Consider the following 104,240-nt stretch of genomic DNA (forward strand, 5'->3'; position numbering starts at 1 on the left):
AGGACCGGAGTTAGCGTGCTAGAATCGAAAAAGAGCCGTGTTTAAGATTTCACATGCAGATAAAACCTGTTGGCACGCTTATCACTCTCTTCCATCTGAGGCAAACGATAAGTAACTCATCCGAGTGCCGAGCAAGATAAGTTCGCCTGTGTTATGATAATAAATACTTCATAATTAATTTGACACAAATGGTCGATCATTGCATATGGGTAAGTTATGTCTACGACTTCATCTCGAAAATTTACAAATAACTTCCTGGAGTCAGCTGCTCATTTATCATCCTACGAACTACTCTTTCGACAGACCACAAGTTCGAAGGGGTGTCATTTAATTACACATTAGTACTAACAGATTCGAAAAATATGACACATAGAAGAGATAAATAATTGATTATAGTAAAGCTATTGCAGTATGACTTTATATTAATGCATGAATCTTTTCACGACGTGCTCTAGGTTATCCAGATAATATCTTCTAAGCAACGTACCCCAAAGAAGTACTGTTCCTACTAAAGGACAATGGCATTTATCGCTTCGTAATGCGTACAAATTAACTGTGTAACCTTATTTACACCTCAAAAGTCCTCTTTAATGGACTACTTTTATTATGGGGTCAAATGTTGTTGAATTTTTTTTTACCATGGTATTACTGGATAAGATATTCATATTTTAAGGTAGATTAGCTTATTCTTAGGTGCAATTAGTTAAGGAAGACGTATTACTATTCAAACATAGGCACAGTTTTTTATTTTTCATTCTATCACTACGTCTAGCTTCGGGTGATAGATGATAGATCATTCCGACCAATTTAATTAAAAATATATTACTATTTAATACGCTAGAATGAAGATAGATGATGGCCATGTACGTCAAGTACAAAAAGTAAGATTTATATGATCAAGTTTATCTGAAACCTTCAATCATCTTCACATCTTTCTGACGTTAAGAAATATTGGAATTGAAAATACAATAATAAATAAAAAAGTAATTTCAAAACACTATATCAAACAAGTGAGACGTTATAACATACGGCTAACTCCAATTCGAGTCGGTAATAAGTTGCGATGATCTGACTTTTCAGTAATAGATTATTCCAGAGTATTTTCATTGTTTGATAAAATTTGAAGGTAGAATTTTCTTACAAAAAAAAAAAAAAAAAACAAAAAAAACACGTATAGCCAAATGAATAGGAAATATAAAATTCATATTTTTCATGATGACTTTGATATGTATATTTTGTGAAAAATCACATAGACGATAGATATTGTCAACGTTCAAATTCATCAATATGTAACCGATTCAAATATAGGATTTTCAGTATAGTTTTTATGGTTTGAGGGGATCTCAACTGGGATATACCACTGCCCATCATCACAATTCTTCGTTTGCAATAGACGTCATAGCCGCCATGTTGGAAGAATTTGACAAAAGATTTTTCAATGAATTCTTTTGTTATATCTTCCAATATGGCGTACATCCCTATTGTTATTGTGCTCTCTTGGGATTGATTGCAAACCAAGAATATCAAATAATATAATTGCAGAGGTTTGAGATTGGTTTTGTCATGAAGAGTCTATAGACAGCTCGTATGGTATTCATAGTTCATCAAGGTCTAAGTTTCCAATATACTTAATGGTGATTAATGGTTTTTATCTTACCCAAATGAAGATCTATTACCTCGCCATACCATGCATAACATCGCGATGCTTGTGATATCCTGCCTGCGGCCATATGACCACATATTGCAGTATTTATCAGCAAACCACACTGCATAGGACCAAGGTTAAACGACCGCAATCAATCTTACTTATGCAATACCTTCTGCAGTTAATACCGTAGATAATTCACAAACGCATACTGTAAAACATATGCCTTCCTTGAGAGAAAAAAATCAATAAAAAATTTGAATTGCTGAACATGTGAGAATGCTAGGCATTCAGAACAACACGTGCAAAAACGATTTGTAGGGTAATGTGTTCTTATCACAGAAAATTCTTATCGATATCGTTAGAGTTGAGCAAGCTGCAAGATGGGAACATGATTTTCTTTTATTTCTGCAATCTGCAAACCTTCGATGATTCATTTGTTGCTATAGAAAGAAGATGATACGCTTGGGAATAGTTCTCTCAACTTTTCAGATGCTTTCCTATTTCAGACCACGTGTCATTCTTTAGAGTATTATTTCTTTGCTTAACGGTTGCTCATGAGAAGACACATGAAATTGCAATGACGATTCCAATCTAATAATCTTATTTTTAAGGGAATGACACGTGGTTCGAAATTGGAAAACATTACGCCCAAGAAGAAGGGTCTATTTAAGTTCTCTATCATTCAGAGTATAGGAAAAGCAAAAATGCACTGATGCAAGTGCGATATTTACTTCATGCATACGATGCACCAGAACCCTCTTTTCGCCGATAGGATGACCCTAAATACAATTACCATACATAAGCTGAGCGTGGGCTTACAATTTATTTTGAAAATTTATTGCCATATTCAGGTCAACTGTCTTGACTATTAATGGTTCATTATTTAGCGGGGACGTTTATCATTCATCTGTAGTCGATAACGAAACGGAACCATATCGATTCCTGCATTCCACGTTCGAGGTTACCGGACGAGAATAGGAGAAATGTGTAGTAATGATGTCAGTGAACAACCGATTGGTTCAAGCTGTTGATACAATGAAACGTCTAGGTTTGATTGATGGTGTTCAGGACTGAAGCAAGATTTTATGTACGTTGGCACATGCCACGTTGTCACTGCCATCATTATATTTTTACTCAACACTACATTTTATAAATTGTACAACACCGCTCATTTCAGGGTCTAAATATTCATAAATTTATATACCAGAAACGGTATAGTAATTCCGCTGGGACCTTCACTGGAACATATGAATATTCTATACAACATCAAGGCTAACCTTGAGCAACCGAGAACTCGAAACTTGGGTACAATTGACCTACACTCAAGGTAGGTCAAAATTCTTCTTGTGCACAAAAAAAAAAAAAAAAAAAAAAAAGGGTTGGGTCGTCCTGATGGAAGTTGGCTATATTTAGATGGTATTTGTAATCTATCTTTATCGGGAGAGGCAGAACGTGAACTATCCATCCCACTCCAACGATAAGGAAGGGCTGGGTCACGGTATGGAGCAAGCACCTTCGGGTCATTTTAACATTTCGCATCTTGTCAGATAGCAGTGAGAATTAAGTTTCAACTGATGCAGCTATTTAAAGATGTTTAAACACCTTGTTGGGGTTTTGAAAGGCAAATTTCAAAGATAAGATAAGTTAATGGCGAGCCTGTTGCCTTTGGGAATTCCCGCAAAGTCAATACTTGACCTGGTACTTACTAGTAATAAATTTCGCTTGTCTTTGGAGCATTATTTGACCACTGTTTCGTTGCTGTCATTTCAATGAAGAGTTTTAAACCTAAATTTTGGTAAAATTGAAAGGCGAAAGGAAGCATTGACAAAAAAAAAAAAAAAAAAAAAAAAATGGTGGCTTACTGAGCTTTACAGATAAACCCATTTAGATCGAGACTCCATATGCTTGTGTCAAGCGTTTGATATCTTAAAAATCTGGAGGTCAATTCTAGGACGAATTCAAAGATACTGTAACTTTTATTAGATGTCGAGGATGGTAAATGATATCAATGATGTTGTTCCAAATTAGTAATCTTCAGACTTCTTAATCTTTTCGCTCAATGACAACTTATTCTCCTTTGATCTTAATAGAAGAGATAGCGACGTCTGATAAGACTCTCGAGTTAATTAAAAATGGTCATTACTCGGGCTTTCGAAGAAATGCCCGAGGTATAAATTGGGCTTCGTTATTTTTTTTTTCAGTCACAAATCGCCCTCGAAGCCCAAGGCGCATGCGTCAAATCAAAGTCTATGCGCATGCGTAGAATCAGCCATGAGCACATGCTTGAGTAATGGCGGACGGATATGGGGAAGGACTCGTCGCTGTTTCAAGTAATGAATAATATGAAGTCTAACACCCTCAACATTTTTAGCACGCTTGGTTTTGCACAGACTTTGCACCATCTAAAAAGGGTGACAATGTTCACGAAGAATTCTTTCGACTTTCTGCTATGAAGCCCGAGTTCACGCAGATATGCGTCTAGTTTTCATCAAGTTTAACGGCAGTGATCTCTCGTCTTCAGGTTAACATAGCTGAGATGTCGCACGTCTACTACTGTTTATTCAAAAACGCGTTTTCTATTTATAATCAAGGGCTAAGAGGACCAACGTACCAACTGTTGTAGAGTAGTCAAGAACGTTTTTTTCTGAACTAGTTCAGATGAATTAATGGAAGTCTTATGGAAAAGAATGGAAATATATTAATAAATATATGATTCATGAGACGCATGCGTGAGACAAAATGGAAATCGGAAACCCTTGTGAATACTAAATAGGCCGTTTGCACCATAGGGTCATTTTGTTACCACTACCAAAATGCTTCGCGAATTTTCTTGCTCATTTAAATTTGCATTTTCTCTTAAGTATAGTAAATGAACTAAATGGTGCTAATGAACCGAACAAAGTTTTTTGTAAAGTGTCATCGTCCGGGTGAGTGTAGTCTTGAGAAAGACTGTTGTTGTTGGTGACTGACGTTTCGACAACCTGAGCAAAAGAAAGTGTGCAAGGGATTCTGGTAGTGGTAGTAAATGAAGCTATAATGCAAGTGACGCATTTGTAGACTGATTCCATAAGTCCTTGTTTTCGCTCTTTTGTGGATTATGGAGCGAAAAATACGACTTATGGAATCAGTCTAATCAATTTGTATCACTATTAAAAATGGATTTCAATTTTTCATGACTATTGCCTAGAATTTGAGGTGTTGGTGTTCATTATCTGGAAAATCAAATGATGATAATATCCAATAAGCTACGAGTATATCAAAGTCGTCTCGTCGTCTCTTATATTTGGTTGGTTTTTCCCCCCCCCCAGTCTGTATCAACATCATCATCAAAAACCAGTGGCGTATCCAGGGTTTTTCAAAGGGGGTTCCGTTTCTTAAACTGTGTATAATTCTCTTTTGTTTAGTCGATGTTTGACAAAAAAATTGGCCCTAATCACCTAATTTACTATCTAGTAACGGACCAAGCTATAATAACACGACCCAACGCAAAACTACTAATATTTTTAAAATTAAAATTCATATAAGACATATTTCTATTACCTAAGAGATCAGACCTTCAAGGGGGGTTCCGTGGACCCCTTCGATCCCCTCTGGATCCGCCACTGAAAACTGAAGCCATTTCTTTGTTTTATATTATTCTCTTCGAAATATGCGTATAGATAAACTATAAAATACGGAAAATACATTGGAATAAAGAAAAGCTCCCTAACATGAATATTGGCCGGCAAGTAAAGTTCATGCAACAAGTCGTCGCGCGAATAGTGGTGTTTCCTTTCGCTTCCCATCGGTACAGTCGTGGGTTTCATTTCCGGTTACCAGACACGGTCAATAGTCACTTATCGCGGTTCTTAGTACTGGTTTCCTCATTCGCTTCGGGGGTTTTCCTCGGGCTCGGGCGTCCGTTTTCCTTCCTTGTAAAAAGAAATCTTCTTTTCCATCCCTAAGGCTATCCGGATATGCCTTTCAAGGTTCTTACACTGATCTGAACTCTAATGGCCCGAACAAGAGGTCTTGATAAAAAATCATCCCACATGGGAAAATGGTTAGCATTCGTATGAAAAGTTTATAAGCCCTGAAGGGTTTCCTTTTACTTATGTTACATTTGTACTGTGATGTTGATAAAAGGTATGGAGAAGAAGGAGAAGGAGAAGAAAGAGAGGAAGGAGGTTATTCATTAGTAACGAATTTGTAAAAGAAGAAAAATATTTATATATAAAAACTATTAATATAAGGTACAAGCTAACTAAAGCCCCGTTTACACTGGCGATTTTTGCTGCGATTTTTGTGGCAATTTTCAGAAATATGAAATTTTTTGTCTCATCCTTTAAAAGAGACATTCGTCTAGGAAAATCTTGGTATCCTGAAAAAAACTTTGCGAGTAAATTCTTTACCACTATTTATTATGGACAAAATCGCAAAAAATCGCAGCAAAAATCGCCGCAAAAGTCGCTAGTGTAAACGGGGCTTAAGTGACTATAAGAGATATACACTCAGTCAGAAGGACAAGAACAAGGACAGGAAGAGAAAAAGAAAGGAGAAATTGGAGTATCAACACATTCGAGATTCTCTTGATAACTACAGCTTCCGCTACCAAATAACGGTTCTTTTCCTGCACGCTTAGATTCATTTATGACGGAAATACGCCAGTCATTCTTTCGCGGTATTAACTTGTTATTTCCTCGAACCCCTCGAAAACTCAACCATAAAAACAGGAAACATGTAACCATCTCAAGTGCGCTAATGCGACTACAAAGAGTGAACTTTTAAGATCATCCGGTTTAGTATTTTTGGTTTTCGTGGCTTTCCGGAGAGGCCCGTGCGTCGGAGACCGCGGAATTTAACACGTGATCGGCGCGGCTGCGTTTTTCCCGCCTTTAGGTCAACACGTGTCTGTACTTTTTGACCGTGAAAACCGCTAATTAGCTTTCCATCCTTTTGAGCGCGATTCCACAATGGAAAGAGCGTTGAAGTAGTGAGTATACGAGATGAACAATGCTTACAACAGTTTCTACAAAAAGAGATGTATTGGTTACAATATGTAAAACATGTTGGTTTAGCCTGGTTTTGGCTTCTAATAGACTCTAGTTATAATTTACCACGATGACTCGAGCTGCAATTCACTATGCAAAGTAAAGAAAAGTATTCTGTATTTCTACAAAACGAGATGTATTGGTTACAATAGGTAAAACATATTGGTTTAGCCTGCTTTTGGTTTCTAAAAGACTCTCGTTATAATTTACCACGATGACTGGAGCTGAAATTCATTGTTCACTAGACAACCTTTCAGTTTGCGAGGATGTTTTTTTTTTTTAAATAACCTTCTAACGTCACTATTCGTCACTGTTTTGTTAAATATCACAAAATAACATAGGAAAGGCCCATATGACAGAATACTTTTCTTTACTTTTGCCTCTTATTTCAGTGATGATAATACGCAATTCATTATGCAGTATCAACAAGCAAACGCTACACGGTCAAACTTCTATTAGGCGGCCACTGGAGTCAAGTGGCTATCAATTATCAGGTACCTTACATATTCATAAAAGCATTCATTGAATGTCTTGGCACGCAGCATGTCTAGCGTTAACGTTGTGTTCCTTAATCACAGACTCATTTACTCGAGTTTATTTCAGTGTCAGGAATATTCACATCTACAAATACGAAAAGTAAAGTAAACGTTGCACAACTTCAACAATACAAACACTTTGAAATTCCAAATTTTCATTAGAAAACATGAATATTCTACACAAAATGGAGGCTAATCCTAAGGTAATAGTCCCCTTCACAGTTCCCTGCGCCATCTTGAAAGGTAGCCGTGCCTTTGCATCGAAGCAAGACGAACGGTGAGCTTGCAATGATAGAGACATGTGAATAATCGTCCAAGGTGTTAAAAAAGGTCTCTATCATTGCAAGCTCACCGTTCGTCTCACTTCGATGCAAAGGCACGGCTACCTTTCAAGATGGCGCAGGGAACTGTGAAGGGGTCTATTGGTAGCTCGGAGACTGAACTAGTGCCTATCTGGATTTTCTATCTTTTCTACAACTGAAATAGCCGCCCAACGGAGCTTCCTGCAGATGTCAGTGTATCAACGTTTTCTTGGCTAAATATAAGCTTCTATTTTAATTCGTTCTACTTTCTCAGTTCTACTCTATCATATTCAATAGAGGGGTTTCATGACAGGGAAGAACAAATATATCTTTTTTTTCTTTTTCTTTTTCTTGAAATATCGTGACATCAATTGCAATTTATATGAACAATAGATTTTTTTTTTCGTGTTGCTAGAGTGCCTGATTATTAACGTGTTTAGATAATTAGTTTATGTATTCTGCGCGTGCGTGTGACGTCAGAGCCGCCATATTGAATTATCGAACTCTGCAAAAAATATTGATTTTTTTCTCTTCTTCCTTCGAACGTTTATCAGCATTTTTTGCTTTTACAGTCTCTAGGAATGACTCATTCCCAAGATAAGTTTATCATAGTCCCTAAAAACTACATCATTTTTTGTCTCAACTCTTGGCGTCGGTTGACTCACTACTTTCTGACTCTCGTAACGATAAATGATTGTTGAACCGCCACCCGTCGCCATGACGATGAAAAATCTGGGGGCGAAAAATCAGGAAGGATCAGCAGCCATGTTGGATGGAAGATCATTCCCTCATTTTTGTGTGTTTAAAGCTAACATGAAAACACACAAAAAATCAGACATTTTTCTCGATGTGATTTGTGGGATTTCTTTTGTATTTCCATGTTGGCCTCGTACTAAAGTAGTTTTGAGAAGGGTCCATTATAGACCTTTCATACCATGTGTCATTCCCTTGAGTATTATGTTTCTTTGTTTGCCAGAAACACTGGAGGAGATATTACCATCATGAATACGACTAAAGGAAAGAAACTCTCAAGTGAATGTACTTGCGTGACCAAACTAGCACTTTTCTTACCTTTGTTTTCCACTCCTCCCCAGACTCTGCTCTTTCTCTTGCTTCTCTTCTTTGTCTTTCTTCTAACTACAAATCAAGTCATAAAATGTTGAGCTTTGGGCACACGCTGCAAAAGTTGAGCGCGCAACTACGAAACCTCACATATTTTTACTCTGTTTTTATTCCGACTTCTTTTTTACTTATTCACTTGCATTGATTTCCTAGAGGAATTGTTTTGGGGGAAGAAACAATAGGTCTTCTTTTCTTATGCAATAAATAAATAAATAAATAAATAAATAAATAAATGAATGAATGAATGAATGAATGAATGAATGAATGAATAAATAAATAAATAAATAAATAAATAATGAGTGAGTGAGCGAGCGAGGGAGGGAGGGAGGGAGGGAGGGAGGGAGGGAGGGAGGGAGGGAGGGAGGGAGGGAGGGAGTGAGTGAGTGAGTGAGTGAAAAAGTAAAATTTATTTTGCTGTCCAGAAAAATTCCTCTCGGGACGGGTGCAAGTGGTCTATCCAACGCAAGCACTAGTCATTATCACAAGCAGGGTTACCACTGATCTTTGCATGACTAAAAAACCATTTTTTAACGAGCACACTGTACACTTACTGTTAGACCACAGGAAACCCAACTACGAATTGCATCACCTGAACTCTGACATGTGACATTCAGAGGCGTATCCAGCCAAAAATATAGGAGGGGCAGAGTGTGTGGGGAGGGGGGGGGGGGGGGGGGTTGGCCGAAATTTACTTGATTTTTAAGTAACGGCTCATTTTACTGTAAATCCATTATAGACTATTACTTAGGTAGAATAAAACTATATATGGCTGAGGGGGGGGGGGGGGTAGGGGGGCTATAACACTCCCTTGCCCCTCCCTGGATCCATCCACATACATAAACATACGTATATATTCGTAACTTATTTGGATCTAAGTTGATGTGCAACTTTGTACAAAACGCCAAATAAAATATGTCTGTTTGTCTGTCTGGATCCGCCTCTGAGATTCCTTTGAAACTCTTTCAACAGCAAACGTTGCTCCGCTAGCATCAACTTACCAGGTGTTTAGCTTCAGTACATGCTTTAATGTTTCTCGATTTCAATGAATCCGTCACAGTTTTCCACAACTTTCTAGACTCGTAGCTCTCTTGTTTGGAAACAGGTCGCACTCTCTTGTGGAAGATTTTGAGGGTTTTTGTGTCAATCGCCGAAGGCGTCTCCTAGGAAACAAACCAGTATAGACCCTTTTAATAAATTGCCGTTGGTATTTGTGAATATTTAGACACTGATATGAGGCTATGCCTGAGTAAACGAGTCTGTGATCAAGGAACACACCGGTTTTTGACTAATTCGAAAATGGTCAATTGCCCAAAGATCCCTTAGAACCGCGGTGTAAGTTTAAAGGCACGCTAACCTGGTTACTGGTGTACGTAAATTCTATTTTGCCGTTCCACTCGCCGTTCACTTTACAGATGACTTTTCCTGTCGCTGTGTTCTTAACTTCTCCTGTTATACGATGCAATTTGCCGCCATAGAAGGGCTTCGTGTGGAAGGTAACTGACGAGTTATAGCCTGTTTTTGCACACGTTATGTGAACCTTGCCACCAAGTTCTACCCAAGGGAATGTCAGAATTGACCTGGTATAGACGGAATAGAGAGGTTTATGCTTAGGTGAAACGTTGAACTTCACAAGAGCCGAACCTAATTGAAGCAATGGGTAACAAGGCGGTCTTCTATGATGTCATTAGGTTCGGCCCATGTAAAGTTCGACGTTTGATCTTAGTCTAAGCATCTCGTTTACGGCAAAAGTGAAACACTGACAATAAAAACGCTTTTAAAAAAGTGAAAACGATTGAAAACAAGCTGGTTGGCTGTCATTCTGACTCCAAGGGCTGTTCTTCTTCCTCTCAAATCAACAAATCGACCCTAACTAATACAAGCTGGTTATAGATGTGCAATGGGGTCTTAAATCGACTGTCTAGCTGCTAGAGGCAACTTCACACAGGCTTTCAGTTCGACCCCGTTGAGCGGCGCCACTAGTGTAATTGTGGTGATGAATAGCGATAACTTTTGTCTCATTAGAGCCAATTAAATGACACAACACGAATACAGAAGGCATCTTACCTGCCGTAAGCATTAGGGAAGGTGAAATGATAGTCCTCGCCTTTGTCTATCAACGATATCACAGCTGGTAAAATAATATAAAATTATGATTAGATCTTGGAAAACGACGGTTAACGAAATAAATGAAATATAATACGCATCTTCTTTCACAGAGGGTAACCTTGTTTAAAATAACTCTCTCGCTCTAGTGTTTCTAGGTCATTAACGAAAAATACGACCGAGAAGGACTGTAGGGAGATAGGGGTACAGTAAATGTTTTATCAAAAAACGTATTGGGCTACCTGTGGTGGGCGCCATATTTTTTTGTATTCTTACCTTCCCCAATATTGTTTACTCCGATTGACATGCCATAAAATTTCGACTTCGTCCATAAATGAGCATTGAAACATATTTTCTTGTGCGGACACTCGGCGTAGAAACCAGACACTGTAGTGAAAGAGAATGAAAAAAATGAGAATAAAAGAGAGAAGGGAAGGGAAAGAAAGGGGAGAGAATAAAAAATGGCCATGTGCAATACAAGATGGCCGCCGTATCGTCGAAGTAGTCCATTGACCCTGTTCACGCGAGCCTCACATTTTGAGATCATTGCATTTATGACCTATCTCATGTCAGGCTCTAAAGCATACGAGATCGCAAATCTGTGATTGCAATAGCATTGGGGGACCTGTGGTAAGTTATGTCGAGCGAGTCCTGAGCACTACTGACCTGGTGGATGATGGGATACCTGTTCCGCAAAAAACCTGACCGTTCGATCATCTTCACTGGCTGAGACGTCGTTAGCTGTGTTCAATGGATTTCTTTCAACTCCTGTACTACACGCCTCTCGCACGTCCCAGGAGCAACTGAATGTTTCACCTAAGATTGGATTGTACGGTTTCTTGGCAAGAGCACCCTATAAAGAGAAACAGCATTGGTTAGGATGTTTACCAGAACAAAGGTAAATTCCAACCCTTTGCACTTACTCTCAATTCTGGGGGTCAACATTCCCTGAAGTCTCGGGTTTGATTACTGGTTTTTTTTGTTTTTTTGGGGGGGGGGGGGGGGGGGGGGATGGGAGGGTCTCTCCCTTGATTCATAGTTTTTTCTAGAGGTTCTCCAGGTTCCTTCATTCAAAAAGCCAAATTTCAATTTTATAATAATAATGGGTTCTTATATAGCGCATTTCATATATCTCAATGCGCTTCACATTCATTAAAATAATAATAATAATAATAATAATATTTATTTATAAAGCGCAAATACAAATCTGTTCTAAGCGCTAGTAAACAAACGACAAAGACAACGACAAAATAAAATAATTTACAAAGAATATGCTAATTTGAAGAGATAAGTTTTAAGTTCAGTTTTGAATGAGGCAAGACTTGATGCATTTCGGAGAGATATTGGAAGTGAGTTCCAGAGTTCAGGAGCAGCCACAGAGAAGGAGCGATGACCATAAGATTTAAGATTATAAGAATGTGCTGATAGAAGAACTTGTGATGCAGAACGAAGATTACGGTTCGGTTTATACACTGAAATGAGTTCCCGGATATAGATAGGAGATTGGCCATGAAGAGCTTTAAAAGTAAGTAATAGGATTTTATATTTGATTCTAGATTCAATTGGTAGCCAATGCAGATTAACGAGGATAGGTGTAATGTGGTCATGTTTATGGGAAAGAGTGATTATTCTGGCAGCAGCATTCTGTACAGATTGTAGTTTATCTAAGAGTTTGTTTGGTAAGCCAAAGAGCAGAGAGTTACAGTTGTCGAGTTTGGAGGATATGAACGCGTGGACGAGAGTTTCAGTTGTTTTCAAAGAGATGTATTTTCTTATTTTAGCAATGTTTCTGAGATGATAAAAAGAAGACTTGCAAATATTATTCACATGACGAACCAAAGTAAGATGCGTATCAAATATGACACCAATGTTCCGAGCATGCATTGAGGGCATTATCACATCAGAACCAAATTGAAGAGAAGGAAGAGTTAACTGTGGGCTGTGCTTTGAAGAAAATAACAGGAATTCAGTTTTGCCTTTATTTAGTTTCAATTTATTTGTAGTCATCCAAGCATCAATATCAGATAGACAGTTTTCAATCAGATTCATGGAATCATTAAGGGACAAATCATCATTACAGGAGAAAGGAATATATAATTGAGTGTCATCAGCATAAGGGTGGAAAGACATTCTGTGTATTCGGAGGATATCAGCTACTGGAGAAGTATAAAGGAGATACAACAAAGGACCAAGTACAGAACCTTGAGGTACGCCACAATCAAGTTGAAGGGCTTCAGAAGAAAAATCATCAATGGAAACAAATTGAAAGCGATCAGTGAGGTAGGACTTAAACCATTGAAGAGCTATGCCAGAAATGCCAAATTTTGTATGGAGACGATCTAGAAGAATTTGATGATCAACTGTGTCAAATGCAGCAGATAGGTCCAAGAGTAGCATGGCAACACAAGAACGATTGTCAATGGAGTGGAGGATATCATTTTGTACTCGAAGAAGAGCAGTTTCACAGCTATGAAATGTTTTGTATGCAGACTGCAATGGTTCATGGAGATTGTTCAGAGACAGATAATCATTTAGCTGAAGGGAAACGACTTTTCCAATAATCTTGGAGATATTCTTTAAATTAGAGATAGGGCGATAATTTCCAAAAATTTCATGATCAAGAGATGGTTTTTTCAGTAACGGTTTTAAAACAGCAACTTTAAGAGAAGATGGAACAACACCAGTTTGAAGTGACAGGTTAACGATTTCACATATAGTAGGCAGTAATGCACCAAAATGTCCAAGTAGGAGACTTGCAGGAAAAGGATCAAGACTACAGGATTTAGATGACATCTTTTTTTTATCAGTGGAGGACTTTACGGGCTGCGTATTTAGGCACTCATGGCAGCCGTGCAGCTTACAATCATGACTGTGAAATGTTAGTAGATTAGTATTATGCCTTCAAATTGGGATAGGCTGTTGAACCGGGAGACAATCCCCTACTCCTACACGAATAATTCAACAGGTTCTTTTATGTCACCCATTTACTGTAGGTTAGGAAGGGTTGGGAGAATGGACCGTGCCCTGAATTTGCTCAGAGCTTGTTCAGGGTGAGTACTGATAACTTTCAACGTTTGAAAACAAAAGACTTTCCTCCTCTAGGGTGGGAATCTTTTTATATTATTATATTTCATTGTTTTGACCAAAGGTAGGGATTTAGATCAAAGCGTTTGTAGAAAAAGAGGTTATATCAGGACGGAGGGAGATGGGGGTGGGGCAGTCATCAACAATTGAAACATTGAAATACACCATTCAACCAATTGACTGTTTTCTCAAGGTTTACGTGCGCATTCAAATTTAAGGAACTTGACGGGCCACGATACCAAACAGGAGCTTTATAATGAGAAATATCATACATTTCTAAGAATTTGTTTTCGATAAGAATTCATAAAATTGATTATTCTCCTCTTTAAATATAAAACTTTCTTCTCAATTTTACTGAATTTGCGTTTTTCAGTTTTGCGGCCCGTCGAGTTGGTGCGCACGCAACCTTAAGAAAACGGTCTGTTGAAACAGGTTATATACAACTACTTCAAATATGATTGGTGAAAGTTGTGTTGCACGTAGTATACCAAATTAGAAATACACTATGTGAGATGTGAATTCAATAAGCGAAAGGCCACAGCGATATGGAATTCACCTAACGTTTGTATGCACGTTTTTCCGGCATATGTTCTGTGCTGACATCATTTACATATGAATACAAAACATTTCAAGCTTAGTAGCAAAATGCAACATGGAAGACGCAACTAACCCTTCACCAACCTTTTTTCAAATAGCTGTATTTAATGGGGAGCTCAGTTGTAATTGAAAGTATCGTAAATATACCTTTCTTCCCACATGGAATGAAGTCAAAAAGAATTTTAAAACTGCCAACATCCTGTCTTCTGCTGTGACACCGTCAGGTATACTACAAGTCAACGCATCGAGATTATTAGACAAAAATACTTTGGTAAATAGAATCGCGCAGCTGAAATTTGATGGGGGAGGGGTGGGAGGAGTCTTTTGTCTTTGCGTATGTAACGCATAGATGCCATGTTGGTTGACATGAGAAAAGGATTTGGTCTAAATTTCCTTCGTTATGTCAAACAATATGATTTGCTTGTCTATAAAGTGTCGACTTTTCTGTCCTTGTGCTTGTAACGTCATAGCAGCCAAGTTGGATAACTTGAATTTAAAAATTGGTCTTGTTTTCTCTAGACATGTCATTCGACATAGTAGCCTTGTCTTTTGTCTTTTTGTGGAGGTTTTGCACCATCACGTGACGGCAGCCATGTTAGATGGAAGGCAAAAAGGGATTTTACAGTTCTGTCATCTAACCACAGGCAGCCCAAGCTGTGTTTTTGGCGCCGCAACGTGACGGTGCAAAGCCCCTATTCTACATGCCACTCAATGAACGAAGAAAAGGTATTCAAAGCTATTTGCTTACCTGATAAATAAATCAGGATGAGCGAAGAAATCTGCATACATCTCTAGTAAAGACCGCGGCTCTAATATGAATGTGGGGAGGACAACCTAAAAAGAGAGAAAAATACAAATAATCAGTCAAATTACAGACAGACAGACCGACACAGACAGACAGACAGGCAGACGGACGGACAGACAGACAGACCGACACAGACAGACAGACCGACACAGACAGACAGACGGACAGACAGACCGACACAGACGGACAGACAGACAGACAGGCAGACAGTCAGACCGACCGACACAGACAGAAATAAGATTAATTTACAGAAAAAACTTCTTGTCAATACCGATATATAATATGATGGATAGATTATCTACTGGAAGCAGAGGGTTTGCAACGAAATTAAAAAGGACGAACAAATACTTTCCATCCTTCCAAAAACAACGAAAATATGATGTTTCGTGAGAGGAAAAAAACGCGGGCAAACATTTGTCACGCAAAACATGAAGACATTAAAAAAACAATTCCCTCGATAATGGGTTTTTCAAGAAAAAGGAAATGTTTTGTATGTTTATGTAACTAAATATAAACAAGATTAGCATTTGAAGTTAAAAGCCTCGTGTTGACTCGAGGAAATGGGTCAAGGGTTTCGTGATTTGCTCCTTGACGAATTTACATACAGTCTTACACGTTATTTGAATAGCCCCTTTCAAAGTTCCCTACGCCATCTTGAAAGGCAGCGTGCATTTGTATCGAAGCGAGTGGAACGGCGAGCTGGCAATGATAGAGACATGTGAATAATTGTTCAAGATTTTAGAAAAAGCACTATCATTGCAAGCTCACCGTTCGTCTTGCTTCGATACAAGCTAGTGCACGGCTGCCTTTCAAGATGGCGCGGAGAACTTTGAAAGGGACTATTCTCTGTTCAAAGTCCATGGTATGTTTTTGAGAGTTTTCAACGGGTTCTCCTGATTTCCTCTCTTAGCAAAACCTAACGCTTTAAACAGACGTCATTTGCTTGGACGTATTTTTTTTTTCCATTTCAGATCAAGTGTCATTCTCTAGAGTATCATTTCATTTTTTAACGTTTGCGCACGGAAAGACATAAATATTGATACGATTCCAACGATTCTTATTTTCAATAGAACAGCAAGTGGCCTGAGCAAAATACATAACGCGCAAAGTCCACGATCCCCGAAAGGAATTATTGGTTAAACATTTTATTTAGCCTGTTTTTGAGCAGGGACTCAGCACAATGTAGATTTCTCATATAGGTTGCTATCAATAGACGTCACTTCCGGTAACAGCTCTTTTTTGATGGCTTGTAGAATCCTGGAGGTTGTTTTGATCTCTTGTTTTCTGGTTTGATGTCGTGAAAATAGTCAAATACAATAGTTTGGGGACTTATTTTGATATGTTTTGACTTTACCGCTAGTTGCCCCCCAGTCAACTGTTTGTTTGCCCCCCAGTCAACTCCAAAAAGTCACGTGATTGATAGTAAGCAATTGAATGAAGTAGAATTCCACCATTTTAAGGAATGAAGAATTATTATTTTAAGGGGTTCTCTTGGCAGAATCATGGAAAATGCTATTCATAATACAATGTCGAATTCCCAATTCTGATTGGTTGATCAGCTGGATCTTAGCAATCATACCTTTGTTAGATCCATGCCAAGTTTCAGTTGGGACATCAGATGTAGAATAACGCTTTTATGTTCTTCTACGCTTTGGTTATCAGGCTCCTCTCCTGTGCTGTAGACCACCTTATCTTCCTCTTCATCATCCAAAGGTACTTGAGATACTGAAAAAAAAAAAAAGTAAAATGACAAAGAAAATAATCATACAAAGGAAAGACCAACTAGACAAACAAAGAAATAATAGAATAGAAAACGCGCGCGCGTGCTGTGTGCAGTTATAAAGCATGCGAGGGTTGGCACAACACGAGAGAAGTGTTAGGAGACGCACGGCGCGTAGCGGATCCGAACCTCAAGTGTGCTTAATAACTGTGCACAGCACGGCAAGCAAGTTTTTCATGTATTTCTTTGTAATATATACAATATGAGTGCCCGTGTTGAATACGATGTTCTTGGAGTGCAACCAAGTGATCTCGAAATCCATTGAGATATAGAACAGCCGCCATGTTGGTTGAACCGCTTTAACAGGTTTTTCAAAACCGGTACCAAATCAATGCACACTACCATTTATGGAGTGTAATCGATAAAAAACCTGTTTAGAGCAAAATAAATGAGGCACGAAAATACACAAAAACCGGTTTAACAGGATTTCCAAAACCAGTACCAAAACAATGCGGAAAATGCGGAGTGTAAAACGTCTGCGCATGCTCTGAACAGTATGCAAATTAGTCAAAACATAAGTAAATTTGACTTTCAAACATGCCTGATAAATTGGACTTCACAAAATGCCAAAACTTAGTGTCCATTCTTGAAACGTAAGGCTAATTCTTTCATATTGTGTTTGTTAATACAGTATCTTGGTCTGACAAAAGTATACTCTCGAACTTTTTTGTATACTTTGAGAAAACAAACATTTATTTTCTCACTCAAACTCTTCAAAATTCTTAGAAAAGGTGTTGAGATGCACGCATGCGCAAACTCTTTTCTCTAGTGTCGATAATGCGTGTATACTATGTGCTATTTGTGTGCTCGCTAGATTTGTAACAGTGATTTTATAATAAAATATGCAAGGATGGGTAATGTTTTGGCAGTGGCTCCTCGACTAATAAATCCAAATGAAATTAAGAAGTTAATTAGTTTTGAAGAGGAAAAGGGGAAATTGGAGTTAACCCTAATACTAAGAAGAAAACGAAATATGTTTTAAATTTATTTCTGCAAAGTATCCGTCACTACAGACACCTATTATCGAGCAATGATTTCAAAGAGCTTCGGGGACGTAGAAAAGACCTTGGTCATTAGGGATGGTGGGAAGTGTACCATTTTCCCGCCAAAACACACGCGTATGCGTTGCATGTTTAGAGTTTCCCACAATGCACCGTTTCACAATCTCAGAAGAGATCTAAGGAGAGGTATGGTAAATACGCCATTCCTAGATCGAGTAAAAAACTGGGTTGAGCTGGCATTGCAGTGCATTGTGGGACCGTTTTAGGGGACAAAATGGACGCCATCTTGGAAAAATGTCCCATAAAACAGTCCCACAATGCACTGCAATGTCAACTCGAAGTGCCATTTTTTCCTCAACCTTGAAAAGGTCAATACTTGTTGATGCCCAGTAACTGAACAAATGAAATCATGTCCTGACACAGGTACAATAAAGATCGACTTACCCAACGCCGTATCCATGTTCTCTAAAGCCCTTTCACAGCAAGACATCTTTTCATCTCCACCGCTACTTGCTTTATCTGTTTTACTCTGAGAACGAGCCGAGCTTTGGCTTCGGTGAGACCTGAAGTGCCTCATGTCTGGACTACGCTTTGCTTCTTCACTGGGAGGGGTGGGTTTGCTAGAAGTAGAAGGAAAGAACATGTCAGTTGAGAGATTTTTAAACCCTCACATCTCTGAGGTCTCTTCTTTCTGGAATTTTTTCCACCGGATTTTCAAAAGTTGTGTCAGAGTTCGATCTGTGAGATAGCCATGCCCTGACTTAGATCAGCCCAGAGTTTGCTTCAGGGTTCAATCTGTGAGTCAGTCGTGACCTGACAAGATCAGCCCAGAGGGTGTTTCAGGGTTTGATCTGTGAGATAGCCATGCCCTGACTTAGATCAACCCAGAGTTTGTTTCACTGTTCAATCTGTGAGTCAGTCGTGACCTGACTAGATCAGCCCAGAGGTTGTTTCAGGGTTCAATCTGTGAGTTAGCCGTGACCTGACTAGATCAGCCCAGAGGTTGTTTCAGGGTTCAATTTGTGAGTTAGCCATGCCCTGACCTAGATCAGCTCAGAAGTTGTTTCCGGGTTCTATTAAAAATTATATATAATATTTTTCATTATATATATTTTTTCGTAGAGGCATAAACTATGTTATTATCATTACAAACTATGTACGAACACTTGCACTTAATATTTTAAAAATCCAAAGATTTGAAAGCGAATGTAGCCTACGAAACGAGCTCAGTTTTCCTTTGTATATTTATTGTTTATTGCAGCATTTACACATTTTACAATAACCAAATGTCAAACCTACAGACAACGCTTCAGCACTCTCACCTTAAAACCCAAATACACTGTAGCAAGATTTAAACTAAGAGAAACTATTTTCACAAACTCCAAAACCGATTTAACACTGAAATGTTTGAAATTTATTGGGTAATTTTTTCTCTCGCAACTTCACTGGAGCTTAGAAAATAGATTCAATTTTCTTGATTTTGAATAATTTACAATGTCTTTCAGAGACAACTGAGCCGTAGAGAACACCACATTATTCTAAATTAATCAAAATCTCTTAAAAACTCTATATGTCTTTACAGAACAAAAAAATATGTATATATCTACGCTAAAGAAGAACTTAGATTTCAAATTTTGTAAATTTGTGAAGCAGTAATATTATGGTGCTTGTGGAATAGAAATACTTGTAGACTTACTAAGTTATTCTTTAGATTCGTGTTATCGTTGTAAAATTATGTGTGGAATGACTTTGTTTTACCTTATTGGCGAGCGAGAAACTTCAGAATGATTGAAAGAAGGTATTCTCGCTTTGCAGAATTCCTCTACAAAATAATTCTACCAAATTCAAAGAAAAGTACCGTCTTCTCGAAAGAGATCTACGAATTCATTCATCGTTCGCTTCCTCTTGATCGCTCAGCATTAAATATTTATAGAACGAAGCATATTTTTATAGCGAGTGGTCGATTTGAATCGTGACGTCGATGGAAAAATAACACTTATGACGTCAGAGAGCGAGCTATCTTCATCAAAATCGAATCTTGTTTCTCAGCTCAGCTTATTATTCACATTTTATCTCATAACGACAGCGAAAAACAGCTTGTTTCTCATATACATTAGTTTGGATTATGATGAAGATTTCACAACGTTAAATCTTGATATAAAACTATGCAATGCGATATCTTTAGCGTTCAGTTGGTGATAACCATTAGTCTATTATTTATTTATTGGTTTATGATGTTATTTTTGCGTTATTATAAAAAGACTTTTTCAGTTTTCGTTCACCTTTGTGGAATTCTCTTCGTCTTTGACGTTCTTCACCAGAAAAGAAATCGAAATAGCGCAGAGCAGCCGTGACGTTATAAAAACGAAGACAAAGGCGAAATTCAGACAAACAAACTTACAAGTTTACTTTCAGCAGATAACTTTCACAGCAGATTACAGCTGATCTTAGTTTACATGGGTTATTATTGTAACTTTAAGTAAAAATAATAAAATCGGTTCGTATAATCCTCGTAGCGGTTAAACAGAATGCAATGTTTGTCCGATTCTTTAAGCTATTTTTAGAATCAGCGCGCTGCGCTAATAGCCTGTATTATAAATATTGCATATTGATGGCTGATTTAGTTTTCTTAAATCTATCATATCAATAACATAATAAATTAATATTTGAGCGCGCAAATACCCAAAATTAAATGTGTGCATTTCAAATCTCGTGCACTAAAGCGTGCGATGCGAACAGAGGATATATATTTAACGCTATTTTTGAAGGATTCTTAATAAATCTAGAAATTTTTTTTGAGACGCCTGACAAAAAGCATGTGAGACATCGAATGTTAACACATGGGGGTTCGCGCTGTTAAAAACGTAAAATACAAAAAAGACATTTTGAATTTCGAAAAATACCGCTGCGTTACTTGATTATACTCATTTACTTAGAGTTAGCCTAATAGCGCAGCGCACTGATTCTAAAAATAGCTTAAAGATTCGGACAAACATTGTATTCTGTTTAACCGCTACGAGGATTATACGAACCGATTTTATTATTTTTACTCAAACTAGACTGTCGTATGAGTTTTGATCCCAATTTTCGCTTTGGGTTTTTTATCAGCTAGAAACTGATGTACTATGATAAAATGACTGTTTGAAGCGGTATTTTCAATTGTACAAAGATGTTTTGTTGCATTTGTGTCAGAATGTTGCTTTGTCAGGCTTTTTTATAGAAAATATATGGGAAATAAGCAAATGAAGGCCTAAACCTCATTCTCGAATAAAATTTTTGCTTTGGGTTAACACTTTGATTCCACTTTCATCGGTCATCTCCACTTCCAAACAAGTTAAACTTTCTGAATAACAAGATTTTAGCCTTGTACAACAGCCTTTCTTCAAGAAAATAGTTTTTGGCGCGCACCGCTTGAATACGAAAAGTGTTCTCTCTTAAAAGTTCTTATTACGTAAAAAGATAAGAAAGCATTTGATTTTTTTTATGACTATAAAAATCAATCGAACGCAAGAAGCAAAACACAGGATATCCACTAACAGCTTTATAACGGAGAGACAATTAAATAAACACGAGGTATCAATAAAAACCAATTTTGTTGTTATAACAAACCGACCACAGTCTGTGCGATTCTTTTTGTTTACTAGAAAGTGCGTTACACACCACAGGCAACCCATAAGAAACAAAACACCAACGAGCTGTCAGTTTACAGCGCCGATCTGATTACAGCTTATGTAAAAGAACCTGATCACAACACAGGAAACCCACAAAGAGCAAAGTTAATTTTCTAAAAAAAGCAACAACAACAACAACAACAACAAAAATTAGCCGGGTTCCCTGTGTCTGAACTAGATTCTTGGTGTGCAAGAAATCACCTTTTCGGCGCTAGCCGTCACGTGGTATAAATGGTAATGGATTACGTTACTGTCACCAAAATGTCCAGACATTGTTCTCGGATTTCCATACTCAATTTTTTAAAAAGAAATAATAATACTAAACATAATAGTAAGAAAAGCTTCAAGCAAGTTAGAAAAATGATATTTTGCTTGTATTTAGAGAACTAACTAAACGAACTCAGTAAATAATTTATTTAAAAGTCAGTACATTCGTACGGAAATCCGAGAACAACGTCTGAACTTCTTGGTAACCGTAACACAATGCAACACAATTTATACCACGCGACGGCTAGTGCCGGAAAGGTGAATCGGTAATGACGTCATGTTGTATTGCTATTTGCCAATCCGTAGTGTAAGGGGAAAAACTTGGTCGAGTTGACATTGCAGTGAATTGTGGGACTGTTTTGGGGGCGAAATAAACGCTAACTTCAAAAAAAAATTTTTTTCAACTCACAAATCAAACCCTGAAACAACCTCTGGGCTGATCTAAGTCAGAGCATGTTTAACTCACAGATCAAACCCTGAAACAACCTCTTGGCTGATCTAAGTCAGGGCATGGCTAACTCACAGACCAAACCCTGAAACAACCTCTGGGCTGATCTAAGTCAGGGTATGGCTAACTCACAGATAGAATCCTGAAACAACCTCTGGGCTGATCTAAGTCAGGGCATGGCTAACTCACAGATTGAACTCTGAAACAACCTCTGGGCTGATCTAAGTCAGGATATGGCTAACTCACAGATAGAACCCTGAAACAACCTCTGGGCTGATCTAAGTCAGGGCATGGCTAACTCACAGATTGAACCCTGAAACAACCTCTGGGCTGATCTAAGTCAGGGCACGGCTAACTCACAGATCGAACCTTGAAACAACCTCTGGGCTGATCTAAGTCGGGGCATTGCTAACTCACAGATCGGAGAAAACCCCCTAACAAACTCTACTTAACCGATGTCGACCCAGTGTTGGAAGGCTAAGGCACTACTGCTATACCACCCTTGATTCCCAATAAAAATAAGGGGTTGACGCGTGATTTGGAACACATTACGCGCCGTCAAGAGGCATGTACTGTACTCAATACCTTGTTTTTGATTTGTCCAAAGGCTCTAGATTCACTGTAATGAAATAACAACAATATAATCAATATACACTCAATAGCCCACTTCCGAGATATGCTTGTCACGCACAAAGGTTTCAGTATGAGGCAACGTGCTAAATGCTCAGTCATTCGTGACAAGCGGTAAGAATAAATTTAATTTAGCACGTAGCCTCATACTGAAACCTTTGGGCGTAACAAGCGAAGCATATCTCGGAGGTGGATTATAGCAAAATCATTTTCAGGTTTAAAAAAAAAAAAAAAAAAAAAAAAAAAACGAAAAAAACACACACACACAAAGAACATAGAACAAGGGAAATACGTTAATAAGATTTAGAAAGACGTTAATAATCATTCACCTCAGGCTCAGTGAATATGGAGAATATTTACCTCACCGCTCGAAGACTCGCGTCTCGGTAAATATTCCCCGATATTCACTTCGCCTTCGGCGAATAATTGCTAAATATCTCATGATACAACCCGTGAAATGTTCATGAATGGTTGCACTGAGAGAAAGCATGGAGGCTTTTCACACACGCTTTATATCGACTGTGTATCTCATATAAACACGTGCTGAGGAGTAACTGTCATTTCCCAGAATACTTTACGGTCTCAGCCTCTATGTTCCGTGTTTTGACTCGACAATGATTTACGGTATATATAAACAACCTTAAAGCATTTTTCTCCCAAAAAATAATTTAAACAAAAATTAACCGACTGCCATCCAATCACATACTATTTATACGTATTCAATATTCAATATTCAGAAAATAAGTATTTGCTGTGCATTTTTTTCTAAAATTCTTAGAATAAATGTGGAATTAGTAAGAGGAATCGTCTTTCACATGATTGGAGTATTAAGTGATTAAAAAGGCCATTTAACTCTTGAAAAACGACTGCATTTACCATGTTTACCATATGCTAAAATTATATTGTTATATATTTGAAATATTGCTGCAAATATAAGCACCTACAAACAAATTATCTGAAAAACAAATTGTTAATATAAAAATACTGAAATAAAATTCCTTGAAAAAATATATTTTGATGTAAAAAATATTACAAAAAAAAAAAAAAAAAAAAATTGTTAACGTTATTTTTATAATGTAAGTCATTTTGCGTAGTTATCAAAAGTATTCGTAATATACAATGTAATACTTAACCCTAGGAAAAAAAACCATAATATGAAATATGGAATGAAAATGAGAAACTATTAAAGAAAAAAGAGAAATATAAAGAATGATCAATTATGATTCTCAAATATGTTTTTTTTTTTTTGAATATTATTGATTTTCGAGATAAGAATTGAAAAAAGAATAGAATAAAAATGCAGAAGATGAAGATACGAAAATACTAAATGAAAACCAATATATCTATTAAATATCAAAATGAGTAAATGATTTGTACTAATAATAAAATGATAAACGATTTTACCAGCGAGATCAAAATTGTCTTCAGCCGTCTTGAATGAATCGCAAAGTCGTTGTAAAAACGCTTTTTTATGTTGTTGTCGCTTTGTTTCCTCCAATAACAAGGATATAAAATCCAATTCTCACATCTTTGTCTCAAGATTCCTTTGTTTTACTAAATAAGAATATATCATTTACTTCGTAAAAACTGGCAGACGATTCATGGAACAAAGTCGCTTAGACGTGAATATTTAATGAATTTTCGATGTAGCTTTATATGCTAATAATCATTATTGTCAATATTTGCATCTAAGACAGTTAGATAATGTCATTTAGTACGAAAATTTTTCTCTGAAACGCCAAAAAACACGAGTAAAAAACATAAAAATATAGAAAAATACGATTGATTTTTCCCCAACTTTTGTTAAGAATATTCTTTTACTTTAAAGCGAGTTTTCTATTTGGTTTGTCTTAGAAATGTTTCAAACTGAAATAAGGGATTTTTATGAGGAATATCAATCATAATACAGTTTAATATTTAAACATAAAATAGCTAATCCTTTGAGATTAGACCATTAAAAATATCTTTCCACCTCCCCACCACGAATTTAGCATTAGCTAGAAAACATAAAACCGCTAATATTACATTTAGTCTCAGTCCGCCCATTTCGTGAGATCTCCGGCAGACAAGATTATTTGAAATAGGCGTATTATATATATATATATATATATATATATATATATATATATATATATATATATATATATATATATATATATATGGCCAAGATATGTTGAGAATGGTTTTTGAGTGGCATACCATGGAATGTCCCACGATGCACTTGTATTTTATCTTATAAAATATTTGAGACATAACGAGCGCACTGATTGGCTGGCTACCGTGGTTATATCAGAGGCCAGTGACACGCTTGCGCAAAATCAGGTTCAAAAATATTTTATAAAAGCAATGTAAAAACGGATGCTTGTGCCTCTGTACTGTGATATAAACACTCTGTGAGCTGTAGAGCACTCGAAAAGCAAGAGAAAGCACTTGGCTACGCCTCGTGTTCCTAAGCTTGCTTCTTTCGTGCTCTACAGCTCCAAGCGTGCTTATATCACAGTCAGTTCAAAGATATGCGCGCACGTTTTATATTCCTCAAGTATACTAAGCCTTCTCGAGAGTGAGTATACGAGAACTGAAATAGAAATAAAAAGTGGGATATTCCATGGTGTGTCATGAGAAAGCATTGTATAACTATTGTATACAAGTGACAAGTGGGATATTCCATGGTGTGTCACGAGAAAGCATTGTATAACTATTATATACAAGTGACAAGTGGGATATTCCATGGTGTGTCACAAGAAAGCATTGTATAACTATTATATACAAGTGACAAGTGGGATATTCCATGGTGTGTCATGAGAAAGCATTGTATCACTATTATATACAAGTGACAAGTGGGATATTCCATGGTGTTTCACGAGAAAGCATTGTATCACTATTATATACAAGTGAAAAGTGGGATATTCCATGGTGTGTCACGAGAAAGCATTGTATAACTATTATATACAAGTGACAAGTGGGATATTCCATGGTGTGTCACAAGAAAGCATTGTATCACTATTATATACAAGTGACAAGTGGGATATTCCATGGTGTTTCACAAGAAAGCATTGTATAACTATTATATACAAGTGAAAAGTGGGACATTCCATGGTGTGTCACGAGAAAGCATTGTATAACTATTATATACAAGTGACAAGTGGGATATTCCATGGTGTGTCACAAGAAAGCATTGTATAACTATTATATACAAGTGACAAGTGGGATATTCCATGGTGTGTCACAAGAAAGCATTGTATAACTATTATATACAAGTGAAAAGTGGGATATTCCATGGTGTTTCACGAGAAAGCATTGTATAACTATTATATACAAGTGACAAGTGGGATATTCCATGGTGTGTCACGTGAAAGCATTGTATCACTATTATATACAAGTGAAAAGTGGGATATTCCATGGTGTGTCACGAGAAAGCATTGTATAACTATTATATACAAGTGACAAGTGGGATATTCCATGGTGTTTCACGAGAAAGCATTGTATCACTATTATATACAAGTGGGATATTCCTTGGTGTGTCACGAGAAAGCATTGTATAACTATTATATACAAGTGACAAGTGGGATATTCCATGGTGTGTCACAAGAAAGCATTGTATCACTTTTATATACAATTGACAAGTGGGATATTCCATGGTGTTTCACAAGAAAGCATTGTATAACTATTATATACAAGTGACAAGTGGGATATTCCATGGTGTGTCACGAGAAAGCATTGTATCACTATTATATACAAGTGACAAGTGGGATATTTCATGGTGTGTCACAAGAAAGCATTGTATAACTATTATATACAAGTGACAAGTGGGATATTCCATGGTGTGTCATGAGAAAGCATTGTATAACTATTATATACAAGTGACAAGTGGGATATTCCATGGTGTGTCACAAGAAAGCATTGTATAACTATTATATACAAGTGACAAGTGGGATATTCCATGGTGTGTCACGTGAAAGCATTGTATAACTATTATATACAAGTGACAAGTGGGATATTCCATGGTGTGTCACGAGGGTAGGAGGAATTGCATTCTGATTGGCTGTATTTGCGATGACGTAAAATAAATAGAAAAATCGTATCCAATTTATTTAAATTTTGAGATTTTCTGAAGTGAATGTAGACCAATATGACTGACCTGTTTGGAGATTTTCGTTTTGTACTTCAGCGACCTTTAATAAACATTATGAAACAACTGTTATAAATCTCGCATTCTGATTGGTTGGGAGCGCATGCTTTATGAGACCACACAGCACACGTGCACACTTTCAGTTGCATCATTCATAGCTAAAATAGTGGTTATTGTAATTTGTATTTCCTAAAAGAAATAAAAAACTTGCGGGTGGGTGGGTTGATAGATGGATGAATAAACGGGTGGGTGGATGAATGGATGAATGGAAAAATGGGTGGGAGGATGGATAGATGGTTAAATAAAGAAACCAATAGTAAAGAATGAATGGATGGAGTGAGGGATGGAGGGAGGGAGGGATAGAGGGAGGTAGAGCTAGGCATAGCGGAGGGATGGAGGCGGATAGATGGAGGGAGGGATGGAGGGCGGATGTAATGATGGATTGCGTTAGGGATGGAGTGAGGGGTGGGGGATGGGGGGGGGTGGAGGGGGGACGCTGGCGGAGGCTAGGGAGGGGGCTGGAGGCTTGGGGATGGCCTGGCGGGCTGGCGGGCGGTCGGTCGGGCTGCGGGGGCTGGCGGGGGCTGGCGGGCGGGCTGGCGGTGCGTGGATGCTGGGGGGCGGATGGCGGGAGAATGGGGGAGGGGAGGAGATGGATGGATGGATGGATGCATGGATGCATAGATGCATGGATGGAGGGATGGAGGGATGGATGGATAGATAGATGGAGGAATGGATGGAAAGATAAACAAATAGAAGTTTTCATGTACAGAAAAAATACCAATTTGTCAGTCAACCAGGACCACATATTATTACTTACCCTTCTTTGTAATATTGAATAACAGTGATGAAGTGCATTAAGGGTAGACTGAAAAACAAAATAGCACGCGCTTAAATAAAAATACCTACATAATCAGCCTGCATCACCACTTGATGTGATACCAATGATAAAGATTAGTATCAAGTAACTTGCAAGTACTCTACCTTGGCAATGTGGTATAGAATCGGGTGAAGTCGCCAGAGAGTTTGGTCGCCCAAAACTAAACTTGCCCGGCGCTTCCCTTAAATAGTGAATAGACTTCAACACAGGGTGACTGAACCATATATTACTGGTGACTGAACCATGACTCCGTGGAAGTTTAGTCTGTGCAACTGCATTCTTGGGCAATTTCCCCACAATTCAGTATTTTCAAGAGATGGGGAGGGTCTGAGGAGGGTATATTGTGTAGTTCAAGAAAATATCCATTCCTCCCACATGGAAGGGGATTGGAATTTCCAGGTGGTGGGGAGGGTTTGAGGAGGGTATATTGTGTAGTTCCAGAAAATATCCATTTCTCCCACATGGAAGGGGATTGGAATTTCCAGGGGTGGGGAGGGTTTGAGGAAGGTACATGTATATTGTGTAATTCCAGAAAACATCGATACCTCCCCATCAAGGGGTATCATAATTTTGACATAATGATGTTTGAAGCTTCAAAATGTTATCTATTAAATATTTTGGGAATTGTTATTTAAAATTAGCAATAATTAATAACTGCGGAATTAATTAGAGTTAAAGTCAAAATTTAATTGTCTATAACAACTTCTTTATTACCTGGGAAGTCGCTTTTAAAACCAGAATGTGCTGATAAAAAGGAGAGAAAAATAATTCGTTAAATATGAATTTAGTAAGAAAACTAGTTGTAAAAGACAACGTTTTGCTGTCATCTCGCAAACATCATCAGGTCTAATGAACTTGAATGACTTTTCATTGGAACTGAATATGCTAGAGCAACTCCCTTGAAGGACTATGTCGTGAAACAACGACTAAAATGGTTTGCACATATAATACGCTCCTCAAACTGCAGATATATCAAGAAGCTAACTTTTATAGATACAAGCAACAAAAGAAAAGGTTGTCCAATAAAACATTAATAAGAACAATCTACCAAAGATTTCAGGAATATCAACCATCACAGATTCTGAAAGATTGCTTTAGGCGCAAACATAATAGCTTGGCTTCAAAGTAGTAGAACTTACTCGAGTAGAGTGAGAGCTGAATGTTTCTCTAGGAGAAATGAGCAGTACATTGATTGATTGATTGAGGATGCTGTCGAGATGACAGTAAAACGTTGTCTTTTACAACTAGTTTTTTTACTAAATTGTATACCTAAAAGTATCTTCATCAAGTTTAAATTTGGATTTAAGGTATAACATTTTCTGGGATGCATAAACATAGACAGCGCCATGATGAAGCCACCTTAACTCTACGCACAACTTACTTTACCTCATCAAGAGGGAATATAGTCTCTTCATTTTGGGGATCCATCTAGGAAAATAGTAATACAAAAATAAAGAATTTCAAATATTTATAAATGATTTCATTGTTCTGTGAGTCAGCCGTGCTCTGACTTAGATCAGCTCAGAGATTGCTTCAGGGTTCAATCTGTACGTGTGTTAGCTGAGTTAGATCAGCCCAGAGGTTCTTTCAGGGTTTGATCTGTGAGTTAGCCATACCCTTACTTAGATCAGCCCAGAGGTTGTTTCAGGCTTTGATCTGTGAGTTAGCCATACCCTGACATAGATCAGCCCAGAGGTTATTTCAGGCTTTGATCTGTGAGTTAGCCATACCCTGACTTAGATCAGCCCAGAGGTTGTTTCAGGGTCTATCTGTGAGTCAGCCATATCCTGACTTAGATCAGCCCAGAGTTTCTTTCAGGGTTCTATCTGTGAGTTAGCCATGCCCTGACTTTGATCAGCCCATAGGTTGTTTCAGGGTTCTATCTGTGAGTTAGCCATGCCCTGACTTTGATCAGCCCATAGGTTGTTTCAGGGTTCTATCTGTGAGTTAGCCATGCCCTGACTTAGATCACTGATCTAAGTCAGGGCATGGCTCCAGAGGTTGTTTCAGGGTTCTATCTGTGAGTTAGCCATGCCCTGACTTAAATCAGCCCTGGAGAGATTGTTCCAGGGTTTTATAAAACATAGTTTTTTTTAAGTTGCAGGTTAATTTTTCAGTTTCAATGATATTCTAAACCCAAGCATAGTACATTATTTACTTTACCTCTAGCTGTTCAATCATTGTCATCTGCTCATCTTCTATATTATGCAGCATATCTCTCATTTTGATCAGCTCATCTGTGACGTATGCTGGGGCGTGATTGAACGGCTTCTGAGAACCATTAAAATATGATCTACATGTTGAGTGGGTTTGTTGAGAAGATGATGGTGTTGATGACGTAGAGCTTTGGGCTGGAGGAGGACCCTGGGAACTAGTCTGTGTTGGCGTCACTGTCTGTAGTTGCAATGGAGGTGCCGCCTAAAAATGTACCTTAAAGAAATTAGTCAAAACAAAACAGGTGTATTTGGCACACATGTACATTTAAAAAAAAAAAGAAAAAAAAATCTACAAAGCTTTCGCTGTTGTATCACCAGCATGGGACAATCACAACAGAGCTACAATGTAGGTTCCAAACTAAGTGAAAGCCCAAAGATCAAATTAGAATTTCGTAGTCGATTTTTGTGGAGGGAGGAAAACCGGAGAACCCAGAGAAAAACCCTCAAAGCACAGGAGAGAACTAACAAACAACTCTACTCACATACTACACAGGAGAGAACCAACAAACAACTCTACTCACATACTACACAGGAGAGAACCAACAAACAACTCTACTCACATACAACACAGGAGAGAACCAACAAACAACTCTACTCACATACTACACAGGAGAGAACCAACAAACAACTCTACTCACATACTACACAGGAGAGAACCAACAAACAACTCTACTCACATACTACACAGGAGAGAACCAACAAACAACTCTACTCACATACTACACAGGAGAGAACCAACAAACAACTCTACTCACATACTACACAGGAGAGAACCAACAAACAACTCTACTCACATACTACACAGGAGAGAACCAACAAACAACTCTACTCACATACAACACAGGAGAGAACCAACAAACAACTCTACCCACATACTACACAGGAGAGAACCAACAAACAACTCTACTCACATATGACACCAAACCCTGCAGGACTTGAACTCGGGCCGCAATGGTGAGAGGCAGCCCATTAGCAGCGCATGCCACCGGCGCTTCCCTGTTTTAATGAAGCTAATTCTTTTCTTACGAGGTGAAAAAAGGTGAGTTATTATTATCAATGGCCCCTTTTGAATAGACCTCTTTACCTTGGGCGTAATGTATTCAGACTAGTTACATGTCATTGTTTTGAGAATAAGTTTCTTCGTTTGAGTTCTATCCATATTCATGTCATGCACAACTGTTAAATAAAGTAATAATACTCTAGGGAATGACACATGGTCTGAAATGGGAAAACCCTTATGCCCTAGATATTAAAACGAGAACTGTTTATTAGCTGATCCAGTTTGAAAAAGTAAGACAAGCCTTGTCGAACTTCACAAATAATCAAACTAATTCAAAGGTAAATTTTGGTTGGACTTATCCCAATTATTAGTCAAACAAGAGAATTAAAACAGGAATCCCCCCCCCCCCCCCCCCTTTTTTTTGTCAGGAATGCAGTACTAAGAATAGCACAGCACTTACAATATGTTTTTTAAGAGTTTTATCATACCTGCGCCATGTTACGAGCATGAAACTCTGCCACACTCCGGAGGGTATTAATCCAATGTTGTCTCTGTTTTGCATCGTTAGCTGATAAGAAAGAAAAGAAAGTAAAGCTATCATTTAAGGAACATAAAACATGGGAGCACATCTCTGTACTGTGAAATAAACATGCAGGGAGCTGTAGAGCATGAGAGAAGCAAGCTTAGAAACACAAGGCATAGCCAAGTCAGGGCCCGAAAGTAACTTTTGAGCTAAGTGATCCTTTGGACAACCATGTTCTAATTCTTAGGCGTCCAGAGCAAAACCTAGGAGTCCCACTTGGACTCCGTTTTGTAGAGCCTGAATGACAATGGTCAGAGGTTATCTATAATGCAGAAGATGCAATCAAATTTGTCAAATTTGAAAGTTTATCAGTTGAAAAATGAACTTTCTAGGTTTTAAGAAGAAATATAATTTAGAATTATATTTGGACTTTACGGACTCTTTTATATTTTTATGAAAGAAAACACCTTGGCAAAAACGTATCGTCAGAAGGACAAGCACATTCCAAAATCTAGTCGTCATTTTCAAATTTTAGTCGTCCCTGACGACTGGACGACCGCTAATTTCAGACACTGCCAAGTATTTCTCTTGCTTTTCAAGTGCTCTACAGCTCCCATAGTGTTCCCATATCACAGTACAGAGACATAAGCAGCCGTTTTATGTTGCTTTTATAAAATAGTTTTGAAAGACTTTGCAAGAGCATTTCTCTGTCCTCTGATACAAACACAGTAGCCAGCCAATCAGCTTGCACGGTATAAAGTGCATTAAAATTAAAAGTATAAGTCCTCCCAATATAAGATTATATATATTGCTTGCATGAGTAGTACCTCTAAGCTTAAAGATATCCCCATTCACAGCATTGACGCTAAATGTGAAAGAGTCTTCATCACTGGGGGACACCACAGCACCCTGCAGGATGAATGACATATATTAAATAAACAAACAAATAACCAAAATTAATAATGTTAATAAATATTGTTTAAATTTGGTAGGCAATAACCCGTGAAAGATTACTGTTATCGGAATGAATGCAGGAAGAACAGAGCTATTTTAGGTAAAATAGGTAAAATGCAAAAGCCTGGTTTTAATTCACTTGAGCTAAGCGCCCAGAGCATTTATATCACAATACATAGTCATTTCATGTTGCTTCCTGAAAACATTTTTGAAAATTTTTGCACAAGCATGTCTCTGTCTTCTGATATAAACATATCATCTAGCCAGACAATCAGCTCACATGTTAAATATTTTGAATATTTTATGAAATAGGATTTAATCACTTACAGCCAGGTTGACAGACCCTCTTGGTCCTTGTTTTTTCTTTTCTTTATCCTGATAGACAAATAAGAAAAATGTTAAGTAAATAGTATTAAATGATAAAAAATTGCAGCAAGCAAAGAGGTACATGGAAAAGAAGAAAGTAAAAAAAAGAGAGGAAAAACAGAAGAAAGAAAGAAAAATGGAAGGAAGGAAAGAAGGAAGAAAGTGATAAAGGAAAGAAGTAAGGAAATATTTTTAAGGCAAAGATTTAAAAAATAATTGAAATCCTCTAACAACTAAAAACTTTCATAGGATTTTCTAATATGACGTTCTATGCTGTAAACACCTAATTGAAAAAACACTGTTGGGTTCAAAAAAAGGTTATATCATCAAAGCTAAGACCGAAGGGGAGCATGGGAAGACAAAATACTGCAGCCAAACAGCTCCCCAGCGCATTAATCTTTGGCTTTGACATGTTAATCAAGGTCGACCGACTTTGCTCTACTGTGCATTTTTACATGTCTATATGCAAATATAATACACATTTTGGAGTACCCAAAATCCTTTTTGGTCTTAGCTTCGATGATATGACTTTCTTGAACCCAACTACGTTTTTTCAATAAGGTGTATATGTACCCACCACATAATAGTCTAATACTCCAGTATCAGGGTCTATGGTAAACCATCTGTATTGCCAACCTTTAACATAATTGGTCCATTTACTCAACTGACCTTCCATTGGTTGCCTAGGTGAATCAAAATAAATGAACACACAAATAAATAAATGGGAATCATGAGCAACATAGCTCTGTACTGCACTTGCCTCTCACCTCTTGGGTCTTTGGTTTTAATGTGCTATTGATGGATTGCAAGCATTCCCAAGAGAGTCAAAAGACAAAAGCATCTGGCGGCCATTGTGGTGCCGTTCACAATGGGTGCTAATGAGAAATCTTTTGTTAAATAGCACCAACATGGCAGCGATGACGTAACGTGCAATTGAAGAATTGGACTGGGAATCACATATTAAAGAAGGTCTATCTCTTGATTCTTAATACACTAAATATTTCAGATTTATCTGTGAGTTGGACTTGCTTGTTATACATTCAACATTAATCTAATTGAACACTGAAGCATCCTAAGCCATGCAGGAATAACTCACAGATCAAATCGTTTAAGTTAGTGTAATGCTTAGTCCAGGAATTAAACCCAAGACCACAGAAGTGAGAGGCAAGTGTATTTCCACTACAACACCCTTGAATCCCAATTGCATAATTTAGCATGCAGTTAATGCCATTAATTTGAACTTGATTTCAACCTAATTGAACCCTGAAGCATCCTATTAGCATTGCAGAAATAACTCACAGATTAAATAATTTCAGTTAGTGTAATGCTTAGTCCAGGAATTAAACCTGAGACCACAGAAGTGAGAGCCAAGTGTATTTTGCACTACAGCACCCTTGAATCCCAATTGCATAATTTAGCATGCAGTTAATGCCATTAATTTGAACTTGAACAACGTTGTTCTAATTTTGGTGAACTACGTATTTTTTTAAATTGTAAACGCCTGACATGACAAAAATCTTTAGACTTTTAAACTCCAGTAACCAATGAATTAGATTTTTCTTCAAATAAAGTTAAGCTTCGTTAATTATTAATCAATCAAAACTATAGCTATATTTTCACATTTTACAACAACAATCAACATTTTATAATACAATCTTTCATATGTATTTTCTTACAAAATAAAGACACAATACTTACCTAAACTTATTTTCCTCCTCCTTTTGAAAAGACTGATGATTAGATATAGGAAAAATAAAAATACGAAGATGAAAATTAATTTAGGATTTATAACGAAATTCTGAACATTTTAGGACAAAACATCTGGACTCGGGAAAACATGAGTGAAAAATATTCCTGGGAAAGGCTTTAGAGGCTTTAGAAGTTGGGAATTGGATGGGATACCTTCGCTTTTTCTAATACAGATAGAATTGCTATTCTTTCTTCCTCTGTGTAGATAGAAAGGTCGATATCTCCCGAAGGGTCGTGAATCACTGTAGTAGTGGACGCCATCTTGGAATATCCAAGAGGGAACACAGGAAGCCCAAGAATGAATATAGCTATACTAGATAAGGGAGGGGAGAGTAGGGTTACTTTGGTTCTCCAAAATCTAACTAGGAGGAACGTGGGTTCTGGGTACGAGATTGAAATGTTTTCCATTTCAGACCACGTGAGTGCACCCTTGAGTATCATTTCTTTGCTAAACAGTTGCACTTGAGAAGACAGATGAATATGGGTACAACTCAAATAGAAAAATTCATTCTCAAGAGAATGACGTATGGTGTAAACATCCCGAGGCAAAGAGATACATTAGGAAGGGGAGGCTAAGTTAATGCTTTGGTTCACCGAAACTGCAGATTAATACATAAGGGACATATTCAGTAAGGATTTCTTGACAAGAAAAATGTAAAAATCTACGAATTTAAACGTTTTAGAAAAGTTTACAAATAATCTAGCAATATTATAGTGAGAATACATTTTACCAAGCGAAACAAACGTTTAACAATTTAGGATGTCGAATATTAGGTCAAATCAGCATAGATATTACAAGAGGTTCATTTTGAATATTTATAAACCACCTACCTGTACTGAGTAAGTGATAGATGAAAAAAAAGTACACTGTAATGTTATGGTCGAGAATTGTTGCCATTAAAAAGATGAATATGCTGCGGACAGAGAGCTGATTTAGTGAGTGACCTGCTGTCTCGAAAGAACGATGTAACTTGATCCTTAATCAATAACAAACTATTAGATCCCGGAAATATATCTATTTCGTTTTTGGAAGAAAGCCACAGGAAGCCCAAAAAGTTTCCTTCTCATTCACTAAAGTGAGTTTTCTAATGGTTTAATGAATCCTTAATAAGTTATATATGGTATTGAAACCAGAGTTCACATTAAAAACTGAGGACAATACGAGAGTTTTTGAGTGGCTAGTTGACTAAAGCTTTCCACAAAAAAATACAATATTGCTAACGGAGTAGACTGCAAATGAGTACAAACGTATTTTATCGTGGGTGATAGTAGTCTTCTTTGCAGCCGTTCTTAGTGTCGGTCAGAAGGGATTTTCGAACTTATTAACTACTGAACAGTTGCAAAGAAGGCCATATCAAACAGTCCCTATAAGAAAAGAAAAGAAAAGGAAAGAAAAGGAAAGAAAAGGAAAGAAAAGGAAAGAAAAGAAAAGAAAAGAAAAGAAAAGAAAAGAAAAGAAAAGAAAAGAAAAGAAAAGAAAGAAAGAAAGAAAGAAAAAGAAAAGAAAAGGAAAGGAACGGCAGGAAAAGCAAAGAAAGAGAAAAGAAATAGAGAGAAAAAAAAAAAAAAAAAAAAAAAAGAATAAAAAAGAAAAGAAAAGAAAAATAAAAATTCCCCAGACAAGTAGAAAGCTTATTTTAATCCAGAAACATCCCTGTACATAGGCGACTAGAGTATAGAATTGAAAATGTAAAAAGTGTAAAGGGTAACATATTAATAGGGCACTTGCTTGCAGGCGTCATTTACTAGCAATATACGTACCAGACTCCCTTGCACACTTTATTTCGTTCAGTTAATTAATACCAATTGTCTTATTATTCTCATGAGGGAATACAAATTTGAATAAGAAACAATATTCGCGAAGCATTTTCGTAGTGGTAGTAAAATGACGCCATCAGGCAAACAGCCAATTAGATTTAACCTGCCTATGACCTTATTAGTAATATTTATGGCTATTCATTGCTCCGGGAGAATGCGGAACGGGTCACGTGACATTTGTTTGCGCACGTTAAGCAGCTTAGAAAAATTGTCTTTTTTTTTTTTTTTTGGAATATAAAAGAGTTTGCGAGAAAAGAATGTAGAAACAGGTAAAGTATAGTAACTATATATATATATATATAATTTTATAGTTTCTTCATTTGGAGTCTATCGGCTATCAATGGAAGCAGCTTGAAAGCAGAAATAGACGCGGCGTCCACTCTCGCCATTACTACGCATGGCTCCGGAGGAAAAAACCTTTTTCGAATTTTGACAGTTTTTAATGACGCAATGGACGCCATCTTGGAAATATGTCCACTAGGACAGTCCGACAATGCACTCCAATGAAAGACAGCTCAAACCAAGTTTTTTCTTCGACCTCGGAATGGCAAATATAGAAAAGCAGAGATAAAAGACACTCAAATAACTAACCTAATAAAATATAATTATTAAGGAGATTGAAATTCCCGTAATCCATTCATTAAGAATAAAAAAATATACAAGCGGCTGCTTATAAAGATCTGCTTATCCGTTCTTCGGCATTTATTGGAATTATTATGCCGTTAGGAATTGTCATCACTTTAGTCCTTGTATTTCTATAGATTTACCTGTGGGAAAAGAATAATATTTGAAATACTGTTTCCCCATTTCAGGCCACGTGTCATTCCCTAGAGTATCATTTCTTTGTTTAACAGTTGCGCATAAGAAGACACATGAATATGGATACAACTAAAACGAATAATCTTATTCTCAAGACCATGTGTCATTCCCTAGAGTATCATTTCTTTGTTTAACGGTTGCACATGAGAAGACACATGAATATGGATACAACTAAAACAAAGAATCTTATTCTCAAGACCACCTGTCATTCCCTAGAGTATCATTTCTTTGTTTAACAGTTGCACATGAGAAGACACATGAATATGGATACAACCCAAACAAAGAATCTTATTCTCAAGACCATGTGTCATTACCTAGAGTATCATTTCTTTGTTTAACAGTTGCGCGCGCAGTAGAAGGCACATGGGTATGGATCGATACAACTCAAGCAAAGGATCTTTTTCTCAAGAGAGTGACACGTTGTCTGAAATGGGCAAAACATGAAGTGGATTTGGTCCATTATTTCAAAGGAAATAGATAAATTGGTTTATTTCTAAAAATACAGAAATTTATTTCGTATTTTGAATGCTGCAAGCATTGGTATTTATCGAGAAACATTCCAAAGTTGTCCATTCATTAAGGCGCAATTTATACGGAGCAACTCTCTCTGCAACTGTTCTCGCAACAGCGTTGCGACACACGTTGCAAGAGTGTCTACACGATGCAACGGAGACGCAATCATTGCCAAAAGTAGGAACGAACTCTACTTTTCGCAAGGTCTGCTGCAACTTGTCTCAAAACATTTTTCAAATTGCGCTGTAGTTAACACGCTGCAATGCTCCATGCAACGCCGTTGCGACACAAGTTGCAGAAAAAATTGCTCCGCGTAAACGCGCCTTTTCTATGAATGATAATAAATATTTACCATTATTATTAGGACATATAGGATTGGTGCCATTGGTTGATCTATATCCTTCTAATTTTATACCATCACTGTTAACACACCAGCATTCTTTAGTAACGAGGTGACACTGTAATGGTTTATAACTGCCATCATGATCGTTACAGTCTGGATTGTGGGTACTGAGGTCGAACCTGAATTCCAGTTTTTCCTGTTGACATTTTGTTAAAGGGGTTCCTGCATAGAAGAAAAGATGGGTATTTATACTGCTTTTTCAAGATACAGATCTGTCGGCAAGTCAGTCGGCAAGTCAGTGGGTCAGTCGGCAAGTCAGTGGGTCAGTCGGCAAGTCAGTCGGTCAGTCGGCAAGTCAGTCGGTCAGTCGGTCAGTCGGTCAGTCGGTCAGTCGGTCAGTCGGTCAGTCGGTCAGTCGGTCAGTCGGTCTTCAAAGAAAATAATATCGTCACCTCTACATTGTTGTTGACATTCTTGATAACTGACAAACTTGTTCTCATTACCGGCACATCCTCCATACAAGAACACACTACATGCATTAGTTGCACTGTTGAAATACCATCGACGTAGCATCGCTTCACATGGTCCTCGAACGAAGGGCATCTTGCATATCTCATTATCCTCTGTGCCAAAAAATAGCAATTTTTATTGTGGTGGTGAAGGTGAAAGTCTTTAGAATTTAAAAGTGATTGTATTGTAGAATTTGAGCATTTTTGGTATATACCTCTTGCATTGATTTCTTAGAGGTCAGTTTAGAGGAATTGTTATGGGGGAACAAAACAATAGAGCGTTTTCACTCACGTGACAAGGCAGCCATAATAAGTTTTGCATAAAGATAGAGTTCACTTCCCGTAGGATAGAACATGTATTGTTTTGGTACACCAAGATGGCCGTTTTAACGGAAAACGCTCTAAAGGGCATCTTTTCTTAGTAAAAGAGAATCCATCCGGACAAGTGCAAGGGGTCTATAGTAATGCTAACATACAGGCATGCATTGGTGAATATTGTGACACTGAAATGGGGCTAACCCTGAGTAAATAAGCTTGTGTATGTCTATTAGAAAGACAAGCAGCATTATATTTTCCAAACCTTTGGAACGACAATCAGCCATGCCGGTGCGTCTAGTGCCGAGTACTTCTCGGTTATATCTGTCAACACACCAACATTGTCCAACATTACACTGCATAGGTGAATAGCTACCATCCACCTCACACCGGGAAATGAGTGAGCTTCCTTGGGCTATTGCTTTATTGTGAAGAACCTGGCACTGGGTTAGTCCGAGACCTTAAAAAAAGTACATTTGATTAAGATACAATAGTAAGCCGTATGGGAGGATCGAAAAATCTAGGCATAACAGCGATTCGGTGGTCAATCTGTCACACACATGGGACATCGTTCTAAGGGATACTCCTCACAGATTGACACGTGACCGTCACGTGATCAGATTTCAAGCTATCCTGAAGAAGACTAGTGGTTCTAGTCTGCGAGACGTCGCCAGCTTCTGTTTGTAGATTCCAGTATAGTAACTGACCCATTATCTTTAATTAGTAAGTAGTAATTCTTGTAAGTGAAATTAGTTTCCCTTGCCACGAGGTTTTTCTTTGGAATCTCTGGTTTTCGAATCCCCGTAAAAATCAACATGTGAATTGAGTTTGTTTGATGTGTTTTTCTTGCCACGAGGGTTTTTCTCCGGGTTCTCCATGAGTTAGGTGCTTGAATACTAAGGCCCCGTCAACACGTATCCGGAAATTTTTGTATCCGCAAATTTTTGTTGTGGATACGGGTTCCGTCCACACGTGTTCGGAAATTTTTGTATCCGTATCCGGAAATTTTCGAAAACGGTCTCCAGAGTGGAAATTTTCGAATACGCTCCGAATACGGATACGTGTGGACGGTCGTATCCGCAAATTTTCGAATACGCTGACGTAAACACGATTTTGCGCATGCTCAGTAAGAAAAACTATCCGTCGAATGGACTAGGCACTAGCGTGCATCAGGGCGGATCAAGAAATTTCCGGATACGTGTGGACAGTGAAAACGATTCGAATACGCTGCGTGTAGACGCGAACATTTTCGTATGCGCGAAAAAAATAAAAAAATTGCGGATACAAAACTTTCCGGATAGGTGTGGACGGGGCCTAAACTTAGTGCTTTTATTTGCGTGGCCTGGAACAAAACATCGAGGGTTGTGGCCTATTCAGCCTGATGTGGACTTGACGTACTTACCTGAACAGTTTCTGGGTTCCATAGTCACGGTATCATAGAATTCATTTCCATATTCATTGACGCACCAACACATTCCATGAGAACACTGCACCGGTGAAAAGCGACCATTTTTTTGACATTGGAAAAGAGGTTTGTCGGTTAAGTTCTTTGCATTTGATTCTTTACGGATTTCTTCACACAAAGATTTTTCTCCTACAAAAATGTAATGATAAAAAACTATGACACAGTTGTTTTGTAGTTAATTAGTTTTTTTTTGTTTTGTTTTTTTTTTTTAACTAAAGTAACCATTAACATACATGAAAAAATTATTCAATTCTGATTGGCTTAGAGCAGTGTTGTTAAAACGTAATGCAGTGCAGAAAAATGTAATACAGTGCAAATTATAAACGGAAATCTCGCTTTTGATTGGATAATAAACAATAGAAAATGATTTTAGCCAATAAGATGACAGATTTTTAGGACAAAAAATGTAAGGAAAATTTAGCAAATTGAGGGGGAACAATGGCAGCCATTTTATGTTAGATAAAAGTAAGCAACGATTTTACGGATTTTACTATCAAACAACTAAGAAACCGTTCTGGGTGATGTGAAAGCCTTTGATCTCATCCTGGCCAAAATTCAATCATCCGATTCTATGTAACAAAAAGCTACCACTAGTCTTGTTCTGAACAAACCTTGTGCCTGTTTAGGCGTAATGCTTTCCTATTTCAGACCACATGACATTCCCTAGAGTATTATTTCTTCGTTTAAGGTTTGCGCTCGGTTGCGCATGAGAAGACACATGAATATGGATACAATATTATTCTCAAGTGAATGACACGTGGTCTGAAAAGGGATGTCGTTACGCCCGCGGCGTCTATATTTGAAAGGGGAAAAATTTGCAGTTTTTTATTTACCGCAAAAAGGACGAATTCCTGGTCTTCTTCTGGAATCTTCTACCTCAATGCCATGGCTGTTAACACACCAGCAAGTCTTCTCTGTGCTGACAGGGTCAGTGTGACATTGAACGGGTTCGTAAGCACCGCTTGGCTTACACTCAGGAACAAATAGTCCCACCACAGGGGTACCATCATTTCCCATTGCTTGACGTCGCTGTATTTGGCATGGAGTTAGCCATGCTGAATGATAAACAAATAAAAGTAAATCCCTTAACTGCTGAAGTAGTAAGAAGTAAGAAGACATGGAAAATGAGTTTTCGAGTTTGATTCCAGATTGCACGTCTTGGATTCCAGATTGCACATCTTGGATTCCAGATTTCACATCTTGGATTCCAGATTGCACATGGTTCCAGATTACACATGATTCCAGATTGCACAGACTTCCAGATTGCACATCTTGGTTTCTAGATTGCACCTATTGGATTCCAGATTGCACATCTTGGTTTCTAGATTGCACCTATTGGATTCCAGATTGCACATCTTGGATTCCAGATTGCACATCTTGGATTCCAGATTTCACATCTTGGATTCCAGATAGCACATCTTGGATTTTAGATTGCACCTATTGGATTCCAGATCGCACATCTTGGATTCCAGATTGCACATCTTGGATTCCAGATTGCACATCTTGGATTCCAGATTGCACATCTTGGATTCCAGATTGCACATCTTGGATTCCAGATTGCACATCTTGGATTCCAGATTGCACATCTTGGATTCCAGATTGCACCTATTGGATTCCAGATCGCACATCTTGGATTCCAGATTGCACCTATTGGATTCCAGATTGCACATCTTGGATTCCAGATTGCACCTATTGGATTCCAGATTGCACATCTTGGATTCCAGATTGCACATGGTTCCAGATTGCACATGATTCCAGATTGCACAGACTTCCAGATTGCACATCTTGGTTTCTAGATTGCACCTATTGGATTCCAGATTGCACATCTTGGATTCCAGATTGCAAATCTTGGATTCCAGATTGCACCACATCCTGGATTCCAGATTACACATTTGCATTCCAGATTGTACATTTGCATTCCAGATTGCACATTCAGGATTGCACATTACGCATCATGGATTTCTCGTATATCTGTAACGAAAAGTATTACCACTTACTAACCTAATAAAGTACAGTTTGGTTTATTGCTGGAAGAGGTTCTTGTTCTTGGTAATTCATATCCATATTGATCAACGCACCAACATTCTCCTATGCTCTCCATACACTGAAGAGGTTCATACGATCCATCTTTTGTGCATTTTGGAATGAAGTGAATGGGTGGCGTGTCGTCCTGACATTCTTCGTGCCGAAACTGACAGACAGTTTGTTGTTTGACTGTGTTGAAAAATAAGGAGTTGCGTAAGAACAGAAGAATCCAGAACCACTACAGTTAAAGTAAAAACGAAGACAGCCGCAACAGCAACAACAACAGCAGCAGCAACAACAACAGCAACAACAACAGCATCAAACAAGCAGCAACAGCAACAACAGCAGCAACAGCAACAACACAAACAACACACAGCAACACAACAGCAACACCACACAACACACACACACAACACAACACAACACAACAACAGCAGCAACAGCAACACCAGCAACACACAACACACAACACACACAACAACAGCAACAACAACAGCACAACAGCACAACAACACCACAAGCAACAACAACAGCACAAACAACAACAACAACAGCAGACAACACACAACAACAACCAACAGCAACGCACACAACACACAACACACAACACACAACAACAGCAACACACACAACAACACAGCAACAACAACACACAACACACAACAACAGCAACAACAACACAGCAACACACACACACACAACACAACAAGCAACAACAACAACACAACAAACAGCAACAACAGCAGCAACAACAGCACAGCAACAACAACAACAACAGCAACAGCAACAACAACAACAGCAACAACAACACAACAACAACAGCAGCAACAGCACAACAAACAACAACAACAGCACAACACAGCAACAACAGCAACAGCACAACAACAGCAGCAACAGCACAACAACAGCAGCAACAACAACAGCAGCAACAACATCAGCAACAACAACAAACAACAACAACAGCAACAACAGCAACAGCACACACAGCAACAACAGCAACAGCACAACAACAACAGCAACAGCAACAACAACAGCAGCAACAACAGCAACAGCAACAACAACAGCAGCAACAACAGCAACAACAACAACAACAACAGCAGCAACAACAGCAACAACAACGGCAGCAGAAACAACAGCAGCAGTAACAACAGCAGCAACAACAACAGCAGCAACAACAACAGCAGCAACAACAACAGCAGCAACAACAACAGCAACAACAGCAGCAACAACAGCAGTAACAACAACAGCAGCAACAACAACAGCAGCAGCAACAGCAGCAATGACACCAGCAGCAACAACCGGCTACAGCAATATTAAAAACAGCAGAAACAACAAGAACAGCAGCAAAAACAGTAGCAAAAGAGACAAGAAATAAGAATAATATTTTTACCATTGATATTTGTGCAATTTGCCTTGCCCCATTTCCTGGTTCCAACCCACTCGTTCCCATTCTTATCAACGCACCAGCAGTAACCTGTGGCCGAGTGGCACTGGATTGGTTCGTATTTACCATTTGAATCACATTGGACCAGAAAGTAGCTGAGAGGAGTAACGCTACGGAAAATCAAAGTTCGGTTGTGTTCTCTTTGACATGGAGTAAGATTTGCTACAAATATAAATAGGAAAATAAAGCCAGAGGCTCGGATGACATTCATCTACATATTGTTAAAATATATTTCATTTCATTAGGTATAAGGTTTTAAAAATTTTTAAACGACCAAATTATATCCTGGCCAATCTATTTTTCCAATCAGTTCTGGGATAAGGTACATATCTCTCATACCTCTCTCATACCTCTCTCGTACCTCTCTCATACCACTTCAATACGTCTCTCATACCTCCCTCATACCTCTCCAATACCTCTACGATACCTCTCCAATACCTCTCTCATATCTCTCTCGTACCTCTCTCATATCTCTCTCATACCACTCCAATACCTCTCTCATACCTCTCTCATACCTCTCCAATACCTCTCCAATACCTCTCCAATACCTCTCTCATACCTCTCTCATACCTCTCTCATACCTCTCTCGTACCTCTCTCATACCTCTCTCATACCTCTCTCATACCTCTCTCGTACTTCTCTCATATCTCTGTCATACCTCTCTCGTACCTCTCTCATATCTCTGTCATACCTCTCTCGTACCTCTCTCATATCTCTCTCGTACCTCTCTCGTACCTCTCTCGTACCTATCTCATACCTATCTCATACCTCTCTCATACCTCTCTCATACCTCTCTCATACCTCTCTAATACCTCTCTAATACCTCTCCAATACCTCTCTCATACCTCTCTCATACCTCTCTCATACCTCTCTCGTACCTCTCTCATACCTCTCTCATACCTCTCTCATACCTCTCTCGTACTTCTCTCATATCTCTCTCATACCTCTCTCGTACCTCTCTCATATCTCTCTCGTACCTCTCTCGTACCTCTCTCGTACCTATCTCATACCTATCTCATACCTCTCTCATACCTCTCTCATACCTCTCTCATACCTCTCTCATACCTCTCTCATACTTCTCTTTAAAGTTAAAAAAACGAAATTTCCAAATTGCTCACCTACTTGTTTGCAGTTGGGAAGACCGCGTTGCCTGGTTCCTACAAGCTCGTTGCCATGGTTATCAACACACCAACAAACGTCTCCATAACACTGGGTCTCATTGTATTGTCCATCGCTCTTGCATTGAGGTTTAAACAGCTTTCTACCGTATTCTATCAGTGATGTATACTGTGCTTGTTCTATATGACACTCTGATAAATTGGCTGAAAGAGAAAAGCTTTACAGTTAAAATAAAGTTTTCTTATAAATCGTGTTAAACATGCTGATGACTCTTTAACGTAAATATGGTAATGAGCTTTATGCATGTTAATGAAATGAATAACCAATGTTACCTGTGTGCAATTTTTGTTGATTTTTTTAAGCTAACCAAATAATCCTTTATTGTTATCATTTTGATTGACCATTAGACATGAGTAACAAATAGATTTGAAAATATCAAAAAAAAGAAGAAAAAAAAAGAAAAGAAAAGAAAAGAAAAAAGAGGAAAAACGGAAAAAGAAGGGAAAAAAATCTGGATGCAATGGGTTTCGAAGCATCCGACAAAAAAAAAAAAAAAAAAAAAAAAAAAAAAACGATTCCACTTTGCCATACCCCCGAGACATCCGCAGAGCTGAGGCGGCGTATGGACTTCGGACCTGACGGCGATTAAATCCTTCTGCCCTTGGGTGTACGAATTACGCAAGAAAATGTTCTAGCCGAAGCATCAGGGGAGAGACCAGCCGGCCCCCAGACCATATCGGCTAATCCCTTGCATCTCTGCCACGCACGGAATCGGTTGAAAGTATAATGTTAAAAAGTCTAGTCTATTCGGTGCATTGTTTTCACGGCTATTGTTATGCTGATTCACCTGAAACCGTGGTCCAGTGGATAAATCGTTGTCGTTCGAGATACTGAGTCGAGGTCGTCTGAGGAGGGTTAATACTTGGATGGGTGACCTAAAAATTATACCTATTCAAGCTTTTGATCCTTTTTTCTTTTTTCTTTCTTTTTTTTTTTTCTTCTTCGTTAACCGATTTCAATTAGGAAAAATTCTTTTATTTCTATATTAATAAGAATATTAAATTCTGAATGTGACTTAGTTTAGTAAAAACAATATTCAAAACAAATTTTAAAGGTCACAGTGGTTATATTTGAAGTGATAAACAGTTAATGAATAAAGTAAATAGCATGAGTTAAGGGAAAAAGATCTAATAATGTAAAATTGGACATTGAGTATAGTGTATAGTGTAGGTACATAGAAATCACTATCGGCAGATTCAGGATTTCTCGAGGGCAATAATACCTATAACAAAGCGTTGCTTCTCAAAAGAACAGCAGATACTATATAAGATTTGATAACAATTTACGATGATAACGTGCCCTGAAACTGAGAGTGGTCACTGCAAAGGTTTCTTTACGACCTCAGTTCTTGTACGTCCCTAGTGATTATAAGGTGTGCAGAAACGGGACCGCCATTTCAAGTGTTCATCTGAGCCAAATGAAAATCAAACCCGCCATTTGTAGCTGTTAGTACAAAGGCAGCACCTTCTCCTAAGTTATTTTGAGTCAACGACTGTTGTTCCTGCCAGGAATTAAACCAACGACCTACCGCACAACAGTCCGAAGCTCAACCAACTTAGCCAACCAGGTGTCGGCTAGGAAGGGTTTGCCAAATTAAAACAAGGGAGCAAGTTTTTTTTGCACCTCATAGTGTGAATCAAAGTCGTACTTTTCCAAACCATAACATTTACAGGTGTCAAAAGACTGAACGTCTTTGTTATATAATTAACAATACTACTTACATCTTCTTTTGTTGGTAGGGCTAAGACATCTCGTAGCTTTACCACATTGGCAGCACGTCAAACCAGGTGAGCAATCGTTGTCATGGGAACACTTGGGAGATGAGTCACACGTTCGATGGTCCTCTATTGTAGGGCACTTTACTTAAATGAAATGAGAAGTATAGCACAAGAATTTAAGAGAAGCCATTACTAGTAACATTCAACTCCCATAAAAAGATGTAAGTAACCATACTTGTCTGTGAGCCAGCATATTCCCAGATCAGGAGCCCATTACTAGGAGTATCCATCTCCCATACTGGGTCTATGAGCCAGCATACTCCCAGATCAGGAGCCCATTACTAGGAGCATCCATCTCCCATACAGGGTCTGTGAGCCAGCATATTCTCAGATCAGGAGCCCATTACTAGAAGCATCCATCTCCCATGCTGGGTCTGTGAGCCAGCATATTCTCAGATCAAGAGCCCATTTTTAGCTTTATGCATCCAAATGCACACTTTACTTACCAATATTTTTACAGTCAGGTATTCCCCAACGTTGGGTTCCAGAAATGGCATATCCCGAGGAATCTACGCACCAGTGATAATCTGAATTACCATCGGACTGAAGACTATTATAGTTTCCATTCGCATCACAGTCGGGTACATGTCGGCCAATACTCGGAACTCCAAACTGACCGAGGGATTTACGACGAGCAGCTAGACATAGCGTTGACTTTTCTACAATAAATATTAATGAAAAGAATAATAAAGATAACTCAGTGTTGGAACTAGAAATAAGTGTGTGATGTCAATGAGGATCAAACTATGGACCTCTTGCTTAGCAGGCAGCACACAAACTAAAAAAGGCACACTTGCTCATTAAAACAAGTGTGTGAGGTCACTGAGGATCAAACTATGGACCTCTTGCTTAGCAGGCAGCACGCTAACCAACCAAGCCACACTTGTTCCTTAAAACAAGTGTGTGAGGTCACCGAGAATCAAACTATGGAGCAACACACTAACCAACCAATATAAGCCATACTTGCACCATACCTCCACGGAGACTGCATACTGGTACTCCACCACTAACTCTGGTTTGTGGAATCTCTTTGCCTTGCCTATCAACACACCAACAGTATGTACTAGATCCATAACATTGCACAGGTTTGTATTCTCCTGTACGCTCACACTCTGGCTGATAATGACTCGTTGATAGAAAAGCTTTTCTGTGCTGAACTTCGTAGCAAAGCGGAAGGATACCTAAGTAACAGAAAAAAATATAATACTTACGTCTTGCGTGTACATATACAGGCTCCAACAATTAGCTACTTTATAGTTAATTTGTAGTCATCTTTTAAAAGCTTCCTTCAACACTAGATGGGAAGCATGTATATTTTTAAACTATTGAGCAATGTACCTCCACAACTTTTTCTGCATTTCTCATGAGTCGCGAAGTTATTTGCATTTCCACCACAACCGCTGTACGTAAACTGCAGGCACTGTCCCAACCTACTGTTGTAGTACCAAGAACGTAGAGAGGCTAAGCATCCACGCCTTCCTGACTTCAAGGGGAGGTTGCATTGTTTAACAGCTGTAGACGTAGGATATGTGACAAAACATTATAATAGAACCACATTTTCTTTCCGGCTTTTATTTGCATACTTATTTATATTTTTCATTAGATTTTTTTTCGTATGACAGTGAAAAAATGGGTGCTGTATGCGTGCCTTGCAGCGAACGTGCTGTTTTCTACAATTTTGATGGGTGATTTTATTTCTCGCGCAATTTGATTGGTCTGGCAGTTCCGTAACCTTGGCGTGATCGTGGCCGTGTTACACTCATGATAGCAGTCTTCCTTAATTTGTTGTTTGTTTTATGAGGGTAACACTTAATAGTCAGTGGTTAACAAACCTGTGACCCTCGTTCCAAGATCAAATTGGAATTTATATTTATTGAGTTGATTTTTGCTAAATGGATGAAAACCGAAAAATCCAGAGAAAATCCCTCAAAGTAAAGGAGAGAAACAACTAGAAATTCTATTTACACATGAAAACACAATCTAGTTCGAATGTTTTTCTAATTATAACTGTAATGGCATTCGTTTAGCCAAAGTCAATAATAACATCAGGATCGTTCCTTTTCATTATAGTTCAAATTATAAATATTGTACTAACGATCAAAACGTTTTTTTACAAGTAATAAAGCCAACACACCGCCATATTTTGAACATCATAGTTTTTAAAAATGCACGTGAATTGTGTTTTGTCAAGTAATCGTTTTCGAAAAAAACAACTTCGAGTTGAAGACGAGCTCGGATTTTTTCTTCCGAGAAAAATTTGCTTGACGAAACACGCACCATTCACATCATTAATACTATCCAAAAAGCCTACCTCTTAGTTCATTTCTTGTGTAGTTTTTAACAATTTTCACCATTTCTTTTCCATTTTTAGCGAGGTCATTATAATCCTTAACAGTGTAGACATCAGAAGGACTTGAGCAAACATCCATGAGTTCACCCAGTTCAATTAAACTCTCAATTCCTATGCAGTAGATCTTGATACCTTTGGCTTTGAGATCTTCTGATGCGATTGATAATGGGACGTATCGGCCCTGGTCACGTGTTTGCTTCTTATCCATGATAACTATAAGTACCTAAGATAAAAAAAAAACGCAAATAAGAAAAAGTTAAACAAGCTAAGCTAACTTTCTTGTGTTCCTTGGTGTTCTAGATCCCCCTAATGAGACAGGACCGCCATTTTACGAGGCAATACGAGTGTCTAGCCATTTGGCACATATTTTAAGGTTGATCTGGAGGGTCCTGATTGGCCTATCAGAGACGACCGGCTCTTCAGGTTTTTTTTTTATAAAATATATATATAAAGTCGACATGTTTAAGTAATTTTATGTTGCTCCGTTTTGAGATAACAGATGGTTTTCTTCGTAGTCTATACGAGTTCCTGTGGATTTGGACGAAACTTTCCCGCCAAAAAGCGCGCGCTCGGGTTCTAGCAACCGTCTGAAAAATAAACCGCGCTTGCTCAAGCTTTCTATCTTTAGAGCCATTGGTCTCATGATGAACTATAATTCTTGTGGATTTGAGGGAGCTAATTCCTGTGGTTTTGGCGATACGTTTCGCGCCAAAACGCGCGCGCTCGCATGCCGGAGGTTTACCTTTAGAACCATTGGTGTCATTCCATTATATTCATTAAATATCTCTTGGTCTACCCATTGGAGTCCCTTGTCCAGTCTCGTAACACTTCCAGTCATCTTCATTCCATCTAGAACTTTCTCTACATTTTCCTTCGAAATACTCCTTCCTTCCAGAGAGCTAAAGCTGAGAGGCGAGTGAACATCGTCTGCAAACACGGCAAAGCTGAAGCGAGTGCCCGTTGGGGAAATATCGAATGAATTCACGATAGACTTAGTGAATGTCTTCATAGCAGTGATGGCTGGGTCAGACGACGATGGTGGGAACATTATAGCAATGTCTAGTGGAAATCTTTTTTCTGTAAAAAAATAATGATCATCATAATTTCTCAAACAATGCTTAAGGATATTCATGGCTCATGGCTTGCTTTTCTATAGTCGTAAAATCAAGGGTCGTGTAGCAGTATAACAATCGCTTCTCTGGGGTCACGGGTTTGATTCCTGGCAGTGGACCAAGCGTCACGTGTGAGTAGAGCTCGTTAGGTCTTTCCCTTGATTCGAGGGTTTTTCTTCTGACTCGCTCCGTTTTTACTCCCTCCTAAACACCCAACAAGGTAGATATTCTGTAACTTAGCCGTGCCATGCCTTTGTGATCAGCCCAGAGGTTGTTTTGGAGTATCGATAAAATGTGATGGCGTGAAGACATGATTAGGAAAACTAAGAACCGAGCTCTAATTGCAAAATGCTGCAAGTCAAAAACAGGGCCAAACCTGAGGGTGTCCTTTGGCACTGTGGATCTCCCCATGTCCTAGACCCAATAAGTCCTTGTCCCTTTTCGTTAACGCACCAACACAATCCTGTCCCAATGTGACACTGTACGTCTTTGTATTTGCCGTCAGGTTTACACTGAGGAACATAGCGCCCTGGATTCGGTCTCCCTGTCAATCCCAAGGCCATTAGACGATGACGTTGACAGCTTGTCATCTTTGCTGGAATAAAAAGAGGACACGATGAAATCATCATCATTATAACTGGAAATGCATTCTTGCTATTGTAAAAATGTGAAATTTGGCTTTCAAGCTCGTCCGACAAATGGCTACGAATGGCTAATTCTTTCATATTGGCTTTTTTTAAATATAGTAACTTGGTCGACTCAAATGTTGATTTTTTACCACTTACCAGCTTTAGCACAGTCTGGTCTCTTTCCTGTCGTAACACTTCCTGGAAATTCATTACCATTTTCATCCACACACCAACACTGACCGCTAAGACCATGGCATTGTACGTGCTCAAACCCACCGTCCAGTTTACAGCGAGGAACAAATAAAGGTAATGACGAACCAACAAAGATATTTCTTAGTGCTTTGTCCCTCTGAGCTTGGCATCGTGTAAAAGGTGCTATGGAGAAGAAGAAGGTTGCATGAAAATATAAGGCTTGTTTTCGCTTGATTGGGCAAGAGAGATTAAAGGCAAGTGTGGGTTAGCTATTCTTTTCTCGTTCTTTAGCTCATACACCTAATTCCTTGAATTCAACGAAACCATTTCCATGTCGGAATGACCTATATATCGCCTATCGCCTTTGGCGATGACAATTTTTTTGAATTAGGTGTATCATTAGTTTTCGCAAATACCAACGGTAAAATAACACTACACAACTTCAACAATACAAACACTTTGAAATTCCACGGAACATATGAATATTCAACACGGACTAACCTTAAGCAACAGAGAATTCAAAACTGCAGTATAAATCGTTATAGTAATAACCTACCATCACCAGGGCAAATGATTAATCCGGCAGTCCTCATTCCATCAAGTTCCTGCCCGTCTCGATCCACGCACCAGCACTGTCCTCGTGTCGTATCGCACTGTATTGAGTCATAGCTTCCGTCAGTTTTACACTTGGGAATGTAACTCCCCTCTGCTTTTGGTTCGTATGTATGCCTGATCTGCTCTCGTTGGCATGGAGATGGGATAAATCCTGGAGAGACTAGATAACCAGTCAGTTAGAATACATTTTAGATCAGAACGGTTTCGATGATGATAAAATAATAATAATAATAATACGGACCACTGGGAGCAGAATTAGGATAAAACGTAGAGGTGTAAAAAATAAAAACAGAAAAGTTGGCTATATTGGAATTTTTGGCATTTGAGGGAAAGATAGCGTTCTCCATAACATGTCAATTTACGTTTACCAGTTTTATGGCAAGTTTTGGATAGCAAGAAATCTGAATTGTAAGGATACTCTCTGGTTGATAGCACATGATGGGCAATGTTTGACTGTCTTTGTAGACTGGTAATGAGATTCATGAGATTCATTCAGCTGATTGAGACGACACGAGTGAAAAACGTCTGCGCATGCTCTGAATCCGTATGCAAATTAGTCAAATCATATGTAAATTTGACTTTCAAACATGCCTGATAAATTGGACTTCACAAAACGCCAAAACTTAGTGTCCATGCTTGAAACTTAAGGCTAATTCTTTCATATTGTGTTTGTTGGTACAGTATCTTGGTCTGACAAAAGTATACTCTCGAACTTTTTTGTATACTTGGAGAAAACAAACATTTATTTTCTCACTCAAACTCTTCAAAATTCTTAGAAAACGTGCTGAAGTGCACGCATGCGCAAGCGTTTTTCTCTAGTGTCGATTGAGACACCAAGCAATAGAGTACTCTCTGTTCGATTGTAGATGACGGACAGTGTTTGCCTGTCATCGTATAGGCTGTTAATGAGATTCATGAGATTCATTCAGATGATAGACACCTGGCAATAGAGTATTATCTGTTCGATTGCAGATGACGGACAGTGTTTGCCTGTCATCGTATAGGCTGTTAATGAGATTCATCTACGTGATTGATACCAAGCAATAGAGTCTTCTCTGTTCGATTGCAGATGACGGGCAGTGTTTGTCTGTCAATATAAGCTGGAAAAAGATTAATCTACGTGATTGATACCAAACAATTTCTTTATCATATATGTTCTTACCGGCTGCCTTACAGTTTGGTTGTTCCTGCATGACGCTAACACTTGTTCCCAGTACTTCAAATCCACGGTCATTTACGCAGAAGTAGCGCGAGCCCTGGATCTGAGTGGGTTTGTAAGTGCCACTCTTCTTGCACCAGGGAGTGAAGGTACCAGAATGAGAGGAATTAGAGGTAAGAACGTAATCGTTCCAGCAGGATGAAGAAATGGTCACTAAAAGATGACAACAAAGATTTGAGGTAACGTATGTATATACAATGGATATATATGCATATGTATATGCGCGGAGTTTTCGTGTGTCAGTGTATACACATATATATATATATACATATATTTTTTAATTTTGCCTTTCTTATATTTGATATAGATTTTATTTAGATTTTCATAGATCTTATATTGCTAATCATCGGTTTATACCAGCTGTTCTTATGTCCAGCCGATCGTTTTCTTATCACAATAAATAAAGATGTTATTATTATTATTATTATTATTATTATTATTAATATTATTTTTTTTTAACATATACTATTAGGATTAATTTTTACTTAATAGATTTTATGGTTATACATTAGTAGATATATTTTTATTATAGTATATTTTATTATAGTTTTTCTTTTTCTCTCTTTTTTTTTTTTTTTAATTATTTCATTTGTTGCAAATATATTTAGATATCGTATATATAGATTTTGATTATATTCTTTGGCTATTTCAAAATTATTATTTAAAATTTTCCATTATTATTATCATCATCATCATCATCATTATTATTATTATTATTATTATTATTATTATTATTATTATTATATTGAGAGCAGTTTTAAGAGTTCCTCCATTAGTTTGGAATAAAACAAAAGATTGTTCTCGAGATGTAAAAAGCATGACATGTTGGTTGACGTAACAAAAGACACCAAGACCCAATCTTCAATCAATGGCGGCTTTGACAATCTTATAATACCTTTTAGTCCACATTGGATTTTCCCCTTTGTTTTAGTGTTCGCAATCTCTTTTCCGTCGTCATCCACACACCAGCAGTACCCGGTCACGTGATTACACTGTAGTGGTTCGTATTCGCCATCTTGATTGCATCTGGGTGCGAAGTGGCTGGAATTCGACGGAAGTGACATCACTTCTTGGAGTTGCTGCTGACAAGGTGTGAGAGAAAAGGCTGCATCCAAAATAAGAAAAGTATTTAAGAATAGAGGCTTAGCACCACCACGTGATGGCAGCTATGGAAGGATGCACGACAATAGTATTTTACTACTGGTAAGCTGCATTATTTCTCGTATAAACCATACTAGACCAGATTTGATTGTTCGTGCTTCATGTCATGGCTGCCATCACGTGATGGTGCAAGGCCTCTATTGAGGCAAAAGATAAAGGAAAGAGACAGAGGGGAGAGAAGAAATCGGAGAAGTATTAGGAAAAAATAAAACTTAAAAATAAAAGTGAATTAGGCGTGAGTAAAATGACAACTTAGAGTGCCTTGAAATGTCTAGGAAATAAAATCAGTAGGAACTATCAGAGAAACAACATGTGAAATTAAAAGGAAGAAAAAGAAGAAGAAGAAGATGAAGATGAAGAAGAAGAAGAAGAAGAAAAAGAAGAAAAAGAAAGAAGAAGAAGAAGAAGACTGAATAAGAAGAAGAAGAAAGGAGAAGAAGAAGAAGAAGAAGAAGAAGAAGAAGAAGAAGAACAAGAAGAAGAAGAAGAACAAGAAGAACAAGAACAAGAACAAGAACAAGAACAAGAACAAGAAGAAGAAGAAGAAGAAGAAGAAGAAGAAGACTTAAGAAGAAGAAGAAGAAAGAAGGAGAAGAAGAAGAAGAAGAAGACTGAAGAAGAAGACGAAGAAGAAAGAAAAAGAAGAAGAAGAAGAAGGAGAAGAAGAAGAAGAAAATAAGAAGAAAAAGGAGAAAATAAAAGAAGAAAAATTAACAAAACGAAGAAGAGCAAAAGAAGACCAAGAAAACAGGAAGAGGAACTTTTCCTCTTGGGGTTAATATGAGAATTAATATGCTTGAATATTATTCGTGACCGATGTTGCTGTATCACCTGTTCTACGTGGCGAATTGTCAAATAAGTACTAAATAAAACATTGTCTGTGTTTATTAGTCTGATATTTTTTTCATCACTTTTATCACATTACCAAGCAAACATATGTCAACACTTACATTTTTTCTCGCAGATTGGTCTTCCATCAATAAAGTTCTTTCTCGTCCCTTGTATTTCCACACCTCTGCTATCAACACAGTAACATTCAGCGCCATAACACTGAATATCACGGAATGAGCCGTCTGGGTTACAGCTGGGTTCGAGTTGACGGTGGTCGTCTGCTCGCATGTAAATTTGAAGCTGTTTCTGGCAGAGAGTTGGACCTATGTCTAAAAGAAAAGAAAATTAAAAGAATCAAAATTGATTACTATTAATCGCGGGAGCAATTGCCCTATTTCACTATGACGTCACCGCTTGTTTATGTGGGGGGTAGAATCGCCAAATTCAATAGAAAATTCCACAAAATTTGCTCCTAGCGAAACAGTTTAATCTAAAATGCCCTGGTTTTCAGATATAATATGTGTTAATGAGTACTAAAAATATTCTGAGCATTTGCTGGCTATTCTACTTCTCTTCGTGGATTGATACGGGTTTTATAACAATTTTCGGTGAATTTGCGTTGATTTGACCCCCTCCGACGACCATGATCCTTTGCGTCTAAACAATAGATTGTTTTGATGTGACGTCATAGTGAAATAGAGCCATTGATTTGCAACTAGCAATTTTCTCTGCAACTTGTCTCGCAATGACATTGCGACACGAGTTGCATGGAGCCGCATTGCAGCGTGTAATCTACAGCGCAATTTTTTTTTAAATGCGAGACAAGATACAGCAATTGTTGAAAAAAGCGGAATTTGTTTCTACTTTTGACAGCGATTGTGTCTCCGTTGCACCCTGTAGACACTCTTGCGACTTGTGTCGCAACGCTCTTGCGAGACAAGTTGCCGAGAAAATTGCTCCGTGTGACCGCGGAAAACGTGCTGAAACGCACTCGCGGACGTTTCTTCTCCAAAGTCTAAGTTACTAACCTACTGGCTGGCAAACAGGTGTTTCCTCGTTCTTCGGTGCTCTCGAGTAAGCGATTTCGACTCCATAAGCATTGACACAGAAGCAGTAGTTTTCACTGCACTGAACGGGCTCGTAACGACCCTCTGATGTACACTGTGGTACCATGTGGGGTAACAGGGACCGTCGAAGGATATTTTGGTATTCTTTTTGACAGGGAGTTAAAGAATGACCTGAAATAATTGTGAAACAAAACAACCGTTCTATATTTCGGTTTTTTTTTTTCTTTTCAAAGGAATGGTACTTAGGAAAGGTACTTAGTAATATTTTCAACTAGGAGTTCAAAAGGAAAGAATCTTACACATCCACGCCCTTACCTGCAGAAGGGCATTTAACATATCCACTTGTTCTGGTACCCGTCAGCTCACGTCCAAGTCGATCAACACACCAGCATTGACCTGTCCTTGGATCACATTGCACTTCTTCGTAGCTACCGTTTGCATTGCAGCGTGGTTTGTGTTGGTTTTTCATACTGGGATGTGTTTCGATGTCTTTTGCTTCTCGTTGACATGAGCTCAGGAAATTGTTTTCTTTAAAAATAAAAAGAATGGCAGAATAAAGGCCTTATTATTTGGTGGCGTGGCGTGGCGTGGCGTGGTGTGTAGTGGTGTGGTGTGGTGTGGTGTGGTGTGGTGTGGTGTGGTGTGGTGTGGTGTGGTGTGGTGTGGTGTGGTGTGGTGTGGTGTGGTGTGGTGTGTGGTGTGGCGTTGCGTGGTGTGGTGGGGCGTGGTGTGGTGGGGTGTGGCGTGTCGTGTCGTGTCGTGGCGTGGCGTGGCGTTTGATCCCATCAAGAACAAGCTACTTATCCTACCTTTTATATTGCACATTGGCCTCCCAATAGTGTTATTCAAACGTGTTCCTGGTATTTCTTTACCATCTTTATCGACACAAAAGCAAAACAGCGCTTGACACTGAACAGACTCAAACTCTCCTTCGGGTGTGCATCTTGGTGTCATGCGATTCTTTGACGGTTTACGAGCATAATCCAGGTACATGCGCTGACATGTAGTCAATGGCCCACCTAAACCATAGCCGCAAGAGTTAGAAGAGATCAAAGCTATGTGACGCGCCTTTATGTCATGATCACTAGAAGTCATTTCCTATATCGTGCAGAATGTTCATCAGCTGAAACACAAGTTTTTAATTAAATTCTTTCTGGCTGACAGCACAGGATGGTCCGTTTTTCCAACTAACTATTTAAAGCAGAGAGATTCAAAGACTATTTTCAGCTGGTTGAAACCAAGTAATTTTAGCGGAGGCGAGATGTCCCGCGATCTCATATGTTTCGTTATCTCTCTCCGTTCTACGTAGTAGATTTATATATTTGCATTAAAAGGGAAGCACTGATAGAGGGACAAGGAGGGATTGGTATGTTTAAAGAAGCCAATTGATGGTATGCACCATTTCCAGGAAAGTCAAAAAAACCATGTAGGTGGTATTTACAAATGGAAGCTAAAGATGAATCTTTTCAAAAATAACATCAACATGGCCGCGATGACGTAACAGCTAATCTTGATTACATCAAATGAAACAAATATTATTGATTATGAATCCTGATTGCAAATCGAATATATTTACATTTAACATGTCAAGTACAATCGGGATTGGCTTAACATTCTCAGCCAATCAGAAGCTAGATAGTGAGTCGCACGTTAAATAACATTCCATACCTATGACAGGGCACTTTATAGCATTAGCTGTCCTTGTCCCAGGTAGCTCTTTGCCTTTCACGTCGACGCACCAACACACTGATGTACCTGATTGACACTGTACCTCTTCATACCGACCATCTCGCTTACATCTTGGCACGTGACCACCCGTGAACCCAGAGAGCATGGCTCCATGGTACTGCCGCTGACACAGAGTTACACTTTCACCTGGTGATGGAACAGAAATTGCTGTTGAAAAATCGTTGCTGTTTGTAATATTTTGGTAGTATTTTGTTGGTATGTCATTTTGCATTGATGGGAATCAAGGTTTGTCTTTAAACCCCAACACGCTAAATTCTAATTCGATCTGTAAGTTAGTCGTGCCATGACTTAGATCAGCCCAGAGGTTGTTTCAGGGCTTGATCTGTGAGTTAGCCATGCCCTGACTTAGATCAGCCCAGAGGTTGTTTCAGGGTTTAATCTGTGAGTTAGCCATGCCCTGACTTAGATCAGCCCAGAGGTTGTTTCAGGGTTCAATCTGTGAGTTAGTCATGCCCTGACTTAGATCAGCCCAGAGGTTGTTTCAGGGTTCAATCTGTGAGTTAGCCATGCCCTGACTTAGATCAGCCCAGTGGTTGTTTCAGGGCTTGATCTGTGAGTTAGTCACGCCCATACCTCCATCAGCCCAGAGGTTGCTTCGGGGTTCAATCTGTGTGTTAGCCATGCCCTGAATAACATGTGCAGGCTTGAAGTGTTTTTTATATATGTAGTATTTAAAGTGGTACCTTTAGAGGTACAGTTTGGCTTGCCCACCACCACACTCAGCTTACTACCGGAAATTTCAGAACCATCTTTAGTCACACAGTAGTAGAAAGAACCATGACATTGCATTGGGTTGTATGTGCCGTCTCTCCTACACCATGGTAATCGGCTTGATCTCCTTGATGATCTGAGCGTCTTGACGTACTCCTGCCAACAATTTCCTTTATTGCCTATTTTATTTAAAAAAGAAAAATGCTTCCATCACGATCACTAAAAGAAACCACCCATTCCTCAATCCACCCATAGGACGCGAATATTGTACATTATCAAATGTGTAGAAGTATATAATTCATCAGAAAACCATGGTGTAAGATAGATCAAAAACAAAAAAACGCTGTTACGTAAGAAGACCATGTGGTATAACTTTATTATTGCCATACAAATATTATGCTTGACTTCAGATTTCTAATTAAAATACACTGAATATTTAATGACACCCATATACAAAGAAACCTTAAATAAAATTCAGCCATTCCAAAAAAATTTGGTGACGGCTTTTTTTGCATGTTGCATGCTTCATTTGAACGTTGGAAATGTAAATGCAATCAGCGAAAGGCCAAACGAATATGGATTTTTTTCAAACTTTGTTTCTGCATTCTTTAATTAACGACATTATGACATTATTTGCATGTAAAAATATTGCATTTCAAGCTTGGCAAGTAAAATCACAGGTAGCCCAAGCTTGGTTTCTGTGGTGTCCTGTTATAAGGAAATGTATGGGGAATCATCAAAAGTTTCAATAAAATCATCAAAACGTGAAATAAAGCCTCGAAATTTTACCCTATCATTGAGAAATAGCACTTCTTTCGCTCTGCGTGGTTATTTTTTGAATTTAGCCCGTTTTAAGGATTTTTTTCCCCACCAGTAAGAAATAAGAGAAGGTTGGAAACTCGGGATCCAAAAGCGAGCTATATATCGTCTTTCTTCTAAATTATGGTGAGTGTATTTTTTAACGGCCAAAGATACAAAAGTATTTAACTTATAATTTCGAAAATTATGGTGAGTGTATTTTTTAACAGCCTAAGATACAAAAGTATTTAACTTATAATTTCGAAGGAAGACGATATCCAAATCGAATCCGCATTTACGATACGAGGACTTCCGGCGTGACCTCGGGTCGGTTGCCGAAAGAAATCCGTTGAACTGGTGTACAGTGAGCTCCAAGTACGGGTCAGAACAAGCGAGGTAGTATGTGAATACAGGCAAATTTCATGGCTTAAAGACGCGAAGACTAATCTCTAATGCGACTTTCTCGGTTCTATAGGGATGTGAGAGAAGGGTCATGACTAAAATTTGGCACTGGAAAGAAAATTCGAAGACGTACGAGGTTTCAAAGACTCGTGATGGCTCGCTTTTGGATCCCGAGTTTCCAGCCTTCTCTTATTTCTTACTGGTGGGGGAAAAAATCCTTAAAACGGGCTAAATTCAAAAAATAACCACGCAGAGCGAAAGAAGTGCTATTTCTCAATGATAGGGTAAAATCCCGAGGCTTTATTTCACGTTTTGGTGATTTTATTGAAATTTTTGATGATTCCCCATACATTTCCTTATAACAGGACACCACAGAAACCAAGCTTGGGCTACCTGTGGTAAAATGCCACGTGTTACATGCCACATGCTTTTAGCTTCCTACTCTTCTACGTATTCGACGTAACGTCCAAAGGGTCGCCAACCAACCAAACAATGCGTGACTACCATAAGAGCTAGCATCTGTCTACCTATATTATGAGCATCTTCCGCTCTATTTTTCAATTATCAAAAATTTATTAAATGACATGCACCCATATAGAAAGAAACCTTAAAATACAGCTTAGCTAGCATCTGTCTACATATATTTTTCTATGAGCATCTTGAGCTCTATTTTTCGATCACCAAAAGTTTATCAACTCTCTTTCCAACTCGTCTTCCGTTTTCGATGGTCGTCAACTCTTTGAATATTTCCATAGTTTCATGAAACTTTTTAGTGTCTGCAGTCACACGAAAATTCAATGTTTGTGTCATGAAGTCAAGTAGGTAGTTCCCCTCGACCGAATCTTCATCAAACACTTCAGTAGCATCGATTTTAAACTCAATGGCAGACTCTCTGTATTTCCAGCCATCTTTTTTAACGACTTCAAGTACTTGATCAGTCGATATGGGTTCGCCAGTGGGAGAAAGATGACCTTGTTTCAGACAGAGCTTATATGAGATATCACCTTTGGCAGTCACGATACAAAATATCTTACCATCTTCAGACAGTACGTCGTTAAAGCATTTCAGTAGAGTTTTCTCAATGTCTGCATATTATATGCTGTGAATAAAGTGAATGATGTGGTACTTGGTCGAAGGCTTATCTTCAGCAATGAAATCTTCGAAGGACTCTGTGAAGAACTTAAAAGTGGTGTTACCATCAAGCAATAAGGCTGGGAGATTCTTTAGTAAGACTTGAAAATGCTGCAAGAAACATTCATTTGGGTCGAGGGATATGCTGGAAATCTTTGTCTGACGATGCAGTTCGCTTCGCTGTACCTCTTCTCTAATGATCCTGGCGATTTCTATATCTGGACTACCATCTCCACTCCCAACCCCAAGTACTTTGATGTTACAGCAATCCTGATCACGTTGGAGTATGTTTTGTACGGCAGCTTGCACATGTTCGGTGATCAAAACAATATCATAGAAATTTTGTCTGCATTGGCGACGAAGCACATTGTATCTTTCGGTGTATGCCTCTCCTTTGGTAAGCACAAGCATTTCTGCCATTTTGATCTCGTTTAATTGCCTCGTTTGGAAGGTTTTTCGAATAAATTGTCGTCGCAATCTGACTTGTGTGAAGCGTTGCGTGACTGCTCTAGATGAACAATATTCTATTCTTGATAAATAGTTATTACAGAATACTGTATGCATGAAGGATTCACCACCGTATTTTGTCTGTGTTATCTAATAATAACTTTATTATTGCCATACAAATATTATGCTTGACTTCAGATTTCTAATTGAAACACAGCTGAATATCAAATGACATGCACCCATATAGAAAGAAACCTTAAAATACAGCTAAGCTAGCATCTGTCTACATATATTTTTCTATGAGCATCTTGAGCTCTATTTTTCGATCACCAAAAGTTTATCAACTCTCTTTCCAACTCGTCTTCCGTTTTCGATGGTCGTCAACTCTTTGAACATTTCCATAGTTTCATGAAACTTTTTAGGGTCTGCAGTCGCACGAAAATTCAATGTTTGTGTCATGAAGTCAAGCAGGTAGTTCCCTTCGACCGAATCTTCATCAAACACTTCAGTAGCATCAATTTTAAACTCAATGGTAGACTCTCTGTATTTCCAGCCATCTTTTTTAACGACTTCAAATACTTGGTCAGTCGATATGGGTTCGCCAGTGGGAGAAAGATGACCTTGTTTCAGACAGAGCTTATATGAGATATCACGTTTGGCATTCACGATACAAAATATCTTACCATCTTCAGACAGCAAGTCGTCAAAACATTTCAGTAGAGTTTTCTCGATTTCAAAATGATATATGCTGTGAATAAAGTGAATGATGTGGTACTTGGTCGAAGGCTTATCTTCGGCAATGAAATCTTCGAAGGACTCTGTGAAGAACTTAAAAGTGGTGTTACCATCAAGCAATAAGGCTGGGAGATTCTTTAGTAAGACTTGAAAATGCTGCAAGAAACATTCATTTGGGTCGAGGGATATGCTGGAAATCTTTGTCTGACGATGCAGTTCGCTTCGCTGTACCTCTTCTCTAATGATCCTGGCGATTTCTATATCTGGACTACCATCTCCACTCCCAACCCCAAGTACTTTGATGTTACAGCAATCCTGTTCACGTTGGAGTATGTTTTGTACGGCAGCTTGCACATGTTCGGTGATCAAAACAATATCATAGAAATTTTGTCTGCATTTGCGACGAAACACATTGTATCTTTCGGTGTATGCCTCTCCTCGGGTAAGCACAAGTTTTTCTGCCATTTTGATCTCGTTTAATGGCCTCGTTTGGAAGGTTTTTCGAATAAATTGTCGTCGCAATCTAACTTGTGTGAAGCGTTGCGTGACTGCTCTAGATGAATAATATTGTATTTTTGATAAACAGTTATTACAGAATAATGTATGCAGGAAAGTCTCACATTCTGTCTCGTATCGAACTTTGGTTGCCAATTTGAATAACGTACTAATGTTCTGGAGTCAATAGTCTCTCAACTAAACCCAGATGACGTGGCATGCGCGGGTGAAAACCTGTAGACAAGCTCATCTTAGAGGTCACAAATATTCATCCGAAAAATAGTCTGAGACGAAGAACTTAGAGGAGAAAATGTCACAAAAAGTGCTTGATAACGGAGTGGCCTTTGTTAAAAGATTGAATGCTTTTAAAAAAAGATGCAAGGAACATCTCCATGGTATTATTTTGATCATCGAACATCTGTAAGCTGCCGTACAAGACATACTCCAACGTGATCAGCATTGCTGTAACATCAAAGTACTTGGGGTTGGGAGTGGAGATGGTAGTCCAGATATAGAAATCGCCAGGATCATTAGAGAAGAGGTACAGCGAAGCGAACTGCATCGTCAGACAAAGATTTCCAGCATATCCCTCGACCCAAATGAATGTTTCTTGCAGCATTTTCAAGTCTTACTAAAGAATCTCCCAGCCTTATTGCTTGATGGTAACACCACTTTTAAGTTCTTCACAGAGTCCTTCGAAGATTTCATTGCCGAAGATAAGCCTTCGACCAAGTACCACATCATTCACTTTATTCACAGCATATAATATGCAGACATTGAGAAAACTCTACTGAAATGCTTTAACGACGTACTGTCTGAAGATGGTAAGATATTTTGTATCGTGACTGCCAAAGGTGATATCTCATATAAGCTCTGTCTGAAACAAGGTCATCTTTCTCCCACTGGCGAACCCATATCGACTGATCAAGTACTTGAAGTCGTTAAAAAAGATGGCATGGAAATACAGAGAGTCTCCATAGAATATACACTTGACGATGCTACCGAAGTATTTGATGAGGAATCGGTCGAAGGGAATTACCTGCTTGACTTCATGACACAAACATTGAATTTTCGTGTGACTGCAGACCCTAAAAAGTTTCATGAAACTATGGAAATATTCAAAGAATTGACGACCATGGAAAACGGAAGACGAGTTGGAAAGAGAGTTGGTAAACTTTTGGTGATTGAAAAACAAGAAAAAAGATTCCATCATGTAAATGCATCTGCATTGGTAATGTCAAGATATCAATAACATTTAATCAGAACATTATATCACTAACAAATCATTTATCTAAGGAATTTTGTAATAGAGCCAAAGGCAATTACTTGCGGTTGGTTCCATTTTAGTTTTTCCTGCGTGCTATAGGGAGAGTCAGTTCGGTGCCAATATCTTGTAGCAGCACAACCCCGTCCGAATGAAAACGCTTTCGGTCTTAAACCCACATTCTTTTATGCAGCTTAAGCCTTCCGTTCACACGAAAACGATGAAAACGCTCACCGTAAACGTATATTTTTGAAAACGCTCTCCAAAGTGGATATTTTTGAAAATGCCTGCCGTTCACGTGTCCTCGTGTGGACGGCCGTTTCCTTTATCGAGTACGTTTCGAAGATGGCGTACGCACGCGTTTTGAGCTGCGTGATGCTTGCGCTTAAACTGATAAGCGCATGCGCGATCGCTGTGTGGCATTTTTTTGTGTGGACGGGTAAAAATGATTCGTAAACTAGTCAAACGGAGTGGAGCTACAATGGAGTGGAGACAACTTTCAATTAGGAGTACAAATACTATAGTTTCTCAAAACCGCGGAAACAAGATTAGACGTAAGTGTAACCACTTCGCATCGCTTAAACATAGCTTTAGTAGTAATTAACATTAAGTATTATCCGCAAGTGAGTCATTTGGACGGTTAGTTAACTCTGAATAAAGAAAACTACCAACTTATTGTACAACGACTCTGAGTGGTTAACGTGGCGAACTCCGGTGCCCAACATCACATGTCTGCGACATCGGGAACGCGATAGGTATATATTAAAGAAAAAGTGATAAATGTTTAAGGCACAGTACGCTGAAATTGAAAATAATTTATCGGTTTTTCAACTCTACTATAGTTTTGATCACGACGACTGCAAGTCTTATAAACTTGGCCTGCGTGCAACTCGCCGGGACCTCGAGTCTGTTCACCTGCCCCTCATCACGCTTATTAGCTTTCATATTTAATGTATTTTATTGTTGTTTTTTCGTTGTTGTCGTTTTCGTTTTGTTCTCCTTTGTAAGTCAAGCGTGATGAAAGCCTCTAAAATAAAAAAATAAACAAGACGCTCTTGGAGCGTGCACTGGGTTGCCCAATGTGCGGGTATGCTGGAGCTTATTTAACACCTAATCTTTGTTATGCACCGCTGCTGGGGGAGGGGGGAGGTACCACATGCAACTCAGTAAAAAAATGAAATAACACAAACTGTTGGTTAGGTTCGTCTGCGAATCAGCGACAGATTTCTTGTTCTAGACCATCAGCAACGTAAATATATATATGTACTTATTTGTGATTGGTTAATCTCTAAGCATCTTACTCTCATTGGCTGCTTAACGCAACGCTTCTTGCATAAAGAAAGCCACTGCGTAGGACACAGTGAAAATAAAGAGTAGCAAGTACGTAAGGTAATGAAATTCATGAGATCCCATGCTAAATGAAAAAGGCCAACAAAGCCACATACCTGTACTTCTACACGAGATTGGGCCACTAGTTCTTGTCTCTTTAACTTCTGCATTGTTGTCGTCTAAGCACCAGCATTCCTTGGTAGTGTGTTCACACTGGATCAGCTGCCAGCTTCCGTCTGGCTGACATCGAGGAGCAAACCTGCCTGTTGTCATGGCAACTCGACGAGCCTTTTCACAAGGAGACAGGTTATGATCTATGATACAAAATGACATGATTGAGAAATGGGAAAACATTACAGTCAAACTAAAGCGGTCTGTTGTAACAGCTTTTGTTTATTTATGGGTTCCTATCTCCATTGTCATTTCCCTTCTCCCCTCCCCTCCCCTGAAAAAAATATCTTCAAGTCGATTTACCTGGGTGAGCACAGTTTGGTCTCCTAGCAACAGATTGCATCCTTGTGTTAAGCACCTCCATGCCTTTGCGATCCACACACTGGCAAGTTTGACCATGACATTGAATCTCATCATAGCTTCCATCAGGCTTACACGCAGGCGCGTGTTGGTCGAACTTGTTGGACAATCGTTTCATGGCATGTTGGTATCTCCGTTGACAGGCAGTGAGCTCTGAACCTTGAGAATTGAAAATAGGGAAAAGAATAGCACATATTAGAGTTGCAATCTATTGCTTACTATCAATCACGTGACTTTTTGGAGTTGACTGGGGGGCAAACAAGCGGTTGACTGAGGGGCAACTAGCGGATGTTAAGCCAAAACATATCAAAATAAGTCCTCAAACTATTGCATTTGACTATTTCTACGACATGAAACCAGAAAATAATAGATCAAAACAAAGGGGGGGGAGGGGAGGGGGGTGTAAAATTGAGGGGGGATCGGGAAAATTTTGGTAGGAAAAAGGGGGATGGGCAAATTTTTATCAGAAAAATGGGGGGATGCACAATTTTTGGAAGAAACTACGAGACTTGCTTAGGGGGGATCGTATTTTTTTGCATGACTTAAGTGGGGTTGTTGAGAATTATTCCCCCTTCCCCCTGCCATACATTATGAACGCAGCCTTAGACACAGATATGATGCTAACCCGGAGTAAATGAGTCTGTAATCAGGGAACACAAAGGTAAAGTGGAACTCGAAAATGGTTTATTCTTTGACATACCAAAGTCAGGGCACACTATGTTCCCTTGTACTTTAGTGCTAGCCATTTCCATGCCATATTTATCGACACACCAACATGCGAGAGTACCAGGATCACATTGGACGTTCTCAAAATCTCCATTCTCCTTGCATTGTGGGACATATTGGGACATTTCTGGGTGCTTTATGGCTTCTTTGTGCATTCGCTGGCAAATAGTCAGGCCACCTAAAAGACAATTTGCAAGATAGAAAACCTATTTTGAGTGCGAAGTTATCGGAATTATTACACATAAACATTTTCGTATTTATAAAGGCACAGGCTCATCATGTGGTTATTCAGCTTTTAAAATATATATATAAGACAATGAAAAAATATTCAACCCTAATACTCCGAAATCAGCTGAAGGCATACTCCAATATCGGGTTAGGGATACTCCTAAATGAGGTGAATGGATACTCTTAAATAAGGTGAATGGATACTCTTAAATCAGGTTAAGGCATACTCCAAAATCGGGTTAGGGATACTCCTAAATGAAGTGAATGGATACTCTTAAATCAGGTGAATGGACACTCTTAAATCAGGTGAATGGACACTCCTAAATCAGGTGAATAGATACTCTTAAATCAGGCGAAGGGATACTCTTAAATCAGGTGAATGGATACTCTTAAATCAGGTGAATGGATACTCTTAAATCAGGTGAATGGATACTCTTAAATCAGGTGAAGGGATACTCCTAAATCAGGTGAATGGATGCTCCTAAATCAGGTGAATGGATACTCTTAAATCAGGTGAATGGATACTCTTAAATCAGGTGAATGGATACTCTTAAATCAGGTGAATTGATACTCTTAAATCAGGTGAAGGGATACTCTTAAATCAGGTGAATGGATACTCCTAAATCAGGTGAATGGATACTCCAAAATCGGGTTAGGGATACTCCTAAATGAGGTGAATGGATACTCCTAAATCAGGTGAATGAATACTCTTAAATCAGGTGAATGGACACTCCTAAATGAGGTGAATGGATACTCTTAAATCGGGTGAATGGATACTCCAAAATCGGGTTAGGGATACTCCTAAATGAGGTGAATGGATACTCTTAAATCAGGTGAATGTATGCCCTTAAATAAGGTAAATGAATACTCCTAAATAAGGTGAATGGATACTCCTAAATCAAGTGAATGGATACTCTTAAATCAGGTGAATGGATACTCTTAAATCAGGTTAAGGTGGCTCGACCCCCTCACGCTTGACCGCTACCTTCCACTTTTGGAACGCTAGTGCATAAACGTCTTTTATCCGATTGCAAATCTTTTTTGCACATAAGTCACATAAAGATTGAATTAATATTTGATGCAATTTTTAGTGAGATCGGACGTCATAACACGTGATTATGATGAAATATTTGTTTTCGTTTAGAAAATAATTTTAGCCTTGCAGAGCGTTCAACACTAAAATGCTTCGTACCACAAAATTATATACTGGATGCCTCCATTTGTGGGGATTTTTGAAAAAATCTATCTAGCTAATAATGAGATATTTGAGATTATTTAAATATAGTGCATAATCTACTTCAAAACTAAACAATGGATTTCATACGGCCGAAATTAATATTTCAGAGCTATACTCAGCATGATTAAAGCATGGCTCTCAGATGAAAAACTGTTTGGCTATATCATAGCCAGTTTTCTACGAATCTTACCCAAACTTGGCAAGTTAATGTCTTTTGTGAAAAGAAGGAACCTTAGAGCCTTGGTTACCATGAAAATAAGTCACGTGACCACAAGGCCGCCATCTTGGATTTTTAAACAAATCGTTTGTAGTCGTATTGAAACTACTTCAAAAGTCCTGAAAATCCATATTCCTTTTTATATTTGCAATACCTATATGGATTTAATTGGATATCTTGGAAATTATATTAAGTTTAATTTCTAGAATATTTTTAATTTTTTGGAAAATACAGAAAATATTCTAAAAATTAAACTTAATATAATTTCCAAGATATCCAATTAGATCCATATAGGTATTGCTAATATAAAAAGGAATATGGATTTTCAGGACATTTGAAGTAGTTTCAATACGACTACAAACGATTTGTTTAAAAAATCCAAGATGGCGGCCTTGTGGTCATGTGACCTGGTTTCCATGGTAACAGATATGCGGTAATTGCTTGCCTTGAAGAATTACTACTACGAGCCAAATTTGGGAAAGATTCGTAGTAAACTGTCAAAGATATGAATAAATAACTGATTTTCCATCACTTCCTCAAAAGAGCCATGCCTTAATGGTGCTGAGTATATTCACAAAAGTTATTGCTCATTTAGTTTTACTCTGTATCTAGTTTTAAAAGGAACATTTTGAAGGTAATCGACTTATGCGATTTTGTGAAAACGTATAGTGCAGAAGACGGAGTAAACATTTGATGCGCACTTTTCATCGCAGTTTTCTAGTCAATCTTACTAGATCTTCCATTATTCTAAAATTCGCTGATCATTTCTCTCAAAATTACGTCAGGATACAAATTAGAACTTAAACTAATATTACACAAAATTGCAAGACTATTGAACTTATTTAAAGCGATCTAAAGCGAACGAGAAATACAGAAAACATTGATCGTTTCCCAACGATTTGATGCTCTGGGAATTCTATTGTTTGCTAATGATCATAACATCAAATTCTTTCGCACCATGCACGGTCTCATCTCACTTGGCTGCTTTCCGATTTACCCCCGAAGTTTGGTAACAAACAGTTGTTTTTTTTTATTCAAACGTGGGACGTTTGTCATGATGTACTTTGTCAGTGTGAGTGTATAGAATCGGCGAACATGCCTCAAACTAAAACTTCAAGAAAGAAGCGAGCAAGACTTTTGAGTTTAGATAAAGAACCATACTTCGGGAGTAAATCGGAAAGCAGCCAAGCGAGATGAGACCGTGCATGGTGCGAAAGAATTTGGTGTTATGATCATTAGCAAACAATAGAATTCCCAGAGCATCAAATCGTTGGGAAACGATCAATGTTTTCTGTATTTCTCGTTCGCTTTAGATCGCTTTAAATGAGTTCAATAGTCTTGCAATTTTGCGTAATATTAGTTTAAGTTCTAATTTGTATCCTGACGTAATTTTGAGAGAAATGATCAGCGAATTTTAGAATAATGGAAGATCTAGTAAGATTGACTAGAAAACTGCGATGAAAAGTGCGCATCAAATGTTTGCCCCGTCTTCTGCACTATACGTTTTCACAAAATCGCATAAGTCGATTACCTTCAAAATGTTCCTTTTAAAACTAGATACAGAGTAAAACTAAATGAGCAATGAATTTTGTGAATATATAGCTCTGAAATATTAATTTCGGCCGTATGAAATCCATTGTTTAGTTTTGAAGTAGATTATGCACTATATTTAAATAATCTCAAATATCTCATTATTAGCTAGATAGATTTTTTCAAAAATCCCCACAAATGGAGGCATCTAGTATATAATTATGTGGTACGAAGCATTTTAGTGTTGAACGCTCTGCAAGGCTAAAATTATTTTCTAAACGAAAACGAATATTTCATCATAAAAAACTGCATCAAACATTAATTCAATCTTTATGTGACTTCTGTGCAAAAAAGATTTGCAATCGGATAAAAGACGTTTATGCACTAGCGTTCCAAAAGTGGAAGGTAGCGGTCAAGCGTGAGGGGGTCGAGCCACCTTAAATGCCCGGTAGTTTTTATTTATTTATTTATTCATTCATTCATTCATTCATCCATTCATTCATTCATTCATTCATTCATTCATTCATTCATTCATTCATTCATTCATTCATTCATTCATTCATTCATTCATTCATTTATTTATTTATTCATTTATATTCATTCATTTATTTATTTATTCATTCATTCATTCATTCATTTATTTATTTATTCATTCATTCATTATTTATTTATTCATTTATTTATTTATTTATTCATTTATTTATTTATTCATTCATTCATTCATTCATTTATTTATTTATTCATTCATTTATTTATTTATTTATTCAATAATTAATAATAACAATAATCTCTAATCAATAATCAATAATTAATAATTTTTAAATATTTATACATTTTTTCAAGATTGTAAAAATCGAATAGAATTTGTCCATTATTTAAATATGAATATGTTAATATATAATACTTACAAAGAAGAAGGAATTATAAGAAGAAAAACTGACTAATAAGGAAAATTGAAATATATATTAAATATATAACTATGTATCTTTATCTAAAAATCTACGTTAATAAGCTAAAAATCTAAATTTATAAAATGGCGCTTTCAGCAACCTGAATGTCTAAGTCTATGTTGTTTATATCATTATAAGTTCTTTTTATAGTCCTTGAGCCTCGTAGACATACAAGTGCAGATCTTAACAGAGAGAAACAAGTCTTGGCCCTAATCCATGCCATTGTTTTGTGGTACTCTTCACCTTTCTTTCGGGCTATCAGTTCAGCAAGCCTGCTGTGATATGTTTTGCATTCTTTACTCATACCTCCTGTTGTACAAAAGACAAGGGGAGTAAATGTTCCATGTTCGATTTCGTTCACTCTTTCGGTGTATTTCCGCTTCTTGTCATTTTCATGTAGCTTGTAGATTTTGGGTAGATCTAGATCTTTGTACGTATCTGCATTTGGGTGACAAACCCTTACGTCAAAAAAGGCAGAACGTTGCTTCTCCCAGAAACCTCGTGCATGGATGTCAAGTCTTGCGTCTGCAGCTTTGTTTGCTCCTTTGCTTAGTTTCTCATCTGAGATTGATTGTAACAAGGGCTCAATCTCTACGTCGTTACATACTGAGCTAAGAAGCTCAGCCTCCAGATTGCGTAATTTGTTGTGACGTTGAATTACGAATCCACCACGTTTACATATCATTGCGTGATCGACCGAGAAATCTTCACCACATACGCACTTTGATGGAATGTCTCTGAAAGACCAATTATAACGGAGACGTAAAGCGTCTCTAAATTCTCTCTTGTTCAAGTCGAATCCCATTTCCTTAAGAGGAATTACAGTTAATTATTTATTTATTTATTTATTTATTTATTTATTTATTTATTTATTTATTTATTTATTTATTTATTTATTTATTTGTTTGTTTGTTTGTTTATTTATTTATTTATTTATTTATTTTATTTTTATTATTTGACGATCGATTTCTCGACCTCAACGGATTTTAATCTATTGAAATTTTTAGTTATTTTTAGTAGGCATAGTTTTTAGGTCACCCATCCAGGTTCTAACTTTGCCCAGCCGGACTTGACTTTTTGTAATAATATGGAAGCCCATGTTTTTTCCACTGGACCACGGTTTCAGTTGAATCAGCATAACAATAGCCGTGAAAAGAATTCACCGAATAGACTAGACTTTTTAACATTATACTTTCAACCGATTCCGTGCGCGGCAGAGATGCAAGGGATTAGCCGATATGGTCTGGGGGCCGGCTGGTCTCTCCCCTGATGCTTCGGCTAGAACATTTTCTTGCGTAATTCGTACACCCAAGGGCAGAAGGATTTAATCGCCGTCAGGTCCGAAGTCCATACGACGCCTCAGCTCTGCGGATGTCTCGGGGGTATGGCAAATTAGAATCGATTTTTTTTTTTTTTTGAATTTCTGTCACTGGGTACTGGGTTCGAACCCCATCGTATCCTGATAATTTTTTTTTTCGATTAAATTCATATTTAATATAATCAACTTTTTAATATCTTTTTAGAAAGAGCGAATACCCTTTTCCTTTTTACACATACTCAAAAATTACAGTTAAGTAAGCAAATATAAAGGATAATGATATTAAAAAAATTTCCGGTCATAAGAGTAGACACGTTGATATTTATCGTTGCAGATTGAAAAGGCTTTCGACCTTCAAGCCCAGATTGACGTAAGTAAATTCTCAAAAAACTTAAATACAAACCGAGAAGAAAACATTATTCTATGATTTTAATTTTAAGCTCGAAAAAAATAGAAAGGAAAGCGATCTGGAAATTACCTGGAAATGGTATCAAGTATTTTTCCTTTTCAGTGACAAAAAGGTGTCCACTTTCATTTGCATTTATGATAGTGATAATCAGAGTGATAATTAGCGTTTGCAAAAATGTCATCAAATTCACAAATAGACATCAGTTTTTGTGTCTGTCCTCTTATTGACGATAAAAGCGTCATCACATTGTCAAAGTAATGTGGATACCACTCCGCATACTACTTTGACAATGTGATGACGAAATGTATCGCCAATAAGAGGACAGACACATAAAAAACTGATGTCTATTTGTTTTTTACAATAACAAAAACGATAAAAACTTCTCATTTTTAGCGATCAAAACAACCAATGGAAAGAGCGCGCGCTCGTTGACGTCAGCTTTATCTGTCTGTCCTCTTATTGATGATAACAAAATAACCATACCTTTCGTCTTACACTGTGGTTTTCCCACGTTAAAAGTGATTTCAGAGCCGCTCAGTAACTCTCCAGTTTCTCGATCTACACATGAACAAGTAGAGTTAGGTCCTTGGCATTGAACAATTCTGAATCTACCATCTTCTTCACACTGAGGAATCAATCGACCGAGTTCTGAGTTCTTAGATGCATCGATGTATTGACGCTGGCATCTTGTAATCTGCGCATCTGAAGAAATTAGAAATATAAATAGGGTTCGTATTCACGCTATTGAGAGTTTGTTGCCATACTGTAGGTATTAAAGTTAACAAATGGTGTTACTGAAAGATTTACCAGCGGACAAAGAATGCCTTCAAATAATGATTTCAAAAAAGTTGGTCATCAAAAACCTACAAAGCTGAGACCGCTGAGGATCTTGGGAAACATTTCGTTTCCAACAAGTGAAGCTTTGATACAAACTACAGCTTGAGGATGCTCGCATGAGGTGAAACTGGACGAGAAAGTGGGCTTTCAAAGTGTTTGTGTTGTTGAAGTTGTACATTTGTTACCGTATCGGTAGTATTTGTTAATGTTTTGACGCTAAGATGAGGCTATCCCTAAGAAAAAGAGTCTGTAAACAAGGAAGACAGCAGTGATGTTCGCATGTAGAAATAGTCTATAAGAAAACGCCACGAATAATACTTACTCATTGTTGGACACAAAAGGGGCGCACGTGTTTTTGTTCCAGGCATTTCTTTACCATGGGGATCCACGCACCAACAGTGACCGGTCAGCGGTGAGCATTGTACACTCTCGTAAGTGTCGTCTTGTTTACATTGAGGTAAGTGTTCACCATCAAATCGTTTGTCTTTGTTTTTCTTCCTTTCAACGTCGCATAGACGAGGGCCTAAAAGAATTTAGAAAAGTTGAATTCAAATGCTAATGTATCGGATTTTGCACTGCAGATAGAATCATTCGAGCGGTTTTCGTGGGAATGGGAAATGTAAACGATGCGGTAAGTTTGTAGCCTTAGTTGAGCCGTACAGTTAGGGACTTTAAGATTTGCAAAATCTACGACGGCGACGTCAACCGGAAGTGTAAAGAATTTATATTTGGGGTTCTGTTTATTGGAGAATTCATTCAAAACATTGTCAGTAAAGTCAACTCATCCACAGGGAAGACAGACTTCGAAGTCGCGAAACCCCAAAGTGTAGTTATTTACACTTGCGGTAGACGTCGCCGTCGTAGATTTTGCAAATATGAAAGTCCCTACTAAAGACCTTTAGCATCAGTAGTTTTACCTATAACCCTAACCACTAACCACTAGGCATCAGGCCCAGAAGCAAGCCCGCAATCACGAAGATTTAACACTCTGCATCAATGCAGTTCAATTTGGCGGCTCTTCCAGCAGCAACTTCGTTATGACGTCTTGCTATAACGTCGTGCTTAAGGTCTCTAGCATCCTAAAGGCCGATTAAGACGGTACGATTTTCGCCTACGATTATCGTATACAACACGCTCGCGTCTGTCGTAGGCGAGTTGTAGGCTTGATTTATGCGCTACGACTCGAGTTGTAGGATGGCGCGAGCGTGTTGCATGGCGATAGTTTTAGGCGAAAATCGTACCGTCTAAACCAGCCTTAAGGTATAGCCGTACATAACTACGCATTGAATTTTGATTGAGAAACAACGAAAAGCCATTACCGCTGTAAGTCAGTGCCGTTTATCATTTTGATCATACACACTCATACCTTGAGCTGAACAATCAATCTTCTGACCAATAGGTGTTCTAGTTCCAGGCATTTCCGATCCCTTCTCGTCCATACAAAAGCAATACGACCCGTGACATTGCTTCTTCTGGAAGTGTCCATCTCCTGTACACCTTGGAGTGAAGATGCTTTGTCTATGGCTGTTAACTGCATCCATGTAGAGTTTCATACAAGGGGACATGTCTGCCCTCTGTGCTGAGAATTAAAAAAATCATATATGAGGACACCTCGAATATTAATTTCAACATATCTTTGAGTTTGTTCTGTAAAGTATTCGATCTTGATATCTGTGGTGAAGGGCGACGGTGAACTTTAAAGTGCATATCAAGGGAAAAAATATTTTCAAAATCCCTTATATGTGAACAGTGTAGTAGTATGGTTGCAGTATTTTTGTATGTGGACTTCTCTTTTCACAGATATAAATATTTGAAATATCAATATGCAAATGAGATGACGTAAATTCAAGAATGGGTTACATTTTGCAGTGTGATTTATGACAAGTGTTCTGAAGTACAATAACCCAAAAGTGTACTAAAGCCATATATTTCAGTCATAAGGATGATTTGCAAATGAAAAAACAGCAGTACTTTCCACAACAGCATTTTTGTATAACAAATTAGTCTTGAAATTATGTCATCTCATTTGCATATTGATATTTCAAATGTTTATGTCTCCGAAAAGAAAATTTGACATACAAAAATACTGCAACCATACTACTAGCTACACTTAACATATAAGTGATCATGATTCAAAAAAAAATTCTTCGATATACACTTTAAAGTCAGGTTTCTAGTTTATGATTTAGTTTTCACAATAAAATTCGTAAAACAAAATCTAACTGTTTGAGAAGCTTTAAATTATCAAAAGTCGGGAGAACAGAAAAGCCCTGTTGCACTAAATGGCTCTTTTGACGACTTACACCCATGAGGTTCATGTGGATTTGGCGGGAACTTTCGCGCCAAAACTGACGCGCGCGTTGGCACCTCCAGCACAGGGACTCTTACTACGGCACTGTTCGATATTAACTATTTGCATTTAATAATGCTTTTAAAACCTCGTTTAATACTTTTAAAACCACTTCGACAGGAGCACGAAAACAATTCAAGCAACATATGATTTTCATTGTCCATTGTTTTGCTAACGTTATAGCATACTCGGGATTCCATTTCTGATCCCATAATCGAGCTGTGATTAGCTGTCAAACACTGCTTTTCCAGCTAAAGTCGTTTCACTATATAATCTAATAATCAATGGACTACTTCCACGATACGGCGGTCATCTTGGATCGGAAGGCATCATGGGGCGTCCAGGAGGCAAATAAAGCTTTGTTTCAGTAATGACGTCGATTGGCCTTGAAGAGCTCAGGACAAGAGAATACGAGAGTTGAATTAAGAAGGCATATCGACCAAGACAAAGGATAGAAAAATGTTTTGTTTGGTTTTGCCCCTGGTAAAATGACCGCCGTATATTGTCGAAGAAGCCATTGAATAGGTTGTAGCATACCTTTGCATTTGACTTCACACAACATTTTGGAAGCAAATCGATTAGCGTTTCCACGGCAACCACCATAAATGAACCTTCTACATTCACCAATGTTTTGATCGAAGAACCATCTTGGAATGTGTGCTTCGCAGGGACCGGTAGACTTGGGAAGCTTGCAGATGTCGCCAGCTATTAACAATAAAAAAGCTATTTAAAAAATATATACACTTATTTCAATAAAGTTAGTTACCTGAAAAGCTACAAAGCTGAGACCGACAAGGATTATGGGTAGATACACTTTACATATTTCAACCGCTTGATAACTGTTAATGGACTTTAGATCTTCTACCAGTTACAAGTTAACCTCCTCTGAGCATCCTCAACTGCTGCAGTTTATGTCAAAAGCTTTACTTGTTGGATATAAAACATTTCCCCATGATTCTCAGCGATCACAGCTTTCTAGGTTTTTGGTGACTAACTTTATTGAAATAAGTATATATTGCTTGAAGCAGAGATGATATCATAAATTATCAAGACAAGGCTGTATATCTAACAGGAACAATATAATATTTATTTGCACCAGCACTTCTCTTGGTCTCTTCTTTCTCACCTCAATTCCTGCTTGCTTCATAACTGCACACAGACTGTTTGTCCGTATGCAGATATATAAAACAGCCTTGGTCTTGATGATTGTTTAATATCATGCTTGACCACACGCAATATATAAGCTAATCGCAAGCGTTTTTTTATTTTCTTCAATATGTTCTAACTTACCCCATTGTCCGCACGCTGCCTGGCATTGCTTTGCTGTTTTAAAGTTGTTTTCATTTTGGCCACAACCGCTGTACACAAAGGGATGACATGTTCTCGACGTCTTTTCAAAATACCAACGAACTTCATGTTGGTTGCAGTAACCATAACGACGTGGCAACATGCATGAGGCTTTTGATTTCTTGGACCAATCAGAATTGCCCGGTTCTTCTCTATTGTCTAGTAAGAAAAATCGACATATGAAAAATATGAAACAATGTTGGAACGAGTTTCATCGGGAATCAAGGGTAGACAGTATAACAATATGGCAATCGCCCCTCACCTTTGCGGTCTCAGGTGACACGGCTAAAACACCGCTGATTGGCTAATTAAATATCAACTGAGAGTGCGCAATGTGGCTAACCGCTGAATTTATCGCAGGCGCTCTGACAAAATGGCGGACGAGGAAAGGATTCCTGTTGAGCATTTTTCCTTCCGAAAATCGCAGCTTTTATCTCAAACACCTTGATTATATGACTATATGCCGTAGTTTATCATGAAAACTAAACAGATGAGTAACACGATGTCCATAAGATGGTAAATTGTCAATTTTTCAGTCTGATTCGGACAATTCGGATCATTATCATTGCCATTATCATAACGATAACGATGTTACACGAAGTTACACGTTACGACGTTACACGGCGTTACACGACGTTACGCAGCGTTACGGATATTACACGGCGTTACACGGTACACAACGTTACACGTTATACGACGTTACACGTAAGACGAAGTTAGACGGCGTTACATGGCGTTACACGACGTTACTCGCTGTTACACGAAGTTACACGTTACAAGGCGTTACACGGTATTACACGATGTTACACTACGTGACACGGCGTTACACGACATTACACGACGTTACGCGGCGTTACGCGATATTACACGATGTTACACGACGTTACACAATCGCCTTCAAAACTACTTACCATTAACGGTGATATTTACAAATGCCTCAGCAATAGATGAACCATCATACGCCTCACATCTATAAACCCCTTCGTCGGACATGCGCACCTTGGGCATGATGAGGGATTCCTTCATGGGGATCATGTGAGGCGGGAGGCTGTCGATTTCTAGTTTAAACCACGTGATTGATATTGGCTTGCCAAGGAAGGAACATGTGATCTTTCCTGGATAACCTACGTCGAGGACGACGGATTTTTGATGTAAGGGACTGAGTAATAAATTACGCGACTCTATGGAAAAAGAACAAAAGCACAACTTAAGATATAACATAAAACTTTCAATCGCATTTCAGTAGATGTGAAATGTGCGCTTTTCATGAAATTTTCAATACAGGGGAGCTGAATGAATTAAGAGGCCGTACGAAAGTTTTCCCTAAGCCTTCTTAGATTTGCATCATTCAGGAACTTTAATCATCATCATTATCATCATCATCATCATCATAATACGTCATCATATTACGTCGTCATCGTCATCATCATCCGTCATCATCATCACCTTCCGTCATCATTAATATCAAAATCATCATCAATATCAAAATCATCATCATCATCATCATCTTCATCATCATCAGTCATCATCATCATCGGTCACCATCATTATCATCATCATCTTCCGTCATCATCAATATCAAAATCATCATTGATATCAAAATCATCATCATCATCATCTTCTTCATCCTCATCATCAGTCATCATTACCATCATCATCAGTCATCATCATCATCATCATCATCAACGTCATCATAAAAAGCAGAAACAGCATTATCATCATAAATATCATCATCATCACAATGACCATCATCATCATTATCAACAGCGATATCTTCATAAAAATAAATATACCGATATCAGTGCTATTTTCAGTGAAATAAATTCCCAGATTCTCACTTTGTACCCTTAAACGTTTCCTTCTCATAAAAGCCATGTTTTTCATTAATTTCTAAAAATTACTGCATAAAAGCTATCCTTCAAATGATGTTACAAGTTCTGCATTGATTTTATGCTAAAATACTTAAGGAATATTCTGTCCCGATTCGACACTCCACCTAAAAAAAGTCCAGTCCAAGGAGTAAATCCAGATTCTGATTTTCCACAATTTTGGATTTTAGCACTAAAAATACCAAATTCTAAAAAAGCAAGTGAAATAGGTATCAATGGTGTTATTTCTTTTAGTTTTGTCGCACAAAAAAGGGCTTTTACGAGCATCAAATGCATTAGCCCGCAAGCTACTTGTAAGCCATTGTTCACACCCTCCACTCATCCAGTGAATTGGGAAGTACAAGTGGACTTTTGGCAGCACAAACCTAAACTATATTCTTCCATTAAGTTTGTTTTATCAGTATAATTTTTCGTTCTTGCATTAACCAAAACGTATAACGTTTCGACTATGAAAAAGGTTCTTTATATATAGATGTAAAAAACTTACTCTCTCAGTCATCGTCTCATGTAGTTCACATCCAGCGAAAGGACCTTTGAAGATTATAATGCGGTTTATAATCAACTCCTATCCAATATTAGTCTATTAGATTTATTTTAATCTATTTCATTTATGAGTTGTTTTTTTTTTTTCTTTTTTTTTGGCGTTTACCAAAACATACATAATTTATGGTTACGAAAAAGGTCCTTTCACTGGATGTGAAATAGTTATGGTCTCATGTAGTTCACATGCAGTGAAAGGACCTTTGAAGCTTATAATGCGGTTTATAATCAACTCCTATCCAATATTAGTCTATTAAATTCATTTTCGGCTCCTGATCAATTATTCTTATCTATATTTGTTCATTAGTTGTTTGTTTTTTTTTTGTCTGTTACATATATTTTATTTATTTTCTTATTTAGTGCGTTTACCAAAACATACATAATTTATGGTTACGAAAAAGGTCCTTTCACTGGATGTGAAATAATCATGATCTAATGGAGTTCACATCCAGTGAAAGGACCTTTGAAGCTCCTGATCAATTATTCTTATCTATATTTGTTCATTAGTTTTTTTAACTGCTACATCTTTTTTTTTTAATTATTTATTTAGTGCGTTGACCAAAACATATATAATTTTTGTATTACGAAAAAGGTCCTTTCACCGGATGTGAAAGCGAGCAAGGACTTCAACCTCAAAAAAATATTGTGCAACCTCTTCTCTGTACGCAAAAAAGATAACGTGCAAGGGTTAAGCCAAAAAAATAAATATCATGCAACCAAAATCCCTGCAATCCCATAGGCATATAGGCATAGTACGTTTTTAGGTCACCCATCCAGGTTCTAACTTTGCCCAGCCGGACTTGACTTTTGGTAATGATATGGAAGCCCAAGTATTTTCCACTGGACCACGGTTTCAGGTGAATCAGCATAACAATAGCCATGAAAACAATGCACCGGATAGACTAGACTTTTTAACATTATACTTTCAACCGATTCCGTGCGTTGCAGAGATGCAAGGGATTAGCCGATATGGTCTGGGGGCCGGCTGGTCTCTCCCCTGATGCTTCGGCTAGAACATTTTCTTGCGTAATTCGTACACCCAAGGGCAGAAGGATTTAATCGCCGTCAGGTCCGAAGTCCATACGACGCCTCAGCTCTGCGGATGTCTCGGGGGTATGGCAAAGTGGGATCGATTTTTTCTCTTTTTTTTTTCTTTCTTTCTTTTTTTCTTTTTCTTTTTCTTTTTCTATTTCTTTTTTTCTTTTTCTTTCTTTCTTTCTTTCTTTCTTTCTTTCTTTCTTTCTTTCTTTCTTTCTTTCTTTCTTTCTTTCTTTCTTTCTTTCTTTCTTTCTTTCTTTCTTTCTTTCTTTCTTTCTTTCTTTCTTTCTTTTCATTTTCTTTCGTTCGGTTTGAATGCCATTGTATACAGATAATATATTGTGTTTTTTTTTTTAAAAAAAAGTATCATCATAAATTTATTAACATCTTCTTAGAAAAAACACATTTTATTTTAGGCCTAGGGCAAACGTCGAACTTTCCATGCACCGAACTTAAAGAATGCCACCTCATTATCACCTGATATCCATTGTTTTTAATGAGTTCAGTGCACGGAAAGTTCGACGTTTGCCCTAGGCCTTAGTTATTTTAGTTAATTTAAAAAAGCCATCTAATTCGGTGACTGCCGGTCAACGATTTCAAAACACTAAATGCTCGGGTCAACTACGAGACTAATTTGGTAAACAAAATGTAGTTTGGAATAGCTTGGCACTCCTAATCATGATAGGATAGTTTGGTTTATGTTATTGCATGGATCGGGCTAGAGTTCTTATAAACCACAGTTGTCCCAATACACTATAAAGTCATTTTAATTTTCATCACTGCAGCATCCCAATAATGTGATGCACTGGCCGATACAGACGGTACGGTTCCTATTGGTCCATACGAGGCCCTCCTTCGAAAACGTTTTGCAAATATTTTCGATTCTGATAGGCTAAGATTTTTTTGGCTAAGAAAATTCGTCGAGCATGCGCAGTAAGAAATAAAGGCTCTGGGTACGAGATCGCTGGTAGTTGAGAAGAGAAGAAGAAATAATAGAAGAACAAGTAAAGAACATAAAATATCCAAATACCATTTACTCACTCATATCACAAGGCCTGTTGAGCTCAACCCTGATATGTTGCCCAAGCAAACAAGAGGTTCTGTTGAGTGCGCATGCGCTGGAGTATGTAACGCCATCGCTACCACAAACACGGGTACTTTCCCTCTCGTCAGGACACGATTTCAAACAATGACATTGGGGATTGTTTCCTTGATTCAAGTCACAGTATTCCCCTGGGTATGGACATTCGATAGAAGCACACAGAACTGGAAAACAGAATCACAATACGAGTTAACATTTGCTGGGTTTACGTGACGCCATATCCGGTCTCGTGCGGACTGTTTATCAGCTGAATCACAGTTTTCAATGGTCACTGGGTCACCACTATTTAGAGCAGATGTTGAGATTCAAAATTTTAACCGGCTTATTCAAGTTCAGCAATTGCTTATACTATCAATCACGTGAATTTTTAGAGTTGACTGGGGGGCAAACAAGCGGTTGAATGAGGGGCAACTAGCGGATGTTAAGTCAAAACATGTCAAAATAAATCCTCAAACTATTGCATTTGTCTGTTTCTACGACATGAAACTTGAAAACAAGAGATCAAAACAACCTCCAAGATTCTACAAGCCATTAAAACACAGCTATTACAGGAAGTGACGTCTATTGATAGCAACCTATTATCCCCGAGGAAGTCAAACGACACAGACATGGAGTTAAACGCATAGAATATTGCATGTACTGGAATAGGCCTTTTGCAGCTAAGCAATCACGTGCTGAATAATTCACTGATAGCAAATGAGTGAAAATTTTGATTCCCATGGGTGAAATTTACTGAAAAGCAAACAAACTTTCTACAACCTGTTTTGAGAGATCGTAATAAAAATGCATTTCGTAACACACTGGATACACATCTTTTCATTCGGTCCTTTACAAGTAGCTAAAAAGAATCACCAATTTAATATAAAAACATAAATTTTGCCCTCCAGTACAGACACGTGAACGTTAACTGCAAAGGGCCTATTGTGTGTGTATGCGTGACAATGAGCCAAATCAGAACCAGAATATTCAAACAGAATTGTTATCCCACCATTAAAGAAAATGATCAACAACTATTTATTATATAGATATCGATGAAATACCAGGTTTTCTCTAGTGTCGAAAACTTGATATCTTTCACCAGTGGAAGATACCATATCTTTCACACGTGAAGATATCGCTGTTGAATCGGCTTGCTATTTTAATAAAGAATTTTTGAGCTTTTGTTTTATTTGAGTTTCATCGATATCTATATAATAAACAGAATATTACATGGTCGCTTGGAGATACGAATTTTATCTTCTCGTGTTCAATTTAGATATCTCACTCGTGCGCTGCGTTTACTTGTGAGATATCAATTGAACACGAGAAGATAAAATTCGTATCTCCGCGCACCCATGTAATATCCTCTATATACTCACTGTCTCTGCATGTATCTCGGTAAACTAAAAGTCCCGGATAAGGATTGCAGGAGTTACCAAAAGCGCAACACCTGAAAAACAATAAGTTACCGTCACGAACTAACACAGGTATCCCAAAACTAGTATTGACATTGATCAATGATATAAACTTATTTCAATAAAGTTAGTCACCAAAAACCTAGAAAGCTGAGATCACTGAGCATCATGGGAAACTTTTCATATCAAAAAAATCACATATATACAAATACATATAAATACATATTAATACAAACTGCAACTCGATGATGCTAAGAAGAGGTGAGACTGTAACCGGTAAAAAATTCGCAAGTCCATGAACAAATATCAAGCGGTTGAACGTGTAAAATGTATCTACCCATAATCCTTGTCGGCCTCAGCTTTATAGCTTTTCAGGTGACTAACTTTATTGAAATAAGTGTATCTCAAATTCTGGATAGCTCGCTCAATTAAAAAATCTCAATCACTATACCAGCGCCCTATGTGCATATGCAGCAAGCAAAAACGGCTCTCGAAATGAGATTGCAAATATCTACGTGCAAATAACGGTTTAATCATGAACAGTGCAGAAATCACGTGTTTGAATGCAAATGACGCTTTGAGCATGCGCACTAAAAACCACTAATCCAAGTAAACATGGCTTTGCAAATCACCTTTAACTCAAAAAACCCAAAACTTACCGTTTGCAATTGTTTTTATAACAATATCGAGTCTTGGCAGCCTTGCAGGCTTCGTTACTTCTGTGCTCTTCCAAAGTTGCTGAATTTGAGGGGCACGTTTCTTCAAACACGCAAAAAAAAAAAATTAAATTGTATACTAAATAAACCCTTTTAGTTTGGACGTAATGTTTTCTCATTTCGGACCATGCTTCATTCCCTAGAGTAACATTTCTTTGTTTAACGGTTGCGCATGAGAAGACACATGAATATAGATACAATTCAAACAAAGAATCTTATTCTCAAGAGAATGACACATGGTCTAAACTTTGAAAAAATTACGCCCAAGATAAAGAACTCTTTCTTGATTCAAGCGTTTCACTTTTCTTCGAATAAAATATATAAGTCTATCAATATTTCTGTATGAGATTGTAAGGAAAGTTCTTACCGACACTGGACGAGTCATGCGGCAGATTTCCAGTTGTTTGGGATGGTTGTTGTGAAACTGTGGAAAAATGAACGAAACATTAGTTGTGAAGTCCTTAGGCCAAGAAAAAGAAAACACTGGCAAAAACACTTGCAAAACATACAAGGAATCAAACAAAACAAAAGCTATGCGTTCCTGAATTTGCTACGTGCTTTCATGTTCTCTTTAATTCTTACACTTTCGTGGCTTTTTAAAAATTAAATGACGTTGGTTTTTTTTTTTTTTTTTTTTTTTTTTTTTCCCTTCACAAATAAATATCAAACACTAAAAAGAAATAATGAATTTCTAAACCTCACCCACAAGTTTATATATTTAAAAAAATTATCGTTTTTCGTCGCAGTTCTGGGATTTTTTTAAGCTGAAGGAAAAAGGGTAAAACAGATGGTTTGAAATTAGTGGAACTTATCCAACCACAAAGGAAAACAAAACCAAGAGGGAGAAGCAAAGAGACTATAACTGAAGAATTCTGCGGTGCGTTTCCGGGTGCAGAGGAAGTGTAGCTAGACTTTTATCTTTTCGCTTAATACCGCGAAAACAACCGCTCCCAAAAACGGAAAGACGGAGAAGGAGCCGCAAAGAAGTCCAATATCAGTTAGGTTGTATGATGAAAACTGATTTTGATTTTTGCTCATTTTTTCCATAATTTGGCCCGATCCGAAGTGCAGTGATCTTCGACACTTGGACGACCCCAACACAGCCTGGACTTGCTCAATACAATATACATGCGGCTCTCCTCAAGCGTCATCCATTTAGTCAAATTAAACTAGATTTAAAAAGCATTGGTTATTGCGTTACATCATCGAGGTTGTTTACATCATTGGGTCGTTTTGGAAGATGCTATATGACGTCTTTTATCGTTTGTGAAAAGTGAAAAAGAAAGAAAGAAAGAAAGAAAGAAAGAAAGAAAGAAAGAAAGAAAGAAAGAAAGAAAGAAAGAAAGAAAGAAAGAAAGAAAGAAAGAAAAGCCCTATAATATAACGCTGCATTTATTCCCAATTACTGATAAATCGTCGCACTAGACAATTACAATTAGCGATTCCATCACCAGATTGCCATTCAGTGCCATTTTATAGGGGAAAGTCGATGAGTGATGCTTCCAAACAACGCAAAATAGTAAAATCAAATCCAAAGAATTTATCAATTATCCTGATAATCCATTCACAATTAACAATTATCAATCGAGGCGCTAAGCTGTGAATAGTAAAATCTAGAATGTTCTTGTGTTTCATAGACAGGGGCCAACTTTGACTTATTTTCTTTATTGTTTCTTCAGCGACCTTTTCGACTGACCTCGACCCGCGCAAGCGCTGAGGAAAAGATAAGTTTTGGCATTCCAAAACCATACAATAACATCTTTAATTTAAAATAAACTTACTTCACAACAAGTAAACTTGGAATCTATTTCTACATGACATTGAATCGGCTTCTATTGTGATAAACGCATTTGAAATTCTTGAGGTAGTTGTTCTCGTGAGGGAAATTTTCCGTTGTTTTTCCCCATGCTTCTATGTTTTTATAAGTTAATTGATTTTCCAGTATTCATATCTTAGCATGGGTTTAATTGACTTGAGTTTTCCTCTGATTGTAGTCATGCGTGACCTAAAGACACCATTACAAATAGATCCCTCTCAACGTATAAACATCACGGACTAAATATTATCGTAGCTTTTTCTACCCCCAAACCCCTCATATAAAACTGTGCCTGAATACTAAAGTTTAAGACTTATTTTATATTAGATAAATTTGTGAGGCATTACTGATATAAAAATGTAATATAAACAAAGACATTTAGATCTCTTGGGATAACGTTACGTCGACAATCAGCACCTAAAACATTTTCTACAAAAACTAAACGAAAGTAAAGAATTTACATTATCGTAAATTGGCCCCCGTGAAATGTTAGTCGAAAATGCTATTCTTTAAATACCTTTTGGATAGTACCTCAGTGATACTTAGCTAGTTACGTGTCTAGTAAAATTAAACACGAGAAGTGTCAAGTATGAGATGTATATTAAAGTACGCGAGCTTGAATCTAGGCTTAATTATTGCTACTTTTGATTTAGACAGAATTCCACCGACACCGATTAATCGAACAAAAAAACCTTAATATTCATGTATACATACATTCATTATCTTCTAACTGTAGCAATGGTTGTAGTGCTCGAGAATCGTTTTATACCTTTACCTGTAAGAAGAACAAGATGACTCAAAACTAGCATTGTCTTCATAACTCTACTTCTGTTCGCTTCGGTACTAAACATCTTGTGTTAATAGTACTCCGACAACGTCTTTCAGTTAATAGAAGTAGCTAACAGAGTAGCCCACATCCTTGGTGCTTCACAAAATAACGAGAGTCCCGACAGATGATGGGTAAAAGTTGATAAGGTATAGAGTTACAATTGGCAGTATTGCTTACGGATTGACATAAGTCTTCTCAAGCCGAGAGGCTGCGGAATCCGATCTACGAGAGCAAACTGTTATTAGGGCTCCCTATTCTGTGAGCGCAGTTGTCTAAATCGGATAGCAACTCCTGTCTTTAATTTAGATTTGTTGGTTTTCGCACAGTAGGATGCTCATAGATCACACGTAATGTCTGGCTGGCTTGTGTGACTGTCATGAAATTAAGGCCAGCCGGTTGAAAATCTCACTTTCGACGTGATATTAAGGAAACCTTTTGTAGACAAGTTTCCTCGAAGACGGTGGTTTTCAACGCAAAACGCAGAGTTTAACGATCCTTTGCCAGGCTCATCGTAGAGGAATTTTTTTTCAGAGTTTTAGCGTTCGACTCTGAAGATTGCGTTTTTCCCGCCCGTCACTGAGGATCACCCGACCTAACCTATAAACCGACTGTCATAAATTATGGTCATTAGATGAAAGAGTGAGAAAAAACATGTTTGTGAATGAAGCCCTTCTGATCCGAACATATGTCCTTTAGACCGACGACCGTAGCCAGCAGTTACGACGACCATCCCCGTCCTTCGTATGATTCGGGGATTATCACTGGTTGACTCAACCCACAATGCGAGCAGTACTAGTCCGACTTTTCCCAGAAAAGACGAGTGTTTTGGGGTTCCTGTGCACTCGCGCGGAGATCGGAGCCAAATAAGCGGGGAGAATCTCCGATCTCCACGCGCGTGCACAGGAATCTTAAAACACTCGTCTGGAGGGAAAGTGAGACTGCACGCAGTCTATTTGTTACGAAGTGAGTCGTCCGTACTCGGTACCAAGGACAGAAAGACAAATACGTCGAATTGAAACCTATTAAGCTGTAGAGAAAATTCGTTTAAGTTTCTCTCCAAAAATTGATAAATTACTTTAAATGGATTAGAAAGTTTTTTTCATAAACCAAACGCGCTTTTGAAATAATGACGTTTGGGTTGCCTGTGGTTTGGTGGAAATTTATTTGGATTGGGCTTCCTTTGGTTAGGGAAAAACACCGAAGACATTGTGAAAGTGCTTGAATTTGCAGAAATATATTTTCTTCGTTTCCAGATTTTCTATAGAGTTTTATGTACCGATCGCAGAGTGAATGTTAACTAAAGATTCATATCAACCTTCAGTAAAGTTCTGAGCTCAATATACTTGAAAATAAGACGAGGAACGATGGAAGATCTTCGCATCCACGCAGGTAAATGTTGTTTTAATATACAACTGTTTAGAATTTGGAGAAATTCTCAAAGAAAACCAGATAGATTGGAGGTTATTTTAGTCTTCTTGGGGGAGATTTACTCGTATTTCTTACAGTTCTTACATTGGTACAGGATGAAGTGCTCATATTCTTTGTCAAATGTACCATTTCACAGTTGTTTAAATATAATTCCAGGCTATAAATTTATCATTAATTTGTATGTCTAGTTTCTTTTGTATTTGTACTGTACTTTGAAAGTTTCAAGGACGTGAAAAGCTACCCATGAACCATCTCATTTATTTTCTCCCTTTCTCATTGTTATTCAAGGGTATCAAATGTAGGAATAGTTCACTTTTCCTCCATCTGTGAATTTGTTTGATTCATTTAAATTTTATACTAGACTCACATGTCAGTATAAAAATTTGTTAGGTGTCTACTAATTTGCTTTTGGTATGTTATATTATTGAAGTCTAATCATGAGTTAAGAGATTTAAAATAGTTTTCTATTTTAGATGATCCCAGAATCTATTGTTTAGCATTAAATGCTGTACCGTAGCTTAAGCCATGCTTCTATAATGATTAGAGAGCTTTCCCAAATTTGCTTAAGGGCCACAAGTTTATCAGTTAACAAAATTACTGTCACGTGTCACCCTCATTAAATAAAGTCTTCAATTCAATTCAATTGAGTGACCACGAAGCAAAGGCTCCATTTCAAGGTAATGGACTTGATAAGAAAAATCTAATAATAATAATAATAATTGGATTTACCACTACATGGTGAATGAAAAGCCTAATAGGTTTTGCAATACACTTGGTAAGGCTACAGGTAGATTGGATTAGCATTTAGAAGTTGATTTTTGTGAAGGAAGAACCAGAGAACCAGGAGAAAAACCCTCAAATCACAGGAGAGAACCAAAGCAGCTCTACTCACATATTATACAGAGCCTGGGGAGAATCAAATCAGCGCGGGTCACTTTGGTGAGAGGTTACACCACCCATGCTTCCCAAACAAACATGCAGTAAATGTATGAATCCATTAATTAAGTCCAATATTGAATTGGAGTCAATTTTTCATGGCCATTCAAGCACATTTTGGAAAGGTATATTGCATATACATATATTATATAATTTCCTTATAGTTTTAGACTTGAATAGATTTTTGCACACTGTGATTGTTTGAGTAGCCAGTGATTTTGTGATGATGCTCGCTGGTCATAAGTAGAAAAAATATCACTTTAGTAAGCAAAAGTAAAATTAATAATAGAAGGTTTTTTTTATCCTGGTTATGCTAAAATGATTATTCATCTCAGGCTCAGTGATCATTGGTGAATATTCACTGATAATTACTGAGCCAGAGGCAGATAATATTATACACCACAAATAAAATATACATTATACCACAGGGAGCCCAATTTGAATAAAAAGTGATAGTTCTTGTGATAGTATCTTCCATAACAACAGTGAATACAAAAATCCAGCCAAAGATAACAAGGTCGTGGTTTATAGTATTTTCTATATATGAATAAAAGACTTCATATTTTTTATCATTTCATAAATGCATGTGAATAGACATATGAATATAATGATAATAGTGCATTTATAAAGCAAGCATATTAACTACTTTCTAGTGGCACTTATACACCTACTTGCAAGAACGTTGTCATACGAAAATAGAACATTAGTGATTTAGTGGGATAGGAATTATATTAAAAAACAAAAGAAGATCACTGAAGCTGAACTTTTTCTTTCGTCCTTTTTCCTACATTAATTCCTTTCTCACTAAATTACTAATGTTCTATTCTTGTATGACAACCTTCTTGCAAGTAGGTGTAAATACAGAGAATCGTATTCTTAGGGAATAACATTTGGTATATGAAATAGGAAAACATTAATGCTGAAATTAAACTTGGTATTAATCATTGATGTAAAACTTGAAATAAAATTCCTACATATTAGGGCCCTCAGGGAAATTTTTTTTGGAAAACAAAGCTATCCAAAAATATTTTACAACATTTTCATATTTTTTCGTCGGTTTTATTTTAGCCTTGCACTTTTATCTTAATTGACCCTTTTCGAGTTCCAAATTACCGCTGTGTTCCTTGACTACAGACTCATTTACTCAGGCTAAGCCTCGATTTTGTTTAGAATATTAACATGTCTCAGTCAAGGTCCGTCGAGTTTCAAGGTATTTGTATTGTTGAAGTTATGCATTCTTTACTTTACCGTTGGTAGTTGTGAATATTTAAACACTGATGCGAGGCAAAGCCTGAGTAAATGAGTCTGTAATCGAGGAATGCAGCAGTAATTTGGACCTCGAAAAGGGTCTATTGGGCTCCCAGTGACCTCCAGTGGCCAAATAAGCTCTTTTATACAATTTGTATTTGATAGTTCTTTTCAAAGTAGCTATTCTAGGTTGAGGAAAACAATGGGTCAAGTTGGCATTGCAGTGCATTGTGGTACTGCTTTAAGGAACATATTTCCAAGATGGCTGTATTTTGACCCCTCAAACAGTCCCACAATGCACTGCAGTGTTTACTCGACCCACTTTTTCCCCATCTCGAAATGGCCAATATTCTTTGTTAAAGAAGGTATTTCTTTTAAAACAGATGACAGCATGTCAATGGACCAGTCAGGATTCGATGCAGACGTAGATGAAGACATGATAGATCCTAATGGTAGCTTAATGGACCAGGTCATGGATGTCCTTCATTCTGGTGGTTCATTCACAATCAGAGGAATCTTGAACAGCATTTTAATGTGCTCATCTAACATTCACGTCCAAGACTGCCTCACATCGCTAGCCTCACAAGGACTAGTAGAAGTAGTTGGGACTAATCCTATTAGATGGCAACTGGTAGGAGGACCTTCAAAACAGCCGACTCCACCCAAGGAAAGTAATCTTTGTCACTCCCCAAACCCATCAATGCAATATAGGGTTACATCTGCAAATAATCCCTTTGATGGTGATCTTAACTCAAAGCAAGGTCCACCTAGAGGAGTATCAAACCTGGACCAATTTGAAAATAATTCATTTGTTAGTGCCAGACAATACAGTTCTGATGTCTTTACTTCTCAGCTAGGAAGAAGCCATTTTGAAAACAACTCAGTCTCTCCACACGATAAAACTGGTTTCCAAAAACAAGCCAACATAGGATGTCCTCCACCTCCTTCGGCCGAGCTGTTTAAGTCTTTGATGTCACAGTGCAAGTTCCCTTCAGCACCAGTCAAGCAGGCAGGCAGTAACACGAGAAACTCGGAGCCAGCTCTAAAAAATAATCGAGGATTTTTTAACTCTTCAGCAAGTAACCACTTCTCTGCATCAACGTCTGCAGAAGAAGCCGATAATTATCATCCATTGGTTGGAAACTTTGGTTTTGGGTCTAAGCATTCGTTCAGTAATTTTCCACAAAGTGGAACAAGCCCTCCATCTCTTATGAATGTTTCTACTCCTCCTGGAAGTAAATATCCTGATAATAATTTTTCTCCAAGAATTGCCCATCCACCCTCTGGCAGCTCTTCTTTTGGCCAAGACAATTCTCTTCCAGGACAAGCCAAAAATAATCGTTCTATTGTAAAAGGAAACAATGCTCCTTCTATTGCTTGTAACTTCAACCCATCTTATGGTCAAGATAGTTTCTTTTCTCAACCACATGGAAAAAGTTTTGGTACCTTGAATCAAGAGGAAATAAGATCTCAAAAAACAGCTCTTAGAGAAGATGCAGGGAACCATTTTGAAGAAAATAGGCAGCAGAGCTCAAGCTTTCCTCGACCGCCTTCTGCACAAATGTTCGAGACGTTGGTAAAGAAGGGTCCACAGTCATCAAAGCCAGTGTCTTCCAAGAATCAAATCAAAAAACTGACAGAGTTGGAGTCGAAGGTGTTAGACTTTATGAAACAGACAGGAAAGCAGTGTGATACCTTACAGATATCACGTGGTGTTGGATTGAGAACCAAAAAGGACGTCAATCCATCTTTGTATCGTATGCAGACTATGGGGTTGATTGTAAAGGTGCACGACAAACCACCAACCTGGAAGACAAGACCCGAGAACTTAAGTCTGGTGACGAGTGAAGTTCATGGGAGCACCACGACTGGTAAGCGGTTTTCTACCAAAAACGCAAACCCCCTTGGTTCTGGAATAACAAACTATCCTCATACCTTCACTGATGATAGAATGCAGAGCACATCTCAGCCAATCAATCCTCTTGGCAAGAGAACTTTATCATTAGAAGATCGTCAACCACAAAAGGTAGTTCACTACGAAGGCACGCCTGACACTCACAAGTCATTATCGCCATCTTCTCAGCCAGAAGTGCAGACCCAAGCGCTGTCAAAAGTAGTGCATTCAGCGATCAATCAAAACCCAGTAAGTGCGTTGAATGAATATGCACAGAAAAATCGCTTGGATTTGACATTTGAGGTCATCAATGAAGGGAGAAATTTCAATAAGCCGCCTTTTACAATTGCTGTAGTTTTGGGTGGCCAAATGTACCCTGCTGCTACCTCATCAAATATGAAAGACGCGAGAAGAGAAGCATGTGATATGGCTCTTAGAGCTCTTCTTGGCCACAACCTAGACCCAGGAAGCCCAACCAACCAGTTAAACCTGTCTCAGCCTAATTTATCAAGTCTAAACTGCGCAAGGACCCACTTTGATATGATTGCAGCACTTTCACAGCATGCATTTGTCCAGCTTGCTGCCACTATTCCTGACAAATTTGCCGGGAGAAAGGTAATCGCATGTATTGTGATGAAAAAAGGAGCTCAAGATCCTGGTATCGTTGTAAGCCTTGGCGCAGGAAACCGCTGTGTTACTGGCCAGCGGTTGAGCATGGAAGGCAAAGTTGTGAATGACTCCCACGCAGAGATCGTTGCTAGGAGATCTTTGCACCGGTTCTTTTATTCTCAGCTCAACAGCTTCTACGATGGCCATGAGTCTATCTTCGAGAAGATGAACAATGCGACCCTTCTGAAACTCAAGGAAGGCATTTCATTCCATTTGTATATCAGCACGGCCCCCTGTGGCGACGGAGCACTGTTTACTCCAAGGCTCGACGATGTACTAAAAGAACCAGAAGCTCAAGGTCACCAACATTCCCCAGAATTCTCAGCCAAATCTCAAGGAATTCTAAGGACAAAGATAGAGGACGGTGAAGGCACTATTCCGATTGATACAAACGAAGGTCCTCAAACTTGGGATGGTCTTCTTCGTGGGGAGAGATTGCGTACCATGTCCTGCAGTGATAAGATCTGTCGGTGGAACGTTGTGGGACTTCAAGGCGCTCTTTTAAGCCATTTCATAGAGCCCATTTATTTAGAGTCCCTAACCTTGGGGTACCTATATGATCATGGGCATCTATCGAGAGCTGTGTGCTGTAGATTGCAACACAAGGTTGATCTTGTTGGCGAACTGCCAAAGCCATTCAAAATCAACCACCCCTTACTCGGTCGTGTCACTGCATATGAAGCAACAAGACACACCGAAAAGACGAACAATATGAGCGTAAATTGGACCACCAATGACACAGCAGCGGAAGTGACGGATGGACGAACGGGGGCGTGTTTGTCGAGAACCAATAACAGTCCTACGCCATCGCGTATCTGTAAGGCATCGTTATACAACTTGTTCAAAGAAATCTGCGCCAAAGCACAGAGAAATGATCTGCTTCACTCAGAGACTTACAGAGAGGCAAAGGAAAGAGCAACAGGTTTTCAGAGCGCAAAGCGTTTGATGTTCGAGTGTTTTAGGAAGTCGAAGTATGGGTCTTGGGTTAGCAAGCCACCAGAGCAAGAAATGTTCTGAATAGTCATGCATAAGTTTCACAGCGCAAAGCGTTTGATGTTTTACAGGGACGGCGGGGCTGGGGAGGAGGACTTAGGGCTATAGCCCCACTAATAATTTTGTCGCTATTTTGGATTTATTCGCTTATTTTCTTTTTGATATAAAGTTCAGTATTTTGAAGAGATATCTGAAATATTAGCCCCCCAATCCAAAACGCGCTCCGCGGCCCCTGTTTTAGGAGGTGGAAGTTAGGGTCTATAAAAAGGAAATGTCGCAACATGCTTCTCCTTCAGTAATGGATTAGAGTCTTGATTGATATTACATTACCTATCTTGACTTTTGTTTTGTTATTTTTTAGCCCGAGGGGGCACAGCCTAAAGACTGGTGGGAACTGGGATCGCTGTGATTAGTTTTGATGTCGTACCTTAAGCGAGTGCGGAAAGACTTTTTTAACTTCGAACGCGGAAACTTTGAATGTTGGAAAATCAATTGCTCGATACGTTACCTTTAACCACGCGATAAAACTAATGTCGATGATCCTTATTTCCTATTAGTCTTTGAATTATTCCCTAGATGAAGTCGTTAGGTTGAGGGAAAAACTTGGTCGAGTTGGCATTGCGGGCCTATTTTGGGGAGGCATATCAGTTAAACACAGTCAATAGCCCACTTCCGAGATACACTGTATGCTTCGGTTGTCACGCACAAAGGTTTCAGTATGAGGCTACGTGCTAAATTAAATTTATTCTTACCGCCTGTCACGAATGACTGAGCATTTATCACGTTGCCTCATACTGAAACCTTTTGTGCGTGACAAGCGAAGCATATCTCGGAAGTGGGCTATTCACAAAACGTTGTCGTCGACCAACTCAAGCCTACGCGACTGGACCGAAAGGAACTCTGGGTAGCAATCACAGGCATCCGAGACCTCCTATATATCCTATATTTCCTATAAATAGGACGACTGCTGATTGATACATTTATATTTTACACTGTTTAGCATATTTGGCGAAGGAAATAAAATGGCCTCCTATTATTTTATTTTTATTTATTTTTATTTTATTTTTGGTTCTGTTTTTTGTTTTTTTTGTTGTTTTTTTTTCATGGCTTTCATTGCCTGTGCACCCTCCCGATCCCTGGTTACGCCACCAAAAAGCTATCTTAGCTCCTATAAAGTGCATATATTTTTGGGGGGAAATCCTATATTTTCCTATATTTTGAACTTGTACAGCCTATATTCCCTATCAGATTTGTCTAAAAAGTGGCTGTGATGCCTGCAATCATTGAAGCCGAGTCGACTGCAGTAATTTTATTCGACTAGTTATGCCTGGTTTACAGCACGAACCTTCGTAGGCGAGCGGGAAGTGTTGAAGGAGACGTATTTTTAATGCCTTAATATTTTCGGAATCGTGAACTGAATCATAACTACTTTGTTTTTCTTTCCCTAAACCCAAAGACATGCATTTAATGGATTGTTTCTGCACGAGTTTACACGCTTCAAAAGGACGGTCGGTTAGCACCAGTACACACGCTTCAAAAAGAAGGTCGTTTAGCACTAGTTCACACGCTTCAAAAGGACGGTCGGTTAACACTAGTTCACACGCTTCAAAAGGGCGGTCGGTTATCACTAGTTCACACTTTTTAAAAGGACGGTCGGTTAGCAATATTTCGCACGCTTCAAAAGGACGGTCGGTTAGCAATATTTCACACGCTTCAAAAGGACGGTCGGTTATCAATATTTCACACGCTTCAAAAGGACGGTCGTTTAGCACTAGTTCACACGCTTCAAAAGGACGGTCGGTTAACACTAGTTCACACGCTTCAAAAGGGCTGTCGGTTAACACTAGTTCACACGCTTCAAAAGGACGGTCGGTTATCACTAGTTCACACGCATCAAAAGGACGGTCGGTTATCACTAGTTCACACCCTTCAAAAGGACGGTCGGTTAGCAATATTTCACACGCTTCAAAAGGACGGTCGGTTAGCACTAGTTCACACCCTTCAAAAGGACGGTCGATTAGCAATATTTCACACGCTTCAAAAGGACGGTCGGTTAGCACTAGTTCACACGCTTCAAAAGGACGGTCGGTTAGCACTAGTTCACACCCTTCAAAAGGACGGTCGGTTAGCAATATTTCACACTTTTTAAAAGGACGGTCGGTTAGCACTAGTTCACACCCTTCAAAAGGACGGTCGGTTAACACTAGTTCACACACTTCAAAAGGACGGCCGGTTAGCAATATTTCACACGCTTCAAAAGGACGGTCGGTTAGCACTAGTTCACGCCCTTCAAAAGAACGTACGGTCGGTTAGCAATATTTCACACGCTTCAAAAGGACGGTCGGTTAGCACTAGTTCACACGCTTCAAAAGGACGGTCGGTTAGCACTAGTTCACACCCTTCAAAAGGACGGTCGGTTAGCAATATTTCACACTTTTTAAAAGGACGGTCGGTTAGCACTAGTTCACACCCTTCAAAAGGACGGTCGGTTAACACTAGTTCACACACTTCAAAAGGACGGCCGGTTAGCAATATTTCACACGCTTCAAAAGGACGGTCGGTTAACAATATTTCACACGCTTCAAAAGGACGGTCGGTTAACACTAGTTCACACACTTCAAAAAGACGGCCGGTTAGCAATATTTCACACGCTTCAAAAGGACGGTCGGTTAACAATATTTCACACGCTTCAAAAGGACGGTCGGTTAGCAGTTAGTTAGATATTACATCGACAGAGGGTGTCCTTCCAAAGCATGTGAAGGAGTGCGGAATACCCGGAGTTTTACGAAGTTCACAACACTCAAAAGGACACCACATTAAACTTATTTTCTCTTAGATATTACATCGGCAGAAGGCGTCCTTCCGAAGCGTGTGAAGGAGTGCGGAATACCCGGAGTTTTACAAAGATCACAACACTCAAAAGGACACCTTATTTGCTAAGATTATTTTCTCTTTTAGATATTACATTAACCACATAAGGCTTCCCTCTGTAGCGTGTGAAGATGTGTCTGCGGAGTAGCGAGTTTTTCAAAGATCACAACACTTAAAAGGATACCAAAGCAAGCTTATTTTAGGAATTACAATAAAGACTTTTTTGCCCTCTATATTACATGCAGTATCAGTGGTAACTGTACAAGCGCTCTCTTTCAGTTTTACCATATGATCTTGCATGGTCACAGGTGAGGGATTTTCGACTGTCTTTTTCATTTCTTGCTTGATATAAAAGAAAGGAAATGTGAAATTAAGTGGCATAGGGGTACAGATTATCACAGCGTTTCCTTACCCGTTTCCTTTTCATAAAATCCACGCATCTCTTAATTTCTAAAAATAACGACGTCAAAGCTATTTATCAAGTAATCTTCAACTTTCTAATTTGTTTTTACCCGATCCAACACTCCACCTAGAAAAAGTCCGATCCTAGAAGTAAATCCAGATTGTGATTTTCCACAATTTTGGATTTTAGGGTTAAAACTATCAAATTCTAAAAGAGCAAGTTAAATACGTACCAATGGCGTCATTTATTTTGTTTTTGTTGTTAAAAAATAATGGTTTTACGAGCATCAAATGTTTCACCAGAAAGCCTATTGTACGCATTACTCACACCTCCCCCTCCCCCAAGGAATTTGGTTCTACAATTGAACTTTTGACGGCAAAATCCTGACACTAATTTCTAAGGACTGTCCCACACAATTTCTATTAACGATATGGTAGGAATATTTTGTGACGCGCCTTTCGAATCTCACGGTTCTCCTTAAGCACGGTCATTGTCCATATACACTCTTAAGATCACGGCACGGCACGAATGTACCTAGTGTAGTTTCAGACTTATTTTCTTCCCGCTGAGACGAACTGAGAAGTTGTGGGCGAGGAAAATAATTTTTTTCAGCTTTTTGTATTGAATCTACTCTCCTCTTTGCCTACTCTCCTCCTTGTCTACTCTCCTCCTTGTCTACTCTCTTTCTTGCCTACTTTCCTCCTTGCCTACTCTCCTCCTTGCCTACTCTCCTCCTTGCCTACTCTCCTCCTGGCCTACTCTCTTCCTTGCCTACTCTCCTCCTGGCCTACTCTCCTCCTTGCCTACTCTCCTCCTTGCCTACTCTCCTCCTTGCCTACTCTCCTCCTTGCCTACTCTCCTCCTTGCCTACTCTCCTCCTTACCTATCCTCCTCCTTGCCTACTCTCCTCTTGGCCTACTCTCCTCCTTGCCTACTCTCCTCCTTGCCTACTCTCCTCCTGGCCTACTCTCCTCCTTGCCTATTCTCCTCCTTGCCTACTCTCCTCCTGGCCTACCTCCTCCTGCCTACTCTCCTATTGGCCTACTCTCCTTCTTGCCTACTCTCCTCCTTGCCTACTCTCCTCCTTGCCTACTCTCCTCCTTGCCTACTCTCCTCCTTGCCTACTCCTCCTCCTTGCCTACTCTCCTCCTTGCCTACTCCTCTTGGCCTACTCTCCTCCTTGCCTACTCTCCTCCTTGCCTACTCTCCTCCTTGCCTACTCTCCTCCTTGCCTACTCTCCTCCTTGCCTATCCTCCTCCTTGCCTACCTCTCCTCCTTGCCTACTCTCCTCCTTGCCTACCTCCTCCTTGCCTACTCTCCTCCTTGCCTACTCTCCTCCTTGCCTACTCTCCTCCTTGGCCTACTCTCCTCCTTGCCTACTCTCCTCCTTGCCTACTCTCCTCCTCTCCTCCTTGCCTACTCTCCTCCTTGCCTACTCTCCTCCTTGCTACTACTCTCCTACTCTCCTACTGCCTACTCTCCTCCTTGCCTACTCTTCCTCCTTGCCTACTCTCCTCCTTGCCTACTCTCCTCCTTGCCTACTCTCCTCCTTGCCTACTCTCCTCCTTGCCTACTCTCCTCCTTGCCTACTCTCCTCCTTACCTATCCTCCTCCTTGCCTACTCTCCTCTTGGCCTACTCTCCTCCTTGCCTACTCTCCTCCTGGCCTACTCTCCTCCTGGCCTACTCTCCTCCTTGCCTACTCTCCTCCTTGCCTACTCTCCTCCTTGCCTACTCTCCTCCTTGCCTACTCTCCTCCTTGCATACACTCCTCCTTGCCTACTCCCCTCTCTTCTCCTCGCCTCACTTCCTTATTCCCTTATCTATCCTCCTCCTCGCCTCTTGCATCCTTGTATGTCTCCTCCTGGCCTATGCTCCTCCTCAATTCCTGGTCTCCCCTTATCCTCGCCTCCTCCTTTCCCCTTTGCCTGCTTAACTGCTAAAATAACCCTTTCCGTTTCAGGTTGGAAGTATAAAAGGGATAAAGGGTGTGGTCATGGAGAAGAGACGACCAATAGTATGGCTCCATAACGGACTGGAAGCACCAAAACTTGCAAGCCTTGCTCTCAAGTATAAAAAACTGAAAGTATTGTGGTTTTTTTTTTTTTTTTTTTTTTTTTTTTTTTTCAGGTTTTTTTTGTGGAATAGCTTAACACTCTTGTGAGTAAGTTAATCATTGAGGGATTTCATGAATATTCATGCTTTGGCTTGTTGAGTGGTGTTTGATTGGCTTCTTGGATTGATCTTGGTTGAGATTGGATGGTTGGCCAGGAATTTGGGTTGGATTTTGGAGGGACAACACCAAGAGAAAAAATCAAGGAAAAGACCTTATGAACTCCTCTGAAACATGCTGCTGAGTCCAAGGCTCGAACCATTACCACACACCACTACCCTTGATTCAATATGTTAAGAGCAGTTTTCGCATGACTGTGAAAAGCTCACGGCACGAACACGGTAATGACACGGCAAGGGATACGCCAGACCAATCACATTGCTCGACAATTTACTCCTCATCCAATATAATACCCTTACGTAACACGGCATAAACACGGCGCGGACACGGTGGCGCCAAATGTTACGACACTGTCAGTCCAATCACGTTGAGTGAGGAAAAAATCTGACAATTAAAATCAACTCTAAAAGCATCACGGCACGGCACGCTTATGGCGCTGAGCTTTTCAGTCATGCGAAAAATGCTCTAATACAATGTTGTTACCTTGCTTAGAGCCAGCCCTTTATTATGATGAAGCCCAAATCTAACACCAGCGATGACACAAGCTTGGAGTTTGAAGGATTCTGCATCGATTTTCTGAATGAATTGAAAAAGAAACTTCAGTTTGAATATGAGATTGAGAGTAGAGACTCACTGTTACAAAAGCTACAGGACGGGTCCTGGGACGGTATTATAGGAGATTTAACGAAAGAGGTATGGCTTTGATTACTCGATTTTTCGTGTCTCACTTTTCTTTTAAAACTTATCCCCTCCCTCCCTGCCCGCCTGCCTGCCTGCCTGCCTTCCCTCCTTCCTTCCTTCCTTCCTTCCTTCCTTCCTTCCTTCCTTCCTTCCTTCCTTCCTTCCTTCCTTCCTTCCTTCCTTCCTTCCTTCCTTTCGTTCGTTCTTTTTTTGTGTGTTCTTTTCATTGCGTCACTAAATTATAAAAAGCATGCCATATATATTCAAACAGTAGTAGACTATTTCTACAAAACGAATTCGGCAAAAAATGCGCCTTATATTATGCATTATTATTTTCGTTGTTGTTGTTTTTTTTTTGTTTGTTTGTTTTTTTTTTTTGTTTTTTTGTTTTTTGTTTTTTTGTTTTTTTTGTTTTTGAGTGAGGTTGAGCTTGATACCGTGAATTATCATAACCGAGGCTATGTTGATAATATATGATATCGTGCGAAAACGGAATTCACCGATTTGTTTTGGTATAATTATTGTCAGCGGAATAATAAAAATTTATTACAATTTAATATTCAGCTTTTGAAACAAAGCAAAAATATTTCCATCTCTGTTAAGTTATGACCTTTCAAGGGCGGATCCATCCAAAATTTTAGTGGGGGGGGGGGGGGGGGGATGACGTAACGTGCAATCGAAGAATACAGTTGTTATGTAGGTTCACTCGCTATCAAAGAGGCCAAATAGTGAGCACAATGCATAAAATCTGAAAAATTGTGTAATATCGCTTTACATTTTTATACGGTGAAAAAAATACTAAACTGTTTTCACGTTTCTTGTAATACATTTTTCACTGAAAACAGATTAATGAACGGCGTGAAACTATTTTTAAAATGATGCAAATTAGCTTAAAGCGCATGCGCATTTTTGCGTTTGACGTCATCCGTACGTTTCCTACTCGTAAAACCCGTTCCAAAGTATCTTGTATTTTACTTTTTTGAGTCGAAAACCGAAAACTAAGACGTCTAGGATTACGACACTTCATTTCATTTAGCCCGCGTTTCTTGGCGGTTTGCGGAGTTGAGAAGAAGAGAGTCGAAACACCGCAGACCAGCAAGCAACGCAGTCTAGAATCATATTCCTTCGAACCACTACGTTTTTATGGAAAAAGACAGAATACTTTTGAACAGCTAGGTTTCGATCGACAATTAACAACGCGCTCTAAGCGTAGATGTTATTCTTTGCCTGTTTCTCATACCCTGGTATTTTTTCATAGTGTTGGGCGGCAGCTTGGCTTTCTTCACCGCGATGTAATGATTGATACGCAGGCTGTTTCACGAGTTGCAGCTCCATGTACTCTGTCGTTTTTGTTTCCTTATTCGCTTCCTCCTTCGCTGCTCTCGCAGCGTCATCTAACGACTCATAATCAGTACTAGTACCGCCTGGCATTTGGCCTATTAGCGCGTAATGTTGTACACTTTGAGCCTCATCTTGGATCACTTGCTCTGGTGGTTTGAGAGGGTTAGTTACGGCGTTACTGCTTGACTGGATGACGTCACTCTCGAGTGCTTGGTTGTCACTGGCATCAGCCATTAAGTTTTGCCCTTCACTATTTTCTTTATTTCTTCGTAATCGGCAAATCAGGTATGCGATGCACCAAAGGAAGTATGAAATATATTACTGTTGATAAAAGAAGAATTGTTCGATTATTTCATATATCTATTCCAATACACACCTTTACCTTGGGCATACTGTTTCCCCATTTCAGACCACATGTCATTCCCTAGAGTATCATTTCTTTGTTTAAAGGTTGCACATGAAAAGACACACGAATATGGATACAGATTAAACGAAGAATCTCATCATTAAAATAACGACACGTGGTATGAAATGCCAAAACATAACGCTCGAGGTTATGAGGTGTATTTTACGAAAACCACCTGAATCTTATTACCATGCATTGTTAAGATTATTTCTTGCTTACTTGAGTCACCTGCGGCAGAACATTCCTTCACTTCATTTCTGCTCGTCGTGAAAGTAACCGTCTCCTCACTATTAGTAGCATTGCGTGTCCAACCACCTCGACCACCTCGTTTTTTAATCAGTCAAGCGAATTTGGGAAAGGTTAGTTTATGTACTGTTTAATACACGAGCAGGAGTGTTTTGTCGGGTTTTAGGCCCAATAAAACACGATCTGCGAGTTTATCAAACGGCTTCAAAAACTTTAAGTATGTCATTCCCTAGATTATCATTTCTTTGTTTAAAGGTTGCACATGAAAAGACACACGAATATGGATACAGATTAAACGAAGAATCTCATCATTAAAATAACGACACGTGGTATGAAATGCCAAAACATAACGCTCGAGGTTATGAGGTGTATTTTACGAAAACCACCTGAATCTTATTACCACGCTTTGTTAAGATTATTTCTTGCTTACTTGAGTCACCTGCGGCAGAACATTCCTTCACTTCATTTCTGCTCGTCGCGAAAGTAACCGTCTCCTCACTATTAGAGAGTTTAAGATAAGACCGCTACGGTAGACTACTACGGTTGAACGCGTCTGGTGAATACTGGATCGAGCATACCGTATACGGTTCAGTGGTCGCAAAAAATGATATATTTTGATTCGCAACCGAGTGCTATCCGAGTGTTGGCTAGCAGAAATGTCGTTTGAAGATATAAGAAATACAATCGTCATTGCTTTTGCTGATGGTATTTTGAGAGAGGATGAGTTCTTGATTTTATATGAAGAATATAAACCCTCTAATCCTTCTTATCCATTCTGGAAATACGACTCCTTTTGCTTGGATGACTTGAGTTCTAGCGAGTGCGAATCTAACTTCAGAGTCGCAAAAGAGGATATACCAGTGTTAGGGAACCATCTGCAGCTACCTGTACGCTTCGTTTGTTCTCAAGGGACTGTCTGCAGTGGATTAGAGGGCTTGTGCATGCTGCTAAAGAGATTGGCCTACCCTGGTCGGTATTACGATATGATTCCTACGTTCGCTCGTCCAATACCCGAGATAAGCATGATAACAAACACTGTGCTTGACTGGATTTATGAAACTCATGGTTTCCGTTTATCCTCCTGGAATCAACCTTTTCTCTCCAGAGCATCTTTTCAACGATATTCAGAAGCCATATTAAGAAAAGGCGCTCCTCTAACGAATTGTTTTGGCTTCATTGATGGGACTGTCCGTCCAATATGCAGACCCGGCTTACACCAAAACGTAGTATACAACGGACACAAACGAGTTCACGCGCTAAAGTTTCAAGCATTAGCACTTCCAAATGGTTTGATAGCCAATCTTTACGGTCCAGTGGAAGGGTGCCGACATGATGCAGGGACGTTAAGAAACTCAGGACTCTTGGGAACCCTTGAAAGAATAGCTTTTAACCCAGCAGGGAACGTTCTCTGTGTATACGGTGACCAAGCCTACCCGCTCCGCCCCAACTTGATGTGTCCCTATCGCGTTGGAGATGTTCCTGTTCTAACACCTGATATGAGGTCTTTCAATGAAGCTATGAGCTCAGTCCGAGTCTCCGTGGAGTGGTTGTTTCGCGATGTCTCGAACTACTTCAAGTTCATTGACTATAAGAAAAACTTAAAGATAGGATTAAGTGCAGTAGGAAAGCAGTACATAATAAGTGCATTGTTCAGAAACATGCTCACTTGTTTGTATGGTAATACAACCTCTGAGTCATTTCAAGTTGAGCCTCCAACATTAGCTGACTATTTAGCATAAAGCGCATAATATCCTGTTGGAAATATTGCAACGCTCTTCTGTTTGTTTGTTGTTGTTTTTAATAGAATAAAGTAGGTCATTACACCCCTGAAATAGATCTTATTTAATTTGATACATTTTAGTATACCCCAATTGAAATTCCATCGGTTACATCTATTTTCTTGGGTTTATTAAGCCTTCTGGTAATACATCTTCATAATTACATTAATAATTGTTATATTATAATAATAGTTACTATAACCTGGTCCAATTGACTATTAAGCCTGGTTCACACGAGCAACGCAAGTGCAAACGCAAACGCAAGAAAATGGAAAGGTTTCCATTCTTTCATTTTTAACGTGTGAACCGTACCGGTGAAAACGCAAACGCAATACTACAACGCAAGCCAGTCCTTTCGTTTGTTTGTGTATTTGCGTTGCTCGGGTAAACCAGGTTTTACACTTTGATCAGTAATAAATATTTACAAATACTTAAAATTATTCAATATATATTCACAATAATATTATTTCTATAAGTTGAATAATGCAGTTTTGAATAAATAGCTTACATACGTAACACACGCATCTTGGTTTCTCATACTTTAGTTTTGTTTTGTGACTGATATACTGTACGACATCGATAAAAGCATTTCTAATAGAACAAAAACACTAGCTAGTGGAAAGTATTATTAAAGTGCGTTTCACATTACATTAAGTAATGTAATTTAACATACAAATCCAAACAAGAACCGAGTGGTTTAAAAGGCAAAAACTTATTTTGCTAGTCTTTTGACAATGTCAGCCATAAGTTGCATCTGTTGCTGTTGCAATTTGTAATGTTCCTTTTGCTGTTCTGCTTGAAGACGCATTTCTTCTCTGCGTAA

The 104,240-nt window shown here is 38.5% G+C and overlaps 5 protein-coding genes and 1 pseudogene across 6 annotated transcripts; 2 read left to right on the plus strand and 4 right to left on the minus strand.

The window, feature by feature from the left end:
- Nucleotides 1-6,653: 6,653 nt before the first annotated feature.
- LOC116298963 (oxysterol-binding protein-related protein 11) lies at nt 6,654-35,102 on the minus strand. The gene is made up of 23 exons (XM_089040327.1): nt 34,995-35,102; nt 34,791-34,822; nt 33,670-33,775; nt 33,054-33,101; nt 32,600-32,681; nt 31,738-31,817; nt 30,197-30,451; nt 29,420-29,461; nt 28,748-28,777; nt 27,974-28,021; nt 27,163-27,196; nt 22,980-23,013; nt 18,453-18,628; nt 16,807-16,952; nt 15,171-15,256; nt 14,570-14,651; nt 11,408-11,594; nt 11,018-11,128; nt 10,703-10,766; nt 9,993-10,215; nt 9,637-9,798; nt 8,588-8,653; nt 6,654-8,248 (listed from the first exon to the last, which is right to left on the minus strand). Exons 1-23 carry the CDS (start codon nt 35,100-35,102, stop codon nt 8,156-8,158), a joined length of 2,295 nt encoding a protein of 764 aa, XP_088896453.1. The 3' UTR covers nt 6,654-8,155.
- A 1,359-nt stretch (nt 35,103-36,461) lies between these two features.
- Nucleotides 36,462-86,686, minus strand: LOC116288616 (uncharacterized). 2 transcript variants are annotated; one of them, XM_089040527.1, is made up of 40 exons: nt 86,237-86,590; nt 84,013-84,069; nt 83,589-83,688; nt 82,894-82,964; nt 81,475-81,699; nt 77,878-78,147; nt 76,910-77,125; nt 76,157-76,324; nt 74,636-74,848; nt 73,592-73,792; nt 72,916-73,134; nt 66,518-66,721; nt 65,761-65,976; nt 65,403-65,600; nt 58,658-58,864; nt 57,894-58,100; nt 57,035-57,244; nt 56,541-56,753; nt 56,187-56,396; nt 55,278-55,487; nt 54,062-54,271; nt 53,110-53,319; nt 51,889-52,107; nt 51,297-51,515; nt 50,888-51,106; nt 50,142-50,476; nt 49,361-49,622; nt 48,388-48,561; nt 48,024-48,230; nt 47,496-47,708; nt 46,993-47,133; nt 45,211-45,414; nt 44,039-44,254; nt 42,625-42,837; nt 41,457-41,678; nt 40,561-40,752; nt 39,424-39,618; nt 38,787-38,957; nt 38,344-38,556; nt 36,462-37,426 (listed from the first exon to the last, which is right to left on the minus strand). In XM_089040527.1, the coding sequence occupies exons 1-40, from the start codon at nt 86,310-86,312 to the stop codon at nt 37,395-37,397; spliced, it is 7,758 nt and encodes a 2,585-aa protein (XP_088896653.1). In that variant the 5' UTR covers nt 86,313-86,590; the 3' UTR covers nt 36,462-37,394. The 2 variants fall into 2 exon arrangements, with proteins under 2 accessions (XP_088896653.1, XP_088896654.1); XM_089040528.1 differs by lacking the exons at nt 36,462-37,426; nt 38,344-38,556; nt 38,787-38,957; ... (2 more) ...; nt 41,457-41,678; nt 42,625-42,837 and having other exon boundaries at nt 44,070-44,254; nt 45,215-45,414; nt 86,237-86,686.
- On the minus strand, nt 60,166-61,580 carry LOC148905442 (histamine N-methyltransferase-like; annotated as a pseudogene).
- Nucleotides 86,687-87,487: 801 nt separating the features above from the next.
- Nucleotides 87,488-93,797, plus strand: LOC116288613 (uncharacterized). The gene is made up of 2 exons (XM_031695424.2): nt 87,488-87,679; nt 90,286-93,797. Exons 1-2 carry the CDS (start codon nt 87,655-87,657, stop codon nt 93,480-93,482), a joined length of 3,222 nt encoding a protein of 1,073 aa, XP_031551284.1. The 5' UTR covers nt 87,488-87,654; the 3' UTR covers nt 93,483-93,797.
- On the minus strand, nt 87,751-101,913 carry LOC116288614 (uncharacterized). The gene is made up of 3 exons (XM_031695427.2): nt 100,887-101,913; nt 99,449-99,541; nt 87,751-96,667 (listed from the first exon to the last, which is right to left on the minus strand). Exons 1-2 carry the CDS (start codon nt 101,219-101,221, stop codon nt 99,454-99,456), a joined length of 423 nt encoding a protein of 140 aa, XP_031551287.1. The 5' UTR covers nt 101,222-101,913; the 3' UTR covers nt 87,751-96,667; nt 99,449-99,453.
- Nucleotides 101,914-102,295: 382 nt separating this feature from the next.
- LOC148905443 (uncharacterized) lies at nt 102,296-103,471 on the plus strand. Its single transcript, XM_089040123.1, has one exon. The coding sequence runs from the start codon at nt 102,296-102,298 to the stop codon at nt 103,376-103,378; it is 1,083 nt and encodes a 360-aa protein (XP_088896249.1). The 3' UTR covers nt 103,379-103,471.
- Nucleotides 103,472-104,240: the final 769 nt, after the last annotated feature.

This window comes from Actinia tenebrosa, unplaced genomic scaffold (genome assembly GCF_029948245.1).
Source record: "Actinia tenebrosa isolate PJP-AT-01 unplaced genomic scaffold, QUT_ActTen_1.0 PGA_scaffold7__59_contigs__length_16204524, whole genome shotgun sequence".
In the NCBI taxonomy this organism is placed as follows: Eukaryota; Metazoa; Cnidaria; class Anthozoa; order Actiniaria; family Actiniidae; genus Actinia; species Actinia tenebrosa.

Excerpts from the sequence above, each read along its gene's own strand:
- LOC116288616 (XM_089040527.1), bottom strand. The coding sequence starts at position 86,312 with ATGTTTAGTACCGAAGCGAACAGAAGTAGAGTTATGAAGACAATGCTA. Across the intron at positions 54,272-55,277 it reads ACCAATCTGCGAGAAAAAAT|CCTTTTCTCTCACACCTTGT; the intron begins GTAAGTGTTGAC and ends TTTTGGATGCAG. Across the intron at positions 38,958-39,423 it reads GGCTGATTGTCGTTCCAAAG|AGGATAATGAGATATGCAAG; the intron begins GTTTGGAAAATA and ends TTTTTGGCACAG.
- LOC116298963 (XM_089040327.1), bottom strand. The coding sequence starts at position 35,102 with ATGGCGTCCACTACTACAGTGATTCACGACCCTTCGGGAGATATCGAC. Across the intron at positions 28,022-28,747 it reads TTTTAAAAGCGACTTCCCAG|TCTACCCTTAATGCACTTCA; the intron begins GTAATAAAGAAG and ends TTTGTTTTTCAG. Across the intron at positions 27,197-27,973 it reads ATTCAATATTACAAAGAAGG|GTCGCTGAAGTACAAAACGA; the intron begins GTAAGTAATAAT and ends TGTTTATTAAAG.
- LOC148905443 (XM_089040123.1), top strand. The coding sequence starts at position 102,296 with ATGTCGTTTGAAGATATAAGAAATACAATCGTCATTGCTTTTGCTGAT.
- LOC116288614 (XM_031695427.2), bottom strand. The coding sequence starts at position 101,221 with ATGGCTGATGCCAGTGACAACCAAGCACTCGAGAGTGACGTCATCCAG. Across the intron at positions 99,542-100,886 it reads CACTATGAAAAAATACCAGG|AAAATCGATGCAGAATCCTT; the intron begins GTATGAGAAACA and ends CAATTCATTCAG.
- LOC116288613 (XM_031695424.2), top strand. The coding sequence starts at position 87,655 with ATGGAAGATCTTCGCATCCACGCAG. Across the intron at positions 87,680-90,285 it reads AGATCTTCGCATCCACGCAG|ATGACAGCATGTCAATGGAC; the intron begins GTAAATGTTGTT and ends CTTTTAAAACAG.